This window comes from Pomacea canaliculata, linkage group LG3 (genome assembly GCF_003073045.1).
Source record: "Pomacea canaliculata isolate SZHN2017 linkage group LG3, ASM307304v1, whole genome shotgun sequence".
NCBI lineage: Eukaryota > Metazoa > Mollusca > Gastropoda > Architaenioglossa > Ampullariidae > Pomacea > Pomacea canaliculata.
The window spans coordinates 15,706,716-15,849,071 of NC_037592.1; the positions used below are offsets into that span (position 1 = coordinate 15,706,716).

A 142,356-nucleotide genomic window follows, 5' to 3' on the forward strand; every position below is an offset into this window, starting at 1 on the left:
TATATGTGAGCAAAAACACGAGTGAAATCACAAGCCACAGGCATGGACAACCTCTAATGTGTGAGGAAATCCTCGCTAAGTGATGTTTAGATGCGACTGATCCTATCGCCGACGATCAAAGCAATAGGTTTCGCGTGGCGCGTACGATTACAACTGACACCAGCACACACGCATCCGCAGATGGAACACGTGAGTGTCTGTGGGAGTTACTTCATCCAACAGCCTAAGATCTCATAGATTCTGGGCCTTAGGTTTCCGCGACAGTACTCAGGCAGAGGATGATGGAGGTATCACGGACATGTATAGGTGGACTGCTGTCTGTCTGCCGAGACCAACGCTTAGCATCTAGCGAAGTTCTCAGCTGTTAGTCTTGGCGAGCCTAAACAATGAATGTGACTAAACCGGAAGCTTTGTATACAACAGCCTCCTTTTAGTAGTTAACTAGGGAAAGAAAAGTCTGCAAGCAGTCCAGTAATACAAGTTCGTGGGAGGCAGACAATACTGTCTGTGATAGCTCCACTAATGACTGCTCTTAATTGACCACAGCTTGCGCCAGGCATTTCTTTGCCAAGAAAGTCTCTAATTTCATTACATTTTAACACCATTATGCTTGAAACAAAAACACAAATCACTGGAAAAGTTATAGCATTTCAGGTGTGCCTGCTGTCTAAATGCATGGTTGTCCGTCTGTCTTACTCTATGTGCGCACAAATGATGAAATCGTTTTTACCGTCGCAGTTAATAAATTGGGATATTCCGTTTGAGCAGTGGTACAGCGAGGATCTCAGGGATTTGAGTTCAGATGACTCGTCCCATACGTATTTTTTTCTATCTGGCTCAGGGTTTTACCCAGGTACGATCATTTCATCTCTAGGTAAAGAGCTCAGGTGAAACGCTACACACCAACCAGGTTAAAGTAATTGAACTTCGCTTTTGCAGTTACCCGGAGCGCTACCGACGCAAAACTTTTGTCCTACACAGAAGACCAACTCTCTGATAGGCATAATGACTAACCTAAAGCAAACTCCGAGGAAAAGAGGCAGGAAGGTATAGATGCGCGCACACACACACAGAGAGAGATAAAAACGTACTGAGAAAGAAACAGCCGGGCGCACGCACGTACACATACACAAACTCTATAGTCAGCGAACAATTAAAAAATTGTTTGTCACTTCCTTTGTAAGCTAAAATTTCAAAGTTTTTGATTTAAAATAACTACGGCGATATCTACTGCTGATGACAAACACTACCAAACAGCAAATTGCAATCACATGAGGAACTACTCCAGTAATACATGTATCTAAAAGACAAACAGCAATGCAAAAAGTAAAACTGCTGTATCCTTCTTTTATGCAAAAAAAAAACAAACAAAAAAACAAAAAAAAAAAACAAAAAAAAAACCCTCCACACTAGAAAAACCCTTGCAAATAAACTATTTTTCTCATGATTTAATTGTGATTGCCGTTCCTCTCTACTTTCAGCTAAAGCAATTTGCTTCTGTACAGTGCCAGTCCGCGTTATCCTTCGAAACAAAGTAGTTGTCAGCTGTTATAGAGCAGTTAAAGGTCATTGTGGTTTAAGAGCAGGTGAGGGCATTACTTTCCGATGGGGTACGAATGCATGTTACTTTAAACCTCTCCTACCCGCCCTCCTTTCTGCCCATCATTCTCGGCATTCTCACAAACGTTGCCTTAGCGGCATCGCTGCTATGTACACACCTCGCGTCCGCTCGCACCAACGAATTTTTTTTTTAAAGACCTCTCTCGGTGGGTGAAAAATACTTTGACCAGAGGTCTCCTGCAGACAACAAGGTTAGCTGGACATCATAAAAAAACAAAGGCATGGCCTACGAACAAAGAGATAGCCTAGAGTGCGAGTTTTTCTAAATATTTTTGCACGATATTTCCCGCACCGCGTTATAGTAAGGAGGAGGCCCGTCCACCATATGTGTAAATATACACCGGCGAGGAAAATGAATGCAAGCGTCGCAAGCTTCATCCACAAGGCCCCATCTCACATTAGCGTCGCCGCAAGCGGACATGTATTCGTCTGTCAGCTGCTTCGGTGCCACGGTGGACTACACGAAAGTAGAAGAATCGCGGTTTGCTGTCGCTGCTTGTTTGTTTTTTTCGTATTACTTTGCATTTTATGCCTCTGAAACGTGCGCCATACCATAAAGATTTGCATGTATTATTATATTATTTTTCATCTTAACAACATTGTATCCAGTACAATTAATTTAAATCCCTCTGTAACACGTACTTGTTTTCCCGACTTCCAGCATGTCTTTCCGTTCAAAGCATTTCATCTTATATTTTTAAAGCAAAAGGAATATGTATCAATCAAGATACTCTTTCTAAAAAGTTCCCCTTCCTTTTTCGAGATACACCCCTACAAACAACGCCACTTACAAAAAGATTTCAACAGACATGAGGATAGTGCACGGATTTTTAGTCAGTGTGAGAGATGGGATGAAATATATACTAATATGGCATAGCAATTTTGACCTCTATGTATGTAAGGTGATGTTTGTAGATGTATATTTCGAGAACGGAATATACCAAAATTCTGGGAAATATTATCTTGTACCGAGTTTTACCCAAGCATTAGGAGGAATGTACACCTTAGTCCTTCAAAACAAATCTATGTTTTTTTAAACATTAAAGCCTGGAATATCTTTGGGTCTATACAGTTGTGTTTATTCTGGAACGGTACCATACAACTGGAAGAGAGATATTTTTTCATGACCTACTGTTGCCCTCCTCCTTATGGCCAGTGATGTAAGCAGTAACAGTCCCAAAACCTTATCTGAAAGAGGTTCTAATTGGCACTTTAATTTTGTAACCACATTGCACGTTTAAAACAAATAAGGACACGGCGTGATCATATTTTCTGCTGTCCGTTAATTGCTAGCTTTAAATGACATCAGCACGACAAAAAAAAAAAAAACCCCTTGTGGAATAGCTCGAAATAACACATCGTATTCTGTATAATGTAGACCTCAGGTAATACAAACATACACGTACAGCTGCAATGGCTTTAACTGCTGAGATATTAAATATATTCTGTTATTAATCGTATTATATATATAGAGAGAGAGACTGATAAACTTTTACAGCAAACAAGTCAACCTCAGTATCAACTGCCTCACATAAGTAAAGGAGCTTAAAATACCACAAGAATTTCAGGGTGAAATAGATATAATTCACAACATTCTCCTGTATGTCCTGTTTGCCACTGTGCTTTCGAATACTATCGTCTGTGTAACTAATACACAAGATGACGAATGGTCATGAGTGGAATAAAACTGTTATCAAAGAACTAAAGATATGCGTTTTTCGCAGGTCTTTCTAAGCAGGCATGTAGACTCAAGTGCTAAAAACAGCGACAGTCTTACATTACTGAAGTCAGAATCCAATCGAATAGACGACAATTCCTACGAATCCTTTTCCCATATTATTTTATTAATGGGTCGCCTGCAACTGCTCATTGTCCACAAAATGTATATTTAGCAATGGATATATCTGACAGTCCAGCTCAGGCTATGTGCGATTTTGTTTGGGAACGCTTGCAATAGTGCCAGTTCCAAAGAATAGGCACATTGTTGTAGAATTAGCATCGCATTAATAACGCCTTTTAGTGTGTTGCCATGAGTGTGATCAGCAGCAACAGGGTTTGAAAAGCGTTTTGTCAGAGGCATGGGTAAACCGATTTGTGTCAGGTACCAATGACTCGGCGCATGGGTCCCTTCCATATCTCTCTGCCGGCTTGGTCTGTTGGGCACCATTTGAAGACAAGTTGGAGACGAGTCTCGACGGGTGACACTGAAGACATTCCGTGCTGGAGACTTCTCGAAGAAGGTTTAAGAGGAAGTTCTGCAAAAATTAGAACTTTTATCTGGAAGGGAGATATCTGAAGTTTTCCGGCAGGATTTTGAAGAACTCTGTGGCACATCCTAACGCTTGTGAAATTTGCGTTGACGATTGCGGAATTCTGGAGAAGATCGTTCTGGTGAATCCGGAAGAACCGTGCTGTGGCTGAAAGCTCTGAGAAGACTACTTACTCGACGTGTAGGAGAAGTGTCAACAAGGCATTCCGAACTCTCTGATACAGAACTCGTGAGTGTCGTGTCCATTTTCACACACATATGAATCAAACTCGGGGAGGATAATGAAGAACTACTTTTGGACGGTAAATAGTGCGTGCTTGGAGAAACGTCGCTAGTAACTTGTATTGGAGATTCGTTAATCAGGCGTCTGTCAAATTCTGGAGAACGTCTTTGCGACGCGTTCTCACAAATAGTGCACGAGCATGGACTGTCAGTAGTGGACATTTTCAAAGTTTTTTCCCCTCGATATGTTGAAGACTTGGAGGACAAAGCTGAACATTGGTCGCATTTTGGGCTGTCAGGGGTGGGGGTGCTGAAGGTTTTTTGAAGGCTCTTTGCTGTAGAGTTGTCAATTAAGCATCGACAGGGTTTTGGAGAAGAACATCGTGGTATATCTCGAGATATATGACATTTAGAACCCCATGGAACACTAGAAGCTTTCTGAAATCTTAATTGTCTACTTGTTGCAGAGTTATCAATCCGGCTTTGGCATGTGTTTGGAGAGCAGGTCTTAGAACGCATGGTAAAGAATTTCGGACGACCACCCTCGTGACCTTTTAGGGACCATGCTTGGAGCTCAGCCAGATCCTTTTTCCTCCAGTAGTCCCTCAAAGCCTGAACGACCATCTTATAATCATGTTCGGAAGACTTCTTGTTTTGAAATGACAGATAGGGTACATCTTTCTTCATCATCAAGCCTGCGTCAAAACTCTCTCTTCCGGATTCAGTAGGCTTGTTATGGCTGGCTGTCTTATTTTCGCTAATCACTGAATTTGCGCTATCGACGTTTTGTGGAGATGCCTGTAATTCTATAGAACCTAAGTGTTCCCTTGCGTTCTGAAACTTCGAATTTTTCGTTGCAATGAAGGGACTGTCTAAAGAGAACTTTCTGGATTCGTCGTGTTTCGTGGTTTCTGGGGTTCTTAAGTATTCTTGCGGGGATCTTTTGTTTCTTGAGACTCCAGTCGAATGGGAGTGAGGACTATTATTACTGTTTACGTGATAATTCATGTATGGTTCCTTTAGCGAGGAGTGATGTTGCGGTTGCTCCAAAGTGTTTACAGGGGATGAATCAAAGTATCTGAAACCATGAGTCACAAAAAAACTTTGCAACATTGTAGCATGAGACAGTGACATATCTAGTACTCTGATTATTGCAACCTGAAAGTAATATAAGTCGAATCCAATAAGACATTGACGTATACTGCTAGTGCACCTAATAATGGGAAATAGTATTTGTTGCTTGTTTGCTTGCTTCTTTTTTTCTACTTCAAACAGGATTGGGTTAGAGTTATTTGTGTTGGGGGTGACTGGAATATAAGAGGTGTAAGCAAAGACTATACCAATATCGCTAGTTCTGAATGCTTAAAATCTTTGGCTTCCCGTTTTATGACAGAAGAGAATTTGTTTAAGACTTTTGAACTAATTATAACCAAAGAAGAATTTAAACTTGGGTGTTTTGCTGGGACAATGGGTTAGAGATTCTCGCAAGTCATTGGCTGACTATTACATTGCCCAGGTGTGCATTATCGGTTGTCACGTTCACAATTCTGCTACTTATCAATGATGTTAGTGTATCGGGGCACTTATTGTGCTGGTAGATTCACAGCCCAACGTGAATGACCGTTAAGGCAAAATGTTACTGTTGCTTCGTCTGCATTGAACTGAAAGATATGTATGACGTCTTTTAAAAAAAAATTTTTGAATATGAAGAAACGATCTAATTTGGTTCTAAAGGAATAACTTTTTCTCTATTTTTGTTTTGACATTTCTTGTGCATTGTTAAATTGACTTTTGGATGCTATCGCAGGCTAGTTGTAAGGATGAATTAGCTGCTTGATTCATCACCAGTTTTGTGGATGGAACTGAAAAACCATTTATGCAACTTAACAGAATTACCTATTTGGGTTCATTCCACTGTTTACTGGAATACTCTGCCCAAATAAAAAAGCATCTGTAAGCAACTCACACACCTTGATAGATTTCCAATATACAAGTAGGCTACGTAGCCACCACGCCCGCGCCAAATAGAACCTCAAAACAACACTGCCCCAGACATAGCATAATAGGCACTGACGGGTGAACCAGCACTGATATACACACAAGTACGAAGATCACTGAAGGTAGTAAGGAAGCTGAAACTATCAACATCCAAGCATGTCCCACATCTACATGCCACAGAAAAACAGGATGCAGCTTGGACTATCCCCATGCCCCACTTCTAGATGCCACAGACAAACAGGATGCAGACAGTTCAGTCCAGAAAATGGCTGATTCAACGATGCAAACGTTATTCATCTGGAAATATCTAAATCTTTCAAATCAAGGCATCTCAAAATCGCAAACCATGCCAGTTAGGCGCAGTCTCTTTTTTTTTTTTTAAAAAAAAAGGCAACCAGAAGGTGCAGTCATTTCAACGATGATCCCAAGAGTCCGAAGAAAAATGGGTAAAGAGGTTTGGACAGTTAAATGATATGTTTGTATACAAAAAGTCTTTAATTATGGAGACACGCCTCGGATATTCCATCTCTGGTGAAGATGAGGAAATCATTGAATGAACTCTAGTTGTCAACCCAAGTGAAACGTTGCCTTGGGGCAAAGTGGGAAAACAAAGGGCATGTATCTTGTCTACAAAGTTGCGAAGTGGGGCTGAAGATTCCGTAAACATTGCTTTATATTCCTTTACTTTAGGTCATCTGTGACATTGGTTTAAAGCTACAGTTCCAAAGGTAAATCTGGGTCTGTGGTGTGTGGACACCGCTTTATTAGTGACACAAGCCCTTGACTTTCCTACGTTGCCCCAGGGTAACAACTTACCCTCCCTTAATAATTACTGCCCCAGGGAGTTACAGGGCTTAGTGTAAGGCCTGGTAATCTTATGAAATTTTGTATTGCAATTTTCAAGCCACATAGGTGTTTGCTTTCAATCAAACCTACATAATCGCTTTCATACTGACACTATGCTTGAACGTCGACCATTCGTTGGGCTAATCGACTCTGCTGTTGATGTTCCTGGCCACGTCTCTCTGTATTGCTTCGTAAATGGCTGTATCTCTGAATACCGATGTGTGCCTCTGTTATCATATACCCCCATCGGTATCTCTGAATACCGATGTGTGCCTCTGTGTGCAGTTGACTCTCTCTGTATCTGTGACTGCAGCTGTACGAAGTCATCCGAAAGGTCCGGATCTTGACAAATCTGAAAATAACAGGCTTTAGGTCACCGCTCTTTTATCCTTTACGTGTCAAGTTTCGCTTGCGACAAACTTCAGCTGTCTGTAATCGATGTTTGTAGCGCCCTTGTCTGCTACTGTTATAAAATGGGTGGAATGCAACATGTAAGCCAAAAATGAACTGATGCCATGAACGTACAGCAAGATGTCTAGTGTGTGCATAGTCTTGCCGCCACTAGCCAAGTGAGCTCTAAAAAGTACATGACAATCAAGGGCAAAAAGACATAATGAAAATTTGCACCAAATGATCGATCTTAAGAAAAGACATATGAAACGCATTAAGAAACGCAATACGTCAGATCTTACAATGTCTCTGAAGCTAGGTTTCGCGGCCGAGGGAATGCTGTCCAAGGACTTTCTGGTTACCCCGGCTTTTAACATCTTAGCCTCCTGGTAAACATGACACACACACAAAATACTAGTCCAGCGCATAAATAAACTCCGAACTTATGTTTCGTTATCCTTTCTAAAACTATAGTTTTCTCTTTAAGGTGTGAGACCTACGGGCTGAGACTGTTTTTTTTTTTTTTTTTTGGCTTAGTACCCAAATGAACGACATAAACTTAATATCTCAAACCCCGAGTTTTTTGCACTTAAAAATAAATAAATAGATATCCTCATGTATTTCCGTGTATGTCTGCGTACTCATTTATTTTATTCTACACTTTACTTATCAGCATATGACATATCGCGATGGTAATGGTCTGCGTTTATGCTACGACGAGAATGATGTTAGTTTCTCTTAACCAGCTTTCACAGCTTTCACAGCTCCACATAGTCTTTTCTATTCAGTTTCTTTCTCTTTCTGTTCTCTCTCTCTCTAGTTCTCTCATCGATTATAGTTCTTTTTTCTACTGATTTGCTAAAAATTACCAAAAAAGTTGTATCTCCAGCAAAAATAAACAATAGTAGATGCCATAAATGTTGACATAACATCAAAGTAATAGTGGTACATATGTAAGAAGGGTACGAAATATGGAAAACTTAAGGTTAACCCTAAATAACGTTTTAGTAAAATTGCTTTGGGAGGAAATAAAAGTTCATTTCTGTTTAATATTGTATGAAAAACAATCAGATAACTTCAAGACCTGGCAAGAAACTGATACTAGTGAATATAATTTTAAATCATCTCCGTCGTTGTATAAAAACTGTGTTGATATGGAACAGTAAAATGTTACATAGAGAAATTCATAAGGTGAAGTATCAAAAATGGCAGCCACGGTTTTTTATTATCAAAATTAATCTGAAATGCACAATTAAAAACGAGTCAATTTCTTTATGCCGCACATATCTGAGCATTGTTCTGCAGCCTTATGACGGTTTTGAGCCATCGGCCTGTTCTATATTACCAACTGTTTTATAGTTAGTACCCTTCCCATACATTATTACCTGGCGTAACAGTAATCGCCGATTATGGCACCATCTGTTTTAGACAAGAAAAAGTATGTCAGTATACGGTTTACTTGAGGTGTTACACTAAGCCATGCTATGATTTGATCAGGGTATTTCATGAACTGTAAATAAACGACAATTAACGAAAACATAATAACAAAAGTAAAAGGAAATAAAATGCATGAGTCTTTAAACAACGGCTAGATAGTTAATTACGATTAGTTTAAGGAAAATGTATTTAATTTTTAAAGGGCCAATTGATCTTTCTTTTAATTCAAATATACGCGTCCGCCAGATTCACAAGTTCCCGCTGCTAATAAAAGTGGAAGATTCGGCAACTTTAAAATATAATCCTTAAAAATCTGAGAAAATAAACCAAAAAAAAAAACCCAACTTATGTTGGAATTTCTGCATAATCTCATTAAAAATTTCGTTGTCATCTCCCTCGAGGTCTTATGCTTCAGCACAGTGAGAGGATACAAACAAAAATAAAGGGGTTAGGAACACAAACATAGGTCTTTCACGTAAACCTCGTGGTTTTTATGACCTGTCTAATAAACGCTGTTCAACTTACGAAAGTCCATGATTTTATCAGTGTTGAATGTTATCAGTGGGTTCATAAGCCTGCAAGTAGGAAGTTTCTGTTTCTCTCACATCTCTTTGCTTCTACTTTTCCCTTTTCTTCCCTCCTCTTTATTTTTTACAAAATGTTTTCTTCCTTCTAGATTGTATCGCTGCCATTATCTCTTTTTATTATCTTCACCTTTGAAGACATCGCTGATTTAAAGCTATAGCTTAAAAAATTAAATGTACTGTAGATATGAAAGAAAAATATTGACAAATTACTCACAGACAGCAGACAATAATAAACAGCAGAAGCAAAATTCCCATGATGCAGCTTATAGTGATGAGCACCCCCTCGGGATAAAGCACATCTAATTGAAAACAACCAAAGCACTAATAATTACAAAATTTAAAATATAAAACAAGACCATTAATGATTGATAAACATAACTGAAGCAAATCAGATTATGTTGTTAGTCTACGGTCCAACACAATTTTGTTAACAAGGTATAATTCAGTTGTGGCTACTAATTAAGGTGCGTTAAGCTTTTGACCTCCTAGTGACCATTTCGGAAGGATCCCAAGGTCGGATGACGTAAGTATGAGCCACTACCACAGCAGCAAACACTGATTAATCAGAAGTTTTCTATTTAAAATGCGTCAAAAATAGACACCAAATTTTTCAAGGGCGTTGAATTCGAAAGTTTGTAATAATACTTCTTGGATGCAAGAAAGTTTGTAATAATGCTGCTTGGATGTAAGGAAAAAATATTATTTATGATAAATTGGAACATTCACGAGTAGTTGTTGCAACTAGAAGTAGGGGTTGGGGGGGGGGTTCCAGCGATGCGACTTGAGTGGATATATTCATAATTTCTCTTTCCCTTATTTTCTAGTTTCGAAAATAGTTCATGTACAGAAAAGACATACGAGATATGTTGTTGCCCTCCTCTGTTTTCCAGTCTGCCTATTTAATTATGTATTTATTTTTCTTGCTATCTATCTTTCCCAAACTTAGAGCACCTTCGTATGACTTAACGACCACTTCGTTGGTGGCATCTTGCCCAGCCTCTTCCCCTTTATCCAGATCGTTTAAGTCCTCCATCTGTTCACGTCGTCCTCCCTCTTCTCTAGTCTTGATTGCTTGTCAGTGACACCCAGGAGCCGGTCGCCTCAGATGCCTTATGTAGCTAACTTCATTGAGGTCTTTGTCTTTTCGCTGCAGGAATAAGTAACGGCAGCAGTTCCATTTATGCTGCTTGCGATGATTAAGCTGCAACAAGGTATCTATGTAAGTGTTTCTCCTAAGTAGAAAGGACAGACTTACTGTCGAATTATGTAAGTCGTTCAGCATTTAGAAAATTTGTCTTTCCACATCCATAATATATAATCTGCTTAGTTACGCTTGAATCTTTGCGGATTTGTTTAAGCAGTCTCACGAATATTACTAATGAGGTCACTCGACTGTACGGATGCGACTTTATCCCCTTTGTAAACACCAATAAAGTTAAAATCGTGTGCATATGGCTAATCATTTGATGTGATGATTACACAAAAGGAAATGAAGTAAACATTTATCATCAGTCCTTGTCATATTCTTTAGCGTTTGTAGTCTTCAAATTTGGGCTTTGACAAACTTTTTCATAATTTCTATGATGTCCCACGTTTGTTAAAAGTAACGATGAAAAAAACGTTTCACATGATTTAATCAATTTCATTAAGATTTATTTTATGGGTGAAATTATAATAATAATCTGTCACTGTAAACTGACGATTTCTACACTTATAAAGCCCATGTATAGTCGCATCATGACCATTCTTCAAATTGGTCATTAATCTTATTTGATAGCTTTTCAAAGTTTAATTAATGGATTTCTGATGTCTGACATTCATCAGATTAAGTAAACTGCTCTTCTTTAATTCGTGTAAGAAAGAATTTGAATTATTTGAATGATACCTTCATCTGGCGTTACTTTCTCGTGTTTTCTTGGTCGTCTGCTCCGTAAACGATGACAGACGCGCCGTTGTAGTGCAAGGGAAGCGACTCTACATGACGTGGAGAAGCACTCTCGCGTGCTTGTTGGAATCTGAAAATTGCTGAAAGTTCGTCGCGAAAATGTGCGAATACTAACAGCGGAGAGATTCTGTGATTTTGCGTATTATAGTCTTTAACTTAATCTTATTTGATGCAGAGAGAAATAGCTTTGTGGACACTGTTAGCCAAGATTTTACAAAAGGTTGCCAAGGGTGTATGCTCTAAGGTACTCGGAGCGCATTATTCTCCGTGGTCTAATTTCTGCCTCTGAAAAGGGAATTAGAAGAAAGAGTTCTAGCCATTGCAGAATAGCCATGACACAATTTCCAAAGATATGCCTTTTTTATGGATTTGTGCGATTCCAAAGGAAGCAAATTTCTGCGATAAATCGTCTGCATATACGAAATGATTGCTCATTTTGTCCTTCAGTTAACATTAACATTTCTTTTCATAGAAAACAGCCGTATTTTCTAACAAGCACAAAGATGTTCCACGATGGCTTTAAACGGCATTCCTTCAAATCCATGACAGCTAGAAATAGTTCTTCTCTCTCATCAGAGACAGCTAACGAGAAGAAAGCAGCCATAATCCAGAGTAGCTTGCTGAAACAGCGTTTCATCTATGTCCAAACAAGCGTTGAAAGATGGCAAGACATACCAGGTGGTGTATTCCTGGACACTGCTTACCTTGACTCATCACCAGGAGACAGATTTAATCCTGGAGAACCGGTAGTAGTCGGTCTACATTCCAGTCCTGGTTCTTTCTATGACTTACAACCATTATTGGATGCCTGTGTAAAATCAGGATGCCGCGTTTTAGCACCATCCTTTCCAGGTGTGGCATTTATAGTTGCTGATCATCTCAGTTTACATCAGTCCATCTCTCTTCTTTTTTCTTTTCTCTTTCTTGTTATTAATTCATTCATTATCAACTTTCAAACGCAAAAATCATCTTCCCTTGTTTTAGACATTCAAGCTGTACCAACTACTAACCACATACTAAACATTTGAGTTCCAGTTGGCAGATGACTTCCAAGGTTTTTTTTTTTTTTTTGCTTTCTCTGGCTAGACAGTATGTTGTGTTGTTGACAGTGGTTTGCTTATGCTTGTTTGGGAATGGGTTTCCATGTAGCAGCAGACGATACTAAGCAGAAGAGCAATGATTAATCTACAACATACAACTCAAAATAAAGAATGTCTTAGACCACAGATACCAAAACAAGCAAAATGTCCATAACAGACACCACTTTTTCACCTGGTGTTAATCACTCTTTACTCGTGTACATTCTCCAATCACATTTATTGTGTACATTGAATATATGCTGTGTTGCAGGCCATGGTCTCACTGAAGGTGTTGAGAAAGAATATGATGATGTGTTTTCACATACCACAGATGAAAAAGCTGAGTTCATAATAGATTTTTTAAGCAACCTTGGTGTAGAAAGGTAAGTGGTAGAGATAATGGTATATTCAAATAATTCTTTTTACTGGTCATTTTGCTAGCCGTAAATACCTGAGATTTAAAAAACAATCTTTTTGGCTCTACTTGTTTCAAAGTGAGAAAAAGCATGTGTATTTTTGTATGCAATCATATGTAATGAAGTCCTATTTGGTTTGTCATGCATTTTTAGATAACATGAGTGCTGCAGCTTAAAATTTCAGCATTGTTAGATTGCACTCAGTGTTTGTTTCAGATCATACATAGTTCTTGAATTAACATGTTTTTTTTTGTGAAATGGGGATTTGGAGAAGAGAGAGATAAACTGGTGTATATAATATCAACAGCAGATTTTCAAATCAGTTTTCAAAATAGTTGTTCTTATGAATCAGTAATTAGCAAATGTGTTTTTAAAAGCTGCACATACATGTGAACAAAGCTTTACCATGTTGATTTTCTTCTTCCATACTTTAAAGAAGTATGATTGTTAAAAGAACCTGGTTCTCTCCTTCACCAGGCAGTCATGTCTAGTATTGTCTCTGCAGTACATGTGTCTCTTGCAAAACTTGATCTTTTGAGCCTGCCTGAAGTTTTTTTTTGCACTTATTAGATGTTCTGGGCTGTGCTTGTACTTGCTGACTTGTGCTAGTGCCTTGCACTTCTCTCTTTTCTTGCTATGGATTTCTGTTATTTGCTCCATCTTTTCTGTTGATGATGTTATCATGGTGCCAGTGATTATTCTCAAAGCTTGGTTCTGGACTTTGTCCATGGTCTGTTGGTGTATCTTGGCTGCTATCGTCCAATAGCTTGACTCATATTCAAGGTGGGGTCTTATTTATATTCAAGGTGCCGCTGGGCAATGAAGCTGCTTACCTCTTTGAGCTGTACCCTGTTCATAAAGACCAAATGCCTTTTTAAAGAGATGCTACAATACTTTGATAATAGTACCCTCAGCAAACTCCTAGTCATCTTTAAGCCAGGAAGTATTTTGCAGTTTGTTTCTATTTCTTCTTTTCTTATTTTGTTGGCTCTGAGGGATGGTGATATCACTTACTTTTGCATATGCTTGAGCAGATGCATTAGCAGTTTATTCAGTCAGTCCCTTTCCTTCTTCTTCAAGTGTGATCTTGTGTTTTAGTTAGACTCCATAAGTTGGTGATGTCTCACTCTTTGTGTTCAAGCTTGTGGTCATTTCTCCAGCTGCTTCTTTTTAGTTTCAGTTCAGTTCTCAGGAACTTATATTTCTTGTCATGAAGCTTGATATTGTTTTCTTAGCTAGGAGAGATCTTGGCCTTCTCTCATGATTTACTGAGCTCATGTGCCGTTTGTAGTTCACTTGTTCACTATGGTGTGTAGGAGGAATGTCATCCATGCAGAATGCCAGGTCTGGTGGTGGTGTTCTGAGCCAGTGGTGTGAGTAGAAGGTTGGTGTGTCTGTGAAATCGCTAACAAGGCTTCTATATCTTCTCCTCACTTGTCTAGGGTATCATATCCCCATCTCTGAGATAGGCTGTTAAAGTTTCCAGCAAAAAGGAAACCACTTTTGGGGACCAGTGTTGAGTGCCAGCATGTTATCATTGGAGCAATAGTAGTTGACTATATTGATGATGCTGCCTTGAGTAGTTATTTTGACTTTAATGTACTTCACATAATTTGTGTATTTTCTGCTTTCACTGACATTCAAGCTATTTCTAAGATCATCACTCCACCCTTCCTCCTGCCTTGTCTATCACTCCAGAAAGTCTTGTACGCACTGATTTTAAATGAGGTTACCTAATGCAATGCACCAACTGTATCCACTGTTGCTGTATGTGTGTGTATGTAAAGATAAAGAACTTAATTCACTGTAGTCAACATGTATATGTGTGTACTCATCTGTATATTGCTAGTGCATGTACCTTTATAGATCTTACCTGTAATTGCCCTTGTGGATTAAAAAAAAATTGTGGTTGACCCAGCTATTGGATGAGTACCTGATCCATTTAAAAGGAAAATGTTTGGGAAAAGGCAGTAAGAGAGAGGGAAGCTGAGCACCATCATCCTCACAAAAAGACCTGGCCTGAGAAAAGTTCACTTTCTGACACCTCATTCACCAATGACCAGAAAGTCTGGGGACTGACCATGCTTTATAAGCTTAATTTTTTAGTGGACCCCCATTGCTTACTCCAAATAAAATTCTTTTGGGGTTGGAAGAGGCTTAGAAAAATGGATGAAAATTACTCATATGAAGATCAGGGAATCTGGTTTCATTAACAAGAACTGCAGAATATGATAGTATAAATCAATCCTGAACTTGAAGTCTGTAGTCCTTTAGTTTTGAATTATTTCATGTCTGGAATGCCCGTGCAATGAGCAACAAATAAATTAAAATTAAGTCTTACCTTAAATCTTCTTCAGGGTGGACCTACTTATTGCCCATGGGGCAGCTTGCTATCCCGCCATGCAATTAGCCGCAGGAGCAAAGACATCTAAAATATTCAAGTCAGCTGCTTTTCTCTCTCCATGGCCACACCAGCCTTTCTAGTAAGCTGCCTTCTGATTTTTTGTGTCTGAAAGATCTGTTGCATGCAGGTTCTTGGCATCATTCACTTGATTCAGCCTGCTCTTTACATATAAAGCACAGTTTTCAGTGCTACGTTTTCTTTCCATAATTTATAGGTACTTTTCATGTGAGTTTTTTAGCACAGTAAAACCAGCCATGATTATTCTGATCTGCTTAAGTTTACAGATAATTATGCAGCTTGTAATGACAGTGTCAGACCAACTGGCAACATTTAGAGAAAAAAAAAATTGATTAGTGCAACAAATAGGACGAACTAACAACTAATGGAAACCACTTCCATTAATTACATTAACACTCTAGGTGAAGGATTATATGCACAGCAGTATTCCTTTATTTATGTTACCTGTTTATTTGAACATATTACTGATTGTCTAGGTTTGGGGGTTTTTTTTGTTTTTTTTTTTGAACATTTTAAAACATTAATGGTCATGCAGTTTAACATATTTGTATTGAAATGTGTTAACCAAAATTACCCTCAGTGATTAAGGTTTTGCAATCTTTTTCTTAATAAATAGATTTTGTTTTACTATTTTCTTCTTTCCCCAGTGCAGCAAGAACACAGAAGCTTCTGAAGTTACTCGGTGAGATGTGGGAGCGTCCATTTTATCGTCCTTTATCTCGTGCTCTCTCCAAGCTTATTCCATGTGCAAGCCAGTGTAAATCTTTGCAACGAATGACTTTGGTGAACACTTTGAAAGTAGTTGACTTTAGTGAGGTTAGCAAAAAAGATCTTTTATTCTACTAAGTGTTAGTTTGCATTAAACAGTAGAAAACAATAAAATGATCTGCTTAGATAAAATGAGAATAATAATAATAGTTAGGGGTTTGTTTCGTCGTTTGTTTACTGACATATATTGGACTGTGTCTGTGTGTGTGTGTGTGTTTTATGTACATTTTTGTGTACCTGTTACTTTATGTTTAATCTTTTTTCTTGTAAAGCACATTGAGCCTTCTTTTAAGTCGGGAAATGCGCTAAATTATTTCCCCTTATTATTATTGTTAATTAAACACTTACATCATGCAGCATCACAAAGGAGGTCACACTTTGCTGAGCAACAATAATAATGAAATGGCATTGAAAACACCAGATAACAATAATATGCTGACACCAAACACTTTTAGTCCCTGAGCCATAGGTCAAATAATGTGATAAGAACCATGCTAGAGTCTGGAAATGTTTTTGATTTAGTCTTCTGTATGTGTATGTGGAAAGAGGGGTACACTTTTGAAGCCATTCCACCTTTGTTCACATTTATCATGTTTTGTGATAACTAAATCATAGTACATTTCTTTAGAACTGAAGAATAACAATGTCTTTTTATTTTGTTTAGTTTTCTTTTTAATTGTGATGTTGTTGTTTTTATGAATATGGTTCCTTTGAGCAGGAACTTGTTTTTATATTTTGGGTAATCTAGAAAGTGTTGGAAAGTGCAAAAAATACACCAAATTAATAAGAGACCTATTTTACATTTTTCTTGAAGAACTGACATTGCATATTCCTGGCTTAACTCGAAACAAAATATGGCCTTGCAACTGTTGCGTTATGCTTGTCTCTTGAGCATCCTTGAATCTACCATTGTAATTTGTGCATTCTTATATTTATTTTTCGTGTACCTTTGCTATTATATGCATCATGTGTGCACAGCTGTGCAAGAGTCCTTGTTTGTGCAAAGTGCTACTAAAGAGAGGATGCCTTATACATACTATAATTATTATACCTTATTGTTATTACAGAGACATCTTGTCTTTGTCATGCCTTCCAGGTGGGTGGATTTGCCATCGCGATGGATGTAAAGAAGTATCCATTTGTGATGTTCTTTGCTGAAGATGACAGCTATATTCAGTCAAAATTTTCCTATGAGTTGGCAGACCTGATGGGTATTCAGGATAACAACATATATCACTTTACTGGACAGCTGCAAAAAGGTACTCATTTCCTCCTGAAACTTCATGGTGTGGTACATGTAGAAGTGTATTAGTAGTGGTGGTTTATTTATGTATACATGTAGAAGGTATTAATAATGCTGGTTTATTTATGTATACAAATGATCTCGATCACATTTAGCTCTGCTGTATGCCTGCAATATTGCAAACCGTACAGAACACTCACTTGAACTCTAAAAAAATCTGCAGTACCACAGGTATATATCAGGGTATATGTTAAGGCCTTTTCATTAAATCTGCGTGTTTTTCTTTTAATGGATTTTGTTTTGTTAAATACAGGCCAGGTACAGAATTTTCCAGCTTGCTTTGTGTTTGACAAGGGTGGACAAAATGTTCATCAGATGTATTCGGGCATCATCACTGCTGTCATCCTTGAGCTTCTGAATGCTGTTTACCCTAAATTGAGGTGATCAGAAAGGAAAATATCTGTTTTTGCCCATTTCCTTTAAAGTTTAAAAGCCCTTGTGTATATCTGTGTTTTCAGAATCTGTAATGCCTAAAAGAATTAAATGCATGTACATGTATGGAGTGTCATCATCATGTTATATAGTAACACTAGATCAGGTATATGATTTCTGTTACAGAAAACAGTGTAGCTTATTGTAAATATTGTACAGGTGTTTCCACACACCTGCAACTAACACATCAATAAAGATTTTGAAAATGCTCTTGTTCTGTAATATGATTCTTTTTTTCAGTTGTTTTAAAACTTGTGTAGTTTCTACAAGCAGCAAGTATTCACCAAGAAAATGCACCAGTCACAGAGAAAGACCACAGTTTTAAAATCCCACAAACATTTTAATTCTGTAAAACATTCCAAAAATTCATGAAGACAATTTTCTCAAATGTTTTACTCAGTATGCTTTTAAAAACAAAGTAAATAATAATTTAAAATATTAAAACATTGCTACAGAAACTAAGTCTGTTTGCTTAGACATGACTATCATTAACATGTACATGGCCAAAGCTCACAATAAGTAGCCATTAGTTTAAAATCCGCCCACCCCCCAAATCTCAATAACAAAGAGTTCTGAATAAAGGAAATAGCATTTTGTTAATGAAAAGAAGCATTCAGCATCATGGAAGTGTGGTTTGACTCTCAAATTTAGGATAACTTTAAAGACAAAACTATATTTTTCTTCATTATTTTTGTCATCTGGCACAAAAACAAACGTCCAGAATTTTAAGACAAACATGCTCGAGTTGTCCACCAAAGAAACAAAACAAAATATTCCCCACATCCTCCTCTTTAGAGACAAAGCATGTTGGTGAGAAGACTATTACTGAGCAAGTATATTCACAATTTTAATCCTTGAATTTGCCAAGGTAAAAATTGGTTCCAGCTGATGCTAACCTTCTGTAGTGTTGCTGTAATTATTCCAAGAGCAGGATTTTCTGCCAAGTTTATAGAGCATAATTTATATTACTACTTTTGTCCTTGGAATCTTGGGTTAAGAAAAATGTGGACTTAAAAAAAATCTATGATAGTTTACCTTTATAGTGCTAAAATGTCTTGCTGGTTTAAAAAGGTATGTGATCAACACTGTCTTTTCAAGGTTATAGTTTTATAGAAAACAAAAAAAAAGCAAGAACCTACTACCCTGATTCATATATAGCATTTTGTAACTTTTAGACTCTCAAAAGTTTGTGAGCAACAAAATTAGAACAAAAGTACCTGGATTTCCAATTGCCATGAGTTTTTTTTAATAATAACCCAATGCAAATGCACACTAATGTCGCAAGATACATGATACAGAGAAAAAGATACTATATTAAGAAAAGTGACAAACTTAGGCAGCCACCTGCAGATGTGTTTCACATGCATTTATACAAGGTATAATAGAGCTAATAGCCAGAAATAGAGTACCACTAAAATAAGCAACATCCACTAGTACGTACAGCTCTTGCTATTTTGTTTCTTACAGCAGTTGCATGCGGTATAGCTATGTTTTAACATGAGCAATATGGCATAAAACAATGGAGTTTATCGATTTCCCCATTTATTGCACTTTAAATTTTTTTCCATTGTTTAAAAAAAACTCATGGTTAGGTGACATTATGCAATGCTATTTCTTAATGACACGTTTTGGGCTTATTGCTTCAATTATCATTTCGCAAATAAAATTTTGCAAGCTAGTAGGACAAACAAAATTACAGATACTCATAAAGGTCTTTATGGATAACATCAAATGAATTTAAAATGTAGTTTTCTTCCTTAGTTTGGAATGTGACAAACAGGAAAATTGTGTGTTACATATCACTGGACAACATAAATCTCTGCAGGAACCCTAAACGTTTTCATTCTATATTGGTCACAAGAGCCACACAAAACATTGTCATATCCTTCACCTAGTAGCTGTCCAATTTAATGAAAGGTTTCTTCAAAACTGCTCACACTTCATGGGTTTAGTCATTCAAGCTTACAGTCTAAGCTAAAGTCGCACTTCCCTCCATTTCACACTCACACATGTATGCTTGAAAAGCTAGGTCCATTTACTGATGAGCGAGGCTACAACTTATAAATCACAAAATTGAAAGAAAAAAAATACTCATCTTTCTTGCAGGAATGTTCATCTCATATACAAACATTACAGCTCCATCTTTCAATCTTAATTTGCAGTCTCATCCTCATATTTATTCTCAATATTACTCATTCTTTATACCATACTCATATTGTGGATATTTTAAAAAAGTTGAATGTACAATGCCTTACAAACCAGCCTGAATCTTTAATACCACAAAATCCACTTTCATCCTCACATGCATGCATAAACAGAATTTGTCATCAAACTTTCTTGCTCTGATTTATCTCACATACTATCCTGAATTATGTGCAGCTTAAATCTCTTTGCTCCCTCCATAAAATATAATGATACATTTCTCACAGATCTCTGCTCCTCATTACAACTACATAAAAAGTAATAAATGTTTTTGCCCTAAGAATTAATGTTTAAGTTATAAATATTTTATAACTCTTAGGAAAAGATGCTCCAGCCAAATGACTGAAAATGAAATGCAGTTCATGTTCATGTGTCTTGCGCATCCAGTGAATCAAACAGCTTGATACCAAAACATTCAAGAGACTTTCATGAAATTCTGTGCATCAAATGAACCTAACAGCTCTGTACCAGACCATGCAAGTGATCTGGATGAAATCTATGAAATCAAGCTATCACATAGTTACAATGTGAACAAACCTCTGCAGATTTAACTACTTTCTTCTAAATGCAGCAAACCTGAGAAAAGGTAACAGAAAATTTATAATAAAAATGCTAAGGTCAGAAATGTGCATATATTTAAAAAGTGGTTTTTATCTTTAAAAATAAACCTTTACAAGTTGCCCAAATACTTATGGGTTAATGCTGGATACTCTTATTTACTAGAGTATTTCCCCAAAAACTGCTGTGAAAACAAGGTCCTGGAAGACATCAAAATAGCTTCCAAATGTAACCCATAATTATGACCCACATATTGTCAGCTTGTATTCTTTGGTGTATGTGCGTGTATCAAATAAGCATTCATTTTGGCAGAACTCTCTTGCTTCCAAAAGTTGTAAAATAATGACTCTCCCACCTGCACTTTTTATCAGGCTTCTAATACTTGCAATACTGATACAACTATTACTCTTTCTCACCTAACAGTGCTATTTAGAAATAGCAGCTAGTTGAGAAAAATCAGGAAGAAAAACATCTTCCTGGAATAACTTCCTGAAAAACAGACTAAGAAATAAATATCCTACAGCTTAAATAAACACTAATGTGTGGTATTGAGAAAAAAATAGTTTATCCTGTTACTACCTGAAATCTCAATGACTAAAATCCGTTCTAAGACATGGAGCAAGTGATGCCATTCTCTGGGAGGGTGGGGTAGGAAGGGTGTAAGGCCAATGAGATCTGGATGTGAGATTGCAGGTGCACATTGTGCTGGTGAACATCTCAGCTGTCTACATTTTCCGTCACCATGAGGTATACAATGAAGACCAGGATGAGGAGTAGCACCATCATCAGGATGTCAGGGGAGATAAGCCAGAGCACACACCGTCATACAGTTGACAAGGGGGTTGATTTGACAGGGACAGTGGAGTCTTGCTGCTCTGTCACATAATCAATAGACTGCCGTTGCCTCCATAATCTCCGTTGTAAGGCCTCAATCTGTAACCCATCATGATATGCATATTCTTTAGATGGGCTCTTCTTTCATGATTCAGGTGGTCTGCGAGTCAGGAAGTTCTAGGCTTCAAATATGATAACTATTGATTTATGAGGACCATGAATTGAATAGATACAGTCATGGAATTGCACAGTCAAGTGTATATGTTGACAATAGTTATTTCTTTTAAGACTTTAATAATAGTGTGACAAGATTTTTATAATTGATATCTTGTAAGCCATTGAGATTTTAAAATATCTTGAATACCAGCAACAATCCCTGACAAATGTTTGCAAAGGATGAAAAGATAGGGAAACACAGAGATCTTGAAATTTAAACACATAAGAATTAAAATTATGAGAATCAGTACCTTGTCACCAAAGAAGGAGACAATAGTGAAGATTACAAGGATTAAAAGAGCCAGGTGAGCCCAGAAACGCAGCCAGTCTCTGTAACGTTTCCTGCAATTAAAAAACAAAACCAGATAACAATATTCAAACATTCTTTTTGTGGACAATGACAAAAACAGAATAGCTCAGGTGAATATGCTAAGTGAAAAAAAGGAGTGCTAAAACTTCAATGATATAAGATCAATTAAGTGGCCAGATCTGTGAAGAACCATAAAGCAAACTTAATGTTCTACATGTACAAACCTCTAAAAGCAAAATATAATAGAAACATACCACTCTTCTAAATCTTTTACATGTAGAAAGCGGTTGCGGTAGTCTCTCGGCAGTTCAAACTGAGACTGCAATGGCAGGATAGACTCATAGAAGTCCATGATAACTGCTTTTACCTGTGGTAAAAGAAGAGCTCATGGCAAAATCTAGCACACTACGTAAGTTTGGACAAGTTTCTGTGATGATTTTAGTAGGATAAAGTTTTTTTTCTACATTATAATGTAGAATGCCTATTTCAAAAGATAGAAAATGCAATATCTGCAGTGAAATTTAATTTTATATTATATGAGTATGTGTTCACTTGTTATCATTCTATTCATTGTCAATCTTGATAAAAAGTAATTCAAAAACTTTCTATAGAAAAGGAAGAGCTAAGAGCTTCTGGATTAAAAATACAAAACTTTAAGAAAGCAGACCCAGCTAGAATGTAGCTCTCAAATCAAAACTATTTCACATTTTGAGCAGAATAATACACACAAAAATGCACTTCTTTATGGTGAGTTTTAAAACAAACTTCATGACTCCTGTGTGTTTACAGTCTGTTACTTAATGTTGAAACAAAGTACAATAGACTTGTTGCATGCCACAAGAATAATGCACACAGCAAAGACACAGAAACTAGGCAACACAATCTCCTTGAAGATAAAACATATTAAAGACTAAACAGTCATTCTAGTACAGGGAAAAAAATACTCACAGTTTTTGCTCCTTCAGTTCCATGTTCTATGTTATCATTAAGACAAATAAATTTCCTGCAAAGAATTATCAAAGAAAGATAAAGGGAAAAGCTAGGCAAATGCTAAGTTGAGTTTAACTGATAGATACTGAGGTTTGGAATCATTACCCTATTTTGTAAATGATTATCCATAATTGCATCAAAAACATTGTTTGGACCAACCCATGAAGGCTGCCATGTTTATAGTCTACTTTTCACACATAAAGATTGCTGGCGCCACAACTGCCATATCAAAACACGCAGTAGCTACATTGAAACTCTGTGTTCTTGTTTGTAACATTATACTATGTCAAACTAGGGTTCTCCAGTTTGCTTAGCTTTTTATCACTGCACAATCTCCAAATCCAATATGCAGTGTTTTGAAAATCCCACTCAAGAGACTGACAGCCAGATCTTGCCCATGAGAGCTCATTTAAACGTAACTTAACACTTGATTTGTTTTTCTCTTTCCAAATCTGTTGGTGTGTTAAATGATATGTGTTCCTCAAAGGAAAAAAGTTCTCTGGAACAATCATATCACAAACAAAGCACAAAAGCAGTTTTTCCTCACTAAATCTGTATGTATAGATGCATACAATCATTACAAAGATTCATATCTTTCTTAGATTCATAATCTATAAATCTCTCATGTATTTCTCAAGAACTCAGGTGGAAACAAGCAATCACTATTAAATTTGTCCAAGAAATGCTCACTTAGGATTTTTACGAATGTCATCCAGCTGCCCCACAACCTTTGAGACATTGCCATGAATCATCTTAAAGGCCACTTCCGAGTCATCCAGGATTGTAGTCCTAGCAAGACAAGAATTACAGCATTCTGTCAGCAACAAAGATGCAAGTCACTCTTTTATCACAATAACTTGAGTAAAACGATTTTTTTTTTGAAGGGAGAGGAGAAACAATCCAAGCAGCCAACTGAGTAGCTGCCAAGTATTTGATGAGACAACAAAAGAGAGCAAACAGTGCATGAACTCACTTATATTTGGGCTTGGGTTTGAACTTTTCCAGAACAAGGCGATTTATTTCTGAACAATTGGTGAAGAGAAGTTTGGTTACCTGAGGCTGTAGAATGCAATTAAGTCTGTCAGGGATTAGTATATAAACTCCTCATCCTTTCTCATAAAAGAATAATTCTTATCAAAATAAATTCCTATTCACACCCTTCTATTAAAAATATATACAATCTTAAGGTGATCACCATTTCTTTTCATGCTGGAGTTAGAAACCCATCATTTTTATCTTGCAAATACCCCAATTTCTTTACTAAATCATTTGTAAGTTATTGAAAATGAAGCAATAATTTTACTAAAAAATAATTCTTTCATTGTTATATTATCAAAGATTCAACCATTAAAATGCAGAACACCATAGCATAAAACAATTTTCTTTTACCATTCTCAGAAACTAATTTCTTCCAGTAAACATCTCAGACACTTCCCCACCCTTCAAGACTTCACAAAAATATTTTGAAATAGAGAGCCACATACCATGCGTGTTTCATAATACTGTTCATTGGTAAGTGTCAGTGTCTGCTGAATATGCTGGTGCTCAAGGTCTGGTGGTAACTGGGTGGAACAATTAATCAGTATGTTTTCCAAGCTGCTAAGCATCTGTGAACAGATTGATATTAATGAACAGGTTTTAGTCTTTCAAATCTGCCTCAAACAGAACTACATAAAACAATTCCTCAGTAACTTAAATCCAGGTATACATTTACACCTTTATAAATACATATCAACTTCACATGCACCTCAAAGTCCAAGCACGTGAATAGGTTCCTTTCTATCCCAAGCTGAAATATTTTCTCACCTCAAGGTAAAGTGGTAATTCATGCAGCTTTGCAGCAAATGTTCTGAGTTCTCGATCTGAAAGTATGCTGTTTAAAAAGACACTTTCAGCAAAGTTTCTTGGTGGAAAATGCTTAAGACAAAGAAATATAAGGAAAACTATTCTTTTTAAACCATTTAAGTTTATAGATCTAGACAAAATTTCATTGTCATAACTACTCACCTTGCTGAAAAATGATCATTCACAGAATCATCAACAGTAATCACTAACCCTGAATGATCTGTATCCATCTGATCAAATATATCTGCTGCTTGGACTTGTACAACTGCCCCTTGCAGGTAGTAGTAATATGAAAACCCAAACTGCATGTCATTTGGACTTCGCACTCGATTTGAAGATGTTACTTCCCATTCACGAGGAAATCTGCACACATTTTCACACACACACGCTTATTCATTCTTTGAATCATCTAGGAAGTTTAGTCTGAAGTTTAGTTCTTTAGTAAGAACTACATGACACATTCCAAATTATAGCGTAACTGCAAGCACTGACATAGATTTTGAAGGATAAGACAACAATGTCATTTATCACAAGAGAGAGTGTACGTGTGTGTGGATGGAAGTGGTTATTTTCTTCAAATCTGTAAGTAAACAAGTATTATCATATTAAATTATTTATTTCTGTGTTTTCTTTTATGTTTATAAAAATTAGCCATACAATTTTTGTGTCTATTCTCTATAAAATGGCAATTGAATTACTGTCATCTTATTACTTACTCCAAACTTGTTAAAATAAATGCATAACATTTGTATCATATAATTAAAGACCTTTTGTCAGAATATAAACAGATATGCAATAAAGGAACCAGTAAAGCAATGAATGACTATTTATTAACGAAGTGTTAACATACTCTAATTTATGGTACATTTTTATGCCAAAACTCTTGCTCAAAGACAAAAGAAAAATTAGCAAACAAACACAAATTCTAAGCGTGATTTAGTGTAATGCTCACATTGCCTGCAATTCAGCCATGATATTCTTGTCAATCATGTGGGGCATGTGTGCTGGTACTTTGCGGGATGCAAACCCAAATTGTTTGTTGTACAATCGATTCACATGCCGCAGAGAATCCCCAAATGTGTCCATCAACTTTCTGCCTTTGTGATTGTCCATCTCATACACCTTGGCTTGCTCAAGTTCTTTCTGTTGCTACAAAACATGGAAAGATATGCTAGCATATAGCACTACAAAAAAGTATGAAAAGTATGTTAATTGATAAGAAGAGCAAAGGTATTGTTGAATTCATCAAAATAACTAATGTGTAATCTACAAAATGATGGTAATGAAATTTTTTCAAGTATACCACTGAGTCACAATACAGACATTTTTCTTTTTTTTAATGCAAATGGTGAGTTATGTGAGAGTGACTAGATCATGATTAAATTAACTAAAGAAGAACAAAACAAGTGACCTTATTCAATTTGTTAAAGACGCCTTGCACTTCCCAAGGAAACCCTCCTGGCAGGTTTCTTCCATTCTCTTGAATTAACTTCAGGAATTCTTCATCTGTAATCTCTGCTGGCATTTCATCCACCTCATTAGATCCTCTAGCCTTAATGCTTTTCCTGACATTAGCACCATCATCTGCAACCGCCATCTCTTTCATACTTTCTCTGCTCTCACCACCTTCACCAAGCAGACTCCGCTGTGTTTTCATATGCCTTTCCTTTGCAACATCTTTCAAATTCACAAGTCTGAAGTTTCGATCTGCAGTTTCAATATCCATGCTTCTGGTTGCTTTGTCCACTTTGGTATCCTTTTGCTGAGAATGCTGGGCTTTCTCTGAGAGTTGCTCTCCATCTTTTGCTACATGACCAGTTTGTCCTTGCTGAAGATTCATTCCTTCTTTTGGTTGCCCAAATCCACCTGCTTGAAAATCTATTTCTAGAATATGTTTATCTTCTTCAACTGATCTCTTCCCTTGATGCCAAGCATTAATCTCTGGGCTAAATTTATGATATATATCTTCAAGTGCTATCTTGAACCCTATTTCAGTTAAGTCCCCTAAAAAAATAAGGAAAAACAGAAAAAAGCAATTCATGAAATTTGAAGTACAAAAGAAATACTATGCCAGAATGTTGAAGTTTTCATTCTGACATAGTATTTAGTCTTCTACTGCTACACATATACATCATAATGTAACAGATGAGCTCAATATAAAGAATATTTTTATCACTGTAGTAAAACTTTGGCTGCATGCCCGAAGCTACCTATGTAGACTAGAATGCTAGCAAAGGAAAAGTGGGCTCTAGACTTTCTGCCTCAGCAGAGGTCCTCACCATCAGCATAATCAGCTTGTAGCTGGATTAAAGTCTCTTGAAGTTTGCTGGAAAGGCCGAGAAGTGTCAGGTTGCTGCTGATGTTGAAAGGAAACGCCACTGCACTGTACCTTTTCTGAGTGAACAAACTTGCTTGTGGTTCCCTGGGGAATTAACAAAGATTGGCTCTAAAAAAGACAGATACTTAACATTTCTACTCTCAAATAACACTTGCTAATTCAAATAAATGCTGAAAGAAGTTCTCACGAGGTCTCACTTTTCTGAGGCATCCTTCATAAGATCATCATCATTATCCCCACCATCATCATCACTCCATTAACTAGCAACAGCTGGACCCAGATCTAGCCCTCCCGCCCATGTAACCAACCCACTGGTACCTGTCACTGGGGTGCTTGATGAGATGCAGCAGCAGCAATTCATACCAACTGGGCCAGTCTTGTGAGCCTGTTAGTAGGTCTCTCATTGGGTGACCTGTCCATTCTTTCACATTCACCAGTCAATACTATTTTTGTTTACCTCAATCTCATCCCTTTCCCATGCGTCCCTATCATCTAGTGACATCGCCAAAACTAACCAGTTTTTGTCATAGCAATGGTTCCTATGAGCCCACCAGGGTGATGACTGCATTGCATACAAATTCATTCCTTCTGTTTTCTTTGTACAAGATTCAGAATAATCTCCTAAAGCACTTGGTTTTAAATTCCTGGATTTGCCTCTCTGTCTCACAGCCATACAACAGGATAGGGATAGGGAGAGACTTGTGCAGCTTGTATTTTGTGACAAAGCTGATATTTTCTGCTCAGCCTTGCCATCACTGCTATGATCCTGAGATGCATGTCCACCATGCAGCTGCCCTCCTTGGAAATCATTATGCCCAGGTACTTGAAACTGTGTACCTCTTCATGTAGATTTCTGCTTTTCCTTGGCAGTGGTATTCACCATGACTTTACTCTTATCTGTGCTGATCTCCATCCCGTTGTTCACAGTGTTTGCAAGCTTTTTTTGTGAGGTCCTGTTACTGCCTGCAATATGACTGATGTCATCTGCAAAGCATAGGTCTCCCTCTGATGGACACAGATGTGAAACGGTCCCGGAGAGTATTGTGCATGAGGTTCTCCAAAAAGATGTTGAACAGTGCCAGAAACAGAAGGCAGCCTTGGCAAATGCCCACTATGGTTGGAAAGAGCTCTGGTTGCTAAGGAGAACTGAGCTCTTGAAGTCCTTTGAAGTTGCATATTTCTCACTCATCAAGCCCCTCCTTCCGTAGCAAAATAATCTTGTTGATGCTAGATTTAAAGTACTTCAGCAGCAAGATGTCTGAACCACAACCAGATTCTTCATAAGATGCTACATACTAATTATTAATTCAGTCAGTAAACAATACCAAATATGTGTAGCCTGTTTGGTCTGTTACTCTAACACAACTCAATTTACAAACTCCAGCATTTTTTTTTCTCACTGATGCCCCACAAACAGTCAAAATAGAGTTTTCAAATTCTTCAAAAATTATCTCAACACATGTTTGGCTATTTATATATGTAAGGTAAATGTCTCAGCCTCACAGCCCCAGAAGCAGTAAACAGTTAGTGGTTCATGTGAAAGGTGAAACTCAAACCTCTCCTTCTTTACTTCCCCTGATAAAATAAGGTACCTATTTCTGCTGGATGAGTAAAGGCAGGCCCAAACCAGTGTTCTGTACAGCACACTTAACACTAGGCTACAGTGCATTCACAAAGGATGCATGCATGCAAAGTCCTTTAAAAATGATCTTACAACAAATGTTTTGGATATTCTTTGAAGATGATGTCTGATTCTTCAGCAACATCAACTGAGGACACATTGCCTTTTCCCACAGTTTTGGCCACTTTAGGCACAGGTCTTGTATCTACTGATACAGTGAAATTTAGCTGTACAGCAAAGAAAAACTGCATTAGCCATTTTTTTCAAAATCTCAAGTTGGTGGAGTATACTTGGTCTTAAAATTCAGTGTTCACATTAATAAAAATAAAGATTATTCATGACAAAACTGAAAAATAAAATATTATTTTTCCTACAAGCAGACAAAATATGTTAACTATTTCTTTATAAATGTAAAATGTAATGCCAGAATTCTCATGAACTGGTTTCTACTTTACTTTTTAGATATCTGCATAGTGCAAAAGCCAGTAATTTTTTTCTCTGTACTCCAAATGACATGCATTCTCTCACCTGAAATTTAATTGGTTCACTGCCCCGCTGACCTTGCAAGAAAAACTCAAGGTCTGTGGCATTGCGGTTGGGATAAAGGATTATTGTCAAGACCTTAAACTTGTTAGACACAGCTGCTGCTCGTACAGTGTCTGATGGCTTGTGCTGTGCAGCTGTCAATTTACCATCTGACCGAAGAAGGTCTGTGAGATTGAAGTAGCCTAGTGTTTCTCCTGTGAACATGTTCAAGACTATTAAGTCTGGTTCAGAAAGGTATACATGACAAAGATTCAGGCTATACCCACATTTAATTAACATCATCTTATAACACAAATGGTTACCATCATTCCAGACTAATAAAGCATTATAAAACTGATGCTGCTCCATACAAATATTGAAATGGACTAGCTAGCTCTGAGTCTACTATTTGCTGCATGGGGTTGCACCATTAAGAATTTATCACAAAATAATTTTATTAGTTTCATAACTAAGTGCTTGATAAACTCTTACCACTAAGTATAATATATATAAAACTTCTGTCTTCTAGAAAGTGCAAAATTGAGAGATACATTTACTGATAGTCGCTTAAGCCAACCTTTAGGAAACACATAATATTGTTTCTCCACTGTCTCTGGCTTCAAAATTTGACTGTGCATCTCATGAAAGTGCTGTGTTCCACAGTCACCTGCGTCATAGCCACAAACCAGATTGTTGCATGCCTGACACAAAAAAGAAAAATTATGATTAAGATAATGAATATGTAAAAACTATCATTTGTGGAAACAATCACTGTTAAATTGGTTGTCAACAGTGTTGCGCAAAAAGTATGTGAAATGAGAAAAGAACAAAGATATAAAGGTATGGATATAATGTACACTTCTACATTGTATCTCTTGTGTCAGATTACAAATTTTACTTTTTTGGTTTCCTGTTGTTAGTTTCCCATCTTCTTACAATTCCTGTATGCATGCAGACTTGATACACACATGTACATGCCCATACACACGCGCATTCATGTGTAAGCGGTCAACAAGAGTGCATAAAGACATGAAAATAAAAAGCCTTACCTGATCACAGTACTTGTCAGCAATCCAGTTATTGGCACAGCCTGTGTGACAGTAATCTGCAACACATATACTTGCATAAAAATAGAAGCATCAAGGAGCACTGCTTGAGAAACAAGTATGAGACTTAAATTTACTGGACAATGAGATTCATTTTATGTCCTAAAATGCAATAAACCTCTCTCTTTCAACTCTAATATATTCAAGTAACAAAACTTGCTTTCACACAGACAAGATAGCAATATGTGTTATTATTTAGTTTTGAAAAAATAAATAATCAGGCAGCATTGATTTCAAAACCTTCTCCAGTTAAGTTTCTATTTCCACAATAATCAATGTTCAAACAGCATATACATATTTCCATAATTTTGGCGAGTGTTTCAGGTGGCTTATAACTATTTTATTACAAGAACCATTCAAAAACAACCACAAATATCTAACACACCCACAAATATATTTGGGCAATTTAACAATAATGATCATTCACAACACCCTACAATTCAGAGTATCAGCACAGCCAGTTTTCATAATAGTCAGGTCAGGTCAGGTCAGTCCCATGCCCGGTCCGGGCGTAGGGGGGACCGTCCAGCAGCAGCAACAGACAGAATTTTCCACCCGATCCTGTCTTGAGCAGATGAGAGCAGGTCTGGCATCTCGCGTTCGGTCCATTCTTTGATGTTGGTGACCCAGCTTTTCCTCAGACGACCACGACGACGGCTCCCTTCGAGGGTTCCTTGTAGGATCGTCTTGGACAGGGTGTTGTGGCGGGTGACGTGACCGAACCAGGCGAGCTTGCGCCGCTTCACTGTTGCCAGAAGGGGCTCATGTGGGCCCACGAGAGAGGTTACAGTGCTCCGTACGTATTCGTTGGTCTTGTGTTCGCGGTACGAGATGGGGAGCAGCTTTCTCAGGCACTTGTTCTCAAAGGCCTGGAGTTTCTTTTCCGTTGCGGCAAGCAGCGTCCAAGTTCATAATAGTACTGGCACAATAAAATTTGCAACCAAAAAAAAAAACAAAAAATCACAGCATCTGTCTAGATTTACCTTCTGGTTTCTGTGCTGGACGATCAAAGACAGCATTAAATCCTGCACCTAGTTGCACTTGCCTCCCAGATTTACCTGCAAGGTACAGAAGTTAAGTGAGTTGTCCCAAACATTACTGTGTACATCAGTAATCACATCTGAAATTGGAGCAAACCCGTAAATGGTAACATTTATCAGATTTAATTTTTCACAGATATCTTGAAATGAATGCAAGCAGAGAGAGAGGGGACAAGAAAATACTTTTTCTTTGGTTGAAATCTGCTAAGCAGAGGGAAAAAACATTATGCAGACTCTTCACATAGCTCTCCAAAATCTACTATTGCAATAATATAGACCATTTATAAAAGATACTCATAGTGTGCTTCAAACATATGAAGCACAAGTTTTAAAAGTCTCTGCAGCATATACCAAGATGATAAACAGAAGCACACCATGTTAGTAATATCTTAGTGATGATATTACTAACCAAGACAGTCTCCTCCATCCCAGTCACACTCAGAAGAGTTACAAGCCTTGTCACAGTAACCATCTCGGATCCAGTTGGAGGGGCAGCCTTCATTACAACTGGGAACTGGCCATGTCAGATATAACTGCAATATATCATACAGACCTTTCTTAGTCAGCTTTAACTCCAACACATAAGACTAAAAATGGTGGTACATGTACATACACAATTATAACAAAATGTATCTTATACTTTTCTGTGCTCTTTATCTCAAAAAACCTTCTTAATCTGTCTATAATATTTTAATTTGCTTGCATCAATCTATGAGAAAAAGAGAGTGGATTTTATTGGGGGTAGAGGGGGGTGGGCAAGCTTGGGTAGAGGGGTAGGAATTTTGCTACAAATACCAGAGACAATCATAAAACTGTGATGGCTTTAATGAATACTTCATTACAGAATTTTTATGACGAATTTTTACAAATATAATTTCACCTTTTGTCCTGTTGCATGACTGAAGAAATCTTCAGGCCAGACCTCTGTGCCAAACATGACATCATCATTAAGATAAAGAAATTTGTCTGACAATCCAGGAATGCGGTGAAGGTGGGATTCTATAGCTGGAGAACTGAACGTTGGGAGATGACTCTTGTTTGGAAAAATTTCCTAGAATCAAAAGATATGGGAAAGGCTTCACGTAGATGGATAACATAAGGATTTTACTTCTGTAAAAAAATAGAGAGACATGGCAAGCCATAAAACTCTGATATTCTGAAACACAGTGACAATGCACAACTCTCAAAATATATTTCTGTGTATGCACAAAGATAAAAAATGAGGTAAGCTCCATTGTGTCCTAGCTGGCAGAGTAATATTCTCATTACAGAAATCAAATAAAGTTGAAGATACTTTCTTTATCCTAGTAAGCTTGATTTTAAAAAAGCCTGTCAGATCTGTGACCACAAATATTCTCACCTCATGTGTGACTATTGATATGCGAGGACAGTCTAAATTCAACCAATATGGAATCTGACCATTTGTTACAACAAAAACGTGTCGAATCCATGGTGCAAATTTTTCAATTGATCGAAGTGAGTAGCGAAGTTCCTGCCAACACAAAGGCAATCTATGAATTTTCATGTTTCCATCTTATATTCTGCTCCACACTCTCTCGCCCCTGTTTCTTTAATTGTGACAAGTAACATTACAAATAGGTAGAATAGCTATGATCACTATATTGTCAAACTGCTAAAATTAAAAACAGGGATATCATTATTTAATAACATTTAGACAGCTTAATCACACGTTGTCAAACTTGATGACTGTTTATATGTTGAAAAAAAATCCTTACCTCATTGTCTTCAAATCTGCTGCTTGAAATATCTTCATCCCTTGAAAACTAAGGAAAAAACTTTCTTGTGAAATAATGTATATCAAAGAAATCTCCCCAGCACACACAAACACATACACAAGCAGGCACACGCGCTTACACACAAAGCAGTGTCATGTGAACACATGTAAAATCAACCAGTCACTTACATCAGAAAGATCCCAAACAAGTCGGGCCAGGGTAAATGTGGGTGTCTTCCCTTCTATTGTAAAATTCTTGAGCTGCAGAACCCATAAATATTTATTACATTTATCAGTCAACACATTCAGGTTTGCAGACTACTGTATTTATAAAGATTAACTATAACATCAGCTTCATGTCACAATTCAATTTTTCCTTCACATCAACAGCACTACAAAAATAAAATCATTTGTCATTCAAAAAGCATAATGGCGCTTTCCACAGATGACGTCACGATCTAGCCGCGCAAGGGCTTCTGGGAATGCAAAGCGGACATGTATTCCCCGCATGTACTACACCAGCGTTTGCAGCGAATGCGTTGCTGCGCAGTTTTTTGTTTAAAAAAACAAAACGTGAACGTGTAAAAATGCGGTTTTGATTTTTTTTTTCTCTTTGTTTACTATGAAGCAGAACAGTACTTGTAACCTATAATATTAATTACTATACAGATTTATTTACAATACTTTTCTGTGATATGCCCCTGAATGTATTGATAGGCTGACCATCAGTTTAACACCAAAAATTCTTTTCAGTCTGTTTTTGGTAAAAATATTCCCACATTTCTATCTTTGACCAATCTATGTGGTACGTTAGCATTTCACTTGCTTTTAAATACATAAGCTACTCTGAAAATTTACCAAACAGCATCCAAGAAAAACCATTTGGGAGGCAACACAACTGAGGCTTAGCGGGATAGTTCTACTGAGAAGCATGAACTTTTTCAGTCTTTCATTAAAGCGTTCTACATGAATTCGTGCCTTGGTTACCCTCCTTGTATCCATCTCCCGTTCTGCAGACAGGCTAGCTCGCTTACCTAGAAATGCAGGGATTTTTATAGAAGCTGGTCTCGACAAAAGCAAATCCTAAACTTTAAACCCTTTGTCCACAAGCAAAACATCTCCTTGTTCAATGTGTTGTAGAATGCCACATTTCTCAAATATATCAATAAAACATGCAGCACCTTTAGGGGCGACTGCAATCAGTTCTTTTATTGTGGTGTGGTGCTTGTAAGAGGAATACACATTGCCTTGCTGCCCATAATCCTGGGTGTCTGACAAAAGAATTGTGTGCGGTCTACAGAGTATCTGACATTTGTAAACTGTCTAAACACTCTTGGCAAAGATGTTTTATCTATATCCTTTGTTGGCAATATAGGGACATTCATAGACTTGAAGTGTAGGAACATAAACTGATAAAAATTTGCTCTCAAACGATTCAGATGTGTCAAACATGTAGACAATCATTTTCGGTGAAAGTCCTTTTCTCAGCCTCAGAAGTCGCTAATACTGGTTCGTCGCTCTCAGATGTTGGGCCTTTTCTACCACGAAAATGCAGAGCAGATATGTGTTCCTGGTTATTTTCTCCACATTTTGGAAATCAGATCGCCCACATAAAAACTGCAGGCGCTTTGCTTTCTCAGTCTTGAACTTGCCGTTGTCTTTCCCACTGCATGGGTCATGTTGTCACTGGTCTTACCAGGCTTTGGAAATGGAATAAAAAACGTCCCCTCCGGTAACCGCTCTGGATATCTGGAGTCCGATTTACATAAACCTCAACAGCAGTGCTTAGTTCCTCCTGTTTTCAGCATTGTTTCAGAGATTAATTAAAAAAAATGTCGCTCTTTGTCAGTCGCCGTAGTGTAAACAGAAAGAACAACGCGCAGTGTTTGGCCGCAAAGCAGTCCCATGATGCTCTGCTGCGTGAAGTCACAATCTATTTTTAGTAACCCGAGAAAGCGCTATTAACAAACATATACATCTGCAATGGTCTAAAAGTGTACTGCAAATGAAAATTCGCTTTCTTTTATTTGATGGAAATCTTAAAATACAGACATTTAAATTTCCAAATATTCAATCCTAAAACCTGAAAAGAGGTAACTATAAAAAATGGCTACCAAAATCACTGGGTAATCTATGATGACAGTTTTTCCTTTATCAACAAAGACACTCACATGCAAGACGGCCTCTGTCTCCTTTGCCCCTGCCATGTGCAGCACTGCGACCCCTTTATCAGCATGCAGTTCAACCTACCAACAAACCTCTGCAAGTTTGGCAAGAATGGCCAGATGGCATTTTTATGACAATTTCTTGGCTTAACAGTTCATCTTCTTGTTCTTCTTCCCCCAAGAAATTACTAATATTGTTAAACAGATGAACTCTCTTCCATATCACATTCACCACTCTGATTTGAAGGCTACATTTAAATGTTCTCTGAAAGCATACTTGTTCACTAAGTACTATCTCTGAATTACTATCCTTAACTCCTTTTGCAATATTGCCTGTCATGTTAACCATTATATAATGACTCATCTTACATCTTACCTATATCCCTTCATACCTTTATCTATTGGTTATGTTCCACTCTTGTATTTCACCTTTTTGTTTGCCTATACATATCTCTCCATCCACTGTTACCTAATATTCATTTATCATTACTGGTCTGTGCAGACAGTGATCTATCTTAGTTGTGATGCTTTGCATTACAAGTACACATGATTATTATATTTATGATTTCTACTGATGTTAAAATAAAGATATGAGAAGGAAATTTTCATAATAATATAAATAGTAATTCATATCATATCCTTTCAATCTTTGAATCCCTCCTCTTGGTAAACTTTTGATGCCTTTACCTCTCCCCACAACTGCCCCCAATACTTTGTGAGTTTTTGAGTTAAACTAATCACCAGTTATCATTTGACATCTGTCTGATCACGAACTTGTATTACTGGACTACTTGCAGCGGATTTTTTCCAGTTAACTACTAAAACGAGGCTAGTGTATACAAAGCTTTCGGTTTAGTCACATTTTTTGTTAAGACTCGCCAAGACTAATAGCGGAGAACTTCGCAAGAGGCTAAGCGTTGTCTCAGCAGACAGACAGCAGTCCACCTATACATGTCCGTGGTCTGATCATTAGCCAAATACCTGTACCACATTTCTTCTGTGTTCTCCTGGTAGAACAGATAACAGTCTATCAGAAGTAAACTCATTAGGAAATCCAGTCATAAGTATAGAGTCCTTTGTCGCCATAGCATGAGGAAGTTTGGAATCACTTGTCTAGGAGATGAAAACACAATAATATCAGTTAATGGTGCAAGCTAGCAAATAAAAAACTTGATGGTTAGTTAAAAATAAATTAATCATGAATGATTTGTTCCAAATCCATAGCTTGAATTCTACCTCAATATTGTATATTATCAATATTATCTGCAATACACATCAAAATTTTCTTGTCAGACTTAATTTGATCATGAAAATATCCTACTATAATTATAGCAAGACACCACACACAGTGATGTATCAATCTATTGTATCTCATACGAAAATTTCCCAAGAATTCCACTTTGATCAAAATGTTATCCTGACTTAAAACCATAAGAGTATATTTGCACAGGAATAAACCATAACAATAGAACATTATATTAGGTATTAAAAAAACAACTTCAAAAGTGATACATTTACATTAAAAAATTAAATACATTGAAAAGTTTTGTAACAAATGAAGTATCCACAATGCCTGAACTGTTTGCGGCTCTTTACTCCTCAAGGCGTAACAACAAATAAACTAAAATAAACATGCCTGAGCTAGTTTTTTAATGTGTGTGTGGAGGGGTGGGCGACTGAGTGGGCAATGGGTGTTTTATACCAAGCCATAGCAAGGCAGCCAGCCCTGTAAACAGATGCCACATACAAAGAAAGAACAGCATGCCTCAGACAAGAGCTGAACCCAAGACAGCCAACCCTCACTGTATTGGTGACAGGCACTAACTTCACTGTGGTGGTGATTTGTGTGTGGAGTAGGTAAACGTGTTGGGGACAGGGAGAGTGTGAACCATGTGATGCAGCTATAATTATTTCATGGATACATTTCTGTAATTTATATCAATATAACTAAATAATAAGCATGTCATGTCATTATCACTTGGTGCAAATTTAGAACATGTATCACACTTACATAATAAGAATGTGTCAGAGAATAAGTGAGGTTTCCTGACTTCAGCTTCTGATGAGACAGAATTTCAGCTTTGAAAAGAATGTGTATGCACACACACCATACAGGCACACACACATTTATGCACACACACATTCATGCACACACACACACACACACACACACAAAGTATGAATACCATGTTATTAGAATTAGATTGTTCTAATGCAGAATGTAGCTGTTGGTATGTCTTTAAATAGTTAATTTATTTTTTAAGTTGTTAAACATATTGCTCTTAAATATGCATGTAAAAAATTTCTAAAAGCAAAATGCGTATGTTATTATTATGTGCATACAAGCATGTTTGATATCTACATCCTTGCATTTCTGTGATAACAGTAGTCTTGCCAAGACTAGCCTGCAAGGCCTCCTGGAAGGGGTCAGAAATACAGCCTAACAACACAAAAGCTGCTCTGAAAACATCTCTCTAAATATCACAACCTTGTTGCAACAAACATCAACCACATCAACCCCAACAATGAACCCTATCAGTTGTGTTTTGGATCTTAGGTCTCCTGTACAACTATGTAGGTCAAGGGACCAAACTTAAATGCAACCAAAACTACATGTCATCATAAACACACATATGGGTGTACAAGAAATGGAAAACATAAAAGACTCACAACACATATGCAATTAGGAATGATGCACACTCCACAGTGACACCTTACCCTGTTCCCAGGATCCCATTACCAAGACTGTTAAGTTGGCAGGGTCCATTTGGCTCAAAGTGATGTTAAAAAGATGTGTCACATTCTCCATCAGCTTATATTTCTGCTTCAGCTGCTGGTGGCTGAAGTGGGATGGCAGGCCTGGACTCATTACTACAAGAGGTGCTGGCACGCAGTTACTGTAGGTGCACTTTGTGGGTCTAGACATGAGGTGTCAAAAAGTCATGATATAGATGTTAAGTTATTCCTATTAAATCATTCATTTTGTTAGTACATCAAAATAACAAAATAAATAATAAAAATATTATCAGTCGTTTGCTTGATAACAAGCTACTTTGTTTGCTTGAAGTCAAGAACCACGAAACATTTCAAGTTATCTAAAGTCTGTAACAAAGAAAAAATAGCACAAAATCTCTGGTATAGTCATTAGTTCTAATAATAAAACCTAGGTTTCTATTTTATTCACTGGCATGCACACCAGCATATTGTTATCTAGTTTTTTCCTTCACATTAGTTTTCAATTTACCATTCTCATTTTCAGCAAGTACTTTCAACTTTTATTCTAAGGATATTCTTTCAAGTCTGCAATAACTCAGCTGAAACAGTTTGCATCTGTGTATTTTCTGATAGTTTAACAAAGGTACAGGGTTGAGAGGACACTATAAGACCCAGTCTCAGAGGACAAAGGCAGACTGACAACTACATGCAGAGGCCCACTTCTATCTCGAACACAATTTCTGTCAGTTTGACCTCAGAGCTGATGCATCATTAAAAAAACTACGGGTTGTTACAAACATCTGAAATGGTATAAACTTCCCCATTTAGAGGGGAAACACAGAATCATCAGTAAATGCTATAGCACAGTATTTTTGCAAGACATGTTCTTTGAAATTTTTTTTAATTTATTATTTTTAAAAATTCCTTTTACAAATTGTATAACATTTTATTTCAACTTTGCATAGTTTGAACATCAATCATGAGTCACCAATACAAACAAAAAAAAAATACAAATTTTTAACTAAAGGATTACAGCTAAAATTAAATGGTTCAATCAAACACAATGCAAACAAAACCATGCACTAAAGCAATCTGACAAAAAAGTTTTTTAACTTTGAACAATATTAATATTGTCAAAGGAAAAGCATTGGTAGCTCTAAAATTAGACACATGCCACATGTTCACATACAATGAATGAGTAATATATGTTTCAAGAAATTATATGTTTTTGAATCATCTGGTACAGTAAAAAGTATTACTTAGTTTTATTGAAAAATATCGTTTTAACTCTCAGATAGAACAAGTATCTTGAGCTTGAAGTGAAAGATGCAAGAATAATGTAAATTGTAAGAAAGGGGCACAGAAGTTTAAAAAAAAGGTCATTTTGAAAGTAGCAGGTGCATTCCTTGAAACTCTCTTGAAACTGCTTACAATGCAGATAAATATAACCAGAAGAAGTATTTTAGTTATAAGGTGGATAAAATGAGTCTACGCACATCCAAACAGCTATTCACATTACAGTCAATCTAGGCATAACAAATAAATACTCCTCACTTGAAGCAATGGTTCAGAAACTACTTTTGGGAGAGATAATGACTTGAGGGCTGATATGAATATTGAGACCAGAGAAAAAAGTGTTTCACACAGAAAGGTAGAAGAATTAAATTCCAAAGCAGAGCTCTGTGACCAAATCATGATATTTACATCTGAAGCACTTTATGCTGAAGAAGCCATGTGTTGGAAGAAGAGCAGGAAGAAGGCAAGGGGGTGTAGACTGAGATGAACAAAAGAACATGGGTGCAACACTACACCTGTCAACATCTTATAGCAGATATTACATGCCACTTTGTATTTCACTCTTTCTGAGACTTGAAGTCAATGAAGTTGCATGAGTAGAGAAATGCATGGCTAGTTGTGTTATGCTTTAAAAATTAAGTGACCTTTAAATTCTTTGGCAAGCAGAATAAGGACAGCCAGCAAGGTGTGCATTATTCTAAATAATCTAGTCTTGACAGAATGTTGTAAGTAAGAATCCTCAGCAACCTCAATAAAACTATTTTCTAACTGAGCAAATCTTTGCCAGTTCATAACATTGTCCAAATTTTAGTTCTAAATAGTTTCATTAATAACTGAAATCCAAAAAGAAACCCATGTCTGAAAGCATACTAAAACAGATAGTAATCTGTGATAGCAACTGATCTTGACAAAAGAAGTGTTTATGTCATTTCTGGATTTAAATTTCAAGACTTAAAACACACCTCTGTCAGAAACACCTACTATAACTCATCCTTCCTGTTGTCCTTTCTCACCACACTATCTCTGCATTCCTTCGTGTTCTTGTATTGCTTGCTAACCAGTGCATGTTAGTGTATTATATTATGATTGTTTGCAACTGATTGTGACATCTATTATCGCTTAGCCTCTTTCCCCACTGCTCCCGATCTCTTGTGAATCACATCAAGCTTGCCTCTGTGTGGGGAAATGCGCTATATAAAGCCTATTATTATTATTTTAAATCAGAAGAACAAGTTGCATGACATGAACTGCTGTTTCAATTGACTGCTCTGCATTGCAAAACATATTTAATAAACTATAAGTGTGTAAGCATGTGCATGCACATTCTCCAAAACCAAAACACCATGCATAGGAACTATAACAATAAAAAATACAAATAGTATTACAACAGTTACAGAAAACAGCATAAATGCAATAATGAAATTAATAAAATATATTCTTTGTTTACTTAAATATGTAAACAACCTTTTATTAAACAAATACCCTTCCTTTTTGCAAATGATTAGATACATAAATATTCTGCATGTCAGCTTGGAGTAAAATACTTTTCCAAACACTTTTTTTTCAAAGATTTAACCAAATATAATAAGTTTTATTATTTTTAGAGAAAGCACATTATCAGAAAATATGGAGCTCTTCATGGTTTTTTTTTTTTTTTAAGTCTGGTTTCTCCCATTCTTAGCATGCGATGTTAGTTTCAACAAATAAAAGACAACACCTACATAGCACATAAAATTATGCAGGAAATAATGTATGCAAAAATTAGGCTTTCTGAATGTCTTTATTACTTACACAAACTTTCTTTGCATTTAAAGGGGTTTTGATGCAATTTAAAGTAGATTCCAAAATCTATCAACCATCATTTTGGTATGCCAAAATTCTGCTCTAGCAGCAGATTAATTCTTAACCATGAGTTTGTTATACATTACCATCCTCAAAGCCGTATGAGAATTACTCAGGCTCAGAATTTTATGTAAGAATGAGTAGCACTCATTTATAACACTGCATTTATCAAAGAATGAATGCCCACAAGTTGCTTTCCTCATCAATGCACTCTATTCTAAGGCCTCTCTCAGAAAATAAATCCCCTCGCCATAACCATGAGATAGTGGAGAGTAGTCAGCCCACCATGGAATCTCAAGGATGGAGACAGCTGATCAGCTTACCAAACTTGGACCAAGACTGAGTGAGTGAATAAGACAGTGACTAGACATTAATCTCAGCTGGAATGCCTGTTAGGTACTTCAAAGAAAACTCTTTCAGAGCAAAAGGACATGGCCTTGGCGGACACTCAGAAAAGCCTGAAAATATAATTTAGTGACCAAGAAGATGAAAGAAAAAGCAGAAGGGTTAAATGAAGTTACCCAGGGTGAAGTCTGGGATTATTTTACCTAAGATTAAAAGTCCAAGTAATCCTCAGAGTTAAATGTTATTACATAAAACTGCAAGCCTGAGCAACACTCCAGGTTGACACCAAGGAGGTTAAGCACGATCCCAACCATAGAGTGAACAAAGCAAGATAAATTAATGCTGCTGGGTGGACAATCATACAGAATAAACACTTGCCTGAACACAGCTGTCTGTAGACCCCATAATTTATATATCTTAAAACATTAATGGCACATTAGCCCAACCATCCATGCATAGGCTTTAAGTACTTACTTGTAACTGTCATTTGCATTTTGCCTGTGTATAGAAATACAAATAAATGGAAATCTACCAGATCTAAAACTTCACTCATGTATTCCAGGGAGTCAAAATGTCTTTTTTATGTTTCAGGCTGTGTTCCAAATATCCGATTTGCTGCTTTTTAACTTTTGGAATTCAAACGTAGACTCTGAATAAGTGTGAAAAATACAAAAGTATCTGCTAAGCTCAGAGTTTGTGCAAATACACAAGCATTTAGATAAATGAGGTCATTCCAAAGAAATAATTTATTTTAAAATGCTGAAAAAAAATAAAAATTCATCACCATGAATTTTACCCAAGTCAGCATTAACCTTCCTTTATGAAAAGAAATTGCTTTTAAAACATCAGCTTATCAGACAATGTAAAAACTAGCAGCCATGAATATTACCTGGACTGGTATTTACAGAAGACAAAAACTAAAACTGACATCACATTAAATGGATTAATATCCAATCCCTATTTGTATGTATTATTTGTATTAATTTAAAACACAGTTAATCAGTGTAGGATAAGGTAAGTGTGGTTTTCCTGTCAGAAGAAATGTACTTGTGCACAATGAACTAAACTTATGCATTTGTAATAAATTTTAAAGTCTTAAACCAAAATAAAGTCTATATAATAATTTATATAGGTGTCCCTAAAGAACATTCAAAGGAATGCAAAACAATTTTTTAAATTTAATATTTCAAAAAACAAATTTACACTACAAACTTAAAAGATTAAAGTATAAATTTTGTATGCCCTGCCACCTATGTATTTTCTTCCTTTTCCTTGTGAAAGTGTTTTCCCAGTATCATAAATCAGACTTTAAAAATGTTTGTTACTTCTTCTTTTTGGATACCAGTATTTGGAAACTCCTTTTTTTTAATATGATAATGTAGTTATTTTACTTGGTACTGCATTCTTTATATTCATGTATATTTTATAATATTTCTTGTCTACAGCTGTATTTGTTGCTATCTTTATTTTCATTGTACTGAATAAAACAATGTTTAAGCTTATTTGGAAAACATCATTTCCAGTAATGTCCCAATCTTTAATAGTGAACCCTATCATAATTGTTCCTATATAACATTCCTTCAACTCAAAAGCCTAGTATATGCAATAGTTCAGCAATGATGCAATTCTTTTACCTTGTCACATTTAGCTCTTCTTCCATGTTCTTTTTTAGTTGTCGTAGCTGCAGCAGAAGCTGTGGATCTGACCCATTAACCCAGGTATACACAACATCAATCGGAACTGGTGTACACAGCCTTCAAAGAAAAAAACTATTCTAGAATTAACTAGCTTTAGTGCAATAATTGTAAGATACAGTTGGGTTATAAATGTAATTTAATATAAGTCCCTGCATAGGTTCCTTGTGAGGTTTTAGCAATTTCTTAATTATTAAAATAACTGTTTTATTGCTGGAATTTCATTTCACCAAGTGAACGAAAGTCACCAAGCTGCCTTTGGTCACCGCTCATATATGCTTGTGTTATGAGTGACTAGAATTTTCCAGTAAATACTCTTGGGTGCAGTGTAATAAGAAGGCTCTTCAAACTTATCCACATATGCATAACTTCCATGGCATTTGATCAGCTTCCTAACATAAATCCTAAAATCTGAATTTGGTGTTTTGGAGTGCAAACATTTCTGTGTACCTCTCTCTGTATGATCGACCAGCAATGTTGTCACTGTAGGAGTTGAAAACAGCTGCATATTTTTCATGACTCCATTCCAAAAGAGCCTGTGATATAAAATACATTTTCAATAGCTTACTTGAAAATATACTAATAATATGTCGTTAACTATCTTAATGTTTCAGTATTAAGCTCCTGTTTGTATATATATAATTTTTCAGGAACTGACATCAGTACCTAGCAGGTACAAAAAATTTATTGTTAACAAAGATTCAGGAATTCTCTATTGTCCGCATGGGGGTTGGGAGTATATCCTGCGTGTGTGTGTCCACCATCCTGTGGTATGATAGATTGGCTGAATAATTTAACATTATATCTGACCAAACTCACTTCTTTCCTAAGCCTGGAATTTCAACAAAAGCAAATCTATCAAAGCCATAACGAAAATTTAAAGGATTCAGAGTTTGCTTTTAGGCCAACGTAAGTGAAGTTGATTCAATGAACAAAAATGAATTACCTCACCGAAGTGGAAAGCTGACACCGTTACCAAAATAAGTCCAAAAAATACAAGAAGTAAACCATATCTATGAGAAAGAACATCATATGTTCTTTTCTGTAAAATTTTCCACATATGAGGTTCCATTTCGATCATTCATAGTTAAGACGCTATTTGTCATTAGTCTACCAAGTGGGCGGCGCCATGCTGTATAAGTGCATGATGGGAGGGGCACGTGGCATTGTTTACAGCGGAAGTGTAAGTCTGCTAGTGGGTGTGGGTTTCATTCATTAACCATGACTTGATTTAACACAAAGTGATTGCTATTAAAACGTTTTTTTTATTTGGACTTGATTTGACTTGCATTTTTTATGTGTAGTTGGAATATTTTATTTAAATATTTCACAATGCCTTCAAACTTTACCGTCGCTTGAAAATCACTATTACCCTACAGTTGGAAACGTGTATGACAGCTCTTTTTTTTTATTTTCCTTACAGCGGAAATGTTCTCAGAAATTCATGACACCTATATATATGTTTACAAATGTTGTGAACATTTTTTCTCTTTCATTCACCCTCTCTCGATGCTTAGGAGCATTAGCCAATCACTTCATACCTTACAAGCGCTTTCGGCTAGTCTCTTTCAACCGCCATCTTAGATTTGGGACTGATCTGTGAAGCTTGGACAGGTGAGTCAACTGAGGGTCTCGTTGTAGAAACTTTATGAATGATTTAGAGGAATAGACAGAATATGTGTTTCTTTAGATATGGAAGTGTGTTATTTTGTCATATAACCTAAAGTTCAAGGTCCAGAATGAGGTGTGTCGCAAACATTGTCTTGTTTTGGAATGCATAGATGTCCGTGTCCCACGGTCCTCTATTGTCGTACACACCCATTTTGGCCTATAACCAAATAGCATACCTAATAAATTTCGGTTTCTGTGACTAATCCCTCAGCAGTATACTAGCTAAGATGATAGTTGGTATTATTTTATACCGAAAATGTGATATTCTTAGTTTAAATACTGAGGTCTACACGTAATCGTTTGTTGTAGTGCTACAGGTAGTGGTGGGTGCTGTTGTTCTATATGGGGCATCAGTGGCAGTTTTGCATTCGCCTGCAAATGATCTGTCCATCAAACTTCAGTGTGTGGGATTTCAATTATTTGCTCTTGGCAATGAATTACTGGAAGAAGAAAAAAGTAAATTATGAAACACGGGAAATTCACGTTTTACTTTCAATATGTTCTCTTAAATATCGTAATTTTTGTACTGTCATACAAGAGTTGTAAAGAGTTTTGTACTATCATCAAAAGTTCATGCTTTTGTAAGCAACCGGTCGAAGTTGACAACTGCATGTATGTTGTTTTTATTTAAAAAATAAATCTTAAGCAAGGACAAGACATTTAATGCAAATAATTGCAAGGACTTCAAGCAAAGAATAACAAAGCAATAAAAATTAAAAATTATTTCAGTTAATTTTGTTTCATTGTAGTTAATCAGTGGAAGATAATGGGTCTAGTTTTTACATTGCTTAATTCTTGGAATTAACTTAAACTAATCTATAATAATAATGGTAATAATAATAACTGATATTTACTTTTTAAATCTTATGGAAGGAAGAAATATCCTTTTACAACTATACTGGACCATTCAGCTAACTCCATTTTGAGGTCTAGGCACAGATCAGATTTCATTGTTGCCTAGGCTGCAGCTTACCAGTCACAGGCTGTACTCATGAAGTGAGGGTAAATCGTTGGCAAGGGGAAATCAAGGAGAACTTGAGTAGTTATGACACACAGTCCAGACCCTGCGGATATTAGTGTATATTACTTTACACCAGGGAATCTTTGCCACAGCTTTATATCCAGGAGTAACACAATATCCACATAAACTGGACATGATAAATATAGAGACAACATGATTTCCCCAGGACAATAACCGTCGCTTCATGAATAGAGACCCACCCAGACCTGAAATAAAAAAGTCTTTGGTTTAGCTCATTGAATAACTTATGCCCTGAACCTAATCCATTAGCCACCAGGCAATTGTACCTCTCCACAAGGTTCTGCATTGTGTCAATGTATATAATCTGTTGATGAAATGGTTACATGCCATAACATCCATGGAGAATTTTGCAGTTTGGCAGGATGAATTAGATACATATGCAGATACCCTTTAATTTCTGTAATATTGCATATGATATTTAAAAACCCTTCAAAAGAGATAATTTTAGTGAGACGAGTTTTAAAGCTATTTTTGCTACAAAACTTTTTTTATTTATTAGGTCTGCATAGTTTTTTTTTTTCTTGTTTAGTACTCTCCACTCATACAGCAAGAAGCTGTAAAGAGTTTCTTTATCCACAAAACAAAGTAAGACTCAGTGGTCTTAAAAGTAGCTGCCTTGTAGTTTTAATTAGCACGATGAAAAAGTGCTTATCACTGTCAGTCACCAAGACTCTGACATAACCATAGTTGCTAAGCTGATAAAATGAGCAATAGTAATAGTTTTTAAAAGGTCTCCTTGTATTTTGCCTGATTAGTTTATTCCTAAAATTGATTATAATACAGCACAGAGAAAAAAAAATAAACAGCAGACAGGAGCAAAGTAAGATGTCTCCAAAACTGTGTTATGTTTTTCTTTATAGTCTGTTTCTTTATAAATTTAAGACGATAAGGAAGTTTTAAAGGTCTAATGTGCTGCAATTTTTTTTTTCTAATAACAGGTAATTCTCAGTATAATATTCTATTTCTCAAAATCTGGGTGATTATCAACCTTCCATTCTCAGGAATTGTGAAGGCTTATATCAATAAGAGAACAAGGATCTTATGTTTATTAGGCATATCTGTGTAGTGACCTGTTACTGTGCAATGTAATGTTTAAAAGGTCATAATCTTGGCATCTAGGTTGTTGACCTTTTTCTTTGCATAGTGTTTGTAGGTGTGTATCTTGAGAACAGAAGGGTTGGAGAGCATTTGCCCTGATTTTGGGGGAAATAATATCTTACACCGAGTTTTACCCAGTCAGTAGTTATTTAGAAAAATTCTTGGAAGGATATTACATTCTAAAGCAATACACATTACCAAAACATTAATTTAAAAAAATTTTGATTTATATTAGCCTTATTTCACAATTCATGAATATTTAGCTTAAGAATTAATCTACTTTAGCCTATGCACAGGTCTCATTGCATAGTCCAGATTATCCAATAAATGAAAGACCAGTAAATACCCCATCATAAAGTAGAGGCAAACAGTTTGGGGAGAAGACAGCCTGCTTAAGAAAAAGGCCCAAATTATGTCAGTTTAGTTTGTTCCTTGTTGCTCCCTTGAGGAGCATAGGGCCAGAAATTATGTCAGTGTACCCATACTATTGTTATGGAAGATTGCAGCTTGTCAGTGGTTTATATCTTTTCTTGGGCAGGTGATAAGTGGGACCAAAATGTTTGGGGAAAAAAAAGTAGCATGAATGTCATCTAGGAAAGATAGTAGCTGATCCTTTTAACCCTGACTAATCTGTAGGAGTTAGTGCTTGACAGTGTGTGGGGAAGGGGGGAATACAGAGGGAAAGAGGTAGACAGAAACTCATTCTTTTGTTGACCTTACTTCAGCTGTCAGGGCATTGCTGACTTAAAAAGATCGCTCTTGTGGAAAGTCACTCAATCCCAAATTACCTGGCATGTTTTGGTGAAGAGCTGTAGTGAGGAACAAAGAAACTTCAAAAATAAATGTGGGTATGCCTGTGGATCAGCATACATTTTGGGCATGTCCCAATTACTCTACAAGCTTGTGACTCCTACTTCTTTCACCATGTTTTAGTGTTACTCTGTTTTAGCAGTATTACTACTGCTAAAACATAAAGAACTGAGAATTGGATATATCTAACCCTAATCTTTAAACAACTTGATACAGTGAGTTTGCAGACATATTTACATTTGGGGTACTATATACTCTGTAAAAATATCCTCATGAGTATTTCTTGCAGATTCCTTTTCCTAAGGCCCATAAACATTAGAAGGTTAAGTGTAAGTACATTTTACTACCATAATAATTACGCAGAATGTGAGGTAGGCGGAGACCCTTTCCCTTGTATTAATATTGGCTGTTGAAAAGTAGGTGAAGAATGTCCCTAGAATGCCTGTTGACCTGGTTTTTTGCAGAATGCAAACTAAGGATGGTATAATGACTCTTTGCTGGGTGTTTTCTGTTAACCTTTCTTGTGTCAGCAGTAGAATATGCTGTTGACAGGGAAAGGGTGGGGTGGACCCCATTGCCAGGAATTATTGCCCTGTGTTCTTCAGACATGTTATATCATGCCTCATAGATGGTGAAAGAAATAGATATCCTAAACAGGCTGCTTAGGCCTCAATGCAAAGGTTTGCTTTGGTAAGCAGTCAAAGTGAGGCAGAACCTGATGAGGTTTTCAGAGAGAAAAAGACAAATGCTTCGAGTTATGTTTTTATTTTCTGCAAAGCTCTTAATAGTGGGACTGTTTGTTTAGTGTTTCACATTCAGGTCAGAAGGTCACACCTTAGCATCCAGCTTGCTTATTGGATATTTTTAAACAGCAGCAAAACTCATGATGTGCAAAAGTTTTAATTTTGTTGCTTGGGTTATAGAGAGAAGCAGCATGCCTAAAATTATCATATTTAAACATCATCACTAACATTAATGATTAAAGTTCCTAAGAAATTGACACTGGTTGACTTAACAGTAGATATTTCTGGGTAAAAAAACAGCAAAAACTTATATGAAGTCAAATACCAGACATCATATCTAGCAATCTCCCTTTCTACATACAACACAATAATAAAGCTCACAAATTTGATTCATTTGCCCATTTGTGTGTGTGAATATTATCATTACACTTAGGATTTGAGAATCACTGGTTTGAGGAAAATGAAAATGCTTTGTGCATAGCTGCAGCAAGTGATTGTCCTAAATCTTCCTTGAATCTTGTTAACTTGGCAGCGTGACATAACAGTGGAAATCAAGAGTTATAAAGAGCACACATTTGCTACATTCAGGTTTAACTTAATATTGTGTTCCATTTAAATTTAAAAGTAGAAAGACATTTTCAGTCTGAATTGTTTCTATTCAGGTAATTATTCATAAGTGAGCACATGTCAACATAAGTTGAGCATAACTTTTTCTGAATGTTGCAGTTTTGTTGGTTTTCTTGGTGAATTCAAGCCTGTCTGTGAGCAGGACCCTTCAGCTGTCCCCATTAGAAAGCAAAGAGAGGATCATCTAGGCTTGGTCAGCGAGTCAAAATGTCAGTCAATGATGATGTGCTTCAAGCCAGTAGTGAAAGCTTCTGGGAGGTGGGCAAATACATGCGCACAGTCAAACGCTGTGATAATGGATATAAGCTCTGTGATCATCTGCGCCAGTTTATTGAAACTCGCAGTGAGATTGAAAAGAAATATGCTTCCATGCTTTCAGCTTGGTCAAAGAAATGGAGCGAGTTCCTAGAAAAAGGTGAGGAATTCAGACTAAAATGTTGTACACTGTTTTGTGACTTGTGATCAAGATGAACATATTAGATTGTACCGTAGAACAACATCCAGATCCTGTGTTTGGCAAATGGGAATGTGTACGTGCACATTAGGCATCACATGTCTTTGTGGATTCTTTTAATTTTTGTAGTTAAAGACATTTATTTATATTAAAATTCAGAAATGATCTTTGTTCAATGTCAGCTATCCGGTGGAGCAACGGTTAGCGCCTGTCACCAATACAGTGAAGGTTGGCTGCCCGGAGTTCATTTCTCGTCTCGGGCACACTGTTCTTTCTCTGCATGTGGCACCTGTTTACAGGGCTTGCTGCCTTGCCGTAATATAGCCTCAGTTGCTGACACGGTGTAAAACACCAATCCCCCCCACCCCCCTTTGTTCAATGTCACCTGCATATCAGTTTGATAAACACCAGGATGTGTCTTGTGAAGATAGACCTTTATCTTTTATGTAGAATAGGAAAACTTTTATAATATCTTTATTGTCTTTGTCTGTGCAACAGAGAAAGAAATTTTTCTTTTTTGGGAGCTCCTGAACTAAACAAACTAAGCAATGAACTAAGCAGCATGCAAACGCATCCTGCACACCCGTACAATTACTACACGCTTAAACCCCCTTACCCCAGCAATAATTATCAGACACACATGCACATACACATATCCTCACACACTTTTGGTACATTTGTTAGTCCTGTTCAAGAGTGATATTGCAGCTTGGACAAAAGACCTGGCCCAAGCACTTTTCTTGGCAACCAGTTGTTTCTGCAGCCAGAAGGTAGCACTTGAAAAATAGTGATGTAGTGGGTGAGAGCAGTCTGTGCTAATACAGCTTTTAACCTCAACCCTGGTTTATTGGTCACTTGGTGGTCTTTTTGGAAGGCCAATAATCTTACTGGCAATCTTGACCACACTGACAAATGTGTGGTTAAATATGAGTGTTTTTGATCAGGCTGCAATACACTGCTTTAAGTACAGAGACACCGACACTGAAATTCCTGAATTTCCTAAGCAAGAAAAGGCGGTGATGTGCTTTTCTGAAAATGATGTTAGTGTGTTCCTGGAAGGAAAGTTTGTTGTCAAGTACTGTGCCAAAAGGTACATAATCATCTTCATTCTGTGATTGTTCAGTTAGGTTTCCTCTGTAAGTTTGCAACCTGAAACCTCGTAAATTTTTTTATGGATTGTACTAGATGACATGATAGTAAGTGCTGTCATACTTTAATCACATTTCACTCACTGCATGTATAGTGCTTAACAAATGCCTGGATTCCTATACAAAAGAATCTTTTGGTTGCAATACCACCCATTGATATACCATCGATTGCACTTCTCCATCCGCTTGGAGCATCTTTCTAAATGTTTATTCACCATTGACTGTTAATAGCAGGGATGGGAGTTCTCCGTCCGGGGGACGGATTTCCGTCCTGAGAAAAAATCTCAGGACGGAACTGGGACGGAAAGTAAAATTCAAAATTTTCACTGATTACGAAGGACCAGGGACTATGAATAAAAAAGCGAAAATTTCTCGTATCGTGAACGATACCATACGCTAGTGGTAATAGGCAGAGGCGGCGTTAGGACCACGCGGGGCCTGGGGCCGACCATCCGCGCGTAATGGAGTACGTGTATCAACATCCCTATTGATATGATGCCGGAAGCACTGATTTATATACAGTTAGATAGGTTGGATTAATTTCGCGAAATAACGCACGAATTTAGTGTTTTAATTGTTTGTAACCTTTCCCACCGTCTGTGACTGTACCGGCTTTTTCTTAAAGCGAAATAATATGGTGACGATAACTTCATAAACTGCTTGTTATTAATGTCGGGTTTAAAGTCAAGACATGGATTCAATAATTTGCTTAATTAGAACTTAGAAGTGTTTTCTGAATGTCATTTTTTGTCACAACTTGTTTAACACAGCCAGCAATAAGTCAGAAAGATGACCTCGGGTTAGGTGACCAGACGTTTCGGGGGCGAAAGCGGGCCGCGTGCCGATGATGATGTCGTCACCGACAAAGAACGCCGATAAATAGGGGGGGGGGGGGGGACTTTCCTCTGACTTTACCGAGTAGTGATGCTTTCAACGGCAGATCTGTCCACGCCACTACGGTATTCCATTTTAAATAGAAAACCGGTGTTTAAAATTTAAATTAAAATATTCCTACCTTATCTCCCGCTCAGCCAACTTTGCGGACGTGCAGGTGAGGCGCTGTATAAATTATGGTGCCAATAATGGTCCGGCACCTTTGTCATCTTGCGAGGCTGTTGCTCCCAAACCTTATTTCATAGACCGTGAATCTCCTTGTAAAGTTTCAGTCATTGCAAGATTGTGTCATACATTTTTTCACAAGGATTTCGTGAATTTTCGCTGTCAAAGTTGCACCTCACAATTAAAAGTCCTTTCAGTGTTTCCACCTTTATCTGTCTTTTCACTGACGATGTTCGTATTGTCCCCGATATAAGTTTAGTCACTGATCCGTACTAAAAAAAAACACCGATTACTGGAAGCGAATAAAATGCCGGGCAGCGGGAACCTTTAATATTATGGAGGACATTGTTGAAAAAGACAGAACCAACCTTACACCTAAAAATGTTGAAGCCATTGGGTTTATTGAGTATGATTTAAGGGCCAGAGGACTGAGAGCCATACAGATGGTCCCCAGTGACCAAATGATAAAAAATGAGATTTCTGCACATGCATCATATACAGTGCATTTGGAAAGAGAGGCTCATCTGGCTAAAAAAAAACAGGACACTGTTTGCCAGAATGCTGTCCAAAAAAGGAAGTTGGAGGACTGCATCAGTTTCCAGCCGACTAAGAAGCAGCAGTTACCTCATCCAGCAACTGAGCCATCAACACAGACAGCTAAGAGACCAACAGAAACCACACAGCCTGCCAACATAGTAACTGGACAAATTGACATTTTGACAAATACCCCTGAAAAGTCTGCTCCCAAATGTCAGGGAGACCAATGCAAACATCAATCACTGGATTTAAAAAAAATAAGAAGTGTTAGGTTTTGGTGGGTATTGGATTTTTTACTTGTTTTTATTTGCCTTATTAAAATTAAATGTAGATAAGACAGAAGAGCTAGGCATAGACTTTAGGAAAATAAAATTTTGTTTTATTGTGTACCTGTTGAGACAGTTAACTCCTTCAGGTACGTAGGCTCTGTTTTTGATTGCAGGCTAAAATGAGATGCAAACATGATCAGCATGTGTACCTTCAATAGCTGAATAGTTTTTCAGTCAGCACAGCAACATTGAGCTGTTTTTATCAGTCATTCATTGAAAGTTTTTCACTTTTTTCCTTCATATGCTGGTTTTACAGTTTTCTGTCCATGATATGAACAGTTTGAACCATACTGTCCATATTTTTCTAAGGTAATTGGTGTTAAGCACAGAAATTTGGATTCCTTTTTATGATCAGCAAATTGTCAGAAAAGTTTACAGCATTTTGTCCATACCAGAACATGTCCTAGCAGGAGAATTTGTTATATTGAGTTCAGGCAGGCAAACATACTATGCCTATATGCAAAAGCAATAGGGACTTGAAATGGTTTACAACCTCTGCAGTCCACATGCTCAACCATAGATTATAGATTAATTGTCAGTTGTATGTGTGCATGGGTGTGTGATATAGGTGTACCTTAAGAATGTTTTATATATAAGAATGCACGTTTTTATAATGCACCACTCACCTAATATTTTAACTAGCAGTTTTTTTAAACTTTTGTAACAGAACACACTTCCCAAGTTATAATTGCCCATTAGGGTTAATAAAGTTGGACGTTTGTCATTGTTAACTACTAAAGACATTGTATGACTTATGTGTGTTATGCATGTGAAAAACGTGAAACGCGTATGCAACCATGTGTCATATAACGTTATATGCATATGCTCTAGTACTACATGGCTCTTGAAAAATCTTCAGTCCCAGGAAAATTTCTGGCTCCCACCCATGTAATAGGTTTTATGCCTCCAAATGTGGAAAAAACATAATAATGCACCAAAGTTTCTTTCTGGGGGTAAACTTGTACTAGAATTGTCACCTTTTCACTGTTTCTCATTATGTGGAAGCATATGTGGATCACTCATGAGAAACACAAATGATATAGAAATTCCAAGGGGTTCTGAAAACGTAAAAGCTTTGGGGCAGAGGTCTTGTGATGTAAGGGATTTTACAATGAACAAGACCTAAGAAGTTGATATTGTGTCATTTGTTCTTAAATATGTTGGTGAAGTTGTCAGATGTTAGTGACACAGTTTTACATTTGTAAAAGTAGAACACAATTGTAGCAGTCTCTTGTACATTATATGTACTTTTTTCTGCAGCTAGTTGGTAAAAGCTCATGCAAACCATGCTGCCATAATAGAACATTGTGTGAATGATTGCTCATTAATGGTATGAATGACAGGCCCAGAGTATGGGACAGGACAGGCAGCTTGGTATGGGGTTCTACAAGAGGCTGATGAAGTTAGCAGCCTGCACACAGACATGGCTGAGCGTTTGATGACAGAAGTCTATGCATCCATCAAGGCATGGCAGAAAGAAAACTACCACAAGTCATTGATGCATTTTAAGGAAAGTAAGGACTTTGAAGACAGTTTCCGAAAGGTTGGTACACATGAAGCTTAGCTTTTTTATGACTGTGCTTATGAAATTAAGGTTGCTGTAAATGTACTGATGCCATGTTTTTTACTCTATGCATTTAATCTATTTTTTATAACTAAATCTTTATTTTTTTTTTTTTCAAAACAATAGTGGTAGGTCTACCTTCCCCATTTTGTTGCAACAGCCAGGATTATACAGAGATTTGAATGTGTGAAAAAACTTTGGAAAAACAGCAAATGTTTGACGTTTGTTTAGAAAGTCCGGAAAAAAATGAACTGACAGCTTCACAGTAATACTCCATAATCTACATCTCTAATAAAGTGACAAAACTGTAGGTATAAAAATTTGAAAATAAATGATTTCATGAAATCTTAAAGTGACAGCATTAAAAAAGTTGTATATCAGTGAATAAATATGACTGACACTATCATTGGTGTACTGCAGGCACAAAAACCATGGGGCAAGCTTCTGGGCAAGGTAATGGCAGCACGCAAGGATTACCACACTGCTTGCCGGACAGAAAAGAGCACAGCTAATCAAGAGAACAATGCAAAGGGAGACTCTACTGTTTCACAAGACAGTGTCAGTATTGGATAGAGAAATAACTATGTTTATCTAAGTTACACGACAGTCATCTTTGATAATTTTTAAATAAATTAATACGAACTTGCCCTATGCTTGATATTACTAGTATTATTGTTCTTTTGTTAATAAATTTATGAAGAGGTGTACTTTTAAGGGGGCGCTACTCTGTGGCTTGACCCCGGCTCACAATCATTCTCTACGTTTTTTGACGTGTTTGAATTCTACGGGAATTTCGCTTACTCAAGCTTGTGCATGAATGGTTATAAGTGTTACTTCAATACGTCTGACTGTGAGGAGCACCGTATTGCTGCGTGTGAGTGTCCCTGTACGGGAGAAATTTCTTTTACCAATACCGCGTCCATTTTGTGACCGTTGGTTAGATCTATAGATAGTCAGAAACGGACTGAAACGGGCTACAGGTGCGGCCAATCAGGACTATCTGGCTGATAACACTCCCTTCAGTGACTGAGTATCGTCCCTACCAGGTAGATCTATTACAATCCCAACCCAAAACATTATTATTAATACCTAGTTGAATCGGCGATAGATCTGCCATGATCGTGCTATGAGCAGTGTACTCTGTGTGTGTGTGCCTGTACGGCAGACTTTCACACTTCGATGTGTTAGAGTGGCGCTGTCTTCATGCTGATCTACAGTCGGGACTTTCTGCTGTCGCTGAGGCAGAAGGCCACACAGGCCCCTGATGTGAATTTCAGTGACATTCCGACACAGGGCGGGCAAAGAAAAAAGAAACTGAGAGGATCTAGAGGAGGAGTCAGACACAGACTGAAGAGGAGAGGGTGCCGACATCCACTGCCAGCCATCACCCTGTCGAATGTGCGCTCTCTCCACAACAAACAGGATGAGCTCTCTGCGCTCATTAAATTCGATGGAGACTACCGACGCTGTGACCTCTTCTGTTTCACTGAAACATGGCTAACAGAGGAGGAGACATTCGGACTTGAAGGATACACAACGATTCGATTTGACAGGAATGCACAAGCGACAAACAAGCATGTAGGGGGAGGCTTGTGTATGCTTGCAAATGAGAAATGGGCCACGAACTACACAGTACGAGAACAGACTAGTACCCCCCATTATGAGATACTGACAGTGTCCTTCAGGCCGCATTATTTACCTCGTGAATTCGGCCAAATCACTGTGGTCCTCGTCTATGTGCCCGGCCCAGACTTCAACCTTGCAGCTGAGCACATTGCAGACACATATAATCGAGCGACAACAAGATCAGTTGATCAGCCTGTGTTTTTGCTCGGTGACTTCAACCGCTGTGATGTCTGTAAACTGCTCCCCTGTCTCCATCAATACGTCACGTGTCCCACCCGCCTCGACAGAACGCTAGACAGGTGTTTCGGTAATGTGCCGGCCGCTTATGTTTCCAAGTGCCGGCCGCCGCTGGGCAGATCGGACCACAACATTGTTCATCTGCTACCCACATACAGACAGCTCCTTAAACGTGAAAAGCCGACAACACTATGTATTAGGACCTGGACAAATGAAGCAACTGAGCTGCTCAGAGACTGCCTAGAGGTCACTGACTGGGATCTGTTCTTCACTACCTGTGGAGACGACCTGGACTGTCTGGCAGACACAATCACCTCTTACATCACCTTCTGTGAAGAGTCTGTCATCCTACCAAGCAGATCTGCAGCTATCCAAATAACAAACCATGGCTAGGTAAAGGACTGAAGCACTGTCTCAATGAAAAGAAGATAGCTTTTATGCAAGGAGACAAACAGAAAGTGAAAGAAAAGGAGAAGGAGTTCAGGGCAAAGGCAAGAACGGCTAGGGTGGAATACAGAAAGAAGGTAGAAAAGCAATTAATTGAGGGCAACGCAAGAGATGCTTGGAAGGGCCTGGACACCATGATGGGTAGAGAACGCAAGACACAAGAGTAAAGTGTGATGACCCAGTGTCATTTGTTAATGAGCTCAACACTTTCTACGCGCGGTTTGATGTGAGAGACTTCAGCAATGAAGCAGAAAATATCTGTTCTTCACTGTCGGCAGCCACTGTCACCATCTGTGAGGGAGATGTTGTCAGAATTCTCTCTCATGTGAACCCACGTAAAGCCCCTGGACCTGACCACGTGAGAGGCAAAGTACTCAAAGAGTGTGCTAGTCAGCTGAGTGGTGTTTTTACCAGACTTTTTCAGCTCTCCCTTGACTCTCATAGTGTCCCCCGCGTGTGGAGAACATCCACAATAATACCAGTGCCAAAGAAGCCTCATGCTACCAACTTGAAAGACTTTCGACCTGTGGCTCTCACGTCTGTTGTGGCCAAATGTTTGGAGAGAGTTGTGGGAAGATTGTTAATCCCCACCATGGCTGATCGCCTGGATCCTTTGCAGTTTGCCTACAAGCCACGCAGGGGGGTGTCTGATGCAACTCTCACGCTTTTAAATACTATCCTACAACACTTGGACACTTCTGGCACCTATGTTCGGGTCCTGTTCATGGACTTTTCCAGCGCCTTCAACACGGTCCAGCCACACCTTCTTGTACAGCGCCTACTAGACCTGGATGTCAACACTGGCCTAGTTCTATGGATCAGATCATTCCTGAAGGACCGACCACAGAGGGTGGGTTTCAGAGTTCCACCGACAGGTACTATAGGGTCCAGCAGCTCGTCTGACGGAGTTTATTTGTCAGTGGATGGAATGATTCTGTCAGATGAGCAGATCCAAAACACGGGTACCCCTCAGGGATGTGTGCTTTCCCCCATCCTGTTCTCTGTATATACAAATGGGATTACTATTAACAGTGCTATTCTCAAACTTGTTAAATATGCAGATGACATGGCCCTTGTGGGCTGCCTGAAAGACGAGCAGTCCCTGTCACAGTACCTGGCCTGTGTGGGGGAGCTGGAGGAGTGGTTTGACCGCAGCTTTCTGGATCTGAACGTTGACAAAACGGAGGAGATGGCCTTTGGAAGAGCCTACGAAGGAAGAGATGGCACAACCCCTCTCTCCCCACCACTCCAAATCAAGGGACAGCAGGTGCAGAGGGCTGCTGTGTTTAGGTACCTTGGTACAGTGATCGACGGAAAGCTCTCATTTAGTGATCACGTGAACCAAGTGTACAAAAAGGCCCAGCAACGGCTGTACCTTCTGAGGAGACTTCGCAGCTTCGACGTCAGCTCTGGGGTGCTGGAGACTGTGTACAGGTCTCTTGTTGAGAGCATCCTCTCATTCAACATCGCTGCCTGGTATGGTCATCTACTAGTCAAAGACAAGGCAAGGCTGGCCAGAATCATCCACCAGGCAAATAAAATTATTGGTCAAGCACAGCTGCCACTTTCTGACTTGTACCTTCATGCAGTCAGAAGGATGGCACATAACATCATTTCGGACCTGAAACACCCTCTCCACACTAGCTTCCAGCTGTTGCCCTCAGGCAGGCGCTATAAGGTACCACGCATAAGGAAAGCTGCCTACCAGAGGTCCTTCGTGCCAGCAGCCATCACCATCCTAAATAAAGGCACAAGGACTCAGGAGGAATCAAACAGAGACTGAAGAAGAGTGAGTGCTGACATCTATTGTCAGCCATCACCTCGTGTCAATGACATTTTCTGGACGCAGCCGCGGTAAAGTTGAAGAAAAATGAACAATTAGCAAAATAAACAACTGATCAATGCGTACGTGTCATCTACGGTGTCACCGATCACCGCAACTAAAAAATATATCCATGGTATTCATATTGTCATGGCATAGCGTCGCACGAACTGTTTCATCCTACACTTTGTGCGAGTTTGTTGCCTGTCTCGCGGTAAGTCGCTGCGATCTGCGCGGTTCGGACACGATAGGGACTGTCATTTCTGGTACTGTCATCTGACACCACAGACACTGTTACTTCTGCACCACAGGCATTGTCACAAGAGTTCTGTGGTGATGGTTTGGAAGAGTAGCATACCACCCTGGCGTTTCCTCTTCACTGTCGTCATCCTGAAGGTATGGCGCCTCCCGCAGTTGAATGTCCTTTATCTTGGAGTATACCAAATGATCGTCTAGGTACACAAGAAGGACTGAAATTAAACAGTTCGGCATGGTGGTCTGCATTAACCTCTGGAAAGTGGCTGGTGTGGACGTCAGACCCATTGGCATCCTGGAACGGGCGTGTTGCCAGCGGCCCTAGCCAGTCCTTTTGTTGACAATGTCTTCTCAAGATGAGCTTCATGCACGGCTGCCTGTACTGCCTGCGCCACATCTGCGGTAGAGTCCATTATCCGATCAAGGACGTTCTTCCCTAGTAGAAGCGACACGCGCCTCCTGCGCTCACTTGTGACCCACATCGACCAGGTCCTTGACCAACAGGATAGGAACGTCCTCAGACGCTGGCCGTAAACATGTCCACCACCGCCACTCCTGAGTTTGTTTTAGCTGTAAGTCCTGTATGTGCCCTCGTGCCCACTCGTCAGTGACCGTCGTTACCTCACTGCCGGTGTCGAGCAACGCCATCACTCAACTGCCATAAATGACAACCTCCGCCGTCGGACACTTTCCAGTCAGGCCAGCTACACTTTATTTCCCTGTCATCCTGTTACGGACGACGGGGGCAGTCACTTTCCCTGACCGGTCGGGCTGCAGTCCTCCGAGATGGTGTCAATCGCCGCCACTTCGACGCTCTGCGCCGCCTTCTACCTCGCCTGCTTAAATTCTGGAGCTTCGCGGCGTATTCGTCGACCACCTCATCACGTTGCTGTGGCACTGATGTCGACATCTTTCCGTTCGCCGTACGCCTCCACTAGGACACCCAAGATCTTTCTCGGCGTATCTCTTGCGTCATGCGGAAGCATCAACACTCGACGTCTGGCAGGTCCCTCCAGCGAGCTCAAGATGTAACCACGAGCCGCATTCTGACACATCGGGTTTATGGCGAGAGCTAACTCGACCTCTGTTTCAATCTCGTCGACACTCGTTGGTCCACCGGCAAACTACTGAAAGCGGACTGACTAGTATGCTCGTAGAGCCTCTGCCCACCCAACGGATAGCATCATGGTCCTCTCTATGTACTAATCTTCTGTCGTGGGCTTCTGCCCGTGATGAACAAATGTTTCTTTTTGTTCAGCAGTGCTTTTAGGCCCTTGGTCGCCCAAGGTTTGTTATTAGGATAAACATACACTGCCTTGATGGACTGGTGCAATCAACACTATTTTACTCCTCACTTTTACTCCTAACTGTGTGTTAAATGTCTGTATGGGTATGTGAGCAAAGACAAATTTCTGTCCTCCTGGGCAGACAATAAAGTCTGTTTTGATTTGATTTGATTTTGATTTGATTTACTAGCCAGTTGCTAAGTCTTATGCAGTGCAAAGATGTTGCATGGTCATATGTACATAGAGTGTGTGCGCGTGCATGCAAAAATTCTAATGGGCACATGCTGCATGTATATTTTCAGGTGTAGGAAAACATAAAAGTATTCATTTTGATTAATGTCAAGTTTTTTAACCTCTGTACAGGTGCGCAAACTCCAGGAAAAGTTGGAAAAATGTAGGTTAGAAGTGCAGGCAACAAGAGAAAAGTATGAAGCATGTCTTAATGACCTCAATGGCTACAATGCCAGGTACATTGAAGACATGACAGAGGTAGGATTTAATATTTAGAAGAAAAAAAAAGACATTAAAAATCTTGATTGTTATAAGTCACAGTGTCAGTTCTTGAAATGCTAGAATTTTCACTAATATTTTAAAGTTTATATTCATCTATATAATGTGAGGATTCATAACATTTAAAAATGTATCTGCTTTGGGGGAAAACTGCCAATGTAATTATTATTATTTTTATTGTGAATAAAAAAATGTTATTTTTAAGATATAGCCATATCTTAATTTATCATATTTATATCTCTGTTTATCTTGGAGGGCAATTATGAAATAGCTGTATAAGAAAGCAAAGATTAGAACTACACAGCACAACATCAACCTGCCACACCAGACAGACCCCCATGCAATTACAATTTAGACCTGCAAGAAGTCACCATTTATACATAGCATTGTTATGAAGTCACACTGATGAAAACAAAGTACAACAATTTGTTGATCCTGCATGCAGGCACACAAAATCAGTGGCCGAATGGGAACTGAGAGAGCTCTCATGATAAGACGTGGAGCTGACAACTTTCCTGATAGGACATTCCTAGCTTTATGTATAATTGGAGATTTTTGGAAAATGTCTGCCTGTTATTATCTGAAGGTCATTCTGTGCCTTATTGTTGCAGGTGTACAAGAAGTGTCAGGATTTTGAGCGAAAGCGGATTGAATTTTTCAAGAAAACTTTCTTTGAAATCCATAGATGTTTAGACCTTAGTGTGGATCCTAGGTGAGTTTGTCAACCCTTCTAAAATTGTAATTTAAAATTTCTATGTTATTTTCTCTCAATTTTTTTTAAGTATTTCATTCTGACCTGTTCTGTCCTAAAAACCTATATTTTAGTGACACTTTTAAAGTGTTCTCTTTCACTTTAAGAACTTTTTATCAGACAGTAATGAAGCTGGACCTGCAAACACATGCCCATTTTTTTTCATCTTAAGTCGCTGCCATTGGTACTTTTTATAGGAGGCTGTTTGGAAATGTAAAACAACATGTTTGTGGAGTTACTTCCATTGAAAGTTGAAATACATATATTTTTTGCATAAAATTTAAACATTTTAATAGATGTATTAAGATTATTAATGGTTTTATTTGGATATATTAACATTAATAATAATTTTAATAGCTGTATTAACATTATTTGGAACTGCAGATAGGCCCTTTAACATTGAAACTGCAGTTAGGTCCTTAAGGGTTTTGTGGTTATAACTTGTATAACTCTGGGCAAAGATTTTATAGATTGATGTCAATCATATGGATGCCCAAATAATGACATAACATCCAAAGTTTTTAAATAAAGTAAACTACTATTGGAATTAATTTATGCAGGGTATGTTTCAATCTGAGTAAGCATTATAAAAGCAACAACTATCAGATTACAGTTAAAAGCTACATACAGGAGCAAGATAATCTCAAATCAGATACTGTGGGATTTATTCTTGACTGAACAAAAATCTTTTCTAACTGCTAACTTATTTTTTGCATTTGTATGGTGGTTCTCTCATGAATGCACTGACATTTACAAAGCTAATGTACTTTTTGCATATCAGGTATGCGCAGGTGTACACTAACCTGCATGGAACTGTAGCCAGAACAGAGCCTGATCAAGACCTCAAATGGTGGTCAACCAGCCATGGTGTTGACATGCCTATGGCCTGGCCTGCTTTTGAGGTTAGTCATCATTTTCAGAATGTATGCTGATCAGATTTTAAAAATGGATTCGTGGTTAAACCTAGTTGAGGGGACAATTTTTTAATGGGGATTACTGTTAAAAGCTGTCTGAAATGCCTCTCCTATGCACTAACTATTTAATAGCACAAAATTCAAGAATCAGTTTACAGGACAGATGTCATATTCCTTTTGCAAATATTTCAGACAGCTGAATTTTACATGTTTTATTTCTGTTACGTTTTTAGTTATAACTGACTTCAGTGTGCCAACATAATTTTAAAAATACAGCAGCTGCTGCTGACTTTGCATGATAAGCATTCTTCAGAAGTTAGCAGTATCGCTTGGAACCTGTTCATCTTTCAGGAGTATTCACCAGAGCTTCAGGCCATATCAAGACGAGGCAAAGGTCAAGTCAGTGCTGGGGAAGGAGGAATAACAATAACTAGCATACGGCACTCCCGAGAAGACAGTTTAGGCAGTTTCACCAGTGAAACCAACCAGCCTCCTACTTACTCATCTGTTTCTCAGCGGAATTCTGTGGCTGTCACTGGTGCTAGCTCTTCAACTCGAGCAGCTGCAAGCAGGTAAATATTGCGATGTTATAATCTGCCCCCCTTATCCTCCTCTTTCTTACTTTCCAGAAAATTTTATTTCTGCATTAAGATTTTATGGTGACTGCATTTGTGAAACATCTGCATAGAGCTTTCTGGAAATTACAAATTCTATTTAGATTTCTAGACTTAGTCTTCAGCAGCAACCAAGTGAAAATGAGCTCTGTAAAATCTTTAACCCTCTTAGAATTACATACTAAAATAATGGCTTATAGTTAAAGATGGTGAGGACCACAGCAGATAATGTTTGTTTTTATTATTGCTGCTCATAGCAAAACATTGGCCCAAGAAACCTAGACATTTTTGGAAAGGAGAAAACTTGAACTTTGCAATAAAAGTAATGAAAATTGCCTACTTTCACTCTGGTGGCAGCCATAATCCAAGAAAATTCACAGTTTACTATTCAAAAACAAAAATCAGCATGTCCATGTGGGCTACATGCCATCATCAACAACATTGGCTTAAACATATCTCCATCAATTAGCAGCAAACAGACTGGCACAAATATCTTAAAATAATGAATGGCAGATTCATTGTCAACAATAGACTTTTCGCTGGTGTCAGCAACAAAGTCATTGTCAGCACGATCGCTTACTCATTTTTTCAAGAAAAAAATGCAAATCGCTCAGAATAAATTGAAAATGGATCAAAAACTGAGTGCAGAAGACCTGAGAATAAAAAAAACTTTCTGATTGGTTGATTTTTAACCAGATCAACCAACAAGAGAGCTTCTTTTGGATCATATAAGCAGAGCCACATTAATGGCTCATCATACTCCACAATTATGGCCTACTATACTAAGAGGGTTAAGGGCTAGTTTCCTCAAAGAGACTCCTTCAAGACTTACACGTCTAAAATCAGTTCTTTGCAGCCATGAGCTTTTTTCTCATAGTAACAGGAATATCACTATCACAGTCTTGTTTAACTTTGTAGTGCATAGCTGCCTCAGCATTAAACTGAATGTATAGACTTTTTTAATAATGTTGAATCTTATTAGTGAATAGTGCAAAGATGAAGATGTAACTGCTCCATAAAAATTTGTGTAAACCCTGGTGAGCACATATTTAAATTTTTAGATAAATCCTAGATTTATGAAGAGAATAGTCAAAGAATTTAATCTATCAATATACTAGTAAAACTCTTTGTATATGACAAAACTTCTTTTATCAGTAAGTATATTCTAAAAGCAAGTTCTTTGGAAGGAAAAGGGATGAGCTTGGTTTTTTTAGTTCAAAAGCTTAATTTTGTCTACTGTGGTTTTTGTGTGTATTGGGTACTGTCTGTCTTCTTTTTTTTTTATCTGATTTCCTTGCTTTTCAAAACAAATCTACAGCTCCAACTTATATGATGGTACACTCAATCCTTTTGGAGATGAGGAGGAAGAGCAAGAGGAGAACAATCAAGAAGAGAAAACAGTTATGGAGAGCAACCTGAAACCTGAGTCTGAAAAGTACTCGTGCAGCTTTTCAGCATGGATTGCTATGAACCGCAGTTTCTGTTTGTGTACCTTGATTGCTTGATTAGAGTGCTGTCCACTCTCTTCTTGGCATACATGCATGCAGCAGTCCTCAGTCCCTTACTTTTTGAATGAGCAAATACAGGAGTAGATGACTCCTAGCTGCAGTCGATCGCTGCATGTGTAAAAATCTGCAGTTTGTCTTCAGCTTGTTTAATCTCAAATGCTTCCACTCTGTCTTATTACTAAATTTTATTTTTCAGGCTGCGCTTACAAGAAAGAAAAATACTGAAACATGTCAAAGTTTTGTAACATCATTTTGCATTGTGTGTAATTTATCGCATTAACGATGCCTATGCATGTTTTCTTTTTTTCAAAAAGACTCAGATGCATTGAAGCAATGCAATGAATGTTTCCATGTTTTCTTATGATAATTACCACTGAAATAGGTGATAAAGTCACACAGGAACTGTGTAGCCAGGTGATGCGTGTATTTCTGTTTGTAGAGTAATCAATTGAGTATTGTCTTCTTTTTCAGTAGGAGAAATAAAAATACTTGCTATAGCTTAGAGAAGAATAGTTTTAATCTCTTCAGGTCAAATGGAACTTATGTTTTAGAATTTTTTTAAATGTTAGCTTTATTTCCTTTGATAAACAGTTATAATGGCTCTATCTCTTTGGGTTTTTAAAAAAATAAGGAGTAGATTTTATTTTTGTCGTTTGATATGGTTACATGCTTTTAAAAATATTACTTCATGAACATGAAAGAACTGTGTGTATTTAAAATAGTAAAACTGACATGCTTATCTGGGCCAGCTTCACTTGCATGTTAGTATCATTAAGTTGCTTGAAACTGTCAGGAGATGATCGTCATGTCTCAGTATCATGACTATGAGAGATCTCATTTTGATAGCACAAAAAAAAAACCTTGTCCCAGGAATTTATAGTTTGAAAAAACTTCCTGGATAAATATTATCAAGAATAATTTGGAATATCTCTGTTGATGGAAGTGAGGAGTGGGAGTTCATTCTATAGCCCATTGCTTTTTTTTCGTTCTTTTTTGTAACCTATTATTGAACATTCACCTTTATATTTTGTTAACAGCAGCGTACCAGCCAGCTATGGAAGAAACGGAGATAACCCATTTGGTGAAACAGATGAAGGAGATGAGGAGGGTTTTGATCTGGATGACAACAGTAATGGCTGGGCTGTGCGTGCATTGTATGATTATGACAAAGCTGAAGAGGATGAGATTGGATTTAAAGCAGGTAACTCATTCTAGACATAAACCTTGCATTCTGAATTCCTTCTAGAAATATTACAGTTTTGGTGTTGTTAAGAAGGTATAAAAATTAAAGAAAGACAACATAAAAAAGGCCAGTAAAGAAAAATTCTTTTAATGACACAAAACAAGAAGACTGAAAATTTTCCTGAATATTCAGTCTTAAATATCCTTTAATTTGTAATCACTAACAAAGCAAGATATCAGATATGTCATTTTCAAAAAGTGGTTTATGGCATGTTTGATACCTGCATCAGTCATTCCAGCCTAGGGGAAAAAAGCTTCATTATGTAAAATATGATCCAGAATGACCATCTAGTCTGTGGTCCTGTAAGGGCTGCAGTCAGGGGTACTCTGAGAAAGTCCACCTTTTTGCATTTAAATCTTTGTTCAAAGGGTAGTGGCAAAGTGGTTAGCCTCCTGATAAGTAGGTGCTTCCCTTAATACACAGGGACAAATGGGGGGGATAGTCGTAAGTTATATAGTAACTATGCAAAATGGCATAAAACATTTAAATGTATTTCTCTTTTTCAAAAGGTTCTTAGCCTATTCACCTGCTGACTGTTCTAACATGAAATTTATAATTTAATTTCAGGGGATGTCTTTGTCCAGCTGACTAATGAAGATGAGATGGGTTGGTGTAAAGGAAGGAAGGATGGTGTTGTGGGGTTATTCCCCAGCAACTATGTGGAGCGGATATGAGAAGCACACACTTGATCACACTTTTTATTAGGTCTACTTGGGGTTCACAAAGCATTATGTTTTAAATTCTGGGCTGCATCATGTTCATGTGTCTGTGACACATTTCCTACAAACTTTCTATTATATTCTCAAAAGGAGAAGCAAGAGAGATTTTTTTCCTTGACAAATTTATGTCATCTCTGGAGGCCCCTGTGCAGTGACATTGATGAAATGGTGCACATGTTGTATGAGTAAGGTCTTACCATATAGCGGACCACAGCCGCACCCCTGTTCAGCCCCTAGAACAGATAGTAATCAAGGACCATCTTTTGCCTCTAAATGTTTTTAAGGTGCCTGTTGAATATCAGCAAAGTTTCCAGAGACACAGAGTTCAGTCCCACCACACGTTGGGGTTTTCTTTTTTTTCAAACTTAGGAAAGTCAGCTGATTATTATGATGCCACAAATTTCAGCAACTCTTAGTAATCATAGGCATCAGCAAAACAAAACAAAAAAATGATGGACCTGTTAAAGAACTGAAATGGATTACAGTGTTTCAGTGAATCTGTAGGTCATTTCTACAATAATTTCTATTTCAAGCATAAGAAATGGCTTGGTGTAAAGTTTTTCTTGTATTTGTATTCATGTATGGTGTGTACTTGCAATGAACTGAGAATAGCAAAGATGCATGTTATGACCTTGGAAAAAATTTGCATAAAAAATTGACTATTTGCATACTCATCAATGAGTGTATCTCCCTTTTATTTCAGCTGCCTATTTTCCACAACTTCCTGATTGAATTTCCACTTCAGCAAAAAATTAGTAAGGATTTATTCCTTTAAATGCTACACAAATTCCCTTCTCTTGCCAGTTGATTCTTGTGCTTCAAGTTCATGTACCACATTTGAATGGCCAAATCTACTCTGTTACCTTAAGTTCAAACATTTCAGTAGAGGTAACTTTATTTTTGTAAGCATGGAGAGAAATTTTTTTGATTATTTGATGCTCACATTTTACAAAATTTGCACATCCTCTACTTTGCATATAAAGCTGTAATAAAAAAAAATCACAACATATGCTGTATATACATTTCTCCATATTTCATTAGTTTACATAGATTCATACCTCTTTATACAGATGTGCTTAAGAATGTTTATCAAAGGAAAAAAGTGAAGTGCATGCTTGTTAATGTGTGCATTCGTGTATGAAACCTTGCTCATAGAAAATGTATGAATAGACATAGCAAAATTACCGATACATTATTTCATGCAATGCTATTCTCATACAACGACTGCATTCCAGTAATTTTTTTTTTTTTAAGCTATGTCCAGAATTTAATGTTTGTTGGAAAGATGGTCTCAAGGATGTTTGTGAATACTGATGCTGTGAATTATTCTAAGGTCTATTCTGACAAATGACATGGTGTGCAAGAGTACAGTTTAGAGCACTGGGCTTTGAAGAAGAGATTTAAGCCCTTTTGGTACCTGTTATCACAAGCAGAAAATGCTGGACTCCATTGAAACTGTCTGCTTGAAAGGAATTTTTCATGAGCAATTAAATTTTGAGTAAGAGTTTAACTATAAAAAAGATGATCATTTGACACCATAAAATTTACAGAACAAAGAGATTTGCCACATAATAACTCCATTGTAGCAGTCCTTGGCGGAAACCTTGAGTGTCAGATTTTAAAGTTTCCAGTAGTATTTTCTGAAGGATAGCAAAAATGAATATTTTTATGATAGCCGGTTTTTAATGCCTACTTCCCATTCATGTCTTCACAAAAATAATCCTGTAGTCTGATAAGTGGGCTTGACAGGCAGACTGGTAGGGAAGGATTCTTCTGGTATTTTGATATTCTAATAAACCTATTAAATATCTCTAGACACTAGTCTGACACTTCAAATAATTGGATAGAAATGTTAACCTGCCATTTTTATTGCATGGAATATTCCTGTCTTGCTATACTCTGCTTTGTGTATGTTTTCTGTACTTTGTTTCAGATTGTCTATAAACTGTCAGATTTGTCTTCTTCCTTAGGGAATAAGACACTATATAAGTAGGCTTCTACTGCTTAGTGTTCGGATTGTGTTCATGTAGAGGGGTTTTTGGGGTTTTTTGTTTTGTTTTGTTTTTTGGAGAGGGGGGGGGGGAAGAGAGGTTATCATTATTGAAACAAGATTTTCATACATGGAGAAGAGGTGTCAAAGGGGCTATTTTTAACAGTAAATTTGCTTGTCTTTTGCTTCCCCATTATTCTGGAATTTAGCTGTTGCATAACATTGTTGTAAGCCAGGTGAAGAGCAGCAGTGTTTTGTTAACCATATTCTTACCCTAAGATGTTGGCTTAACACTTGGGAGATTTCTTGTATTAGATTATCCATCTCTCTTCCCATCACCACTCTACTGGCTCCCTTCACCTCCCCACCCAACATTCTTCCTCAGTAGCTTTCTCACCCACAATGCCTTTTTTTCTCATAGTATTTAGTTATTTACCAGTAGCAACACAAATGGTGACATTTTTTCAAATACTACATCTGTGTCCAACCTCATGACATCTCTCTTAGGTTTTGGTGACAGGTGCTAGTGTCTAAAGCAGACCCATTCAGAGCTCACTACTCGAGCTTTGGAGTTGTCTTCCTGTAATTCATCAGGTCCTCTTCCCTGCCATTTTACGTCCTCATGCTCTTTTAATGTGGGTTTTCTTTCTATTTATTTTTGTGTTACCTCAAGATTTGAACAACTGTAGGTTTGTTTTTTGGAAGTGGGGTTGATTTTTTTTTTTTTAACCTAGAATCCTAGAATCCATTGAGTAATGCAACCATAGTTCCATAGTCAGCATTCTAAATCCATAATGGTGAGTAGGTTTACTGCTTGATCACATTATTTTATCTTTCTTCTCCCTCTTTATGTATTACTGCATTGTTGCCTTGTTACCTTGAGTGAAAGTACGCAAATGGGTATGCTGGTATGGGTATAGTGTATTCTGTGTCTTGCACATTAAAAATAGTATATAACTACCACTTTTACCTCTACTGGCAGTTTGCCTTGTCTGAAAGATACGGCTTCTGGTACTCTTTGGTAATGTATGTAAGCCAAAGGTGATACTTTATATTCTGACTGTTATTAATGTTATATACAACCTGTTTTAAGACTTAATAGATTGCTTGATCACTTTACTCTTGCCCTTTGCAAACATGCACCTGTTAAAAAGGAAACTTTTAAAAACATTGTATTTACTGTAAGTCATGTACATGCACAGACACATATTCCTCATATTAGGTGTAGAGAATGCAATACGGTGGGAACAAAGGTCTTTTATGCAGATGCACAAACATGCCATTCATACCAGCATTCATGTTTGTCTGCCACTTTGTTCCCATTAAGCACCCCTTTTCATTTTTTTTAAACAGTCTTGGTTTTCTTGTTATATTTCCTCTCCTTCCTTCCCAGTGCATTTGCTTCTGTTGATTAATTCTGGTTTGGTGCAGGTGTCTTATAATTATTGGGTTGGGTTATATTTTTGTCTAAATAGAAAATTTTATGCAAAACAAAATGTTTGCATTTGTTTCTTCTATGCAGATATACTGCATGCTCTTGTATTTATCATATATTGCCTTAATCTTTATCCTGAGTGAAGTTTTTACTTTTTTTTTTTTCATTCTTCTAATAGTGCATCCTGATGATACAAAGTAGACAGCAGATGTGGCTTTTGACTCTGCTTGTTGTACTGCCCAATTGGGCTTAGGACTGAGGTGCCTGTGGAAGTCAAGTTTCAGGCACAGTGTTGAACCTTGACATATTTATTCTCTTTTGGTTATGGAATGTGGATTTTGTATGGTGTTTGTGATGTGTAGATGCAGTTATGAGCTATATGTACATGATATATATTCTCATTTCTATGTGATATACAATGTTTTAAGAAGTAGTTGGTAGAGCTCAGCTAATCATGTTACTACCATTAAAAAACTAGGAATTTTAGTAAGCAGTTTTGCTTTTCAAATATAAACTGTATCGGTGCAGAAGCACTCATACTTGCCCCTTTTTTTTAGTAGAATTTTAAGCTGTCCTAATGTACAGTCAGCTAAATATGTCAGTATTAGATTCCCTTATTGTTATATCTTCCATCACTTATTCAGAATCATTGTTATTGTTTGTATAACTTGTTACCTATGCAAAAAAGTGCTAGGTACACAATACTTCTGTGCAAGTTACTGGGATTCTGCATGTGTTTATCTCACTCAAGTTACTAGTGTGTTATGTATATTTTAATGCAGTATGATGATGTTTTGTAGATTATATATAACAAATTTTCAGAAATATTACCCCTTTATAGAGCACATTTATCCTTTAAGAATTGTAAGCAATTTAGGAAGTTCCATTTTGTATTTCATTGCAAAAGCTTAGACAAAATCTGTTCTTGATTCTTCATATGTACATAGGTCCTGTACTTTCCTGTTTACCAGATAAAGAACGGCTTTGTCCATCTGTGGGTGGAGTAATGAACAAATATTGCAAATTCTCACTCTCCTCCTCCCTCTTTTTTCAGCATCTCTCTCGCCTTCTTTCTTGGTCTCTCTGGAATATTGGCTTGTTTTTTCTTTTATCTCAATACGCTAGATCCCAGTGTGATGATAACCACAATTTAAGGACCAGTTTTTTCCTTGCTTTCTACTGATGCTAGTCGTCATATACATTCCATAATGCTTATTTGTGAATGTTTGTATTTTTCTTAAATCATGTGATCCTTTTCTGTTTGAGGGGTAGGGAGTTGGAATTGTATACTTCCTTTGTTGCTATAGTCACGGCTGACACTCTGCCATGAGAAAAAAAGGCACCTTCATTCTTTAGACTTTTTTAATTTTCTGGGGCTAACTGGGTGGGAAGTGCTGTACATCTTTTTTTTTTCTTGTCATACTCATTTTTCTAAGTGATTACTGTTCTTAAATATCCCCATGGTGTATCACAGAAATTCTCTCTCTCTGAAATACACATTTTCTGAGATACCTGACTTTTGATCTATTCCTTGTGCAAATATTTTCAACTAAGCCATATACTATTTCACGTAAGTTGTACCATTGAAGGTGGTAAAGCAAAGAGTTCAAACATCATTTGCTCTACATAATTTTATTTAATTTATATAGTATTAAACCGTGCTCATTCCACCTTTGATTCCTAAAAGCTGTATGATTTGTAAAAGCCATGTCAGTACCATAACAAGTAAAAGACTGGGTACTAGTAGTTGCTCAAGTTTCGTTCAGGAAATGAGAAATGTGTTTAGCTGGACTTAAACTTCTTGCTAGAACTTCAGCATGAAAAATTGGATTTTGTCAGAATTTGATAAAATCTTTTATGCAGATGAAAACTGTTCCTTGCAATCTCATAAAAGTTAAGAAAATGTGAAGTTTAAATCTTTGTTGCAAATATCAGCAAATTCTTGACTATTTCTATAGTTTGACTTTGCACTGGCTGCTTTGAGCATGCTTGTGGAAAGGGAGGTCAGTTTAGAGGAACATTGTGAAGAAGAGCATGATGCATGGATGACTACCAGAGCTGCAGGTCCAGTGGTTCTCAGTGTGTGTGCATTGTTAAGATGCTCAAAGACTACAAAGCTGTCCTGAATGCTTGATACATTATGATGTATTGGCTAACCTGACGCAAGCTTTTTTTTTTAATCAGATGGGGTGGAGGGATGATAAGAGTAGTATTTTTAGTAAGGGCTTCACCGAGTGGTTAGGCAGGGTTTGTACAGTTAAAATGTGAGAAATGGGAACATTTCTGAGTGAAAAATGTGTGGTTTTGAGAATCAAAGTGTTGTGAGCTCTGGACTGAAGGCAAGTGAACAAGTATTGGTTCCACAGCTTCTGAAACTTTGTGCATTTTCAAGCAGATGTCACTGTTAAGCATCCTTGGTTAGATGCTTCTTGAAATCTTACTGGGGATTTCTGACTTGGGGGTTCTGTGCAAGGTAAACTTCACAGTTTTGGTCACTTGTGGCATCAGTTTACTTACAGTTTTGATGGCAGGTGTGCATGCCAGACTCAAGTTCTTGGTATGTACGTCACTTGTTTTTTTGTTTTTTTTTAATATGTCTGTTGTTTGGGATGGTTTGTATACTGAAATGTTTTTGCTTGTTTGTACTAATAAAGCATCTAGTTGCAGAAACAAGATCATGATACTGCATGATGAGCTTATGTACTGAAAACGTAGAAACATTTTGTATAACAGCTGAAGTTGTGCAGTGTGTTTATAATGGTTTATTATGACATGCATTTACAAAGCAATGCAATACATGTAAACTTGTGCAATCATGCATGAATATACAGTCAAATGCACACATACATATACACAGCTTTCATGGTCATGATTCTGTTACGTAAACCAGATTTGTAAATTTATTGTAACTGTTAACTATTTATCACAGATCATGCAATAAAGGAAACTTAAATATCATTGTGTTCATTTTGAGAGTTTGAAGTCTGAATGCCTATGCGCAGGGGGTTGGTAGGTCGTGGCATGACATATTAAACTGTAACAATCACAGAGCAGCATCAATCTGCACAATTTTCTCTTGGTATTCTATAGTACAAAGCAAATATGGCGGACAGTTTTATTATTTCTATAGAGAGACATTTCAGCATGGATGTTATAGATGAGGCAAAAGACAATACAAAATGAAAGTACATTCATCCCTAGACCAGTTGACAAACGGCTATGCTAGTTCCCCGCAGATCCTGTCTAGCTTGGCAACTGTCGATATCGTGATCAGCAATGCAGTTGACATCGTTGGAAAGGTTGGCTCCTATAAGTACTTGAAGCCGTTCACCTCCTCAAGCTGTACTTCATTTAGGTATATTTCTGCTTTGGTGTTAGCCATGACTTTGCTTTTGTCTGTGCTTCCATATTCGTTCACACTGTCAGTCTGCTGGTAGCGTCTTGCACTTCTGCTGTTGGTTCTCGCCATCAGATTAATTTCGTCTGCAAAGCGCTGGTTGCATAAAGGTCTCCCCCAACATAAAAGGGAGGTGTGCTGGTTTTTCACATGATGCAGTCCAAGAAGAATTTGAATAATGTCGGCTGATAGGCGTATACCCACTAGCTGTTGTCTGAAAGAAATCTTCCAGTTGGAATGACCACGAATACCATTCCGCTCACTCCTCAGTTCCTCCATGCGCTTATAGTTTATGTTTACCGACGCTTGGGTTTCTTAAATGTTCACTGTCGGATCTTTCGTGTGCACCACACGGGGAAATGTCCTTAATATATATTCAATACTCTTATTCTTGGTAGGCTGAGTAGTATTAAGCACTTGACTTGTATAACACTTTGATTTGAACGAGGCTCTCTTCATGTTGAAGTTTCGCATCACGTCCACAGCCATTCTGCCAGGCTCTGTCAAATGCCTTTTTCAAGTCGATGAGTAGTAGAAGTTGTAGTACTGCAGATGTTATCTATCAGAATGTGGCAGGTGAAGATTTGTTCAGCTGCGTTCCACTATGGAGTGAAGTCAGTCGGTTCTTTTGTCAGCAACTTCTCAGAGGTGGTATTCAGAATGACTTCGACTTTGCTGGCTTGTGGTTCTGCAGTTTTGGCATTGTTTACTGTTTCTTTTCTTTGGACGAGGAATGACTAGTATAATTGCTTCCATTCTCTTGGACCATTCTTCAAGTTAAATTCCCCATCCCGCTTGAGCAGCTCAGTTGGGACGTTGTCAACGTCAAATGCCTTTCCTCCCTTGAGACTGTATACCTCTTTCGACCTCTTCTCTCAGTCCTCAGGAGATGACTGTCTTAGGATCTCAGCCTCTTGGTCCAAAGTTGGGCATCCGAATGTTATGGAATATTATAGGAGGGGCTAAGGGACAGGTAACGACCCGTGTCATGCATCCACATGTAAAGATATGACAGCTGCAGTTTGGATGTAGGGACAGAGGGCATTGTGTACACATTCACAGATTTGTCCTGTCGTGTGAAACAGGACTAAACCGTTGGTGTGTAGAAAAGATGCTGTTTTGTTGGCCCAGCTATGTCGAATCCAGGGACATGGGCCTGCAAACCCCATCACATCAAAAACATTTATAACGACCATTATTTTATTCGTACGGCCTGTCGCCACAGCAGTTATAATTGTCCCTTCTTAGGCTAGGCACTGCTCTTTCCTACTTGATTGTGAAAGATTTCTGTCTCATTCTCATTCACATGCGTGTGCACACACACATATACACAGATGGCATTATTTGAGATTTACCACCACGGCTTATATATGATGTCATTAGAGACATAAAATTAATATACCAGAAGCATGAATGCGCATTTTTTATACAGGACAAATATATATATATGTCAAATTTTATGTACTGTTAATTTTTTCTGTTTAATGTCAAGCTCACAACAGTTCATGTCAAGTAACTGCAGCAACATGGTTCATCTTCCATTTAGTATGCTAGTATGCAAATACACGCGCGATAAGAAAAAACAAGTGGACTCTTCGAATGTCCGATTTGGCACACCATGAACTTTTGTTACTATAAGTGCTCACACAAGCAGTCCAGTTACCTGAAGGCTTATATAGTATATATCCCTGTATTGCAGTCAGTTAGATGGTGTCGCCCTGGAGATCAGTTTAAAATCCAAGGAAACGTTGGAGTGACAGACTGTGGCATGGAAATAGTGTTTAAGAATCTCGTGGTCACTCGCGGAGAACGGAGGATTCTCTCGGACCTCAGTGGGGTGGCTCGTCCTGGCCGTGTGCTGGCAGTTATGGGACCAAGTGGTCAGTCTGCGTCTGTGTGTAAAATATAGTGGAGGAAGCTTGAAAGCTATGCTTTAGAATTAATGTCCTTGCATTCATCTGTGTGGGACAGTGCATTAAATATAATGTAGACTAAATTAATATTATGGATTAAAAAATGGAAAATATTGTATTACAATCAATGTCCAATGTAGGTATGTATTTTTTCTTAAATTTAGATGTTTCTTCTATATGACTATATTTTCTACATACCTTGTACATTTTAACAAGTAGAGACGTGCGTTCTTGACGTAGCCATTGTTTCTTTAAATACCAGGCTGTGGGAAGACCACACTGCTAAATTGTCTAGCTGGACGAACGCTGCTTGATCATGGGGAGATAGCCATGGACGGAATCCCAGTCAACAAGTCTTTGAGGAGAAAACTCTCCTATGTCATGCAGGAGGATTCCTTTTTCCCTAACCTTACCCTTCGGGAAACGTTGTCTGTAAGCAACAGAAGATACTTTGAGGATATGTGTGAGAAAGCGTAAAGTAGATATATGTTGTTGCATGCCATCACTGAAAACAATTGGGCAAAAAGCATCCAAAAGTTAACTGTGTCCTGCCATTCCGCACATCCCAGAGAATGGCAGAAAACTGGTAAAGATGGTCCTGTAGCTGGTATAGTAGTTTAATCCTTGTTGCTTTTTTGAGGAGCATAGGGCTGAAACCTATAGCTGGTGGTACATGTAGAATTATCAGATGCCTTTACAACCAACGAGGAGATGATGATGATGATGATGATGATGATGATGATGATGATGATGATGATGATGATGATGATGATGATGATCTGTGAGCTCATAAGCTCGTGTTTTGTGGCATGTTCTTGTTTTGCTGAGTTTGAAGGTATTTTCTCTAACACTTTCACCTCACACTTAATGTTCTTGACAGTTCACAACAATGCTTCGCTTGCCAGACAAATTGCCCAAGAGTGAGAAGATACAGAGAATGGAAGCAATAATTGATGACCTCGACATCAGGAAATGCCAACACACAAGTAAGACCTGTGAAATTGGGATAACTAAGGAAAGGCCATAGAAGTATTGGAAAATATACAAGTACATGCAGACCTGTTCTTAGCTCTCATAGGGCTGAGGCATAGCTAGGGCATGCTTGGGGCTCTCGACGCCATGGTTTTAGCTGGGATCTAATTAATCAAAAGAGTGTGGCCCTAGGCAGATGCCTCATTTCCTGAGTACATGGAATTCAAAACATTTTTTTTTGTCTGTCCACTATCCCAGTTTGTTGAGCTTTGAATTGAAGGATCAATCTCTATAGCTGACACCCATGATTTCAGATAAATTGGCTGTGAGATTTTTTACAGCTAGATTATCACTCTTCTTGTGTCTGCAGTTATGGGAGATGCTTGGTGTCGAGGTATATCAGGTGGTGAGAAAAAGAGAGCTAGCATTGCTTGTGAACTAATCACTGATCCAGCCATCATTTTCCTAGATGTGAGTACATAAAGTGTCAGATAGTAGTTGTGCTTTGCATCTATATATTTGAAATCACTAATGTGGAGTTTCAAAACATAAGAAGTCCGAAAGTCCGTGTGACATGGCATCAACAGTCAAAAATCATATACAGTCAATTCTCATTTACTTGTCTTAGCTGCCTTCATTTGTCACATCATAAGGGTGCAAATGATCGAATGTTGGCAAGATTCTTATGTTGCCTTGCATTAAATAATAGCGAGCATTATTTTTATCTTTTGCTGTCTACAAATCATTGTGTTTTTTACACCACATCCCTCCTCCTTTTATTCATATTTTAGCAAGGCTTCTTGCTTTATTACAAAAAATATTAAAAATTAGTCTTGAATAAGAAGTATATTGTACATTTTGTCACCCTTATACATTCTGCATTCTTGATATTGTAAGATTAATGTAAGAATTAAAAGGATTCATGTGTACTCTCATCATTTTTTGTGTACAACATAGACTGCACAAATATCTCTGTCTACATCAAATGTTCACGTCAAAGGAACCAACATCAGGGCTGGACTACAGCACAGCTTCAAGCCTGGTTCGAACCTTGCGCACTATAACAGAAGCACAGAAGAAGACACTGGTGATGACAATTCACCAGCCATCCAGCCAGATGTTCTTCACTTTTCATGACCTGCTACTCCTGAGTGATGGCCAGGCAAGACTTGTTCCTCTGCTTCTTAACATTTCCATCACTTTTGTCAGCAAAATCAATTTTACAATGCAGTAGGTAATATTTTTGCTGACTGTTTGTATTCACTCAAATAAAAAAAAAATTGTTCTAAAAGATAATGCAAAATCCTTTAAAACACAAGTTACAGACAATACTATAAAATAAGACAAAATTAACTTCTTTAATCGAACACTTCACCCATGGCAAAAATTTATTCTTCCATGACAGATGGCCTTCTTTGGTTTATGTGCAAACGTGATTGACTTTTTCCATAAAGCTGGTCTAGTCATGGATGCTCACTACAACCCTGCAGATTTCATAAGTATGCTACTGATTTTCGTCTCCCCTGTCTTTTGTTGTTGGTCTTTTTTTTTTTTTGCTGTCACTTTTATTGCACAGAACTAGAACTCTAAAAAAGAGGATCCACATATACTAGAAATGGAAATAACTTTAATAAGATATAAGAAATAACATATAAGAGGAAATAACTTTAATGGACTTTGAATTACAGCTGACTTTGGTGAATGCATATGGTTCTTATAGTATGCTTGCATCGTTACATGCATGTAGTACATGGGTAACATCTCAAGGTCCACTTAGAAAGAGTCAAAAGATTGTGAAAAAAGTCCCCCAAAACATCTTCAATAAAATTAGTAAAAACCGAATTGGTTCACTCCTTTCTGAACAGTGAGCTATACATTGTTTAAAAAAAGGTTGTTTAAGCTATAATGGGCCAAGGATTTAGTTACTAATAATGTGTTACTTTGAAAGGCATGTAAACCAGGCTTTTGTTATCAATGAGCCATCTCACATGAACTGCATGGTATGATTTGACAAGCTGAGTAATGTCTTTTTATTGTCAAATTTCCTGGCATGAAGTTGAAGAAACTCAAAGAGGACAAAGACACAAAGCAACAAATCATTGAAGCTGCAAGAAATCTAAGGCAAGTAAAATATTTATGAATTTTGTTTCAACCCACTAATAGGGAACGAAGCTACTCTTTGCACAATCACCTGCATGCATGGGGTGATTACTTTCCATATTTACCCTGTATTCCATTTATTTGCTTTGGATTTTCTCCCCTTAATACCAATAAGGTAAAGATCAAATCATGAAAAGCAAACACATTTTTATCTCAAACTGGAACTCAAGCACTTTTTAAAATGTTCTTTCATTAATGCAGAAGAAAATGTCATATTTATTGTAACTTTTCTCTTTTATTTCTGTTGGTATATAATACTGTATTGATATATTTCTGTAGGTATACAAGTACTTGGCAAAAAAAAAAAAAAAGAAAGAATTGTGATGTGGCTATAATGTATTTTTGTGTTTGTACAATAGTTTGGTCATTGTGAATGTTTACCTGCCACAGGTATGCAGATTCATGGCCAGAGGAGCTGAAGGTTCAAATTAGAAGCAGCACAGAGAATGAGAACATGGAACATGATAAGAAAAATATAGAAAAACGCAATAAGAAGAAAGGTGATAAAAGTAGGTCATTGAAACCTATTGATGGAGTGTTTTGGACTGATTGCTTTTTAATAAAGACGCACTAGTAATTCCCTACAAGGCTACAAATATGGTCCTAACACACTATTATGACTTAGGGAAGAATGTATACCTAAGAGAAAAAACAATGTATCTACTTTAAAATTTTACAGCTTATCACTTTACACCATGTATATGTGCTTCAACAAGAAAAGGCATAACATATAGTGTTATCAATAACAGCAATTTATTTTCATGACAAATATTATTTTTCCCAAAAAACAGAAACCGACAGTGTCCATGTCAGTCTTGTCCATCTTGATGGACAGGAATCAAATCACACATTTGAAGATCAGAGCCATACCCAAAAATGGGCAACTGGGTGGGTCACTCAGTATGTTCAGTTAACCACGAGGACCTTTCGTCAGTCACGCACACGAATTTTGAGCAGACTAAAGATTATGGAGTCTGTTCTTCTTTGTCTTCTGGTGTCCATTGTATGGTTTCAGTTACCACATACAGAAGAAACATTGAGAGACAGAATGGGAGCAGTGAGTAATCACTAGCCATGCATCAGTTTTTATTATACCTTTTCTTGGGTACTAAATATGTGTATCGTCTCTTTTTTTAGCACTGGCAATAAATGGTATTTCTTTGGCTCTTAAATTGGTGTCCTTCACAAGGGATTCAGTTCATTTTGCTAAAAATTCATAATTTATATTGAGAGAAAAACTTGCACTGCCAGGAAGACTGTGAAGGTTTTTCATGTTTACTGACATATTTTCCACACAGTCAAATTAAGCTTTCTTGTGCATAGTCTTACAGATAAACAGATTTTTCAGTTGGCGTGGTCTACATACACTCTCACCCTTTATGTTTTAGACTTTTTGAGTTTTTGTCTGTCTTCTTGCTTACACTTGAAAATGCTACATACAAGGACTTAAAATTTCTGCACTTCATACTAAATCTATGATTCCCTTAAGAAAATAGTGCCATTATCTTTCATGCATTTAATCCACATATGCATATGACACCTTTCGAAATGATCTCCATTTATTTCAACATGATGTGTCAACTTATTCATTTTTTATTTTGCGCACTTATTTTCAATGAGTGAAGTTTTGAAATTTAACGAAGTGTGAAAATAATACACATCTCTTTATTTCTACCAGCTGTTTTTTACCATCATTCACTGGGGATTCACACCACTCTTTGACGCTGTTTCTTCATGTGAGTTCATTTCTGTAATGGCTGCATTAATCTCATTTATTTCAATCTGCTTTATCTGCTGTAGAGAACCATTTTTCTGTCAGTGTATAAGAATCATTAGTTTGATGTGTTGATAACAGTACAAATAATCAAAGATTTTGTAAACTGATAGTTTTGTGCAGGAGGCAAACATGCATGGATGTTTCTTATTGATTTATATAGCATCTGGAGATAAAACTTGGAGGTTGTACAATTCATTAAGCAGTACTTTTCCTTACACAAGATGAACACATAAATCACATACACACTACCCCTCTCACACCAGTGAGACTGATTTTTCTTTGTGCTATACTTTTCCATCTATTTATTGATGACATTAATCTTTCATGAATCAAAATATCTGGAAACTTAAGTACTAACCTCCATTTTGGTGGGTTTTTATTTTCATACATTGAAGTTCCCATGGAACGTGTGGTCATCCACAAAGAACGATCAGCAGGATGGTACAGACTGTCAGCATACTACTTGGCAAAAATGACCAGTGAACTACCTCTCATCTTAGTGCAGCCAGGCATCTTTGTAGCTGTATCCTACTGGTGCATTGGGTTTAATGGAGTAGGACCTTTCTTTGGTACTGTCTTTATTATGATGGTCAATGCCATAGCTGGGCAAGTAAGTGCACTTCAAACACAGATGTATTACCCAAACACATGATGTCACACTGAAAAGTGGGGATTCTAGTGGTACTGTCATCAAGATAAATAGGAAAAGAAACGCATCAAACAAGCTTTACCTTCCTAACACTATTTAACCATTGTAGCGATTGTAAAGAGTGAGAACACACACTTTTGTGCTATTAACATTAAACAATAAAGCAACTATTAGATATGGCAGGAACTATGCCAGTTCGTTAATCATTCATCAAGATACTCCTTACATTCACTATACAGTGTTTAATAATATACTGCTGCTGTTGTTAGCACTTTTGTGCACGTCATTGTCTTGAGGGTCTGATGTTATTTTTCGAGTTTCTGCCACAGAGTATTGGACTTTTCCTTGGAATTCTCTGCATGGACTTCCGCAAAGCTATGACGGTAGCCACCATCTTCATGATGGCAATCATGCTCTTAGGTATTGTACTAGACATGCTTAACTAGTTAGAGCTCCTTTTGTTAAGATGTAACACTATTTTAGGCTGACAACAGCTTCCCTATCTAGTAAAGCTACCAAAGAAAGGCGACCTCACAGTGCAGCAACTGGCGAGGGATTACGATACTATCCATTCCCAGCCAAGTGCTGAGCACTATCATCCTGGAAAGACATGCATGGACCATATTGCTACACTGAGAATCATTACTGAACAGTCTATCGAATGGCTGTCACCACTCTACATGACATTTGTGGATTTTGACTCCGTAGACAGGGAAACCATTTGGAAGCTGATGCAACACTACGGATTTCCACCAAAGTTCATTGCCATTATCCAGCAGCTGTATGAGGACTTGGCATGCCAGGTTATCCACAACGGAAAGCTGACCGACCCTTTTGAAGTGAGGACTGGAGTGAAAAAAGGTTGTATGCTCTTGCCGACTATCTTCCTGATTGTCATAGATTGGATCATGAGAAGAACAACCTCAACAGCAACACAGGCGTTCAGTGGACCTTCATGCAACTTGAGGGTCTCAACTTTGCAAATGACACCAGCCTGTTGTCCTACAAGCAGCGACATGCACAATCAAAGCTCACTTGGCTCTCAGAAGAAGCAGTGATGACTGGCCTGACAATCAACCTCAAGAAGACGGAGACAATGCAGGTCAACAAGAAGCAAGAAGCCCCAACCCAACTACATAGGGAATGTATTACATAGAATGACCATTTTCACCTACCGTGGCAGCATAGTCACCAAAGATGGAGGTGCAGATGAAAATATAAGAAGCCGAATAAACCAAGGCTTGCATTCCACATCCTGCGACCTATCTGAAACTCCAAGACATTATCTCTACACATCAAGATCTGCATCTTCAACGCAAACGTAAGGTCAGGCCCTCTATTGGATCTGAGACATGGCGTGTGACATATGGCATCACCAACAAGATTCAGACATTTGTCAACAGACGTCTGCGCCACATCCTCGACATCAGATGGCCCGAGATCTCCCATAGAGACCTGTGGGGGTGGATTGGTCACACCCTGTGAAAGCCGGCCGACAATTTAACGAGACAACCTCTGGGCTGGGAGACCTAGACAGAGATGGACTGAACTGGGAAGGGACGCCTAGAGCCAGATCCGATGGCATGGTGTAGTTACAGCCCTAAGGTCCACTGGGGGCATAAAGGAATAAGAATATTCCATCCCCTCCCAAAAAATTAATTACATCATATTAATGACATGCTGTGTTCTGTAAATTTGCCTAAGACTTAAAGCTTATATTTGACTAAAATTAACATTTAACTCATTTGTAGGCTTCAATTTTGAAACACCATCTGCTAGAAAGAAAGGGGCATCCTTCACCATTGATCCTGGTTCAAAGTTATGCATCATATATTTCTGGAGCACAAATATATAGGCATCTGCCACAAGTGGAAGATTGTGATGCGACTGAAGGCACCTTTATATTACACATTTTAGCCACATTTCTTTTCGGTCATGCATGTAATCATTTAGGACATAAATGAAGGAAAGCAGTTGAGTGGCTAGAGTACTGTTTTCAAAACGCAGAAGTATGCAGCACAACAAACTTCTCAATTGACCCAGCTGCCAATGAGTTCATCAATATGAAGGGTTTGGGAAAGTAATTATCACAAAATACTGGCTTCTTAAAAAAAGTGTAGTTCACCATCTCTCCCAGCTAAAGTCATTCTGCCTGTGGAAAACATCATCTAGACATCAATTGTAGATTTCAAGTTTGTAAAATACTTGGAGTACAAATGTCTTTTGCAGTAGTCGAAAGAATAAAATTTTATGTACTGTATTTTCAAGCTGGCTTCTACACACGCAACTTGCCTTACTGGTTGGACTGGATAAAATTCATGTCCTTTTTGCACTTTTCATTCCATGCGGCAATGGTTTTGGAGTTTACCAATGCACCACCCATCCAGTAAGTTTCCTAATATTTATAAAGTATAACTACTTCAAAGTTTCTTCTTTTTCCGTTGATGTTTAAAGCCTGTTTTTCATGCAGATTAATGTTTAAGGATCTAATCAGGTTTTTTTTCCCCCACACAGATGTGCATCAACAGCTAACGCCTCACAATTTGCGCAATGTCTAGCCAACAACTCGACTTGGTGCCATCAGACGATGTGTTGGAGCATTACAATATTGACCCTCACTTCTGGCATCACTTCCTACCGCTGCTACTGTTTATAGCTGCATTTCGCCTCGCTGGCTACCTGGTCCTGCGCTTTGTTTACCGACCCCAATCACAATGATTGGTATTATTTTTATGAACTCATTTGGCATCAGCAGCACGTACTCCTGGGATGTTACATTCAGATGAGTCACCTACAACAGTAAACATGACCAACTGTTCCAGTTTTTGCGGGTGTAGCCATTATTCTACAATTCTATAAACACTTTTAAATGCAAAAATAATGCCCTGAACGTGTGGCAGCAAATTATGACAACAACATCCCTTTTAAAGTGTCATTGCTACTCTTTAATTTTTGCAACTTTTTCTTAATGGATTGAGCGCCCATAAGATCATATTGTACAAGACATCTGCACGGCAGATAACACATCATCCTGCAACACAACATCTGCACTCAAAGGCACAATAAAAGCTTGTACACATTGAAAGTCTTTTATTTATCAGTCCAAGCCCTGAAAGTTCACGACACTTATTCTCGAGGTTGACCTCCAAAGCTGCCACGACCACGGCCATATCCACTCTGGGGGAAAAAAAAAAAGAGCAAAAATGAAATGATCTTTTTTTTAAAATAATGCTAAAGAATAATAATAGTTTGCTAATTTCCGTCATATTTCAGGATGTTATATACTAAGATTATTTTCACTTATAGATCATGCTATAAAGCCACCAAACTGCACAGTAACAGTAGAAATGGGAATTCAACAAATCAGGTCACACAGTTTCAAACTTTTAAAATAAGCTGACAGTCAGCATTGGATCAAAGATGCAAAAATTGGAAATAGCTTAGGAGCTTGGGTCCTAAGGGAGAGAATACAGATTCCACGGATATGCAAACATGTCAGGATAAGAACGATTGGAACAAGAATCTTGATGGTAGGCGTGAAAAATGAATCCAAATCATTTTTTTTTCAACAAATGTATTATAAATATCAAGAGCTGTTATCTTAAAACCACGGCACCATAGGACCACTAATTTTTGTAGCCAAGCCCGAACCTAACCGAAAACGTTACTTGTGAACCGCAAATTAAATGCGAGCTGACAATGTGTTAAATTGATGATATCAGTATTAAAAAAGGATTGCAAAGCACTGTCATATCTGGTGTGCTAATGTGGCTAAAGAAAGGAACAGAAAAGTAGAAGTCCAGCAAAATGTAAAAGTAACTTACAAACTGGAAAGATGTATTGGCACCAGCACCCACATCAGACTTCTTGTCACCATCAGCTGAAAATTATTAAAAGAAACTGATTTAAAACACAGGAAACCTTTGTGTTCAGTCTCAGCAAATGTACAATCAAAAAAAGGTAAATGATTTATATAGTGCAGTAGTCCAGAGGGTATGCAGCATTACTTTAATCAAATAAGGAAAAAAGTGAATCACAAATCCTGCATCGAAACAACACATACACATCTGTTGATAAAACACATACTAAGATAAAATACTCACGTGGACCACCAGCCTTGCGGTATTCTCTGTCTTGAGCAGGAGCCCTGGGACCACCACCCTCTGCAGCTATAGACAAAAACAATGCAATACAATCCTGTCACAACACTTAAATGTTTTATTATAACAATTATATCCAAGCCATAAAACACAAGAATACTAGGATGCATAAAAGAAAATTTGTGGACAAATGTAGCAAAAACCTCTGGGTAAGTCTGCGTATGCGCAGAAAATGAACAAATGTATGCATACTATTGTAAGACGAGAGGTTTCATGGAGAAACAAAATTAAACCTATGGGTGTACCTAGATATCTTGATAGATTAGTCAGCGTTTTCTTGGTTTTGCTTATTAATTGTATAATTTTGCTTCTGCTATTTTATTTCCTATGTTCATTCCAATGATCAAAATATTCCAACCACGCCCAGACACTATTCGTGCAGCTATATTTTTTAACAAAGCAGCAGCCCTAATGTGCTCTATTATCCTCCACTTTATGGCCATGAACAGTTTTGTAGCTGTACTTTGTATCAGCACACTTTGTAACCTACTCTGCTCAGGCACTGCATTCCCTATTCCTGTAAGCAGGAATGTAATCATTATTATCTCTGTGAGTAAACAAATCCTTTTTGACTACATTTGCTTTGCACATCAACAAGATTGCACCATCTAATTAGTCTTTTGAAAGCATTTATTTTACCAAACGCCATTCTTGTTTGTGGACAATTAGGCAACAGGACATCTATTCTCCCAATATTTTCAACAGATACAACATATCTGACGTTGACTAACCTTTTGGCCTGCTTCGAGGAGCCTCTGGCCTTGTTTGTCTTTTTAATGTGCTTGGTACAATCTCTGCAGGAAGATGCAAGAAGTCACGAAGATACTGGATACCCTCATTTGTCAGGTACCAGTAGTAGTGAGACCAGGCAAACTGTTCTCGTACATACCCTTTTGACTTGAGGCTCTAGAAAAAACAAGAGAATATGTTTATGTAGCAAAAACTTGGTGTCTCTTCCCATTACAAAGTGCTTTAATATTGTGTCTATATCTGTATAGCAGTACTGCCAAAACTTTATTTGCTAACAGAAGTCTCGCACTTAAGAATACTACTGCTATATAACGTCCGTGATGACCTGCATACCCAAATGCATGAATTCTAGCTAAATAAATGTAAACATTCCTTCATCCCAGTAACAATGCACATGTCATCTGGAGCGAGAACAAGCGTACACACCGGCAATGGTTAACAATGCGTGCTTGTCTTACATACAATTCACAAATATACACAAATCTGAAACATTTACGTCTGAATGCATACTTATACAAGAATGCTCAAAAATTCAAAATCTTGAGTGACCTGACTAAAATCAAACTTACTGTAAGAGCCTTGATGACATGTAGGTTTGGTACGTCGATGTCATGATGTTTCGGTGCAAAGAAATCTTTCTTGGCTACCAGTACTCCCTCCTTGAAGAGGTACTCATAGATGGAGACCCTATTTTTTTTCGGAATCAACATTCTGAAATCACGTAAAACACTTTCTGAGAAACTAACAAATCGAAATAGGCGAAATAACAACAGAGACGTAAATACTCGTTTGGCGAATACGAATAAATTTGTGATGCTAAAAATCTTAGATATATTTATAACAAACTAAGACGTATTTAATGAAGAAATGGACTCAAGACACCGCTTTATCAGGTTATACTTTCAATTAAACACGAATTTTGTCATAGATGATATCGGACAAACTAAAACAAATTCTCTCCACGCACTTGCCAAGGGACGCAAAACGGAAAAGGAAGTAGCCTTGGGTTCAGTTAACAACTTAATCGAGGAAATAAAAACATTTTTCATAATTAGAATACAAAAATTTTATCTTAATAAATTATGATAATCATAAAGCGATATTTAAAGTATATTACTTCTATATTGTAATTAAATACTAAAAACTAATTTTATAAGATCGTATTTTTTCCGATGTCATTTTGTCGTGGCGAGGTAACTCTTGAGCTAAATGATGACGTCTGCTACGCTTCAAACAGCCGGAGTCACGGAACATGCGGATCTGTAGCTTTGTTTTTGTCTTCTTTGCACTCTTTCAGGGAAAACATGCTACCATATATGACAAAATAGATATCGGTTACTATAGGTATGTCTTAAGGCTTATTTGAAACATTTTATGAGGTCTGCAAAGAAGTTAAGCACAATATAATGTGTAGGGTAATTGGAAACCTCGATCCACTGTTACAATATATAACACATATCTCGTACCATTTTTTTTAGTAATTTGCACATTCATAATAATTATCCTGTACAATAGACCTAACACAATATATTTAGAATAGACAATGTCTGATGTGCTTGCTGAAGTATCAATGCGTTCTTTACAAGATCGTTTTAATAATACCAGTCCATACATTGCGCACTTACAAAACATAGACACATCAGCAGAAAGTCAAGCAGCAAAACAGCAGCACATCGTATAATTTTACTGTTAATCTATTAAAAAAATATATAAACTGATACTTTCCTTCTTTCATGTAAAAATATTATGGAAGGAAATATGTGACAAAAAAGTGAAAAAAAGTAATTGTCAGTTACATAGTCCTAACAGAGAAACATTTTCATGCAGGGTTAAGCAGGCTGGCAGGTAAACATCCATATATCTTGTCTTTTGATTTGTATTTATAGTGAATGAAGAAACAGCTATTACCAAAAATAGTTTTCATTTTTGATGTACTATCTTGTTTTGCTACTGAAAACTATTTGCAGGGAAAAGGTGAAACAGATGTTCTATCATGCTTACAACGGTTACATTGAACATGCATATCCTTATGATGAGTTACGACCACTGACATGTGATGGCCATGATACATGGGGAAGGTAATTTTGAATCTAATTTGCATTCATAAACTTAAAATGCATGGTTTCTTACAATTCATTCCCAGTATATATTTGCCAGTTATACCATTTTCTATTCTGATTCTTAAACTTCCTTTTTAATTTCAGCTACTCATTGACACTGATTGATGCATTGGACACTCTTGCAGTGATGGGCAACAACACTGAGTTTCGCCGAGTGTCTTATCTGCTGATTGAAAAAGCAGAAAGCTTTTTTGATATGGACATCAATGTCTCTGTCTTTGAGACTAATATCAGAGGTAAATTTAATAATATTAATAAATGTACATGTATACAGCACACTGTCATATCTTTGGGTTATGTTCTGAGCACTGACCCATTAACATGACAAACATAGATATATGTTACACATCAAACTTTTTGACAATAAGAATAACGAAAGATTATTATTTATTATTGTCATTTAGTTTCAGTTTATGTCTAAGCCTCTATTATATGCATTCTTCAGAAGTCTGAAGGATGATGTGTACATAAAGTAGAAATGTAAAGCTCGGTGTCATCTGCAAAAGAATGCCAGGAAAAAAGCAACTGTGACTAAACCAAAAGAGGTCACATCATCAGATTCACTGAGCCTGGTTTCGGTTATAATTAAAGTGTCTACAATGTTGTCTTGTATAAACTGAACTTTCTCTCATCTTTTAGCTGCTTTGTTTATTTTTATTTGACTGGTAATTTAATACTGTATCATTCTCCTTCTGTATCATATACTTTCTCTTTTTTTGCATTATATTCCAGAACTAATAGTTTCTCCAGTTACAGTTCTATGAAAAAATATTTTCTTCATTTACATTCATTTTATATTTATGCCTTTAGCTAGTTTATAGAAATACAGTTGTAAGATTTGTAAAATCAGAATCCTGTAATTCATATTCTGTTTGATTAAAAAAACAGTAGTAGGAGGACTACTCTCAGCGCATTTGATGATGAAAAGGGCAGGAATGCTTCTTGAGCCAGGGTGGCCATGTTCTGGGCCTCTTCTACGCATGGCTGAAAACATTGCTCGCAAGCTTCTTCCAGGTATTTCTGCATGAAAGTGGCAGCAATGGCTAGCAATTTAGCAGTGGTGGCAATCACACAGCTAGGCTAAAATATGACCCTAGTTTAATAACTGCTTCTTTTCTGCTGATTTATTTCAACATATATTTTTTTAAAGATCAGTTTGGAGTCTTAGTGATTTGTAGTCTTGAACAACTAAATCCATGATGCTGAGGAATTCTATGAAACTATTACAAAGTGATCTGGAAAAATAGTGGACTCTAGGACAATACATATAGCAGGTCACTTACAAAGCATACATGAAATTCTTCTTTGCTAGGATATTTTGCACTTTAAAGGGCAACACAAGGCTCAGCGAAAAGGCTGGAAATACAGCATAAAAACAATCCAGTGGTATTTTATGACAAAGAAGCACGATAAATATTATATTAATGTTTTTCTTGTAATCACACCTGGATTTGTCAATAAAAAATGGAAGTTGCGAAAGGGCAGTATTTCTAACATAAGCATCGTCTGCAGAGCTGAATTTGAAGAGGAAAGATGCAATCCTCGATAAAGAAAACTGACCAGGACACAATGTGCTGTTGCTGAATTTTCTTTTTGACAGTCAGATTAAGTTAGTTCCTAAAGATAATGGATTAACTTTGTTCAGAGATCTGTATAATTTACATCAATAAACTTGTATAATATTTTTATAATGGAATATTTTTTAATGGTAAAAACGTCATTATGAGCAATCAGCTGTAGCTATAAAATGAAAATGCAATGCTTGAATAACCATCTAATGAAAAAGATTATAGGGTTTATCTTAGACAAACACTCATTTGAAATGTGTTTATATTTCATGAACAATAATACACATAAAATAATTAATTCAAATACATCTTACTTAGTAACAGAGAATGAACGATAATACGAAGACTGCAATGACCATGATTGTTGCCCATTCAATTTTGATCTGGAAGATTTGCTTACTATGCAATCTGCCAAATATACTTGGTTTGGACCTTTTTTAATATTAATCAAAGCTTCTAAACAAAGTTCAAATCTGTAGGGCTGTTTTCCAAAAGACATGCATAGATTTGTTGGACTCGCTTTACAAATACTACTTATACACAATGGAACTCTCTTGCATAATGGGTATTTTTCTTCTGCTTAGCTAGTAGCAGGTGAGAATGCATTGTTTGAAGGCTTATATCTTGAAAATTAAGCATAATTATATACTCATATTTTGGGAATTAATATTTTAAAATGAACTTAACCTGGACATAAAGAAAATATTTGCACTTGTGTTGCCCTTAAATGCTGCTATTCATTCATTCCTTTCTCTTGTACTGGTTGAACTAGGCAGGCAATGCTATAAGTTTTAAGACTAATTTGTGATTTATATAGTGTCGTTAGCATACACAGTGATACATATATGTGTGTGTCGTATGCTGCCTAAAATATCACGAAAGTGCTTTATTTATAATGCAGAAATTGTCTCATTTCCTTGCTGAAATAAGTGTTTATGTAGTAGTTTGACAAATGTTTTGAACCTGAAGACTGATGCATTTCAGCCTTCGATACTCCCACTGGCATGCCGTATGGGACTGTTAATCTTCGCCATGGGTGTTCCTAAAGGTGAGACAACAGTCACATGCACTGCTGGAGTTGGGACATTCATTGTGGAGTTTGGAACTCTAAGCAGACTGACTGGGGATCCAATCTTTGAAAAAGTTGCCATGAAAGCCATAAAGGCTCTCTGGAATCATCGTTCTCCCTTGAACCTGGTAATCATGGCATGCTCACTTTTTTTTAAATGAAGCTTCAAATTGGCTTATAAACTGCTGACTTAAGTGTGAACATCATGCCTTCCGCTCCCCTCCAAAAAAAGGTTAAATAGCCCTCAGCAGACATTTAAAAATAAACATTAATTTTTCACTAGCAAAGAACTGATGCAACTTTAGACACTATAGCCAGAATTATTGAATGTAGAGAGTTCTGCTTGCACACCTACTTTGAGGTTTAGCATGATCTCAAGGAGTTGTAAGCATGCTTTTTTTCCTTAAATCTTTTCCTTGTTATGGAATTCCACATTTCTGGGACTCCTGACCAAAAGGTCAGCCTGTAGTGTTTTCTTTTTAAATAAAGTAATAAAACATAATTCTGTGCTTTTCAGCTTGGTAATCATGTGGATGTAAGTACTGGAAAGTGGACAGCACTTGATTCTGGAATTGGAGGTGGTGTAGATTCCTACTTTGAATATCTTGTAAAAGGTGCCATTATGTTTGATAATTCAGAGCTTCTTGAGATGTTCAGAGGTAAGTTTTCTCATGTTATGGTATAATTATTCTTGCTAAAGTATTGCCTCTTTTTAGTAGAGTCTTCAATAGAAATATGTTGATGGTTAAAGAAAAATTTTGAGTGAAATGATCACCTTTTATCCCGGATTATCTTTTATTTTTATTGTTTTGGAGCGTTCATCTAAAGCGGTCTTAATGGTGTTCTGTATGCTAAAGAAGAAAGAGGAAACTGCATTTGCTTTTGAAACTGTTTACTTTGAAGTAAAATATATTTGAATTTAAAGGGGTTCATTGATTTTGTTGCTCCTCTTTCACTGCATAGTATATGAGCAGAGCATAGTGCAGCATCTGAAGAGAGATGACTGGTACATGTGGGCTAACATGAAGAAAGGTGGCATAACTCTGCCTCTCTTCACTTCTTTGGATGCATACTGGCCAGGCATTCAGGTAATATATATGTGTACATGTGCAAGCATGTATGTGAACACATATCATGCCCTTTCATATGCACAAGAGAGGGAATTGGATGGGCTTATTTGGAGTGGTAGACATCAAGGTGGAGAAGGCTAGTGTAAAAAGAGAGAAGAGGGGCTGGTTTTTCATCATTAGAAGCTGTCACAGACATTGATGTAAAGATTACAGGAAAAAGTCAACATGCCAAAAAATCCAATATTCTAAAGAAAAAATGAATACCACACCTTTCTAGGAAGAAACAGACTCCACTCTCCTACACATAGTGTCCTTCCACTTGCCGTGTCTCAATGGGAAGGGAAGTGCTGGCTGGCGACAGTTAATTAAATTGTTTCCCTTTTTCTTTTTCCACTTTCTTTAAAAAAAAAAAGTTAGTCATGCAACATGTGCGGCTTGGCCGCCCTCGCTGTGTTGGATGCTTAGTCTCATGTCACCCTTCTGTAATAGAAGCATATTCCTTATTAGATATAATGTCTGCATTGGGATCTAGCATAGTATTGTTGCACAATATTTTTTTCCCACTGTTCTCTAATGCCTTTGAAAGCACATCTTGAGCAATGTATAATACTTCTTCCATCACAGTTTAATTCTTTGTTTAATACAAGAACAGCATTTTGGCATATTATCATGTTGTTGAGTGATAGGTACTGTTTTGTTTTTTGTGCTGCAGATATTGTGTCTCATTAATACTTTTTCAGTGTTACTCAAGATGCTTCATTATCCCACCTCCACTACACACAGCATTTCCAATGATTAAATCATTCACCTTTTTCCAGTCTTGGTGTAATCAATCTTTTATCACTATAGAGCATGCTTGGCGATTTGGATAGTGCCATGAAGACCATACACAACTTCCACCAGGTATGGCAGCAGTTTGGTGCTACCCCAGAGTTTTACAACATTCCAAAAGCTGAAGTACATCAGGGAAGAGAAAGTTATCCCTTGCGTCCAGGTACTCGATCTGCAGTCAATAAGTTGTGATACATGGCAGCACATAAGTGTCATTTTATGTAAAAATATATTTTGAGCAGATAGAACTGATTTTGATTGTTGTCTTTTCAAACACAAAATGGGATGGATATATGTAGGACTGATTGTCATCTCAGCAGACTAGTTAAAAATGATCAATGGCTGCTGCAGATATATCAGCCTCTATTAGTCCACTGTTATGCTCAGTACTGTTAGTATTAGTACATTACTGTATTATTGCTGTTATTGCTGACGTCACACAATGACAAGATCAAAATAGGATGATGAACCTGTCAGTCATAATTTTGTGAAAGAGTTGGGCAGGGATGGACAATATTAATACTCAGTGCTTATTGAAAAGCAGACTTACTCAGTTACTCTTCTTCCCCTGCATGCATGCATAGATCCGCACACACACACACACATATTTATTCTCATTATGAAGGCTAATCATTGATTAGTTTGAGTTTATTTATTCTTTATATTTTTCTTTGTCTATACAGAACTGATAGAAAGTACAGTTTATCTGTACCGTGCAACACGTGACCCCTTTCTTCTGAAAATGGGAGTTGACATGGTAGAGTCCATTGAACATGTTGCTCGCACCAAATGTGGTTATGCTACGGTGAGAGCATTTATTTTTATGTATTAATCGGAATGAGTCTGATGATAATGAATTTCAAGTCTGCATTTTTCTATTAAATACTGATCTGCCTTATGCAGATCACAAGTTTACAAAAGATAACTTAATGAGAAAATACCAGAAATTGAAGTGAGTGGTAATCAAAGAAATAACCGAATGTCTGGAAAGTGGAAGACATTTTAGGTTTCTAACCCCAGATGCGTAACTTGTTTCTAAAATTAAGAACTATTCTAAAGAACTAAATGTTTTTTAGGAATGCTATTATGTCATTCAGATGCACTACATGCATTTTTTTCTATATTTAAACAGCTCCGTGTTGTTCTAAACTGGCTACATTAGTTTTAATAACAATAAGCACATTTTGAAAGTAATTACTGCAGCTATCAGAATCACCTTCAGACTTTGAGATTTACACGCAAATAATTATTAAGAGACCAGTAAAAATCAATAGCATTAAACAGATTTTAGAAATGCCAAGAAAGTAAACATCTTACCCCTTAAAAAAAAAAACCAAGAATTTAAAACAGACAAGGCTACAAATTTAATTTTTCTTAAAGCACTTTTTATTTATTTTTTTAAACAAATCTGGCCTCAGAAATTGTGCCTTTTGTGCAGTTTGTACCGAGCACAAAAAAGATCTTTCAGATCGTTTTTTAATTCATACCTTTTTTTCTTTGATAGATTTGCTGGCTCACACACAAATATATGCTTCAAGAATGAAGTGAACATTTCTCAAGAAATAACATAACAGTGACATAAATTGTAAAAATGATAGGTAAAAGGTGCACTACTAAAAAAAAAAAAAAACCTCAACCAAAAGCCTGGCAATAGACAACATTTGAAATTTTTGGCAATAATCTTCTCAAGTGCTTCTCAGTAATTCATTCAATACAATCATACAGTCACATAGTATTCATTCTCATCAAGATTTTCAAGGTACTCACACATGGAACTGTAAGAATGTAAACTAAGCCATTTATATTCATCAGAATATTCAATAATAGAATGGTCAAGAAGCTACACATTGACATTTCTGAACATGAAAGGTAGTGTTGATACTAATGAAACATTACTAAGACTAGAGGTGATCTCTATCTGCTGCGAATTTTCATGAGTCACATTAGTCAGCATTTTTGGTAGCTCTGTTTAGAAAATTCATGAGAAACAAGGTTGGGCGTTTGAAACTGCCAATTTTTCTCATGGTAAGCCCAGACTTGGTTCAGATACTAAACACAGTGATGAGCAAACAAAAGAAGTCTAAGTGACGTTTTGGATGAAGATCACATGAACGCATAATTCTCTATGCTAATCTTGAATTTGACAAGTAAGCAATATATTCACTAGTTATCCTTTTGCTGGTTTTCTATGGTAGGGGAGGGTGATGGTGGCTGTTTTTTAACGAACATGTGCATACGTGAGCAAAAGTCATGCATAAACAGTTTTATCATTTTTAAAATGACTTTAATGAAAAATGTTTTGTGGTATGCACTACGTTTAGGACCTATACAAATGTTTTAACAAAATACATTTAGGGCCGAAAATTGTTTAAAATTAGGATCACTCTGCAGATGTCATATATCTCATGTTACAATCTGTTTTGCCAGCTGAGGTGATATATATATTGTTGTCCATTATATATTACCTCCTGAATGCAGCTATAGCCAAGAGAACAGCTCAGCAAGATGAATGTTTGCATTTTCAAATTGTAAAGGAAACTAAAGCTGTGGAAAAGCAGAGATCACTGAAATAGGGCCTTAAAGCATGCACATAAAGCTTGAAACAAAGCCACTGCTTTAGAGTTGTCCTGGTGCGATCTTTTTAAATTTGTTGTTGTTGATTGCAGGTAAAAGATGTGCGAGACCATCGCCTCGAAAATCGCATGGAATCTTTCTTCTTGGCAGAGACAACAAAGTATTTATATCTTTTATTTGATCAGGACAACTTCCTACACAACAGTGGTGGACATGCCACTTTGGTGCACACACCTAATGGAGACTGTGTGCTGGATGCAGGAGGCTACATTTTCAACACAGAAGCTCATCCTATTGATCTGGCAGCAGTCCATTGCTGCAGTGCACAAAAGAAGGAGGAAGAGAAAGTTTTGCAGGAGTTCCATGACAGCCTGAATATTTTGGAACTTCTAGATATCGTCAACACCATGGATGTCAAAAAGATTGGCAAAAAGCTCAAGAAAAGAAAGAGAAAACTGAATGATGTTCCCCAGTATGTGATGCCCCCAGAGCCTTTCAAAGAAGAAATGCTGCAGAATGTTACTCATGTCTTAGTAGAGAACATGACAGTATCCCATCACATAAATACATCCTTGTCTGAGGGAGAGCAATTAGTGACAAGAGATGTCCCTTCAGATGCTGAACTGAGACCAGAAGGCATTTTATCAGAGCCAGTCTCTGACAAAGTGAAATCTGAACATGACACAGCCTATGGAAACTTGCAAACACATGAGGTATTACCTACAGAATCTACACTGAAGACTGATATGCAGCCTCCAGTGGTTGAATCAAGCCAGCCTAGCACAGATTTGACACATGGTATCAAAGTGAACAGCCAGGAGGTAATAACAAAAACAGGGCGCAAAAAACAAACTTTTGAGCTTGCTCAGCAACTCCTGGACCTGTTATCTACAGTGACCAACAAGGGGTCAGAAGCAGAAATAAAAAGACCAAATGTGGCAGATTTGTATGAAACTATGGCAAATTATTCCTTGGTGTACATGCATAAACCAAACCTCATGCGCTGCCCAGCTCAGCCCTTTCATGCCAGACTTTCTGTGTGGGGTGAATTTTTTGAAGATAATACACCAGTGTAGAAAAGTTTCAGTGAATAAAAAAAAGAAACCCATTTTACATTGTGCCTTCCGCTATTTTGATCAATGTTCCATAGATTTTCATAAAACATCTCTGTAAACAGGGTCATGAAAATGTGAAAAGAAATCCACAAATAATATTCAGCAATGATTATGCAAATTTTCGAATTGATCTACAACAAAGAACTTATCTTCCTGGAGAGAGTTGTGACATTTGCTGGCGATACAGAAAAATATGTAAACAACCAAACAAATCATTTTTTTCTTTGCCATAGTGAAACAATATGTGAAATCATGAATAAATAATTGAGACTGTCAAAATATCATTGTGTCATTTTCGCAGTCCAGCCATATCATTTGTTATCACCATGTGGGCCATCTTGTGTCCTTACTTGCCAGTCATCTTGTGTCCTTTCTGTATAATTTTACAGTAGTCCTCCAACATTTCGCATTGTCTGTACTTTAAAGTGAGTGTGAAGAAGTCCATAGGATAAGTAAGTGCTATGTTATCAAGGCAGCTAGTGATTTAAGTCCCGTTACATTCGTGGTAAGTAGGGCAGCAACAAGGGTCTTCATTTTCTCTCTCTCCCTAAACTGCCCATGACTGCTTCATGGACCAACTCTGTTTCTACCAAAAGGTCAAAAGGAGGTGTATATCTTTTATTTTTTATCAGTCTCAATGTAAATCTTGATTCATTTTAAGTCATCCCTAGTATTTAGGGAAGAGATGACAAAAAAAGTAAAAAAGCCAATTTAATTACAATAAACATTTATACTTCAATGTTGCTGATGCTATCAGAGATTGATTGCACAGGAGCTACTATATAAACTGGCCAGTTACAAACACCACTTATGCAGGAACATCAGAAAATAAGAATAAACTTAAGGCTCCAGGTGTTGATTGTACTATAATCATTATGTAACCTTTGGTCATGGTACGGGAGGTGGATTATTCATATTTGTCATTTCAGTTGAACATCATCACAACAAATGGGTCATCTGGGAAGAATGACATGAAAGATGATGCTCTGTTTTGGTTTGATATGAATGCTGTGTTTAGTGGGCCTGAGCAGGAGAATGATCAACGGTTTTGAAAGTGTTATGCATTATTGTATTTATTTCACTTTATACACAGTCACCTTCTCTCCTAAATTTTCACATTTATTGTTCTTTGTTGGAATGAATGATTGAAAATATGAAATAATTTTAAGCATTCCTATAATAAATATATGTTGTGATTGGTGGGGTCACCTGGACATTGGTGGTGGACTCTGGCCTTATGTGCAACCTGATGCATGAAGAGGAATAGACTGATAGATGTTGTGATTGGATGTGAGTGAACATTATGACAGGTACATTAACCTAGTAGAAGCTAGAATAGCAAAATTTCTTACTCATATTTTTCATAATTCTTTCATATATCATTTCACATATGCAATAGTGAAATGATAAATCTTGAAGCAAAATGAACATACAATCATGCTATTTTCATCCAAGGGCCCTTTTTTGTTTGTGAAGTGTCATAATATGTTTGGAGACACTTTGATCCTATAGCTATCATTTATTGTGTTTATATGTTGTAATCACGCTGAAAAATGTTAAAGCAAAGGATATCCACAAATTTTAAAATCTGAGGTTTATAATGAATATTACCTTCACTGATTAACAGTGGTAAAAGCATAATGAAAAAAGCATAAGCATGTATGTGCTCTCTCTTTTTCACACATATGCACACAACTTTATTGGTTAACACACATCATGTCAGCAACAAAGGCCATACCACACCGAAAAACTATGCTACAGTTTGAATAAAAAAATATTTTGTTAAAAAAGTCTTTTTAAAAATAAAGAACGTTATTCAATAAAATAACCATAAAATACCTAGTTAAAAATCTTTTAAAAAAATCATCCTGAATTTTGCACTACCCCAAATAAACACACAACATAGATATATCATGACTGACAATGCTTAAATTGATGCTTTTGCACACGGGCACTAATGTACATATACACAAAATCTCTCTTTTACCCCTCGTCCCCAACAAAGAGACACATCACACCCTGAAAGTAATGCATATGCATTCTATTCAATTTTCAGTCGATTGTCTACACTGGTCCACAACATGAGAAATCCCACAACAATTCCAGCACAGTTCATCACCTGCCGAATCTGGATCCACTGATGCACACCCTGTGACATCCAGAAGCTTATGTCCAGGTCAACAAATACTGTTGTTAAAATCAGCGTTATTGCTGTGCAGATAGACATGTCTCGCAGGTAAGTGCCACAAAAGAAGCTTAAGCCACAAGCTGCTAATGTAAGGGCAATCAAAAACCTCATATAATCACCCCCAAACATGTGGACATGAAAGCCATTCTTGTACTCTGGGATGCTGTTTATGAGATAGACATAGGACAATAGGTAAAGACCCAAGCAACCCTCTCCAATACGACATAACCACTCTGACCTATTCTTGCTCATCATGCTGCCAAGCATTATGTATATGCCCATGCATCCAATTTGTCGACAAGCCACCAACACCTGCAACATTACATTAATGTCAGTGACAACAAGCTTCTTTCAACTTTTCTCCAAAGGATCATGATTCTTAACTTCATACATGCATTTTTAAAACAATGATTTTTTTTTTTTTAAACTTGCTGGATGCTTATTTTTACACTGTGTCAGATTTTAAAAAGTGATTTTTATTTCACTGTGTTTCATATGCTTGAAGATTATTGAAGGCAATAACATTTTGAATGCAAAAATTACCCGCTGCCAGTGTGGGTACTCCCATGCAGGGTTGGTGTAAACATTAATGGCAAAAAGCAGCAGTTGTCCACTGTATAGCAGGCAGGCAAAATGGAGTTTGAACTTTCCAGACATTGTCACTCCACATCCAATACAAACTATCAGGTACACATACACCAGCTTAGGGTTGACTGGAGGAACGCTTTTAAAAAAACATGAAAAACTCATATTTTATACCTACACCAACAATTAGTAATTCTAAAGTACTATATAGCATTGCAGTTTCCACTCATGAATGAAGCTGAAGTACTTTTTCAAGGATATCTAAAGCATAAAACTAAAAGACACACTACCTATACTCTTCTAAGCTACCATCAGAGGCCCTATTCAAATAACATGAACGCAAGCTTTCAAGCCCGGCATTAGTGGGCAGCGTTATAAGAAATAAACGAAAGGTGGAATCAGACGACGGACGTGACGTTACACGATTCCCGTAATTCCCGTCGTCATTTGTGTATAGCGCGACGTAGATTGAATGGACCCTCTACTGTTGGGGCCAGTAGAGCAACTAAAGACCAAAGTCTTTCCAATCCTAGCTTTATATTTTAAACAACTAAAACTTTAAAGTGGAAGATGCAAAAAAAAGTTAGCTTTATAAGCTAGTTTTCGTAAAGCGAGCATTCCAATGTTTCTTGCTCATACAAAATAAAGAATTACCTCTCCTTCGATGCGCGTTCTGCAAAAAGCATAAGTAAAGACAAAGCATCTAGCAAAGGGAATTTAAACAGAATAAACAAAGTAAGCTTTCGAATGATCGTTCTGTAAGTGGCCATGTTTGTACAACAGAGTGACTTCCCCTCGCCACTCCCTCTTCAAATAGGAAATAAAAATATCACCTGCGATACACGTTACAAATATCACAACTACACAAAATTATGTTCTAGTTCGAAATAAGTGGTAGGTTTCTACACTTGGGAGAGCACAGAAGATTAAACAGTTTCTTGATCAACACGAAGAACAATTTTTGTGTGAGAGAGAAAGAGAGGAGCTGTTAGTTGCGGAGAAGGCCGGGCTTCGGGTATAAGTTGAACAATTCTTGAACAAAGCACCTGTAGCATCATAAGGATCTCAACTTTAACTTTACTGACTTCAGGGACTATGGAATGTGTTTGCGGACATTCAACGCGGGTGGGTAGGTAGGGGGAATGCCTCTTATAAGAGATCAAGGACAACTAGGGACGGTACTTATGAACGAAGGGGACCCTCTGAGGGATCTTCTCACGCAGGTATAAGACCGGCCCCGTTGGCATGCGTTCGCCACTGTTGAGTCGTTTATTGTGTGTCCCCAACGACTGGTCCTCTGGTACCAGTTAAGGAATGAGAAGGTGTGTGCGCGAGAGAAGAGCCTACATACTCATGGGGAAGGTGGGAGAGAGGAGGAAATATTCTGCGGGGTTGAGTTACGAAAGTCATGGGACAAACTGCAATGCGAACAAGGGACGTACTGTGGGGGGGGGGGGGGGGGAGATAAGAATTCTAATTTCTAAATACATGTAATAAGGCTCGAAAAGAAACACAAGGTCCTTTACGTGCTTTTCTGAAGGCTTTTGCGTTCTTTTTCCGTGATAAAGTTTTGGTAAGAAAGGCTTGGTTCTTCTGCTGCCAACACGACAGGAAAGTTTATGAAGAAAGGAAAATAAATAGTTCTGACAATAAGTTTAAAGTTATCTTTTTGAATCAGTTGTTTTCCCACCGTAGGTGCCCATTCGATTAGGTATACCGCATTTCAGTGTTACGTGCTAAGTGTACATACTTTAGATATTTTGTTGTGCTTTGTGTTAGTGAGGTTATGGGAGTTTTGTTCATCCCTGAAACGTGCTCGACTTTGACAGATCCGAGGAGCAGTCAAGAGTTCGAAAATGGTCTGCCATAGCGCATTTAACAGTCAATTTTGGTACAAGAGAGTAATCAAACGCTGGTCAGATGATGGTTACGAGACCGATTCTGTGCTACAATAGAAAATTAAAAAAAAAAAAAAAAAAGAAATAGAAAAAACGAAGAAGAGAAAGGAAAGGAGCCTGAACTATTAAATGACAAGACAAGCTTTAACTCCACTCACGTGACTCATCAACATACGCAGCAGGCTTGTGCCAATAAATCAGGCATCATACATTAGCATGAGCCCTACGAGTCACAGACGGTACATTAAGTGACATTTTAATGAGAAAAATTTGTAGCTGTGTTACAGTCGAAGTGCTTTGTCTCATTCCTGAGGAAGCGTAAATTAGTTATAACGATGTCAACAGCCCTGGATCATGTCCGACAACTAGAACGAAGTGTTTTACAAACAAAACCAGCCTCAGGCGACTCCCTTTAACTAGTATATATGTGTTATAATGTTATATGAATGCCACAGTAACATCTAGTCTATTTTTGTGGTTATTTATCATAAAACTCAAATCGACTTCAATGAAACTCACTTTTATAGACTCTTGATCGATTGTGGTGATGCTAGTCGTTGCATGTCGTTTAGAAGCAGTCTTATTTATTTATTAATTTAATTCAAAAAGTAACGATTGAGGTTCGGTAATCTAGTGTTTATCGTCCTCTACTTTGGAGAGGCTGCTTCAGTTATTTCTGTAAAACTGCTCCTGACCACCGAACAGAAACAGATACTGGATCCATCAGGAAAGGCAGCAAAAAATGAGAGATGGGCTCCACCTTCCACCAGGAGACAATGAAACTCGTTAAGGCGATCAGTCTGTGGGGCTAATTTTACCATTCAGTAATAATACATTTAAAGCACATTTATTTCAGAAAAACCTCCAGAACATTATGGCCGAAGTGTAAGCCAATAAAGTATTTGACAGTGTGGCTTTATCTGTGGAGAGTTTAGAAGAATAACTTGATCGCTGGGGTGGTTAAATACCATTGACGGCACAGATTGATATTTTGTGTCCTTCGTATTTCAGACATCGAATGATTTATATTATTCCTGTTTTGTTCACAGTCTATAATTTATATAGGTGAAAATTGTTCTTTTGCGTGTAGCTAAGGAGGCGTTCCCTTGACATACAGTTCCTACTAGCTCCCGGGCAACATACGAGCTTGTGTGGGCACTCGTTTCCGCACAAGTAGAGGCTTGAGTATGTCAGAAAGTAAACATTTTAGCAGCTATTTCAACTTAAAAGACGCAGGCGTGTGCGGTCACGTAATATAAGAATACTGCCTTTTAGAATTTTTTTTTCTACTGCCTTTTAGAATATATATTGTTTTCTTTATGTGTATCCTTTTGTGTGCATGTCTGTGTGAGAGAGAGAAAGAGGGAGAGTATGGGAAAGAAAAAAACCCAAACTACACTATGGTAAAGGTCATCCCCTAACCTTTTCATGTCGTTAGGGGTTGAGGTGTTTGAGATCTCACTTCTATCGGCGCCAGCTTTACACGCCAGCTTCTCCTCTCCCTCGCTGCCTTACCTTCCCCAACCGTCTATGGAGTCAGGCACCCAATCCCGCCAGCTGTGTCGACTGCAGGAAGTTTGCTGCGCTAATTGGGGATTGAACCAGCACGCTCTCAGTTCGGACGCCAACGCTCTAACTAGTCACCTATCCTCTTCTTCAAGCTACCATAACTGTACATGAAGAAGAAAGAAAGAAAGAAAGAAAGAAAGAAAGAAAGAAAAAAAACCAAGTAAGACAAAACCATCACGTTCATCACGATTTGAGAGCTGGAAAGCTGCTAAGTTTGAGAGGGAAAAGTGCTTGTGCCTAAAGACAATTTCGCATTGTGGCAAATGAGGATTTGGGAAAAAGGGAGAAAGGGGCGTTGATTAGTTACTTGCCCTGATTTGGGGGACAATGCTGGCAAAACCATAGGTGACTTTACTCTGCCCTCGGTGAAAAATGAGAACACTCGCTTTAACCGAGTTCGCAAATTTACAGTCTGACGTCAATATGGCAACATTTTATCCCTGAATAAGCTTATGGAAATTGTCATGCCACTAAATTCTGGACATTAAAAAGCAATAAGTCTTAGATCGCTTTCTTCCAACGCTAGTTAGCACGCCGATGCAGTTTAAGGTGGCAGACGCAAGGAAAGGCTTGCTACTCCATAAGCAGTAGATAACTCAGTCTTGGGACATGAATGATACTTGCAGAAATGAACAGATAATCATAAATTACCTCCGCCTGAGGGATTCGCTCCCCTTACGCATGCTTCAAGCTGCGCAGGGGCAAGACGCTTTGAACGTGCAGAGCCGCTCGGCGCGCCAAAACAGAGCACTCTTTTGTTGACAAGTGGTTTATGGTTTATGGCACTGTGTAAAGCATCCTGAATGCAGAGCATCAGTCTTCAGGAATTCATGGCTGGCCACTTCTTTATGCCTGCCAACTCCCCACACATCCATTTCCTGTCTAGGAAAGCACGCACGCACACGACAAACACACGCACAAACCTCCGGATGACAGACACATTAACGATTTTAATCAGCCATTCGGTGGACTTTTAAGAGAAATATCTTTGATGGATTGTTGCAGCCGAATGACAAGCAGTTTTCTTCTTTTTTCTTCTTCATTTTGATGTGCGAAATACAAATGCACAGGGTGCATTAATGTCTGCGTATTACTCACACCTTTATGAGATCCCACAACATTCCTTTATGTCACATTTACTTTTTATTTTTTTTAATTTATTATTTCTTGAAGGAACTACTATTATATAACAACATTTCCCTCGACTTTCATGAAAGCAGGCCAATGACAGTACAGGAGGGTATTACATGCTGAAGAACATAAAGATCCGTCTTTTATCCACCATGCATAGAAATAAATCTTCACCGGAACTCTGGGAGCAGACTGCTACATGTTTACCAACTTTTTGCTTTGCAGCCTAAGATATCTCCAAGTTCCTATTTCACTGTCAACGGCCCCAGACTGCTAAATTCAAGCAAGAGTAGGGTGAGCTGGGTAGGAACATCCTCTTTTTCTGTACCTCCCTTACTTAGAGTGAACCTCTTTAAAAAAATAGATTTATGAACAAGGGCAGGGAATAGTGTCCCTTGAAATGTGGTGATTTATCAAGTCTTCCAAAAGCTGGATTGTGTGGACCGCAATCGATGGGGGTGGGACAATGTCAGTTATTGTCTGTAAAATAATGTACAGTAGGGAATGATACCACGAAGACTGTCGTGCGAAATCCTGCTTACAGTGGAACCTGTCTGTGAAGGACACGTCATTAAAGTTAGATATAATATGTATGTCAACAGTTTGATCTCTTTCGTTCTTTCGATATAGAAATTTATTTTTATTGATCTTTTCATCTTTTTCGCTTCTGAATTGATTGATTGTCTCTCTGTGTGTGTGTGTGTTAGTTGTGAGAACAGATATAGTCATTGTTCAATTCTTCAGCCATTTACAAACCGATCTTTACGTGAACACAGTAGCACCTACACAATCAATAATCGTGGTAGACATCACTTCTGCCACAAACGTGTCCATTTTATCATTCACACTGGAGTATTTTAATTTCTGTAAAATTCACTTTTTATCAAAACATGCTAAACTGTACAGTTTGGCTTTGTTATAGATTATAATTTTGTTCACTTCAGCCATATATACATCCTGTCCGATCTCTAATACAGACTGTATTTGATTTAAGCTAGCATTGTTCCTCTCTCTCGGGGCTCTATTTTCGACCTCTTGCCATATCAAGTGGGCCTCCCTGGGGGGACAGGCGAAGCAGCTCCAATTGTGTCGCGTCCCCCTGAGTCTACCCCTGCGACCTACATAGAACTACAGCGATATCACTCCTGTTGCCACGTGTACAGGGAGAAACGAACATAGCAGGTGATTGCAATAAATTACTTACGTCGATTAACAGGCACCAAATCATGTGAGTGTCCGACGTGGAGAGCAGAATATGTCACCTGTCCTTCCTTTAGACAAGCTAATTGGCTTTAGCGGAAAGTACTCAGCTAATATGAAATACGCAGCGGAGCTGTTGAAATGTTTCGCCCCTGAGCTTGGTTCTGGTTGTTCAGTCTGAAGATGATGACACTTTTACTGTACTGCTCCTGCTTCGCTATCATTTTTACAGTACGACACAGAATTCGGTTCGATGAAGTATCAGAGTATGGCACTTTCGTGGTCATCGTTATCTCAACGATTATAATATAGTCATCGTTGTATAATCCTCATACTGTTTGTAGTATTATTATAACAATATCTTTAAGGGTGTAATAAGGACATTTAGATCGAGGTCTGGATTGCTGTGTTTGGTGTTTGCGAAAACCGCGCAGTCAAGCAGATTCCTTAACAACAGTCCATGAGCAGTCCACGGGTAGTCATTGAGACTTTAGTGCGTTTGTCCTGACCTCGTATCTCTAATGGATTGTTATAAGCTGAAGTTTAAAAAAGGTAAAATAAAATCTTAGCCACATCTGTACAAATACAGTACAAAATATACAAAATATCTTTATTAATCCTTTCCAGGAAATTGTTTTGTCTGCTAACGGTAACATGAACATAAACATGAAGAAGAGCATAAACATAAAAAGAACATAAACTGACTATATTTAATTCATTATGCTGGCCATACAGTCTATGTCGCAATTATTAAAAATGTATACACATCACTATTACCACTCAAACAGGAACAACAGTATAATGCCAGTTATGTAGACACTCAGAAAAGTGGGGTGGGTGGGCTCTTATCTTTCCTGATGTCATCATGTTCTCAAATAAATAGTGGAAAACAAGGATGTAAATAAGGAAAGGTTGATGAAATTCATTGAAAGAAATGTCGTATAAAGTCGTCTCTAAGGATAAATAGCCTAGATTGGTTGATTGCATGTATGATACCCACCCAACGACCGTATTAGTGAGTAAATCAATTGTTTCACACGGGTAAAACGCACCCTTACACATTCTGTTCTCCAGAAGAGCAAGCAATTAAATCCACAATCTCACGTGATGAGCAGACTGATAATCAGACGACAAGGTGCGTGTGGAAGTCACAACTTTTATTGAAGTGTAAGAAAATCTTAGTTTGATCAAAAAGATAATGATACATCCTCCTCTGCATGTGATGGATTAAGATCACTGAAAGTTTTCACAACTTTCCAAAATGTGCAGTAACACCAAAACAATTTCCTTTCTTTCTCCTCCTCCCTCTATATCTAACAGCATTACATTTGTTTCTGTTCCATTCATTCTGGCGAGTGTCTGTGTCTACATACCTGTGGAAGGTGTGTGTGTGTGTGCAAACACACGCATAAACTCGGACATACAGCTTTAGGGAAAAGGCCATATATTCAAAGTGTCACGACAAAATATTGTCTCGTATGTAGGTAGAAACTCGAGCTTCCAATTATCTCATTTACTGTCGAGTTTTATTGGAAAAGCAAGCGAGCGTTCCGGTTGGGTATCCCATCATGCCTTATTGAAGAGGACTCCTCTGCGGGGTACATATTAGACCACCACCGCGCCAAGTATTTAAAAATCACCCTTAAGAAGATATACAGCACGACGTCCCAAAGAAATATAGAAGAAACGGGCACTAAAATGGCTGAAGAGGGTTTACAGCTAGCGGCTGAAAACAATAAAAGAGACAACTGACGTAACTGGGGGAGGGAATCAGTTGGGGGGTACGCAGCAAGGAGACAAAGATTGGTAAACAGGGCATGTAAAGACAAGGGCTACCCCAAGTGGTTAAACGCCCCAGCAAAGTAAGTACGAGTGTTTGATGATAATGTTTGCCGGGCTGCCACTGGAGCGGTTGCTAAATGTTCTGAGGAGTGGATGGGCAGCTGAAGGAGGTAGAGGTTTAATGTGCTGTTAAGTTCTGAGGTCCTGATTCCGAGGCGAGACAGACAGGGTATACCCTGGTGCAATTTTCCAAGCCTGTACTTACTCCTGTTTTTACATCAGGGTTAACAAACAAATAATCAAGAAAGCGGCGAGGCATTGAAATCTCCACCAACACTTCAGTTACCGTTCAAGAACTACATCTCCCGCCTCAGTCGTGAGGATAAATAGCACAGGTAGGTACCTGGTCCCTTGGGTAAAGTGGCCGTAGGGGCAGTGAACTGTAAGTGGTTCACTGTGTGTAGACTCGTGTGGAGGTCCGTTGTAGCTGGCTGGGGTGCATTCTGTGTCGAGATTGGGAAAAATGAGTCTATCAAAGTTTTTATTTATTACATGAAATATCTACATTCTTTGGATTAGGTGGCTTTCAATACCTCTCTCTGCCAGATTGGTCTTCTCGCTATAAAAATATCAATGTATCAACTTTTATTTTCATCAAATGGATTTTGTTGTCTATAAAGCTGCACATGCTGGCAGGATGGCTCTGCCTCTCCGATGCTTGTTCAGGATCTTCTCTCACAGTTGCTGTCTGTACCCCTCGGGTACGTCTTCGTGATCTTCCCTCACGGGTGGCGTCGCACAAAGTTTGGGTGTACGCATGCGCACGCGGGTGTTCGTGCTCTTTCCTTTACAGCCCGCTATGGCAATGATCTAGGCGTGTACATGTCTGAAACTTTCCGCTCACCCGCCCACCTGAATTGCAATGGTTTGACAACGCTAATAAAGAGGCGCATTAATAAAATCGCAGGTTGTACCAGGTACTAGAATTATTTAACAATCGCAGAAGTGAGTTCATTTCTGCGCATAAAGGACAAGTGTTGGCACTTACGAACATGATGCACATAATACATTAGAAATGGGACAACATCGTACTTTATATAGTGTGGGTGCAATAACAATGTCCGTGTGTGTGTGTGTGTGTGTGAAAGATAATATTTTACTTTCGATGTTTTACTCCCATCTGTCTTTTAAAAGAGAGTATTTTCATTCCCACTTGGTACGCCGTATGCTGGCATGCATGATCACAGTAACAAAATTCTGGATCACAAAATACATTTACAAAAGTACCTCTGAATTCAACATTTGTTTTTCTTTCTCGAAATCCCACTTGGAATTTGTTTTCGTAAACGTTTTCAAAGACAGGAAGTGACGAAACAATTGTGATATTTAAAAACGTTATCTGAAAATATCAATGTAAAGGTACAACAAAAGATGAAATCCTGAAGACCAGGATTCGAATTACTGTCGATGAGTGTTCTTTTCGTGATGCGAATCGGATTTCGATGAATAGTGTCCCCAAGACAAACCATACCTACAAGGGCCATTAGGTCAGTTTTGTCAGAAGTTCAGGAGAACTAAACAAAGTTCCGTATAAATCTTTGTACCTCGATCAGAATGGTTTCCTCTGAACGATTTCACTACAGTTTGGTTTTGCGCAATCCTACACTTTTTTTATTAGACAAGTAATTTTTTTTTTCGTTTATTTAGACACTTAAAAAGAGCACTCGTGAGATCACTTACACAAGTTCCTATTACAACGACTGAACAATGACGACCACTCAAGTTTTTACAGCAGTCTACTCAGACAGTCACGGGTCCTGTGTAGAGCACATTAAGATTTCCATGAGAGGGTGCTTACACTTTGTCTGGAAGCTACAGGCCAAGCTGCGTTGCCTCGGAGCAGAACTACAGTGGTGGATTGTTCACAGCAAACTACTTTACTAACATAATAATCTACTTTGCATGAGTGTTTACACCCTCTCTTTGAGTTGTATTTCCAGGTTTTCTTCCTCTTACCAATTTCTTTAATAATAATACTACATAGTACTATTAATTGTATTGAGCAACACTAACGATTTAAACGCGTCTTTTCTTCACAATGGAAGCAATGTCACAGTAGAATAACAATAACAATTAAATAGCAATAATAATGAAAGATAACATTAATAGCAAAATAAAAATTGGAGAGCAAACATTTAACATAAGGCATGCCGGATCAAGAGAGGGAGAGAGAAAGAAGAGCGAAAAGGAAGAAATTACTGTTGCACGAGATATTGGCGGAGGAAAGTTCCTATTAACCTGGCTTGGATGCCAGCGACAGTGAAAACAATGATTAGAGAGTGAGCAAGGAGTTACTGGGAAACAAAGAAACCAGCAAGGGGCACCCCAAATTTTCTTATCTGATTCCTGGACAGAGATGGGAACTCTCTTTTGGATTTTTGGACTTGGCTCAGCAAGTGGGCCAAAGTTCCAATGTTCCGAACATTCCCTCCCCCAAACGATTGGTTTCTTGTGACTTCCACATTGCCAAACGGGGTTAAACATTCAACATCATTTGCTCAATTAAGAAAGACCTTGATGCCGACCTATTGGGCCGGTCAGACCAGACAAAAGCCATTTTGTGTTAGGGGCACAGAGACCCAATGTCACATGAAATCCCTAAGGAGAGATGATGAGATCCGACAAATCAAAAGCAGCTGACAGTTCACACATAAACAAGATTCAAACATAATCACAGTCACAAGCAGGCAACAAATCGTTGATTGCCCGGAGTGGGGCGACTTCAGTTTAACGATGTTAGAATTAATTATCAAGCTGAAATAGGTCAAGTAAATTATCTCCAAAATGGACTGCACATTGACAAAGAACAACATTTTCTGAGATTTTTGAGAGGTGAAGCATGATTTGAGACCGCATTAATTCTTCAGAACACCTGGCTAGCGATGAGACTGTTTAACAGAACTATGACCTTTTTTTTAAAAAAGACTAGCTTCCATCCAGAGTAATCAACAAGTGATTGATGGTATTTATAATAATATCAACCAGTATAGACACTCTACCTACCCTTTCACATTTGTAGTGGCAACACTATTTGCGACCTGTATTTCATTTCTTGTGCTGCTCTATTTGTCACTAAGATTTAAACTAAATAAGGCTGTATGCATATACATTTGTTTGTTTCTTGCCTGAAGGCTAGCCAGAAGTGTGTTACATATGTGAGAAAGTATTTTTTACTACTAGCAGATTGCTCCCATCTACAACAATAGAGATAGCACACGCCACTATGTACAAAACATTACATGTCTTTGTCACCACAAAAGCTAATAGCCATAAAGTACAACTAATGGTGTGTGTGTGTGGGGGGGGGGGGAGAGAGAGACAGAGAGGAGGGAAAGATGTTGAAATATATATGTTATATATATATTATGTTAATACGCTGCAGATTGTGTCACCCTCATGTAGGTTATCACTGGCTACGCCTTCCACCAATACATACTTGGAAAAGATAAAAAGACAATAAGATTTATCTTGCTTGGAAGGAATCTTTTCTTCATTCTCAGTCAGATTATTTTCTGTTTTTCCCCTCATCGTTCACCTCCTTTCACAAAGCTGAAGGTCGAAATTACTTGGCTCGTTGTGGAGTGGGTGAACATAGAGAGGCACTAACCGTTGTCCAATCGATTCCCTCGTTAACTCTGATTAATTAGCGATTTGTAGTGAACGTTCTCACGGCTGTTCTTTGAAGTTGGCCGGTGGGTGGAGTCTGACAACTTGCCGACGGCCAATCAGAAGCGAGAGATCGGTCATCAGCACTTGTTTTATTGTCGCCAAAGTTTACCTGCAGCAAACACCGTCGTGGCTGGATTAAGACAAGGGCCGGAGAATCTGGTTGGTCATACGAAACGGGCGGCATCGACTGGCTTGGGGTGGAGTTTTGATGGGTGACTCACGGATGGGACAGTGTGACGTCACAAGTCAGACGATCTCAAGGTGAGTTACCCGCCACAACAACGTCTTCGAGACCGAGGAGCTGATCTCCGCCCAGCACGGATCGCGCATGCGCCAACGTAGCCATTCACACGGCTGAACATTTAAGCCGCCATTTCTGCGTCAGAAGAAATCAAGATAAACTTTTCCAGCCAGGACTATATGACAGTGCAACCTTCCGCCAACTGACAAATTTTGAGAGGGAATACATAAGGCGGTTTACATACCATAGACACGGCTATGATTAAAACCGGAGTACTAAAACACCTTGATTTACCATCAACTTCAAAGATTGACTGGTAAAACTTGGTGTTTATCTGTAAATCGTAAGCTGTCAGAAAAAAAGAAACAATTTTAGCGCTGTAAGAATGTGAATATTCAGGAGGTAAGCTGATAATGACGACCACGTAGGTTACTCTCACTGCCTTTCAGATAGCCGTGCCGACACCATCATAAATATCCGGAGTAGTTTGCACCAAGGTGAAGTACCCAAGGGAGCGAGAGATACACAATCTCCAACCGGAAATGGACCTCTCCGTGTCTAAGTCGCCTGCTTCCAAAGCACTGGAGAGCAAAACCTTGAAGCATTCCATAGACAGCATTCTCCATCCGGCACTGGGGTACCACGAGCTCAAGTACGATGACTCGCGATACGAGCAGCCCTCCCGCCACAAGCGACACCTGCCTTCGCAGTTCCAGCTGCATTCGCAAGACGGAAAGCAGCTGCAGCACGAAGAGCCTGAAGAACAAGACGTGAAGCCACGTCCACAGCTGGTTTCTCCACAGCTCCCTCAGTCGGAGGACAGCAGCACGAGTACGTTAGACGCCGCTAGTGTCGCAGACGGACAAGATGGTGCTGTACTCGGGCCACCGCCTTGGGGTTCCTCCGCATCTGATCTCAGTTCGGAATCTCTCCTCTGTCCGAAGAGACATAATGAGAATGTGGATAGTGATGCTGCAGTGACTGATGTGATAGAATTTACAGCCTCGGACAGTGAGTACGAGAATATGAAAGCCTTTGATCGTTAACATGTTTGTTCTGTGGGAGTCTGCTGTCGGTAAACGCTCGCACTAGAACACCCTGTGCATGTATACGGGTAATATAATACTGTCTTCTGAATTGGTCAGTAAATAATCACGAGTTGCGGGTTTTCATTTTTTAAAATTCAGAAACGGAGGGTTTTGAGTATGTAAAATTATGTAAAAATATGTAATATTTAATGTGCATGCTAACCGACAAAATTGTTTTTGAATACTTGCTGGATTTGATCTCACAGCTTTTGAGATAATCCTAATGATCTTATTGTTACTGGTTAATATTAAATGTTAGGGAGATTGTCCCTTAGTCTGACTGGGTTGGGAGGGGCTGCTGTTTACAGATGTCTGGTCGACTCTAGTATCTTCTGTAGCCTTGTACTATATTGACCTTTGTTTTTGGTTGTTCTGTAATTACACCAAACGGTTTTGCCCTATAGACCATAACTGACGGTGTCTGTAGCCTCTTGGCCATCTTGACCAAGGTTTCTCGCTTGATGGGATTATCTTCGTTTAACAGCAATAATAACTTTTTTCCTGATCTATGGACCTTCTTCCACTCTTCACATTTTCCCATCTTTAGGCCTTGTTCTTCGTAGCTATATTTTCCGCTACGGATTTTATATCTGTGTTCGTTCACGACGTTGACTGCACTATATTTATTAATGTATTTATTCTGCCTCCTGTATCGTTTATAATAATAATAATAATAATAATAATAATAATAATAATAATAATAATAATAATAATAATAATAATCGGTTGTTGTAAAGCGATTTAAAGCCCTCGTTGATGGTGAGGTAAGGTAACATACAAGTCCATATGATTATCATCATCTCCAGTGAAAATGTGCCTATTTGATTTCTCAATACCCTAACAGGACACACACAAAATCTCTTGCAGCTAACCCTCATGTGAGCTGCCTCCTCTTCCTCTTTTTCTTTTTCGGTCACTCCTGCTAGCTGACTTCTTTGACTGCCTTCTTTACTTAATCCAAATGAGTAATTTGCCTTTCAATTTTTATGTTCTTACAATCAGGTTTTAGTAGCTTTATACTCTTTTCTCCATTATAGTAGATCAGCTGTGCCAACACATTACTCTTGGTTTAAACTAATGCCATAGTATCAGTATGTCCTCCATGACAGACACATTCGGACATTAAAATTTTCTAGAATGAGAGCTAAATAGTAAGAAAGAAAAACAGGGCTAATACTAAAAGCCACAAAGCTGCACACTATTAGCCAGAGAGGACATTTTAGAACCATGGCGCAGTTTAGCCATAGCTTGTAGATAAACATGGATCATCTAATGACAGTGACTGAAACATTAATAACGGCCAATTTCACCGAAATTAAAGACAATCATGTTAAATTTAGTCCCATCAGATATTCATGTGAATCATTTTTAGAAAGCGTATTTATAGGTAGATTTGATTATCGCGTGGTTACTAAATTTTTACTTAAATTTTTGTAAATCAGGTTTTTATATATTGTTTATCCGCGAGACATTTAGTGATTGAGTTGTTGGTGGATAAATCTTTTTTGATTCGCATTTTCTGGTCAACGAGAACAGATTAGTAACTTGCTGCAACTTAACTTCCCTGTCCCCCAACAAGAAGGAGGAATGAAAATGTAACCTAATGGCAGCGTCTAGGTTAATGCTTGAGAGCTTTGTTTTGTCCGGAAGTGTTTATAGAGCAAATGTCCTCGCCATTACAGTTTACAACTCCTGTGACAGTGCAGTCCCACCACGTTCACCTAGTGGACAAGCCCATAAACACCCTCTCCTTCAGTGATCTGCCCAGGCAGTCCTTCTTCTGTTATCACAAATATTAGAGCCCTAAATCACCCCCTCGTTTAAATCATGCTCTCACCCTCTCCTCCGCCACCCCCACTTCTCTTTCACACAATCACACGCACAGGCACCCCTCACTTGATGAGAAGGTTCCACTCATTTTCCCCCATCTCGCCTTCCTCACCACTCTCATCTACCAACCCAGTAATGTTACTTAGTTGAACATCATCCTGTTCTTCAATCAACGGTGCCTTGTCCGTCGGAATGTCAGACGAATGCGATCGCCTGACGGTGAACTGAATTCAGTCAAGACAATAATTGTAAATCTTGACTATTTGAATCATTACCTCGACTTTCTGAAGGGGCTCGCGCACTATCATTCTTGGTTAACCAAGTACAGTAGTCTCCTGTAGTCTTGGGCTGAATACCTTGAAGGTAGCTATGGTTAGAAACAAAGGAAAGGTTAGTTTGAAGGCGCGCAGACCTTGAAGATGGCAGATAATCTAAGTGTTACTACCTTAGTTCATAACTCCGGTCACATGACCTAACCCTTAGGGCTTAGGCTATTACTATGGACCCGAGGATCGCGGGAAGATGTGAAGATTATTTAAATAACGGATGATTACCGCACATCTTACCAAAATGTTTTAAATAACAGATTGAACCAATCAACGGCCTCAGGCTTGACCTCTTTCTTTGCAATGTGATATTTATAAGTGTATTTGGTGAAATAATGTTTCAAACTGAGCTTTACCAGAGAGCGTAGATATATATGTCTATACTCTCTGTCTTTACCCGTTCGTTAGGGAAAAAAGTCGCATCCCAGCAGTCCTTTAAATCGTGGAGTCGTATGACGACTTTCAAAAATTTCCTTTCTCTATTATCGTCGATGATACGAAGCAATCAACGTTCTTATCATGACACCTGCTTTACACTTCTGTTTAAAGCTGTACACATATCGCAAAACACATTAGTGAAGTGACTTTGACAACCATCCGTAATTACAGTATAAACAGCAAGCTGATGGCCTCTTGGCACAAGATGGTGAATGAACCACAGCAGTCGATGACAACCAGGACAGCTCTTTAGTCTTACTGAAGTCTTACCTCAGCCACTTCCGTCTGACTGAGTTGCCAACTGGCAGGGTGATTTTATAGTTTTATACCTGTGTCAGTACCACTAATAAAGGAGGTGTGACCATCTCTGTGTGTGTATGCACGCATCGTCCCTTTTTATGTCGGAAGTGGGTAGGTGCACTCACAGAATCATATAAATAAAATTCATGTAATTCGACCACGACTGCCACCCTTAAGAAAGTTCGTGAAAACGTTTTCGTTGCTCAACGGTTGAAATTTGATTTCTATGTTACACCGGGGGAAGAGGGGGAAGACGGTGACTGAAGTGCGGGGCTGAAATTAACCCCCGCCTCCAGAAGAAAAAAATCTGTAAAACGAGGACGGACGTCATCTACATCAAGTCCGCCTCCACCAGTCAGTTTGCCAAAATTAGCAGAAAGTTATCGCCTGTCACACAGGTGATTCATGAAGTAATCTTGAAGAGATAATCTCTTTCTTTCGAGCCCCACTCCAGGCCGCTGACGACGAAATATAGGCATCAGGCAGACATCAAAAGGAGATCAGGCTCCTCCCTATCGCTCTGGCCGTCCACTAACTGCTGTCTAAATCAAGGTGCCGGCCGTAGGAAAGCAATTGCCGCGCGGCCTTAATGTGCAAAGTGATAGGCATTGAAAATGTCGTTCATAAACCAACTGCAGTTCTAGGTAAACACGCGAGCATTGTGCCGCTTCCCTTCCTTTCGAGTATTATACTCCCATTTTGTTTTCTTTTATCTCTTTTTCTGCTCTCTCTTGTTCTCGAATCTTAGCTCCTCGCTCTTTCTCTTCTCTCACACACATACCCACCCACCCCTCTCTCTCTCGTCTTCATATTCTTTCTCTATCGCACCTAGAAAGACATCTTAGAGATCGCGACCTTCTTGCTATATTGGTTTAATTTATCCTCTGCGTACAGCCACAGAATGGGCGCTATCACTCAGGTTTATTTGTCTTGGTCACCTATTACTTTTGAAAATATCTTCAGACTAAGCTGTCGGTAGTTGTCTGTCACACTCAGGAGAATATGTGGGGGGGGTGCTTAGCTGGGGACACGGGGATAAGAGACATACAGGCACAGGACTGGTGATTGAAACATCGGTTTGCACGGAATTGAAGGACAGTTTCTCCAGCATTGCAATGAAATCTATTTATATGGATGTGTTGGTGAAATAGTGAACCAGGCTAAGACAAAAATACAGTTGAGCGAGAACGCAAATTTAAATTCCTTTAAATTGAAATGTATATTTCTACTTGAATCCATTTTTTTCAGTTTTTATTGACTTTTATCACATACTGTGTACTATAACCCTTTTGTATGTGAAATCCCATGTTCTTCCAAGTACTTGCTACAACACAATATTACAATTAGATCAACTATCAATTCTGCAGGCAAATATCAGCTTGATACTGACCAAACTGATAAGCCCGCTAGCACCAGTAACCCTGTTGCCGAGGTAGCGAGAGGAATGTCACCAACTATTGACCTTATGCATGGCATCAGCTCTGGTATTGTACAGCAAGAAAACAAGACCGTGGAAACAACAGACAACAGCATCACCACTCAAGAGATACATGAACCAGGTAAACGCGAAATGTCTCCCCCTCGCCCTCACATTCATTTCTTTATAAGAGCTCAACTGGTAGCAAGTTACAAAAATAATAGGATGAGAAGGGAATGAATGAATGACCATAGCCACGTCCTGAAATAAATTGTTGACAAGATCAAAATCAAGGTGAAAATGTAATACTATTTTATAATGACAAGATATATAGTCATCAGCAGGTTACAAGATTCCCCCAATATATGAAAAGGACTGTGCTTTTTTTCTCCAAATGCAAGATTTATAATTTAAAATTCTCACCTCCATTTCTGGGAGAGGTTACGAGACTCGTTTTCAAAGACGTCACAAAAGTAGGTTTATCGTTATGTCAACGCCTGAATAATATGTGCATGAAGCTCTTCCGTTGGTTCCGCCATTTTGGGACGTGAGAAATCATCCCATGTACCTTCAAAAAATCTTCCTCTCTCCACCCACCCCCTAACAAAATCTTAGCTTTAGGCTAAATTTTATGGATGACTCGTGTTAGCCTTTGTAAATGACCGATACAGCATTCTAAACCTGATATTTATGTGCAGTTTGGTTTATGTTGTAAGAAAAAGCGGCTTTCGGGTTTTGTGTCGGGTTTATAGACTGCTTTACACGAGTTTTGTGCCTTTACTTGGGTTTTGACAGAAAAGGCGACAGCGCCACCTGCCAAAAAAAGACGATTCCGCACCACGTTCAGCGCAGAACAGCTCAAGAGCTTGGAAGAGGTTTTCAACTTGACTCACTACCCCGACATCAACACCCGAGACAAACTGTCTCTCAAGACAGGCTTGTCAGAGGAACGTGTGCAGGTTAGCTCACACACACACACACTAACACACACACACACACACACACACACACACACACACACACACACACACACACACACACACACACACACACACACACACTAACACACTAACACACTAACACACTTTCACGTTTATACTTGGCTGTAGACTTCTTTCTTCATTTGCTCGACACTCATGTTGCTCTTGTGAAGTAACGCTGGCCCTACTTTAGTCCACAGCTGAAAGGTTTCCTTTTTTTGGAATGAAAGCGTATTTTAACTAAGACTTTAAAAAGAGTTACTGGCATTGTGGAGTAGCAGCGAAAATAGCAACTTTGATGACACAGGTAGCGTAGAGGTAATCTAAATGAAATAAGTATTTTCAACAAGAACTCTGCAAGAAGAGTAGTGAGTAATGTTCATATTACTGACAAGTAGGGCGCCCTGCCAAGTTGATTGCGCTTTTAGAAACGGCTGTTGGGGAATGGCAACAGAGTACAGAGAACAATGGGAGAGAAGTGATACTGTTTAAAGTTGTTTTCAGTAAGAGTTTTTAACAGCATTTGTTCTTACCAGCTGTTCTCTCTTTTGACTCCTCCCCCATCCCCATCCACCATCTAGATCTGGTTCCAGAACCGCCGAGCCAAGTGGAGGAAGTACGAACGTTTAGGAAACTTTGGCGGTTTGCAGGATTTGCAGGAGGTGGACTACGTCCCGGCACCAAGAACCACACAGAAAGTAACTTCTGACAAGGTATGTCGTAAAAGGGAGTTTACTTTGAAATGAGGTCTTCATCTTTTTCCAAAACACGGGGGAGAAATACTTTGTGTTACAAAATTTGTGTGTCATAATGTCACGGATCAGTCCGTGCCTCCTTGTTTTAAAGTGAGTTTAATCCCTTCGCTGTTTGTAAATTACATTATCGATGAACGAGAGTGTCAGCGAGAAAAGGGAGATCACTCTAGCGACATAGAGAAGAAGCAGACGGCATTGGCGGACATGAAAGAGGACGTTGTGTGTGTGTTTTAAGATAGAAAGGTAGATGCCAGTAATAATACCTTGCCTAGCCAAGGTTTATTGTTCTGTGTGTACGGGCAATTGTGTTAGAGCCCTGCTGATCGAGGATTAGATCTAGACAAATCCTCGATCGCTTTAGGTAAATCCCCAGCTGTGTGGGCGGATGTACCATTGACTTCGTGTTGCCAAGAAAATGTAAGTGCAGTACTCATGCAACGTCTGCTGGTGCGATTATAATTGAGGTAATATGATCAGAACTTTGTGTTGATGAACAGAACTGTGAGAGCCGTGTGTTTCCTATACACAGACGACGAGAGTTGAGATGAAGATTAAGAGCTAAGTGTGATTGATCGAAGTGCCCCAAAGATAAACATTGTATGTACCATTAGCTGTGTGTCGCCGATAGAGTATTGTGTAGAGGCGAGCTATTTTTTATGCATATGTGTTTTGTAATCTGTAAGTCCTGAGCCATTCGAGCATTTTAATAACATTACATGGAAGCCTCAATCGTTATTTTGTGCATTGACAGAACACGTACGGAGGTCGTGAATGGGTGTTGCCCGTGAGTGCACCGGCGTCCGTGACACATAAACGAAATAGTTATTGACTTAAACTTTGAGAGTTAATTTTTTATACTAATGTTCACCCAGTCATTTGAAATATTGTTATCTCCTCTTGGTCCAGAAAATTCACAGAAAGATCTGCTGTGTGCGTATATGCATATATATATACACGGTCAGAAATACGTTTTGCATTTGCCAGAAATCTGTCAAGAGGAGGACTGACGGAGCCAGCCCAGACATTCCGAACTCTTTACCGACGTCGCCCACCCAAGGGGACGCCATTCCAGCGTTGGCAACTGTACCCGTGGCCTACCCTTTCTACGGACCTTACATGGGCTTTTCTCCACTGTTCTACTACTCCCACTGCTGTGCAGTCCGGCCATGGGCCCCAGACTTGTGACCAGTGGGGAGGCAAGCAGCAGGATGAGCGGCGATGCCAGGCGCTCCGACAGTGTTACCTCCCTTCGACTGAAGGCGCAAGAACACGCAGCGGCTATGGAGATACAGTATTTGTACAAGTGATGCTGCATTGTGAAAACTGCATGAAGTTTATTTATTGAAGAGAGTATAAAGAACCGTAAGAGAAAACTGAAACTATGTGTTTCTATATTTTAATAAACATTTTAATTATTGAACAGATTAAAGATATAAAGACAGTTTTTCTGGAACCATCACGGTGTAGATCATAAGTATTGCTCTGTTAATGTTTGTTTGTACTTTGTCGATCTATCGGGGGAAACAAATACGAGTAGGATCTTTATTATGTCGTTGTCGAGAAGCAAAACTGGGTTACAAGATAATTTTCACATTTTTACAAGTTCTAATCTTGTCTTCCTTTGAATACTAAGATGCTAGTTAATTGATATGCTTGGCTAAAAGTAAAGGACGAGTGACGGAAATATGTATGAAATAGGTTGAACCAAACAATTGATTATATTCAGGCTGCGTGTGTGTATGTGTGTGTGTGAGAGAGAGACCCTAGAGAATGTGTGTGAGAGAGAGAGACCATACAGAATGTGTGTGTGTGTGAGAGAGACCATACAGAATGTAAAGACATGTCTTGAGTTCCCATGCCAGCAGTGCATTATGAAGATTTCATCACAATATTTTACAATGTGCCTTATTTGTAGGATTTTTGTACAGCCACTAACTGCAAATAAACGAAAAGTCTCTGTGCTGCTGTCATTGATAAATCTCAGAGGAAGAGAACTGTCTCAGTGAATTTGCTCCAGTAAATATTCATAACGTATTTATAATAAATATCGATAATAAAAAAGCTGTTCGCTGGTTGACTTGTCGAAGGTTATGCACACACACTTTGCTATTATCAATTCTCTGTGCCTGTTTTACTAACTGTTTGTTCTCCCTTTCTCATTATTTGTAATACCCTTTCTCTGCATTTCATCCTTTTGTTATGAATCGGTCAGTTAGATTTATAATACAGATAAATATTTACTGACACCGTGCCATGACTATGTGTGGTGATTGTGTACAGGGCCGCCGAGAGCCAGCCCGGGCCCCGGGACAGACGACCTCTCCGGGCCCCTTAAATTGTACTTGTAATCGTTAAAAGAAAAAGAAAAGGAGAAGAAGAAAAAAAAATCCACTGACCAAGGCCGGGCCCCCTTGACAGCCGCGGGTCCGGGTACACCAGACCCCCCTGTCTCCCCCTCTCGTCAGGCCTGATTGTGTATAAGTGTAATCAGATAATAAGTGTAGGTAGAACGTTAACAATGACCATCCGTCTATTTATCTATATTACAGTTAAATACACAGAAAAAAATCAGAATTAAACAAAATCTTAACTAATATTTTTTTTTCACTCTTTATTTTCTTGCCTTCAGGAAGTTTGAAATAGACTATATCTAAATCGACGGTATAACTGGCAGAGAAATTGAGAAAGTCACAAAAATGCGATCTAAATGATTAACTTTATTGCGATGTATGTGGTTTTTTTTAAAAGAATAAAACTCCTAGTAAACATATTTCTTGTAAAGTCGACAAAAACATACTTTTTTATATATTCAAGTTTTCGTAAAAATTAAAATGACATGTTTTCCAACACTGAGAGGTGCGCATCAATCAGCGAAGACTTACAGAGGCAGTAAGGAATGAACACCTGACCAGACTGTGAGCGAAGTGCGACCAAGCACACAGACACAACTGCGAAGAGTCGAGAGGAGAAAAATATGCGAAGAAGCCTGCATACACTATATCTTTAGAGGTAAAACCCGCGAGTTTTTGTCATCTGCATGGTTGAAATGAGCTAGATACCGCGTCCCATCATACCATCCCATATTTCATATCATATTAAAGCCAGTATAACGAGTAGAGTTTAGTTAAAATACAAAGCTTCCAGTATTTCTACCCTGCATGCGGTGTTATTAATTGTTGTTATTGTCACATTTTATTTTGCCATTTTTTTCTTTATGCCTCTATTTTATGCCTCTCCTTTCTCTCTGTTCAAAGTGTATTTCACAAACACCCATACCTCGTTGCTAAGACTGGTACCGTTCGCCCACTTCTCCCCCTGCTACACGTAGCTCTTTCTAGTCCCCCACCAACCACCTTGCAAGTAGTTGCCAATTGTGAATAACATTAACTGTCTAGAAATTCGAATAACACACTAGTTCATGTTAGAAAGAAATATGTAGTGAAGTGGTGTTGTCGTGCTGTACTTTAACGCAGATAAACAAAGTTGAAGACTGGTCCAGTTCTGTGCATGGTACAATGTGAAGATCTTCAGAGTGGTTCAATACATTCCTTCGCACTTGTTTAATCTGAGTTTGTTTGTTTTTTTTTATTTCTGAAATTGTTGCCTGTTGTTGGATGGGATGAGATTTGAAAGCTGTCCTATTCCTGCCGCGACAGGTGTTTGGAGCTGGCTTCACCCTCTGACTCCATGCCGCTACGCTGTGACGAGCGTTGTGACGAAGACGTGAAGTCCTCCACGTACTCCTTGTCGCTGTGCTGCGGCGCCATGCGGCCACTGACCGGTGATGTCGAGGACGACAACTCCGGCGAGGAAACCCATGACGACAGAGGCAGATCCTCGCCGTCATCGCTGGTGTTGTCGGCATGTGACCTTTCCGCCCTAGAGGACGTGCCGATGGAGACTTCTTTTCCCTTCTGACGACCACCGGATGTTGTTCTCTTTTGGTAGTCTTCACACTCCTCTTGACCCGTCTTTCTCTTTTCGGGCAGTCTTGGGGCCTGCTGACTCCTCGTCCGTCGTCCAGCTTGTGGAATAGTGAGCACTGGAGGAAGACAGGCCCTGGGGTTTTGACGCTTTGAAAGCGTCCTCGTCGGAGATGACAACCACCTTCTTCCTACCCTTCTCCGCCGCCTTGGGAAGGGGCAAGGCTCTCTCTTCCGAATCCGTCCCCTCGCTGCTGGTGCTGTGACATTCGCGGGATGCTGGTCGACTGGGGATATCTTCACTAGCAATGATAGTCTCATCTAATTCGCCTTCGGAACTCGAAGTATCCCGACACATCCGCGCCAGGAACGAGGAATTTTTGTCCGCAGAGCGGCGGTCTGCCACACATCCCTTCACTTCCACTGTTCCAATGACGGCCTGAGGGCTCTTGTCCGGCTGTGCGCGAGGTCTGGCTGCAGAGGGGAGCACCGGGGAGGTTTTCTTGGCATCCAAGACGTTGGGAGAGCCGGGACCCGGGGGGACCTTAGGAGATGAGATGTTGGAATGTTCGATGACTAAAGGGTCGCAGGTATGGGTTACAGCTGGCGGTGGATAAGGGCCGGTGGCGCTGGCGCTCCTGTTCTTAGATTTTCCTGAGGAGTTGTCTTTAATACTTGGGTCCTTTTTTTGCTTGAAACTGTCAGCATTGAATGCCACATTCTGAACTGGTTCAGCTTCCTCAGAGCGTGCTGTCCATCAAGAAATCAAATCATCTCTAAGGTCAACATAAACAAAGTCTCTGTAATGTTTTGACTTATAGGTACTGAGAAGCGGGATTAGTCTTTTTTTTCTCTAAGAATTCTTTCTGTTCCTACATCGAAAGAAAGTGTGCGCGCCCCTGACTATGTGCAGGTGAAATCTTTTTAAAACTAGGACTATTCAACAACCCTGAAAGACATCAGGGACACGCACGCACGCGGGCGGACACACACACACACACACACACATTTACAAACACACACACACACACACGTCTGCCGTAGTTCCAGCAAGTGTTCACATGATCAGCGATCTTTTTCTCTCGACATACCGTGCCAGATTAAACGAAAATACTAAAAGACTTAAAGCCTGGTGCATCATCTGACGGAGGAAATCGTTTTTCTGACGCCCTCCTTCTCTGTCCACTAGTCTTTCAAGGCATATCCCAGCAGCAGCAGAAACAGCAACTGATGAATAGCTAGGAGGGTACTAAAGTGGCTGCAAGTTACAGCTGTGTTCGTCACCGTCCACTTACCCTTTGGTTTTTGAGGTTTGAGTCCGAATGTTTTCCACTGTCTGGCTCGCTTTTTGACCTCCTTGGCTCGCAGTTGTGTAGTGCGGGTGCTCGCGAACTGTAGAAGGAGGAACAGCGAGCATTCCTATACTTCCTGTACGATGTTACAAACAACTTAACAATCATGATGCGGTGTGAACAAACCAGATTAGGCATGGCAAAATTTATACTGTCTGAGAGATCCCATTGAAAATCGCCATTGCCTGAAAAAGCAGGACAGAAACATGGCTAGATGTGTAGCTAGGTACAGTGAGCTGTCTTCACTCAGCTTGAGGAGACGGCAATCTGTACATATCCCACACAACTTCTCCCCCCATCTTCTCACTCTTTTATACACACCCTTAAACTCACACACGCACGCACGTGCGCCGACAGATCCAAATATTACTTCATATTGTGGCGGAGAGGTGAGCTGCTTTGGGCTGCGTCTGATAGAAGGAAAGGGTTGAAACATTTCTCGGTCGTCCCTCAGACACCGACTGTGGTCGATCTTCTTGGCGTCGGGGTCCAGGCGGCAGAAGGAAGGCACAGGTCTGTAGAAGGAGTCGTACGTGAAGTACTCCGGGAAGCAATTCTGATGCAGCCGGCACTGCGCGCGCGCAAAACATCAGGGTCTTCGTGGCCATAACGACTGGCAGCTGGCTACAGTACGCCGTGCCACACCGCCATCATGCAAAAGATAATACGATACAACAAGATACAAATTAATAGACAAAATCACGTGATGACAAGTGCACAGCAACAAGGTAATGGTCTCCCCTTCACTTTTTTTGTTTGTTTTTTTTTTTCAAAGGTTGTTGGGGGTCGAGACGTTAAAGTCGTCACTTTACTCAGCTTTATGTGAGGACGATGCCCGTTTTCTTGTCCTCGCTTACCTTCCCCAACCCTTTAAGGAGTCAGGTACCCAGGGTCGATTGGGGAAAGATTGTTGCGCGGCAGGAGTATCTAATTGGTGCGCCTCTCTGAGCCACTTGGCTATCCACTTCCCCACAAAACATCAAGTCAACAGATAATACAACACAATATATCAACATGAGACAATATATAATGCAATGTTATAATAAACAAACTCAAATGCGCACGATAACAATGCAAAAGATAATACGATATACTAAAACAAAAAGATCAAATTACTAGGCAATCTTACAGTTTGCAATACGTCTTATGTCACTGTATTAAAAGCTATCTCTCTAACACACACACAGCTCTCGCATCACCGCCATTGCACAATTAACTGAGCTGTCATCACAGATCACAGTACATCGCTCCCCCCGATCTCACCAAGGCGTTTGCAAGCCACGCCGTAGAGGCTTTGCTCCGTGCACTCCACTTTTCTCTCCCTCCCCACATCATCCCTTCCTCCCTTTTAATAGCAAAGTGTTTCCACCTGGTGATTATATTTTACTGATTTCTAAGTCAGGGGTGACAGAGGTGTTCCATCTTCGAACAATAGTAATGCGGGTCTTTTTTCAGGGAAGAGGCAAAGTCTGACTGCCAAGCTTGACCGTCTATTATTAAATCTAGTTAATATGAAGCGAGAAATAGTACCCCTCCTTCCATGATTTCCTTTTTCCGCTCATGCGCCAACTTCTTCCATAGTTTGATTACGTCTTTACTGGATTTTCTGTCCTTTGTTAAATGCTGCCAATAACAAAAACAATCATTATCATCATCATCAGCATCAGCATCAGCATCATCAGCATCAGCAACAGCAAAAGCAAAAGCAAAAGCAAAAGCAACAGCAACAGCAGCAGCAGCAACAACAACACCACCACCAAAACTAAGACAAAGCGAAGTCGATGACTAACCCGATAGCTCTGTTCCTGCTTGATTCGATCATAGCAAGGTTTGACCTGAAGGATTCGCGTTAAGGTTCTGAAGTTTTCAGCGTTGATGCGGTCGGCCTCCATCATGCGGGCCCCGAAATTCAAGCTGTGGACGTAAGCTCGTGAATATGAGTACGGCGTTGTCTAACGCAATCCGCGTTTCTCCTGCATCCAAACATTTTTGTCCCTCTTACCTATAGAGGTAAGCTGCTCAGAAAAAACGGTGTAGTAACGTGTATGTCTTATAATCCAAACAGCGAGTGACAAATAGAAGACTGCTCAGAGCGTCAGCTTATCATCCTCAAGAAACTCATTTCATCTCTCCTAGAAAAGGAAGTGTTGAAACCTGGCGATTTTTGTGGTGTCTTTGATGGGTATATTTAAAATTAGCCGGTAAACTTCGATCATTGAAATAATCTATTAATGAGCATTAAAACACTTGTTTTTCCCCGTTGCAAGCGGTCATTTTTCCAAACTCGATCGAGTCGACATAAAATGATGCAACTACTACTATACGACGAACCAATCGCAGGACAAAAAGTTCCCTGTTTGTTTGTTTGTTTGTTTGTTTGTTTGTTTTCGCTTTTATTTTACGCCAGTGCGTTCCATGATTCTTGTTATCATACTATTGGCGAGGGCCTTAATAGTCTATTTGAGTCTTACTCCAAGATAACCTTATCCTATAGATTATGAAAGGTTAAACTCATACAAACACGTCGTTTTTTTTTTTTTTTTTGTTTTTTTTTTGCAGGAAGGTATATCTCCCCCTCCCCCACCTGAACGGCCTGTTTTGGATATTGAGATGATTGTCAGTCGTGGCGGGGGCGTTCATGGCGTTGATGATTCTCTTCAGCATCAGTCTGTTGTTAAACTCCAGCTCTGCCAGCTTCAGGCCTTCTTCCTGGACAGCGATAGACGTACGGAGAATCAGTGAGCGAATAATGCTTGGTTTGTCTTCTGGGGAAGGATGGGAAACGGCATCAGAATGAGGGAATAATACTGGTGGAAAAGACAAGAAATTAACTTTTTGTTTTCTCGCTCTCCATCCCTTTTTTCCTTCCTTCCCACTAGCATGCAGTCCCCCCTCTCTCTCTCTCTCTCTCTCTCTACTTCTCTCCCTGTAAGTGCTGTTCCATATCTTCAGCATACAGTAGATATTTTATAAACGTTCACTGTTAAATCATGCTTCGTATTTTCCACCCTCAAAGAGGTCCGTTTCTCCTCCAGGGTCTTGAAGCGAGGGTAAATCGTTTTCCTAGGACAACTGGTGAAACCAGAGACAAGCGTCTTGTCTCGTGAGGCCCCCAGAGTAGAGGATGTTGCTTTACCTGTAGAATCATAGCTATGAGTTGTTAGTTGTGGCAAAGCTTCTCTGGAATAAACTAACATAATGCAATCTCCGTGGGGTCTGAACAGCGCGTTGTAACTGCGGAGACAAGAATGCTCTCTTTGATTTTCCTTCGGCAACGACTTACCCTCGTTTCGTGAACATGTGCCCTGAAGGCTTTCTGAGATATCTGGAAAAGATGGGAGCCTGCGTGCGCTGAGGTACTTACCATCAGTTTCTTCAATTTAACCTTCACGCTCACGTGGGTTTTTGGAGGGCCCGTGTCTACACACGACTTTACTGCGAACAAAAAAAAAAAAAAAAAAGAAAGATTCAGCACAATACTGATTGGTCTTCAACTTTTTTCTTCCCAAATTGCAGTGTAGTTATTTTAAGGAAAAGCGCTTGCCAGTTAGTAGGGATAGACAGACTGACAGATATGTTGGTTTAGAAGGGTCATGTAAGTTAAAGTATAGCTATTTAATGAAAGCCCTTACTAATTAGTGAGGATAGATAGATATGTTGGCTTATAAAAGCCATGCGTGAAATAAGGATCTTGTACAGAGAGCGTGAGACCGATGACTTTGTACAGAACACAGTTGCCACTGTCATAGGACGCCAGGAACCATCTACTTGCGTACGTCAAGCGGAGTAAGCTGTCTGGTTTAGCCATCCTACCCGCCATAACTGCTGAAGACTGTTCTTCGTGGTACCTTGGACATGGTTGACGCCGTCGGTAGTCGGAGGAGGAACTGTCTGACAAATCTGCTAAACCAGGCGTGTAGCGGGACTTTTCACCTGCTGCGTCTATCCATGTACATACGCCACCCCGACTCGCCCAACGACCAGAACCAGTCAAGGCATGCATGATTGTGTATCAACGGTACACTGAATAATAATCACTGTGTAACTATGGTCTTTGTTTCTTTTACAAATTATATTTTCTATCCTAATCCTGATCATGTAAGTGCAGTCATTCCATCAGTGACTAGGATTTTACACTAAATACTTGATTTTATTATTGCTTATTAGTTATTTTTCCACCCTTTTCCCCTGGTAAAATATATCGTGAAGATAAGTGACCTCTCGTAATTGGGAGACGGCATTTATCTCCCGGTCTTTAATTTTTGTTTTGGTTTTAAGAGGGTTCTCGCCTCCTCTACCTCGATACCGATCCGTTATCGAACTTTTCCCCATACGGGTATCGAATCAGTTAGGGAACGGACTTTTGGTCTTGATGGACTATTCACTTCCCCCGCCACCGCTCTCACCCTCAAAGAAAGAGTTGTTTTGCCTACAGCATCCGGTATGCTCCTAGGTGCTAAAGAGCTCTATTATTAAGTCCTACATTGGTTAACTTTAGTGATCGAACGAGCACCGAGGCATTCAGACTTTGCCCTATCCGGCACAAAAAAGAAAATTGGGTAAAAGCTAAAGTTTTCAGTAATAAAATCCTGCTCAAGTCTACCCACTGTTTGCCACTTTGCGAGCCAGCTCCACCAGCTGTGCCTGGCGATGTTTGGCCTCCAGGTACGTCTCCTCGGATAGCGGGACAGTGCAGGGATAGCGCCGTATTGGCTTCGGATACTTAGCACTCGGCATCGTCCTTGTCTTCTTTACTTCTCGGTCAGAAAAATGTTCTGGTTTTTTTTTTTGTTGTGTTTTTTGTTGTTTTTTTTTACTAATATGTAAATTTGTGTAGAAAGTTTTCAAGACCACACGCCATAGACGCTGATAAACAGGGCAACTCTCTCGTTTGGAGGGAAATGTCGTCAGCAGGTGACGTTTTTGTGTGATTACGTCATCATATAAACTATTGATTAATTAAAAAATGTCCGTGCATATGAGAAGCAATGGAGGGTCAAAGACTGCACTCTCTCGTGCATTGGACGCGCGCGCGCGTGCGTGTGTGAGCGTGAGAGAAGAAAAACTATGTGATTTACGTAATTCCCACGATAACGACAGAAGGCTTTCATTATCTATTAAATCATTTTAATTAATTTCTTTTCAGTTTTAGGTTTTTCCAACGCAAACGTGTTTGGCGAATCATAACAAAATTGTACCGCACTGCTTGAGCGACATCGGGTGGGTGGATGAGAAATTGTGTATTACGCCGAGACAGCCACTAAAGGTATATCACGGTAAGGCAGCCAGGCCTGTAAACAGATGCCACATGCAGAAAAAGAACAGCCTGCCCGAGACGAGAGCTGAACCCAGGACACCCAACTCTCACTGTATTGGTGACAGGCGCTAACGGGACCTCCTATAACTGCTTATCGCTGCAGCGACGTTTGATGATGAACTACAGTAATGTTAGCAGTATTTTATTTTTCCTTTCTTCAGTTATTGCTTTCATATACTGTAACTTAAAACTAGAGCAAGAGCATGTGAAGGGAAGTGGCTGAAAGACGGAGTGTGAGATGCTAAATGTGAGAACATATAAAGCAAGCTCATATCAGGCTAAACTATGTTACCGAAACTTTGTTACCGTATGCCAGCATGCCGTAAAATTCAACGAGTTTAATCTCTCGTCGTTTTGCTTGTAGATAGGTCTCTCCATGCAATGGCTGCACTGCCGGGTAGAAAGAAGACAGTACCAGTAAAGACGGGTGGTAGCGGTGGGCGGGTGTGCTGACGAAGCTTCTCTCCATGGCGCTGAATGATCAGTCCGTGAACACTCGCAGCACACCCTGCTGTCAGTTCAACTCTTTTCAAAACTAGGCAAAGAGCTGTATTTTTTTTTTTTTTTTTTTTAAGGAAACCTAACGTTTCCCTGTGTCGATGAACGATACCTGACTGATGCTATATTTCGCTGAGAGATAAGAGCAGATAACCCGACTGACGCTAAATTTCGCTGATAAGTGTAGATATGTGCCCTCGAGATGCACTGGCTAGATAAATACGCCGATTTACCTTGCTTTGTTCTTATGAGAGATAACTGAGAAGTAAACAAACATCCCTTATTCTAGACTCGAAAACATGCGTCAACATATTAAAAAAAACAGCGAAGTTTGTACTCTCTAAATTTTCTTCTTCTTCTTCTCCTCCTCCTCCTCCTCATCTCGTGTAGCTCAGCAAGTTGCGCCCGCGTGCGCTCACTCAAATTTCCTGCGATTACGGCCGCCCGTCGTGCGGCGCACGCGTGCCGCGCGTTGCGGTGAAGTTGATGAAGGGAGGTCATGCCAACAGTGAACCTGCCTGCTCGGAAGTCACACATTGAAACATGATAGAAGATTTGCCATTTTCTGTAAGCGGGTCAGGAAGACCGCGAAATTGCTAACAATATTGAGGAGAGAAATTCTCTTGTAATTGTTATAGTCACTTCTCATGCCCTTGTTGGTATAGATGGCAATAATCTTGGCCTCTCTCATATCTTGCAATGAAATTTCCTTCTGTTGTGAGGGTAGCATACCGATGATGAAATCTAGCTCATGCCAGTGCTTAGAGTGTAGGTGCCTTCATGAGACCATGCGTTGTAGCCAATGAAGTAGCTACACATGTATATGAATGCTTGTACATGTATCAACTGCAAACGCTTTGCCTAATAAGAAAATTAAGTAATATAAATATATGAAAAAACATGAAATGTGGGCTTACAAATAGTGTAGAAACAACTTTAATCCACTGATGATGTGGCAGTATTAATCATTTTTTTCAGACGTGCAGATAAATAATGAAAGTAATGGTTTTGCAAATTTATTTAGCTAATTTTAATTAATTTTCTTGAACACATTCTAGCAGCACCCCCGTTATCAAACTATCACCCAAAACAAAAATGATGATGATTGTGACAATGATAACAATGATATCACTAAAACTGGGACGGTTAAGTTGAAGTGCATTTCTACATTTATGTGTCTATAAACCACAAATTAAAAATGGTATTTCCACAGTGTGCGTCAATATCTTTCAGACAGAAGCATTTCTAAATAAATAGCAAGTACTGTAAGAAAGTTTTAATATTCTAGTAATCTCTTTCATCTTCCTCCCTTTCTCTCTCTCTCTCACAAACCCAGTGTTCTCCCCTCCTACACACACACATGCATGCATTCACACTCACATGCTCTCTCTCTCTCTCATACATTCACTCAAATGCATAATGTAAGTGTGGATGCACAAGTACACATAGCTATCATGAAATGTGTAAAGTCATCAGAATAAAATTTTGCATGACATATGCTTTCTGGTAATCTTCGCAGCATAAGCCATGTCCAGTTGTTTGGAGGTGTGTCATGTGATTGTCAGACAGATGCCTATTGGTAGAGAGACCACAGAAATGGTGCTACAAATATCAAACATGTGAATACAGTGCTGCTTACATGACAAAGATTTTCATGTGTACAGGAAGAAAGAGAGGGACTAGATAAAAAATCAACCCACCTTTACTCTTAAAATAATAATTAAAAAAATTTAACAATTTTCCAACTTCACTTGCCAATGTGAAAAATCAGTTCAAACTGTGTGATACAAAAAGATGTGAGATAACAAAGTTTGTTGAAATCAAACCAAAACTTGAAAAGTTTCCCTATAAAAGTTGGATAAAGAAGTTGCAGAGAAATATGTTGAATCTATAGCTGACAAATTGTTATCTTTGCAAGATGCAAAATTTGTCACTATTTGTAAGTCTTCAGCTATGTTAAAAGACAGCCTGGAGGCACTTGGAATTTTGATTTTGTCTCTACATGCTTAACTGTTTTTAAAATATTTTACATATTCTCGGCAAAAATTTTTAAAATATATTAAATTGCTTAAGCAAAAGCCGTCAAAACGACAAAAGTACTTTAACATTTAACAGAGAAGACTCTCAAGGTGTCTGAATGGTGTTTTTGATAAACAACTAAAGTGCAGAAAACTGACAATGATATCATTAGGAACAAAGAATGTCATAAATCCCCTGAAAATTGTACACCCCTAAACACCAGAGATTGCACAAATAAAGCCCTGACTCAGAATCAGAAAGGTTCTGAGGTTCCCTTTTTTTTCTTTGCCTTCTTTCCTCCTTTGACATCTGGAAGGGCATCAAGACGAATGGGTCGTCTCACCAACTCATCACTCATCACTTGGCCGTGAACTTGTGCTGCACGAAGACCGCTGCTCATAGAGTCTTTATGAAGACCATTTGTTGTCTGGGAGCTGATTCCATAGGTGTCTTTGACTTCTCTCATATCTACAACAAGTTAACAAACATCTAGACTGAGATCTTATTCCTTTATTACTAAATCGTGTTTAAAGACACTCAACTTGAATCGATCAATCAGATACAATGGATGTAAATTTGAAACAACATTGTTTACTTTGAGTTAAAAACAATTTGAAAAGACCAGCAGCAAAAAGTACTCATTATACTGAAGCATCAGTAACAAGAGTTTATGACCATGCAGTAAACATGGTAAATGGAAATTGGCTGTAATCATTCTAACAACAAACTAGCTTGATAGCTTTTAATTAGAAACAAAATAATTAAGACCTACTTTTACTGTAAAATATAGTCTTAAAAGGAATACTCACTGATCCTATTTATGGGTTCTGGTCCTGTCAACAACTGACTTTGTCTACGAGTCTGAAAGTATGAGGCACTGATGTCCTCTGTTCGTCTCAAACGCTTTAAAAAAAAAAAACCCACACAAATAGTCGTCAAATCAATTGTATCTCTTGGGCTAAATCTTGACTCTTGACTTTAAAATCATAAAATAATAAATCATCTTAGAGTTACTAAGAGTTACATACAATGGAGAAGTGTTTGAAAATAAGTAATGAATCCAGGTAACACATTTCAAATCTTCTGTAGAGCATGTTTCAAAGTTCAAGAGATGGCTTATGTGTTACTGACCTTATTACTTTCAACAAAGATGATATAAGTATCAAAAGCAGCATGAAGACATCTAGTTTTAGAATAACACGTACCAATTCTGTTTCTGAGTCTAAATATGAGTTAATGAACTATATATATATAGCAGTGTCTAAATACCTCTCTCAACCTGTCATCAGTGATATCGTCTTCAATCATGTGAGCATCCTCAAACTCTCCATTTGAAGATGGATATCCTTTCATGCTCTGGTCCCCAGTTTTGCTTCCTGGCATTATCGTTCCTGATATAAAGGAATACATGCAGATGCATCAATAATACTCAAAAGCTTTTCTAAGAAATAAATCAAACTGAAGGTAATGACAATGGTAAGATGAACTAAAGAAAAAATGTTACAAGATTCACTGGGATTCCCAAGATAAGCACCTGCTTTACCCTGAAGAAAAGCATCTACGGTTCTAAGTTTATTTAGTACAGACTGTAGATAACAAAACAGCAATAATCATAAATTTGTAGAAAGTGTGCGAAGGCAAGCTTAATACTGTGAATAAAAGACTAAAAGCCATACAACAAAGAAACACATGTGTCAACAAATATATGAACAGCAGCAGGGCAAATAGGAACAAAGTCTATGGATGAAGATGAAGAAATGAAGGGAAAATGTAAGCTTATTGAATTGGGAAAGAATTATTTCATAAAAAAAGGTGGGGTTTGAGGCAAGACTTGACAGCTTCAAATGCAGGCATAGTTTAAAGAGAAAGGGACAGAGGATTACAAACAGTGGGGCCAGAGAAGGAGAGGAAGCATCTGCTGCCTGTTGTCTGCTGATAATGCAGAGAGATCAGCATGAGCAGAATGAATGGAATGACTACAAAGGACAGCACAGACAGCATTTATCTGCCAAAGGATCTAGTGATGTTCAATCAATTCCATATACTTAAACTGAAAAATCTGCCATACAGTGGAAAATGGGCAGAGTGGGTCTTTTCAAACTGCTATTTTGTAAATAAGATGCTTAGTTAATTGCCATTATACCTTAAAATACAATATATTTTGTAAATAATTAGATGCTCAATTAAATTCCATTATAAAGTACCTTAAAAATAATATATTTCTCTCTCTTCATATTTGACTATTGTCAAATTTCGTATTTTCTTAATAACCCACAACTTTTATTGTGACATACTTTTTAATTAATAGTCTTTGTCAGCTAAAACGTATAGTCTTCTCCAAAAAACCATGTATTTTAAATGATGGTGAGGAGGGGTGCAAAAACCCTTGGCAAACCACTTAAAATGTAAAAAATTGAAACACTTGAATGATAAAATAGAAAAAGCTTTATGAAACTGATCTTCATACTATGACAAGAGACAAACTGACCAGTTGTGGGCAAAGCTGTCCTCTCAATGACCAACTTTGGCAGAATCCATTGCTCTTCCTCTTCATTCCACTTGCATTCTGTGCGGATACGGTCAATGTTGTAGTAGTTGCAGTCACGGCGAAGGCATGGATGGATACGAGCTATTATAGCATCCAGCAGCTTTATTTGACGTTCTTGTTTTCGTATAGTGTCAAGATAGTCAACACGATCAAACTCAAACTCTGCCTGCAGATCAATTATCTCCCTTTCCAGACTTTCAATCTGTCGACATAAACATATTGGATGTTGATTAGTGAGACACACTTCTTTAGGGTGTTTTTTTTTTTACTGTTTCCTTTGCCTCTGTGTGAGCATGCAGTGATGATGTTTGTGATGATGATATCAGCTGATGCGAATTGTTATCATTCTTAAAACTATGTAACTTATTAATTGCTAAATGCAGAAGACATAACAGATTCTTTTATTTTATTTTGGTTTTCAGAAATATAAAATTTTTCATACTTGTAATATGTAATAGTGCTAATAAAACTCATCAATATAAAAAATGCTAAATATTGAAAGATCTAAATTCTACTGATTGTTATGACTTGTCACAACTATTTGTTTTAACCACTGACACATAATACAAAATCCTGCAAATTCCTTTTATTTCATCTCTCTCTAAATCACTTATTCGTGTAGTTTCTCTCTCTCTCTCCCCATCACATACACACACTTATGATGATTATATATATATACAGACAAAAAGTTTTATGTAAACAGGAAGGCTTAAAGAAAATAGCAAACCTGTTTTTGATTCTCCTCTAGTGTTTCTGTTCGTGCTTTTAGTTCTTGTTGAGTTTCATTGTAAATGCTTATCATTATGCCATCATCATCCATCTTATGGTTGGCACCTGTTGTAAAGACAGCAGTCAGAAATGATCCATGTCTTAAACATTTGAAGCACATACCATGCAAGCACATAATACATTCTGATGCACACTCTAACACTTATCACATCACCTCCTTGCTTTGCCTACTTCACTGGCTGCCTATCACTGTATGACTTATACCCTTAGCTGCCTTGACTCCAGCACTGTACTCATTATTACCGTACTTCTGGTCTTGCCCTCCAGACTCCATCCTGCCCCCCACTCCCACTTCATTCGTCAGCTTATACACTATACACTCTGATTCCGTACTCCATGCACCATACTAAGCTGTCAGCCACAAAGCCTTCCCTTCTGCTCATCCCTTTGCTCAGAACATTCATTCCTTGCAACTCCACCAGGTTGCCTCTTGAAGCAATTTCAAGCCACAGCTTAAGACATCTTTCAAATAATTCAAACGTTCCCCGGTGCCTTTCACTGTTTCATGGTAGGAGTATTCTCTACAAGTCACCTAAACTTATATCTTTCAAAGACAGGAGGAAACACAAGTAACAGATGGGCAGAGATTTGATAACAGGTAGAACATTAGATAAATATACAATAAGACAATTCCTAAGACAATGAGATGCACAATCATGATCATGCAATTATTCAGGTGTAGGAGTAGGTAAGAATGTGTGTTTAATGCAACAATTCAGTAAGCAGTTTATGATTAAAAAATCATATGGCAGCAATACTATCTACTTTTTGGAAAAAAATAGAGATATTTACATTTTTTATTTTTGTTTTATTTATTATTTACTGTTTATTTTTAATCCAGAGACTGAAAGTGTATATATGCCAAAAAGAGGATACATGGTGTGAATGTCTATACATATGTATATGTTAATCAACATGGGTGTCTTGTGAAAAAAATGAAGACATCTGATACAAATAAAAAAGAATGTGTTTGAGTGACCTTAAAATACATGAAGAAGCTAAATCACACCACTCTTAAATTAAGATGCTTAAGAATTCTTAAGTGCACAAATATTACCCACCAACATCTCTCTCTCACTCACACACACACAGATTCTTCCATGATCAGTTTTGACCACATAGGCAGATGATGGAACTCTTGAGCATAGAGAATGGAACTAAAGCTGTAAATTCTTCAAATTTGCTTACGAATGAGTTGCTTCTTGCGCTGATCTTCTGCATGCATTTTACGTTTCTTGTGTCGCTCCTTCAACTCCCTGTTGTCCACGTTTTCTCCACCTATCATCTGTTGCTCAAGTGCATGCAGCCTGCCAAAGAAAATTTCGAAGAAAAAGTAGTGATGGCCAAAAACCTACAGAATAATTGGAAAAGCTTAACAGAGCTTAACTTTCAATTAGTCAACTACTGTGCCTTGTTATTCACACTTTATAAATAAAAAAACTAAGCCAGAGGATTGCTGTATGGTGCTCAAGATGCTAAACAGATCTGGGTGTAGGCTATGCATTAATTATTGAAACAAAGTGATGTAAAAGCAGCGCATACGGACCACATACACATATATATATCTAAAATCACTGCTCCTTGTTCTACCTTTTGAGTGCCTCATGCTGCTGTATATTCATGTTTTCAGCCTCAGAAGCAGGTGCAGGCACAGTTGTGTCTGAAATCTGCGTATTCAGCCTGTCTTCCACTTTTCCAGTCAGCTCATACATTTCCTGATGGGAAGAGTTTTCTTTTATAATGTCTAGCAATGGAGGTTTGAGATAAGAAGTTAATTGCTTAAAACTAACTCAAAAAGCGCATGTTGTAATTAATAACACAATAATACAAACGTCTACTTTGAAGGGTGAGTTTTGTGGAAAGTAAAATGCAAGCATATGATAAAAGAGTTAATGCTAGTCTGATATTTTCTATATCAGCAGGAAGGATGCATATCAGTAATTAGAAATCCTGGAAGATAGAATCTTCACGAAGAAAAAAGAGTGGACACATATAAGTCACACTCAATGTTTATACATTTAAAAAGCAGTTAGATGTCAAAGGTGACAAACAAACCTTCTGTACTTGAGGCAATCCATCAGGACCCTGTATAAGAGGTTTACTGATGTCAAAGATCTCTGAAATGGTGAAGACAGTCATCTGATTGGTCTTCAAAGACATTATTTATTTTAAAATAATAATTATGCTAATACTTTAATTCTCTCTTAAATCAATGCTTTTGTATTCTTATGGACATAATTTGCGCTTCTTTTTCTTTCTTTAATTATACTTGAGCAGTCCAGGGGCAAAGCAGTTAGCATACCCAGACCCTCACCCACCTACCTTCCCCCCAGGCGCTCCCCACCACACATACTCTTTCAGACAGAATAGCCAGAACATTTGTAATATAAACAACTGCCCATTTTGTGTAGGATCAACCAAAGATAAAACCCACCTTTCGTTTCACTGTTCACAATATAGTAATAATCTGTCCTAGTTCTCTACAAAACGTACCACTATACAGTGAAAATGAACTTCTTACACATCTTATTGAAATCCTGATGTAAAAATGTGGGCAAAACCAAGCAACTTTCTTGGTTCTTATACAAGTATTTTAGTTTAACAAAGTTAAAATAACTCCAGAGTTATGAAACAGCTATCATCTATAATAGCACAGGATGTGTGATACAGAATAATTATTGCACTTCATGTAATATTTTTAAACCTGCATATAAATCTTTCCTTATAAATGTACAGATTAAATGTATATATATATGTGTGAGTGTATGTGTCTACAGGTGAATGAGATGAAGGTATGTATGTGTGGATGTGAGGAAAATAGACTCACCTCATGATTTTGTCACTAATGGACAGATGTCAGTAAAGAGTTCGTTCACTCTCTCTCTCTCTCTCACACACACACACATCCAGATATGCACAATAACTCAGCTACCCACACAGCATTACACCATTTCACACAAAATTTGCATGCATTTATATAAACCCCAACCTTTTCAAACACAGACTAACACAAATTGAAGAGAACCTGACAGGAAATGAACATCTAGGAATGAAAATATCCAGTCAGTCAGATGAGCAAATATAAAATCCTCACCAGGTCCCACAAGGGAAGCATCTTCAGAGGAAATATGTGTAGGAATGGCAATACTACTTCCATCTTTCTCTTCTCTAGGTAGCCCAGAGTCTATGGCAGTGCCAACTGCCAAACTTTGTACTTTGCTGCCAGATTCACGACCCATTTTCAATTTTTCAGCATCTGTGTATAGATATATCTCATTTTTCATTTGACCTGGTTTAACCCTTTTTTGTATTCTTTTATAAAAAAAAATAAAGTCACAGACAATAATTTTTTGTCACAGCTTACTTAGGGGTTATTCCTTCAGTTTAACTAGAAAGTAGATCTGAATGAGCTAAAAGAAAGGGAAAAAAACCCAGTCTTGAGGTGGAACAGTTCACTTCTAAATATACTCCAAGCTGCAGATTATACACTTTTCACTATCAAAATTTGTTATTTGCAAAAGTTAGCAAAGTATTTTGAGATGACATAATCATCTACAAATTTACATATTTTGTTTGCCTGCAACACGTTCTTTTTAGTTTTCTCAAACAGTGCCAAATAAATAAAAGATGGATTAACAAAATTTTCAAGTGAAAAGATGACATTCTAGTAATCAAATAAACATGCAGAAAAGAAAACTTAAGAATGGCTCTACTGGTTGTCATCAGTAAAGACATCAATCAAAGAAATCTGTGCATAGTCATGCTTCAGAACCACCCACACCATCACAGCACACAATACAGATACTGCCATAAGGGTTAATATAGGAATTTATGACAGGGATCATCAGCTGATACATTGATGATATACAGGCAGGAGGCAAGCCACGCCCTGTAAAACCCTCTAAAATGTAGGAAACATGTAGCAATGCTGACAGGAATTATATCATGGGTAATGAGCTCCAAAGGCATATGAAATACTCCATGTTTAATTACTTGCAGTATATATCAGGAGGAAAAAGCATTTAGTAAGTATACATACACACACAATATAAGATTTAGTTGATTTGAACATAAAACATTTTTTAACAACAGTTAGTACCTCCAATCTGGTTATAAAGGGGTGAGACAGTTACATAAAGGGTATCTGAGTCCCATCCTATCCCCACCCTTTTTACTTAATTTGGTCATGTGACTATTGCTTAAAGATTGCTCCCTGCACCCCTTCCCCCATTTTCATTGAAAATCCCTTGTATTGAATAACCCGTGAATAATTTCCTTTCACATCTACCATATACATCTCTGGGCATTTAAGCAAATGTATCTCTATCAAAAATATTTATTTATATTGGTTACCATAATAATGCATCACACAATTCATGGGGTAAAAGAAAAGAGAAACAAGAAGACTAAATTTTGTGTTCTGTAGATACTTAACAAAATGAATCAAATTGAAACAACATATTATGCCACACAAATTATGGAGCTCCCAATACCAGAAAGGCAAAACCTTGGTGCAAACAGGAATTCATCTAAAAAGAAATCTGCAGTTAAGTCTTCACACAAACTGTCCAAGCAAGAACAGCATGCAGTGAATGGGCAATGCAAGTCACTCGCTTGGGTGGTGGGTATAACTAAGCAACTCCTACTCACGAGCAGCCATTTCGTCACTCCACTCTACTTCACCATCCAGAACTACACAATATGTCAAAGATGGTAAGATATTAATGATGACAAGGTAGGGAAAAGCAACACAACAACAAAAAAAAAAAAACCCTAAAGAAATATCACCACTGTAAATCACAAAACTGCACAAACAATCCTGTGTTTTGATCACAAATTTATAAACACCAAATAACCCTAAACTTGGGTATGTGTATTGGGGATTGTACGGTGGTGCTAGAATGGATGAGTAGGGGCATATATCGGTCATATTTTCATGTCCATAATATTTGGGAATGATAATTAATAAACTTGAAGCATTTATGAAAAAGTTATTACTTAAACTCACTTAAAAGTAATTACGTAATTGCTTAAAAGGCTACTTCATTAGTAAAAAACTATCATATTTCCAAATTTCTGTTAGGAATAACAAGCTATGACTAAAACTCACTGCTAATGAAACCAAAGAAGCAGCAGATTTCATCTGACAATGTCTAGATGCAGGCACATATAGCATGTCACATCAGACAATGATATTATTAAAATTAATCTATCAAAAATGGTTTGGCAAAAAATGTAGGTATTTTACCTGTGGAAAACACTACAGTGCAGTAACAGAAAAGGAAAAATCAATTTAGCATTAGTCTATGTATATATATTCCACAGGTTTCAGAAGTTACACATATCTTCCTCAATAAAACAAGAGACTCATAGAAGTCTTATATAATTAATTCTGTCACATTAAATTATCCAATGAGACAAATATCTTGGAAACAGATTATAAAAATCCAATCATTTTTTTATATTCAGCCAATGGAGACATTCAGCAGTGGAGATCCTTGTACTTTGTAAGAGAGGCAGCATGGAGGGGAATATATGTCACTGATTGTGTTGTGTAAATTATAGGCCATTGTTAACAAACTATATGACAGTGACACTGAAAATGAAGACAGACTATGAAAAGATGAAAGAATTCATTTTTATAATACTTTCTTTGTTGTGGATGTATCAGGAACACAAGCAAAGGAAAAGGTAAAGGTTTCTATGGCCTATAGTCACCATAGGAGCAGTAAACAATAGGTGGTTCTCCTAGCTGCTTCTTACCTCCCCTGAAAAATCAAGTTCCAATTTGCTGGGTGGCATCACAGGCTAGCGAGGAGGAGCCTCAAACTGGCAACCTCCAAGCTATAGTGAACATACTAGCTGCCAGGTAGTACTGCCAGATAACTGAATGGGAGCTTTCTTTCACATGACAGAAAGTGTACATCAAGGGTGTCCCTTATCATCTGTCCTGTTCAATGTCTTCTTGGAGAACTTCATATGTGAAACCCTCCATGACCATCACACTTTCATTTTCATTGGTAGAAGGTTGATTGGCAACCTATGCTTTGCAGACAAGATCAACCTGATTGCAGGAACTAACAAAAAACTGCAAGACCTTATCAACAGATTTACAGACAGTTCAAATGAATATGAAATAGAAAGCAGCACTAACAAGAATAAAATCATGGTCATTGTCAATGGCAGAGCAGCTATCTACATAAATGGAATATGGCTCAAAGAGGTAAACAGTTTTAAGTACTTGGGAGCCACCCTTTCCAAAGACAGCAGCTCCACAACAGATATCTGCATCAGGACAGTAAAAGGGGCAATGGCTATGCAGGGTCTTGGGGGGGGGGGGGGGAAATTGGTTTTTTACGCCGTGTCAGCAACTGAGGCTATATTACGGCAAGCAGCCAGCCCTGTAAACAGATGCCACATGCAGAGAAAGAACAGCGTGCCCGAGACGAGAAATGAACTCTGGGCAGCCAACCTTCACTGTAGTGGTGAAAGGCGCTAACCGTTGCGCCACCGGACCGCTATATGCAGGGTCTGGCACAGCTATAATATCAGGTTTGTTACAAAGTACAATCTCCACATACAAATGATCCTGCTTTGCAGTTGTGAAACATAGACTCAGTTTGCGGATACAGAGAAGATGATGTAGGCATTTGATAACAAGTGCCTGAGGAGGCTGTTGCAGATATTGCACAAAGAACATGAAATTAATGACTGTATAAAGCACAAATGCCACACTTGTAGGATACCAGGAACCCTTAATTGCAACAGTCAAGTGAGGTAAGCAGGTCTGATTTAGCCATGTGATCTGGCATGACTGTCCAAGACTATCCTTCAAGGTACCTTGAAGTTTGGTTGATGCCACAGTGGCCAGAGGAAGAACTGGCTAATGAACATGAAGGAATGAGCTGGTTGTCTGATGCAGACCTGCTCACCTTCACCCAAGAGGTGTGAGTGGTGTAACTTGTCAGCTGCTGTGTCTATCCAAGTCTGTTCTAAATGACCTGCCCCAATCAAGGCATGATCGAATGACTGGTCAAACCACCAGGCCATGGCACTATCCTCATTATACAAGTAAATATCACATTTATTATGGATCTGAATATTTGTTAAGGTAAATAAATTAAGATAAATCACATTTGAGAACTCTAACACAAATAGATAAATAGATAAATAGGCAGGCAGGCAGACCAAAAACAAGAATAGACAGGAAGATGTTCTTAATATGGCCTGTATGTACTCTTAAATGAATGTATAAGAACTGATTTAATTATCTAAGGCTTAAGAGCACTCTAGTATACATCTCTAGCTATCAGTAACTTGTTTGAAATCTGACATAAATACATACATCTGCTGTCTGAGTCAAAGTGCAGACATGACTCACCAGCAGATGTTGGTGGCAGATCTGCCAGCTGGCCATCAACATTCCGTAACTTTGTGTCATAAAAAGCCCGAAGCTTATCCATATCCTGTTGCAGCTTGTCCTTGTTGATTCTCTCCAGTTCCATCGTTTTCTTCAACTCCTCCATCTGGTCCTCGTATTCCTGAAGATGCATTACTTAAAAGTGATCATTGCTTATTTGCATTATCACAATTAGTCTACCAACACCCAAAGTTTGAAATAAAGCACTACACGATCTCTGTATATCAATGAGTCACTTCCTATTCTACTGTGTTCTAAGCTATGTCTTACCTGACGGATTCTCTCTTTTTCTTTTTCCAGCTCATGACGAGCGTTGTCAACAGAAGATTTTCTGTGTTTATCTCCTGATCCCAATTCTTGATCTGTTTAAGATGGAATGATAATAATAAATTTATTTACAAATAAATTAAGATAAATTAAGAATATATTTCTATGATTGGCAAGTTCTGATAATACTTGTAACATATAGTAAAAAAAAAATTAAACAAAAATACTAAGAACTAAATATGTTTTTGTGCTTAATAAATCTTTATCAGACAAAAATCATTATTAAAAGACAAAATTAAACTAATTGAAACCTTGAAATAGTTTATCCAGGTCCATAAATTGATCACATCTCCTGTTAAAATGTCAATCTGTAAACAAAATCTCTTCGAGTTACATTAAATTATCAGAGAAAATTAAGTAGCTGTCATGTTTATAAAATGTTCACTCTTATAATATGCTGTCTATATTTCAAGATTTCAAGGATAGATCCTTTAAAGTGATAAAAAACACAATGATTATCATGATACTGTTAATGTCATGTGAGTAAACCCCAAACCAGTTTAAAATGATGAAACAAAGATGACATGCCAGCTTCTATATAATCAACCAATTTCTACAACAAACTGCATGCTTCTGCCTGAATCACTCAAAAGAAGACATGCATGCGTGTTCAGACCTTGGATATTTATTTTTTTGTTATTTGTTTTGCTGAAGATTCACTTAACTTTTTTTTTTACTCTGAATCATATAACATCTACATGATATTTGAAACCATGCTGTAATAATAGAATGAGAACTAGGGGGAAAAACAGAGTAGCCATACAACAACAACAAGAAAGGAAAAGTAGGAACTCACTGTCAAAGAGATATGGAGTATATTGTAACATAATTCCAGCATCTTATTAGATACATTTTAAGTTTCCCTCATTAACAGAAATTAAAAGTCTATTTATTTTAGATAAAAATACTGTTCTAGAAATAATAAATAATAAATGATAAATATAATTACTTAATTGTTTCATGTGTCAAAGTGACACATTTGGTCATGAACTGATCATGCTGGATACACTGACCTCAGTTCAACAAACTGT

At 38.2% G+C, this 142,356-nt stretch overlaps 11 protein-coding genes across 17 annotated transcripts in view; 5 read left to right on the forward strand and 6 right to left on the reverse strand.

Moving 5' to 3' along the window:
• Window positions 1-2,113: 2,113 nt before the first annotated feature.
• Window positions 2,114-11,346, reverse strand: LOC112559232. The gene is made up of 7 exons (XM_025230295.1): window positions 11,255-11,346; window positions 10,321-10,570; window positions 9,584-9,668; window positions 8,731-8,764; window positions 7,648-7,731; window positions 7,066-7,307; window positions 2,114-5,189 (listed from the first exon to the last, which is right to left on the reverse strand). The coding sequence occupies exons 2-7, from the start codon at window positions 10,400-10,402 to the stop codon at window positions 3,956-3,958; spliced, it is 1,761 nt and encodes a 586-aa protein (XP_025086080.1). The 5' UTR covers window positions 10,403-10,570; window positions 11,255-11,346; the 3' UTR covers window positions 2,114-3,955.
• Window positions 11,347-11,368: 22 nt separating this feature from the next.
• Window positions 11,369-17,944, forward strand: LOC112559233. The gene is made up of 6 exons (XM_025230296.1): window positions 11,369-12,166; window positions 12,665-12,776; window positions 15,167-15,292; window positions 15,879-16,047; window positions 17,096-17,258; window positions 17,556-17,944. Exons 1-6 carry the CDS (start codon window positions 11,647-11,649, stop codon window positions 17,684-17,686), a joined length of 1,221 nt encoding a protein of 406 aa, XP_025086081.1. The 5' UTR covers window positions 11,369-11,646; the 3' UTR covers window positions 17,687-17,944.
• A 109-nt stretch (window positions 17,945-18,053) lies between these two features.
• Window positions 18,054-44,254, reverse strand: LOC112559231 (N-acetylglucosamine-1-phosphotransferase subunits alpha/beta-like). Of its 2 annotated transcripts, XM_025230293.1 has the most exons (30): window positions 44,058-44,254; window positions 43,562-43,647; window positions 43,052-43,171; window positions 41,892-41,915; window positions 37,938-38,137; window positions 37,231-37,298; window positions 36,201-36,332; window positions 35,226-35,300; window positions 33,244-33,315; window positions 33,056-33,103; window positions 32,680-32,811; window positions 32,200-32,370; window positions 31,729-31,852; window positions 31,263-31,337; window positions 30,223-30,278; window positions 29,751-29,874; window positions 29,177-29,388; window positions 28,742-28,875; window positions 26,969-27,111; window positions 26,101-26,693; window positions 25,642-25,838; window positions 24,900-25,052; window positions 24,651-24,717; window positions 24,329-24,451; window positions 23,818-23,903; window positions 23,535-23,633; window positions 22,803-22,857; window positions 22,109-22,221; window positions 21,796-21,886; window positions 18,054-21,427 (listed from the first exon to the last, which is right to left on the reverse strand). In XM_025230293.1, the coding sequence occupies exons 1-30, from the start codon at window positions 44,190-44,192 to the stop codon at window positions 21,317-21,319; spliced, it is 3,819 nt and encodes a 1,272-aa protein (XP_025086078.1). In that variant the 5' UTR covers window positions 44,193-44,254; the 3' UTR covers window positions 18,054-21,316. The 2 variants fall into 2 exon arrangements, with proteins under 2 accessions (XP_025086078.1, XP_025086079.1); XM_025230294.1 differs by lacking the exon at window positions 41,892-41,915.
• A 413-nt stretch (window positions 44,255-44,667) lies between these two features.
• On the forward strand, window positions 44,668-72,508 carry LOC112558891 (protein kinase C and casein kinase substrate in neurons protein 1-like). Of its 2 annotated transcripts, XM_025229636.1 has the most exons (11): window positions 44,668-44,725; window positions 49,202-49,517; window positions 53,973-54,172; window positions 54,614-54,751; window positions 60,230-60,355; window positions 60,988-61,088; window positions 61,909-62,029; window positions 62,393-62,613; window positions 63,974-64,090; window positions 65,201-65,364; window positions 65,974-72,508. In XM_025229636.1, the coding sequence occupies exons 2-11, from the start codon at window positions 49,310-49,312 to the stop codon at window positions 66,078-66,080; spliced, it is 1,503 nt and encodes a 500-aa protein (XP_025085421.1). In that variant the 5' UTR covers window positions 44,668-44,725; window positions 49,202-49,309; the 3' UTR covers window positions 66,081-72,508. The 2 variants fall into 2 exon arrangements, with proteins under 2 accessions (XP_025085421.1, XP_025085422.1); XM_025229637.1 differs by lacking the exon at window positions 63,974-64,090.
• A 2,057-nt stretch (window positions 72,509-74,565) lies between these two features.
• Window positions 74,566-83,362, forward strand: LOC112558959 (ABC transporter G family member 9-like). The gene is given in 15 exon segments (XM_025229729.1): window positions 74,566-74,827; window positions 75,123-75,292; window positions 75,741-75,846; window positions 76,203-76,303; window positions 76,833-76,994; window positions 77,238-77,331; window positions 77,857-77,953; window positions 78,383-78,501; window positions 78,784-79,049; window positions 79,671-79,728; window positions 80,165-80,379; window positions 80,748-80,838; window positions 82,687-82,804; window positions 82,933-82,988; window positions 82,991-83,362. Coding segments are annotated over 15 exon segments (2,061 nt in total). The 3' UTR covers window positions 83,137-83,362.
• A 129-nt stretch (window positions 83,363-83,491) lies between these two features.
• LOC112558892 (40S ribosomal protein S10-like) lies at window positions 83,492-86,365 on the reverse strand. Its single transcript, XM_025229638.1, has 6 exons — window positions 86,296-86,365; window positions 85,898-86,039; window positions 85,310-85,484; window positions 84,522-84,587; window positions 84,243-84,298; window positions 83,492-83,595 (listed from the first exon to the last, which is right to left on the reverse strand). The coding sequence occupies exons 2-6, from the start codon at window positions 86,036-86,038 to the stop codon at window positions 83,545-83,547; spliced, it is 489 nt and encodes a 162-aa protein (XP_025085423.1). The 5' UTR covers window position 86,039; window positions 86,296-86,365; the 3' UTR covers window positions 83,492-83,544.
• A 151-nt stretch (window positions 86,366-86,516) lies between these two features.
• Window positions 86,517-95,954, forward strand: LOC112560028 (ER degradation-enhancing alpha-mannosidase-like protein 2). The gene is given in 11 exon segments (XM_025231589.1): window positions 86,517-86,672; window positions 87,296-87,406; window positions 87,533-87,684; window positions 88,337-88,462; window positions 90,001-90,050; window positions 90,052-90,213; window positions 90,603-90,744; window positions 91,049-91,173; window positions 92,005-92,149; window positions 92,670-92,791; window positions 94,653-95,954. Coding segments are annotated over 11 exon segments (2,211 nt in total). The 5' UTR covers window positions 86,517-86,580; the 3' UTR covers window positions 95,637-95,954.
• A 1,119-nt stretch (window positions 95,955-97,073) lies between these two features.
• LOC112560029 lies at window positions 97,074-99,237 on the reverse strand. Its single transcript, XM_025231590.1, has 3 exons — window positions 99,103-99,237; window positions 98,407-98,587; window positions 97,074-98,175 (listed from the first exon to the last, which is right to left on the reverse strand). The coding sequence occupies exons 1-3, from the start codon at window positions 99,216-99,218 to the stop codon at window positions 97,717-97,719; spliced, it is 756 nt and encodes a 251-aa protein (XP_025087375.1). The 5' UTR covers window positions 99,219-99,237; the 3' UTR covers window positions 97,074-97,716.
• Window positions 99,238-109,690: 10,453 nt separating this feature from the next.
• Window positions 109,691-119,445, forward strand: LOC112560863 (paired box protein Pax-6-like). Its single transcript, XM_025232958.1, has 5 exons — window positions 109,691-111,009; window positions 115,348-115,539; window positions 116,193-116,356; window positions 116,959-117,090; window positions 118,117-119,445. The coding sequence occupies exons 1-5, from the start codon at window positions 110,541-110,543 to the stop codon at window positions 118,315-118,317; spliced, it is 1,158 nt and encodes a 385-aa protein (XP_025088743.1). The 5' UTR covers window positions 109,691-110,540; the 3' UTR covers window positions 118,318-119,445.
• A 283-nt stretch (window positions 119,446-119,728) lies between these two features.
• On the reverse strand, window positions 119,729-128,374 carry LOC112560471. Of its 3 annotated transcripts, none has more exons than XM_025232353.1 (8): window positions 127,015-127,301; window positions 125,772-125,842; window positions 124,992-125,116; window positions 124,198-124,321; window positions 123,938-124,030; window positions 122,778-123,031; window positions 122,351-122,447; window positions 119,729-121,805 (listed from the first exon to the last, which is right to left on the reverse strand). In XM_025232353.1, exons 6-8 carry the CDS (start codon window positions 122,841-122,843, stop codon window positions 121,084-121,086), a joined length of 885 nt encoding a protein of 294 aa, XP_025088138.1. In that variant the 5' UTR covers window positions 122,844-123,031; window positions 123,938-124,030; window positions 124,198-124,321; window positions 124,992-125,116; window positions 125,772-125,842; window positions 127,015-127,301; the 3' UTR covers window positions 119,729-121,083. The 3 variants fall into 2 exon arrangements, with proteins under 3 accessions (XP_025088137.1, XP_025088138.1, XP_025088139.1); XM_025232352.1 differs by lacking the exon at window positions 127,015-127,301 and adding an exon at window positions 128,031-128,374.
• Window positions 128,375-129,140: 766 nt separating this feature from the next.
• The window catches only part of LOC112559356 (kinesin-like protein KIF17), a 19,576-nt gene continuing 6,360 nt past the window's right edge, over window positions 129,141-142,356 (reverse strand). For 2 of the 3 annotated variants that reach the window (XM_025230523.1, XM_025230522.1), the window contains exons 8-19: window positions 141,269-141,360; window positions 140,960-141,119; window positions 138,229-138,270; window positions 136,673-136,834; window positions 135,634-135,695; window positions 135,169-135,293; window positions 134,767-134,885; window positions 133,517-133,623; window positions 132,730-132,991; window positions 131,511-131,632; window positions 131,051-131,144; window positions 129,141-130,709 (exon numbers count right to left, since the gene is read on the reverse strand). In XM_025230523.1, the coding sequence (XP_025086308.1) occupies window positions 130,495-130,709; window positions 131,051-131,144; window positions 131,511-131,632; window positions 132,730-132,991; window positions 133,517-133,623; window positions 134,767-134,885; window positions 135,169-135,293; window positions 135,634-135,695; window positions 136,673-136,834; window positions 138,229-138,270; window positions 140,960-141,119; window positions 141,269-141,360 (1,562 nt within the window). In that variant the 3' untranslated portion in view covers window positions 129,141-130,494. The remainder of the gene's footprint in view (window positions 130,710-131,050; window positions 131,145-131,510; window positions 131,633-132,729; window positions 132,992-133,516; window positions 133,624-134,766; window positions 134,886-135,168; window positions 135,294-135,633; window positions 135,696-136,672; window positions 136,835-138,228; window positions 138,271-140,959; window positions 141,120-141,268; window positions 141,361-142,356) is intronic. The other variant, XM_025230524.1, reaches the window with a different exon arrangement.

What these genes read in the sequence shown, in the direction of transcription:
- LOC112560029 (XM_025231590.1), bottom strand. Translation starts at nt 99,218, where the DNA reads ATGGCCACTTACAGAACGATCATTCGAAAGCTTACTTTGTTTATTCTG. An exon ending in GAACGCGCATCGAAGGAGAG is followed by an intron (nt 98,588 to 99,102) that starts GTAATTCTTTAT and finishes TTTTTTTAAAAG; the next exon opens with CGTTCCTCCAGTCAACCCTA. An exon ending in AGTACCCACACTGGCAGCGG is followed by an intron (nt 98,176 to 98,406) that starts GTAATTTTTGCA and finishes GTAATGTTGCAG; the next exon opens with GTGTTGGTGGCTTGTCGACA.
- LOC112559233 (XM_025230296.1), top strand. Translation starts at nt 11,647, where the DNA reads ATGACACAATTTCCAAAGATATGCCTTTTTTATGGATTTGTGCGATTC. An exon ending in TTTAGCACCATCCTTTCCAG is followed by an intron (nt 12,167 to 12,664) that starts GTGTGGCATTTA and finishes GCTGTGTTGCAG; the next exon opens with GCCATGGTCTCACTGAAGGT. An exon ending in TACTGGACAGCTGCAAAAAG is followed by an intron (nt 17,259 to 17,555) that starts GTACTCATTTCC and finishes TGTTAAATACAG; the next exon opens with GCCAGGTACAGAATTTTCCA.
- LOC112558892 (XM_025229638.1), bottom strand. Translation starts at nt 86,038, where the DNA reads ATGTTGATTCCGAAAAAAAATAGGGTCTCCATCTATGAGTACCTCTTC. An exon ending in CCGCAAGGCTGGTGGTCCAC is followed by an intron (nt 84,299 to 84,521) that starts GTGAGTATTTTA and finishes AATAATTTTCAG; the next exon opens with CTGATGGTGACAAGAAGTCT. An exon ending in CCAATACATCTTTCCAGTTT is followed by an intron (nt 83,596 to 84,242) that starts GTAAGTTACTTT and finishes TTTTTCCCCCAG; the next exon opens with AGTGGATATGGCCGTGGTCG.
- LOC112560471 (XM_025232352.1), bottom strand. Translation starts at nt 122,843, where the DNA reads ATGTTTCAACCCTTTCCTTCTATCAGACGCAGCCCAAAGCAGCTCACC. An exon ending in CCTCTCCGCCACAATATGAA is followed by an intron (nt 122,448 to 122,777) that starts GTAATATTTGGA and finishes CTCCTTCTACAG; the next exon opens with TTCGCGAGCACCCGCACTAC. An exon ending in CAAACCTCAAAAACCAAAGG is followed by an intron (nt 121,806 to 122,350) that starts GTAAGTGGACGG and finishes CTTGATGGACAG; the next exon opens with CACGCTCTGAGGAAGCTGAA.
- LOC112559232 (XM_025230295.1), bottom strand. Translation starts at nt 10,402, where the DNA reads ATGGAGGACTTAAACGATCTGGATAAAGGGGAAGAGGCTGGGCAAGAT. An exon ending in GGTCGTTAAGTCATACGAAG is followed by an intron (nt 9,669 to 10,320) that starts GTGCTCTAAGTT and finishes GTTTTCAATTAG; the next exon opens with ATGTGCTTTATCCCGAGGGG. An exon ending in TTTATTATTGTCTGCTGTCT is followed by an intron (nt 8,765 to 9,583) that starts GTGAGTAATTTG and finishes TGTCTAAAACAG; the next exon opens with ATGGTGCCATAATCGGCGAT.
- LOC112560863 (XM_025232958.1), top strand. Translation starts at nt 110,541, where the DNA reads ATGGACCTCTCCGTGTCTAAGTCGCCTGCTTCCAAAGCACTGGAGAGC. An exon ending in TCAAGAGATACATGAACCAG is followed by an intron (nt 115,540 to 116,192) that starts GTAAACGCGAAA and finishes GGGTTTTGACAG; the next exon opens with AAAAGGCGACAGCGCCACCT. An exon ending in AGAAAGTAACTTCTGACAAG is followed by an intron (nt 117,091 to 118,116) that starts GTATGTCGTAAA and finishes TGCATTTGCCAG; the next exon opens with AAATCTGTCAAGAGGAGGAC.
- LOC112558891 (XM_025229636.1), top strand. Translation starts at nt 49,310, where the DNA reads ATGTCAGTCAATGATGATGTGCTTCAAGCCAGTAGTGAAAGCTTCTGG. An exon ending in TTGAAGACAGTTTCCGAAAG is followed by an intron (nt 54,173 to 54,613) that starts GTTGGTACACAT and finishes GGTGTACTGCAG; the next exon opens with GCACAAAAACCATGGGGCAA. An exon ending in ACTCGAGCAGCTGCAAGCAG is followed by an intron (nt 62,614 to 63,973) that starts GTAAATATTGCG and finishes ACAAATCTACAG; the next exon opens with CTCCAACTTATATGATGGTA.
- LOC112559231 (XM_025230293.1), bottom strand. Translation starts at nt 44,192, where the DNA reads ATGATCGAAATGGAACCTCATATGTGGAAAATTTTACAGAAAAGAACA. An exon ending in AATGCAAATGACAGTTACAA is followed by an intron (nt 38,138 to 41,891) that starts GTAAGTACTTAA and finishes CCTCATGTCTAG; the next exon opens with ACCCACAAAGTGCACCTACA. An exon ending in ACAGAAGAAATGTGGTACAG is followed by an intron (nt 35,301 to 36,200) that starts GTATTTGGCTAA and finishes GTTTGTTGGTAG; the next exon opens with GTTGAACTGCATGCTGATAA.